Source organism: Quercus suber, unplaced genomic scaffold, assembly GCF_002906115.3.
Source record: "Quercus suber isolate HL8 unplaced genomic scaffold, Cork oak 2.0 scaffold_760, whole genome shotgun sequence".
Lineage (NCBI taxonomy): Eukaryota > Viridiplantae > Streptophyta > Magnoliopsida > Fagales > Fagaceae > Quercus > Quercus suber.
The window spans coordinates 105,850-250,028 of record NW_027070196.1 but is presented as its reverse complement, the minus strand read 5'-3'; the positions used below and the strand labels follow the sequence as shown (position 1 = coordinate 250,028).

Sequence of the window (144,179 nt, the reverse complement as noted above, 5' to 3'; positions counted from 1 at the left end):
GGATCCGAATCTGGTGATACCCACTTTTGAGATCCAGCTTGGTGTAACACTTGGACCCACTCAGCATATCAAACATGTCATCTAGTCGGGGAATAGGAAATCGATACCTGACTGTGATCTTGTTGATGGCTCGACTATCCACACACATACGCTAGCTCCCATCCTTCTTTGGTGTTAGCAGTGCCGGTACTGCACATGGACTCATACTCTCCCTGATCTGCCCCTTGCTCAAAAGCTCATCCACCTGCCCTTGTAGAATCTGACCCTCTTGAGGATTCATCCTGTAATGTGGCAGATTAGGTAGACTACCTCCAGGAACTAAATCAATGCAATGCTGGATGTCACGCATTGGTGGTAAACCTGCAGGCAGCTCTTCTGGAAAAAGCTCTTCAAACTCCTTGATCAATGGTTGAATTGCCTCAGGTATCTCAGTAACCTTCTTTGGCTCACCATCTGTCACCACTACAACATATACCTGTTTCAATTCCTTACATTCCTTGTCAAACTCATCTTCATTGTTCACTATAAGGAGTGCTGGCTTCCCCTCAACTTTAGAAGCTTTGGGTATACTGCCTTCCTTAATAGGACCAAGGACAATTTTTCTGCCATTCTTAAAAAACACATACACATTATCCTTACACCTATGAGTAGCATCTACATCATACTGCCAAGGTCTACCCAGTATTAAATGACATGCATCCATTTCAACAACATCACAAACTACTTCATCTACATAACATTTACCCATAGAAAAAGTAACACGACATTTTTGAGTAACAAGGGTTTCCGTACCTTTCTTGATCCAACCTATCTTGTACGGAGAGGGATGCTTTTCTGTTTTCAGTCCTAGCTTGGTAACCAAACTGTTCGACGCAATGTTCTCTACACTGCCACTGTCAATGATCAAATCACAGACCCTCTTGCTGATGGTGCATCGTGCTCGGAAGATCTCATTCCGTTGATCACCGTATTTCACCCTTGGTGTGAGCAACAATCTCTGAATCACCAAAGACCGCCCTAGTGGCACGCCTTCCTCGTCCTCTTGGACCTCATTGGGATCATAGGCATACGGATCTGCATCATTATACACCTCTTCACCCTCCTGTTCACCTTCTATCTCGCCCTCTTCTGCCACCACCAGATTCACTGCTGCTCGCTTAGGGCAAGTACTAGATCGATGTCCTGGTTCTCCGCATCTGTAACACTTATTCCTAGTTGGCCTAGCATAAGGGTTGGCATTCGCTATCGGCTGGGCTGCGGAACCTGCTACTGCCACTGTGGATTGGTTGACACCACTGTTCTCCCTAACCACGGCTTGTGATCGTGGTGTAAACATGGGCTGTTTACCTTTGTTGGCAGTGGAACTAGAGGACTCTGAATTGCGATTGGAAAACTTCGAACCTGCCCTGAGATGCTGATATTCTATTTTCTTGGATAAGGTTACAGCCTCATTCAAAGTATATAGGGTTTGTAAGGATACCTGATCTCGGATGGAAACTCGTAACTCGTGTACAAATCTGGATATCCGTTGATCTTCAGTTTCCTCCAAATCATTGCGATTCGCCAGCCTGTCAAACTCCTCCATGTACTCATTAACTGTCCGCGTACCTTGCCTGCAATCCTGGTACTGTCTGAACAACTCCTGCTGGTAATCCGGTGGTAAGAACCGATCTGCCATTAATCTTTTCATTCTCCTCCATGATCTTATTGGAAGCTTTCGTTCACGGGTACGATTTAATTGAACACGATCCCACCAGGCAGATGCTCCTCCCTTCAATTTGTAGGCCACCAAACACACCTGTTTGTCATCTGCTGTACCCATATAATCGAAAAACTTTTCCACTTCACTGACCCAATCCAGATACTCTTCAATGGAGACATTACCATTAAAGGATAGTAATTCTACTTTCATTCGATAGTCCCTCTGCTCTTGATAATCTCGACCATTATCCCTTGCGGGACCACGATGATTTCCAAGGACTCTCTCTGCATACTCCTCGTCTTCACTATTTTCTTCGTAGTAGTCCTGCTGCCTGTTCCGATTTGGACCACGATAGGGAGGACCACACGCTCGGTTATCACGTCGCTCTCCGTTATCGCGATTAGGGTTTCGGTTAAGCAAGGTGGCAAGTGCTTCTTGAATCTGGTCCAAAGTTTGCTGGGTGGAATCACGAAATTGTTGATGTTCATCACGAAATTGTTGATTTTCATCACGAAAATCAAGGAACTCAGCCCTAGTAAGGACTGGGTTGTTGACGCCGTCACCGCCATCGTTGTTGTGGTGGTTACCGTCTCGCCAGTTAGCCATCAGACCAGGGTAAGTTAAGGCTCTGATACCAACTGATGTCGCGGAAGCCTGAAGGGAAACACACACGATGTTCTCTTGATGGAACAGAAACTAAACTGTTAGTTTCTGGTAGTAAACCTCGAATCCACGAGGGGTTTCCCTGAATCCACGAGGGGATAAAACTGGAATCCACCAGAAGAAAATTTGACAAAAGTCTGTGTTTATTGATAATAGTCTATTTTGCCTCTGACGGCTATAAAACATATAAATACTAAGAAAAAAACGTTTAAAACCCTAATTCGCGCTAATTAAGCGATTAGGGGACAAAATTACCGAATTTTACCAAAAATGGCAAAATTGAGTTAATTGCAGAATCATAAACTACTGACCTTAAGGGTCGTCCCAAAACAGACGGGACCTTATTCTGACTTTTAAACTAAAAGTTATTAAGGAAAAACAAATATTACTATAAATAGCAAAAACACTGTTATCGGGGCCTTAATGAAGGAATTCGCCTAAATTTTGGCGACGTTCATGGTACATGAATTTGGATCAGAACGTCGTTTCCCTTCAACCTGCCAAATTTCATACAATTCCAACACTGTTACCCCGATGCCCCCTACTGGCACCCCCCTTTGATCTTGCGTTGTGACTTCCTGCGCCCCTGCTGTTCAAGGAAAGCATGTGCTGTCTGTTCTACATCAGGTATCCCTTTTTTATAAAGAAAAAATAATGCTAATATCCTAAAAGCTTAAGAGATGCCATTTTAGAATTAGCCAACAGAATAAGAAAGAACCCTAAATTCCAGAAACCAGGAGCACTTATTTCTTGGAAGATGGTCTTCTGGACTGGATGTATAGATCTTGCACCGTCCTCACTTTATACATCGAATGAAAGAGAAAGGAAGAACAAAACTAGGTTGGGAAAAATGAAAAAGAAAAAAAAAATTATATAAATCAACTAAATAGCGCGTCGATTAAGAGAGATATATCATCTAAAAAAATGAGTTGAATGAGAGATAAGGGTGTTGGAGGCAAAAACACTAGGCTCTTTGTTCATCTCTTGCACTACAGATCATGGAAACAGGTGTGAATCTTATCAAGTAGTAGAAACCAAGAGAGAACCCAATCCAGAACTCTCTATCGGAAGATATAAAATCCAGGAAAAATGAGTTATAAAGAAGAAAAGCAAACCTCTACACTATATTCTTAGGGCAGTGTTATTGCACACGGTGTTTGCAAATACACACTACCCAAATACACTAAAAACATGACTTAAAGTCATGTTGCAGTGTAAAAAACATAATGTGTGCACTAGTTTTTTCCCATATTAGAAAACTTTAATTTTCAGAACAGAGGAATCAAGAGAGAATGAAAATCATCATTCCGAAATTTGTAACCCTCATAAGAAATTTGAAGATCTGTTGCTGTTTCCTCTAGAAATTCAGCATTCCCAAAGTCAGCAGCATCAGAAAGTAAACTGTCATCAAGATATGAGACCTTTCTGTCTTTAAATTGTTTAGGGAGTTCAACTAATTTATGGGCTAATGCCTGCATCAAAGCTTTGTTACAAAAATTCCTTTGAAAGTCTAGAATTTGGAGGGAAAATCAATTCAAAGATAATTCAGTCAAAGAGAGATAGGGAAAGATGACATTCTTCAAGCCAACTTAATGAAAATTTACAAATTTCCTTCCAAATCTTGATTTTCTTTGTTTTTCTTATATTTTTAAGAGTGAAAATTATGAAGTGGGTAACTACTATGTAACGGCGCTAATCTCGAGTGTGTAATATGAAACTTTTTAAAACACATGTAGACAATATTAAAAAAACTCAACTACAGGAATTTAAACTAATTAACCTTAAACTATATTATATCTAATATTTTAGTAACATACCTGTAATAAGCATCATCCTTTGTTCAGCCTTTGAGATCTTCTTGATGCCACTAGGATCAGAGTTCTTTTGAGAGGGTGAGGCATGAATCATTTACCTTGCTCGATTGTTTATATATATTAAAATAGGACAAAAGTAAAAGTATTATTCAAAAAAAAAAAAAAAAAAAAACAAAAAAAAAAAAAAAACAAAAGATAAAAACATATTCCTACCTTGCATGTTGAAAAAAGAAGAAAAAATTTATTAAAGTATGATCCTTTGCCTTGCTTACGGGTTTATTCCAGAACTGTTTGTTTGATGTGAAAATTATATTGAGATGACTTTGAGACTTAATGTGTGTTCCTGTAGGTTATCTTGAGCCCTTCACTTGAATTTGTGTTTGAAGGGTTAGGGATTTCATAATGTCTCAATATTGACGGTCTAAGACATGATGAAATTCCCATTTGATGACTAATAAGTTAATTGTGGTGAAGTGTAAAACGTAAGATTTGGCAAGTCGAGACTGCACTATCTCATTGGAAGCTATTTGACGGAAAACAACCTCTTTTTTGAAATCGATTTAAAATTACTTAAATATATAAGTGTTGAAAAGTAGTCAAAACTCTTGTAATTTAATTAATTAATACCTACTAATACTTCTTAAGCAAACATAAAGAGTTCAAATCCTTATTTTTCCATTGTAACTTTCAAATTATAATAAAATAAAATAAAAGTATAGAAAAGTAAATCGGTTCACTACAAAAAAAGGCACTTCAAAGCTGTGTTTTTCAAAAATGCAACTTCAGGGTACTATTTGAGTTGCGTTTTACAAAAACACATCTCTACCACTAGACGTATAGCTGTATTTACTAAACGTAGTTATAGACCAGCTCTAAAGCTGCGTTTTATGATGTTAAGGCTGTGTTTAGTTTGGTAAGACTGAAGTTGCGTTTTTAAAAACACAGCTCTAGACCCATTTGAAGATTTTTTTTTTAATACATCCTAGAGCTGCGTTTAACAAATGCAGCTTCAACACTTATAAAGCTGCTTTTGATTAAACGCAGCTTAAAATAGGTCTGGAGCTGTGTTTAATAAACGCAGCTCTAGGTTTGCTATAAATTGAAAAAAGAAAAAGAAAAAAAACCCTAAATTGAAAAGCACAATTGAACCATTTCACTCTCAGCTCACTCTAAACCTAGCTCCCAATCCCTAAACAAAACCCAATACCCACAATTGAAAAAATTCCTATTACAGTGAAGAGAGTTTCTAGTAATGGGATTTGCAATATTTAGGAAAAGAAATCCTCTCACAAACCCAAGAATTTGAAATCCCTCACCTCACGCTTGCCTTCTATGCTCAGAACTTCATCGGCTCCAGCAACTGTCACGCTTTCTCTTCCTCTGTTCGCAGTACTTCTTTCTCTCTTTCTCATAGCAAGGTTTGTCTGTCAACTCTTTTCTTCTTCTTTATCCTCTCTATCTCTCTTTCTACTAAATCTGAATCATAAAGGCTCTGGGGTTTTCTGTGGGTTTCATTTTTTTTTTTGTGGGTTTGTTTGGGTTTCCTTTGATTTGTGTGTGGGTTTTGTTTGGGTTTTGTTTGATTGTTTGTGTGTTTTGTTTCATAGTATTTTCAATGATTTGTTTTGGGTTTGTCTTTATTTTCTATTTCTACTTTAGTTTGTGGGTTTGTAGGGCAAATTATGTGTTTGATGAAATGCTTCTATGGAAATTCATGTGAAATTGCTTCTTGGGCATGCTATTCATGACACAAAATCTTAGAACGTTTGGAAATTACAACCCATTCTTGTTTGGACTACAGACCACATAGTGCTCATCGGGGCAGTAATTCTCAAGTTCGTTGGCACAGCTATCGCAAGAGTTACATGCTCCAACCATGCAGCCAACACCAACTTTGTCTCCAACTTTGAACTTTTGTACCTTGCTTCCCACTTCTGTCACTACACCCACAATCTCATGCCTGCATTGTCCAATTCAGTTCACATGATTTTCATATTGGATAATAAAAAAAAAAAAAAAAAATTAAGTCAAATCCATTCACTGATTTCATCCAACACACACATAGGAAGTATCATCGAACTTGTGTTGAATTGAAACGGTTCTTAGATTTGAGAGAAGTGCAATATAAGTGCTAATTCATCCGCAATTGATTTTATGAGTTTCAAGTCTTCTCCTTCTGTAAATTCAATACTAACAATTTTCTATTATTCACTGCAATTCTAGCACTGCAGCGTACAGCTTCTATATAAATTAAAAATCTGGTTGATGGTGCTTAAAATAAAAGTATGCAAATTTTTGTATATGTGTATGGTAAAATAGATTGCCTTTTGTACTTCCATTAATATTTAAGAATATGCCAATATATCAAAGTTGATAATTTTTTATTTATAAATTTATGAATTTTGATTTTTCTATCAATATTGCAATTTGACAATTTTTGTATCAGTATTTGCTTTGTGCCCAGTTTCATATGCTATGGTTGTGAAATTTTAAGTTGATTTTTTATTTCTTTCATTTACTATGTCTACTTGTGCATTTATAGTTAATGTTCATGTCACTTTCAATGTCATAATGATAAATAAGAATTTACTTTTCTTTTATGATCTATCTATAATTAGTGAGTTTTGCAGCAGACATTCGAGTCAATTTTATGATCTGAATGGTCAAAGGAAAATGAAAAAAATTTATTCATTTATAGAAATTAACCTAATACATGAATGTGTCTCTTTAGATTCTATGAAACTTGGGTAATTACAATAATAAATATTATTAATTTGTTACTCCCTTAAACTAAATGAGACTAATTATTAATTTGTTACCATATTGGGTAATTAAAATAATAAATATTTTGAATTTACGTATTGAATGTATCCTTAGATTTTAGTCCTGTTTATACTTGGGACTCAACAATTATAAGCAGTTATAGTAGACTATTTCCTTCATGAACTATCATGATAATCAATGTTTAGTTAAATATTTTAAGAAATTTTAAATTCAATAAATAATCTACCTTTTTGTCTTTTTTTTTTGAGTTGATAGTTATAGTGGGGAAGAGAAGATTTAAATCCTAACATTTCTTTTGGAAACACAATGAGGTGCTAGGCTGCTAGTTGAGCTACAAGACTCTTAGTATATATATGAATTAATTTCTCATATATTAAAAAAAAAAGGGTCCTTACATGTGTGTGTTTATAGTTACATTATATGAGAAATTAGTGGGTTTCAGTTAGCTCAACTGGTAAAGTCTCTGATAGTTGTATAAGAGATTTGAGATTCAATCTCTGTTTATACCAAAAATTGATTAGTGTCATTAGAAGTGGACGCCATAGGTTGAATCTCTCTAAAAAAAAAAAAAAGAGAAATTACATGTGTGTGTTTGTTTTTCAAAAAAAAAAAAAAAGTCATTCTTTACATAACTCAAAACAACTGCTTTTTCCCCCCATCAAGCCAATTTATAAATTATGAACTATCTTTTAAATAAGATTGATCACAATTAATATTTTCAAAAATATTTTAGATTAAATTGTTCAATAAATTAGAAATTATACCATTAGGGAATAATTTTAAAAATTATGAACCATATAAAAGTTTAATGAATTTAAATAGTTTAAATAATAAGTCATTTTACATGCTTAAACATTTACAAGTCAATATAACTAAGAGAAAACTTTTTTTTTTTTTTAATGAAAAACACAATAAAGACCTCTAACTCCTAACCAGAAAAACCACTATTATCTTTTATTTTTTTTTAAAAATAAAAGTGTGAGGGTGAGCAGGCTAAGGACACCTAGGAATGCAAGNTTGAGGCTCGCACTTGCTTTATAGAATTTGTTTCCTGTGAAATCCACTCTTTAACAAATATATTGTTTTGGGCTTATTGGACCATCATCCATTGTTGGTGGTTGAAATCGAGTCTTATGAGAGATCGTATCCCCGGCTCATTTTATAGGATGTTGGGCCAAACTCATGTGAATGGATGGAGTCGTGTTATTGCCTCTCAAAATGGAGGTTCGACTAGTTATATTTTTTCCTTTAGATTAAAGGTTTTACAATGGAGTCACCACTTATTTAATTATTGGGATAAATAAGAAAACCAAAATTGAAAAATTCATCATTTTATTAATTTTCAATTGAATTTACATTGATCGTAGAAAAATTACATGACTTTAGTCCTATATACAATCTAAGATAAAGTACATAGTATTGTTTCCTAGTTACAATCTAGAAATTGAAAATTACAAGGATAAGCATTGGTCTATCAACCCTTGATCTAAGTTCGAAAGCTATGTTATAAGGTGGGAAGGTGTTAGGCACTCACCTTGTCCGATAAAACCGGTTTTCTAGACTATGGTGGCTAATATTCATATCACATTATCTAATATGTTATCAATCAATTTGCATGTTGAATTTAAAGTGAGTGCATGTGATAAACCATAATTCAATTTATTAAACATTTTATTTAGATTGAAAAATAAATTCTAGTGAATGTGTGTAGATGGTGATATCCTAGATTTAAGAATTTGAAAGAATTATTAAACAAACATCTTTTTCATATTTTTTGATGTGGATTTAAGATCGAAACTAGTGTTATATATGAACATGTGATAAACAACCAAAAACATATGAAGAACATATAAGAACATTCAAACATATTCAAGAGAATTTAAAAAGTTACTATCATGCTTTAATTCTAAATTCTCATCATGGCAACACAAAAAACAAGTTAGGGAAAGAGATTATACATTCATGTAAGATCCATATAGTGGAAGAGAAAACTCTTAGTAGAGGTCCTAAGGATGGAGGAAAAGAAGAGTTAGGAGAGGAAGAGTGAGTCTTACTTAATACCTTGAGTTTCAGGAAGATCAAGATATGACAAGACTACTCAACTTTACTAGAACTCAAGAGAGAGGAAAGAGGGGTTTTTTTGTGTGTTTTGGAATGAAGGAAATGGAATGTTTATATAGTAGTGGTGGAGGAAATATGAATGGAAGGCTATTTAATGAAGGTTGACAAAGAATCATGAACTTAGACCTCATTTTAGTCTTGGAAAAAATCTGGTGCATTAAATAGAGAGATTGGTGGGAGTAAGGAGCAAGCCAAATTTGGTTTTCCTGTAGCTGTTGTAACAGCTTGTAGAGCCAATTTCAAAAAATCATATTTGATTCAATTATGATCGGAATTGTCTCGCTCTTATGCTCAAATTGAAGCCCTAGATTTCTAGTTTCTGAGAAAATTAACCACATTTAGAGCACTCTCATCAGGTGTGCCAAATGCCAAATATTTGGCATTTGGCACACCAAAAGTTACTGTTTAAGCTTCATCAGGTATTTCAAATGTTCTATAATTATGCAACATGCTACAGTACCGTCTCATATTTGAGACGGTACGGACCAAAATGCCATTTCTAAATATTAATTTTTTATTAAACATTTTCTCTCTCCTCTCAATATTTAATTCAACATTTTCTCTCTCTTCTCATAATTTTCTCTCTCTCTCCAGCCGGTGTTCTCTCCCTCTTTCTTCTTCAGCTCACCCTCCCTCACCCTCAAATCAACAGCGATCTCCGATCACCGATCAAGCCGCCGATCGCGATCACCGATCAAGCCTCACCGATCAAGCTCTCTTCTCGTTATTTTCTCTCTCTCCAGCCGATGTTCTCTCTCTCTTTCTTCTTCAGATCACCCTCCCTCACCCTCAAATCAACAGCGATCAAGCCGCCGATCACCGATCAAGCCTCACCGATCAAGCCGCCGTTAGCAATCATGGGTTCGTTGAAGAGAAAATCGACGCAGCGGAACCTCTACCTCCGCCGAAACAAAAGCACAGAGAAAGCGACTCGCCGCTTCCCTCCGCCAACAACGATGAAGAACCCGTTGCTTGCTTACACGACGTGTCGTATCCGGAAGGCTATGTTCCTCCTCCTCCTCCTTCTTCCTCTGCTTCGGCGCCGGCGAAAGAGTTCCCTTTCACTTTAGACTCCTTCCAGTCCAAATCCATCAACTGCCTTGAAAACGGCGAGTCCGTCATGGTAAACTATATGCTGAAAATTTTGAATCTTTTACTTGTCGTTTTGTCCTGATTTGTGTGCGTTAGTCTTACCTTTAGTGGTTTATGGTTGATTTTGGGGGTTGAATCTGGTTTGAGAAATTGGATTGGAGGATAACAATGATTTGGGATTGGATTGTTTGATTTGGGATGGGTTTTGAGGTTTATGTATCTGGTGGGTTGTTATGGATTTTTTTTTTTTTTTTTCTAAGGTGGCATTGGTGGATATGGATTTGTGCCGGTGGTGGCTGTCGGTGATGTTGCTGCTGTGGTTGTTGGTGGCAGTGGTGGCGGTGGTTGTGCCGTTGTTGCTGGTGTTGTTGCTGTTGATGATGGGAAGAATTAATATATTATTTTATTGTGTTGTAAATATTATTTTAATGTATAGAATTGAAGAATAGAACATCTGATAAATGAGAAATTGTAAAATGATGTGGTAAAATGATAAAGTAGGTTTTTGATGTGTTAAAATGGCATATTTTATGAGAGACCTGATGGGAATGCTCTTACAGATTCAAAATATTCTGAGAGATATCGATGAAATAATGAGCAGAGGCCATTTGTTAGAAAATGGTTTCAGCACAATTAACATTAATAGGTTCCAAATTAGCTCCCAATTAACATTAAATGGCTCCAATCACTCTCATTTCAGACTTAATTGGTTCCAAATTTACTCTAATTAAAAAATAATTACACAAATTATTCATTAAATAATTAATGTTTAACTATCTAATTAATTAGATATATGCAACATCACCATAAAATGTAGTCCTAACCAATCAAATTATGACATATTATTAATCTTAAATAGATTATAATTATAACCAATTGAAATCAATTGTTCATAATCACATATAGTCGGACTCAATTTATGATAGTGCATTTTGGCCATTAAAACTTGATTTGATGATAGCTTTTAATCTGATGGTCTGATTAGGACTTATGACCAATCGATTTGATCGTTACAATATCAAGATTATTTTGGTGAAATAAAATTAAGGATTTAATGACCAAAATAAAGACGCATATTTTCAAGGCAAAATTACCCTTTTACCTTCTAAGTGAGGTTAAATACGGGTTTAAAAATGAGGTGTCAACAAGTCCTTACAACTAGCATCGTCTATGGAAAATAGGAAGAATTTATAATCTTGATCAACCATGCTGAGCTCAAGACCGCATAGAGAAGAATCTGTAGGATCACAACGTGCAGATCAATTTGTCAATCTAGAAAGAAGGAGGGATCATGAAGTCAATCACCCTCCTCGTGTGCATACAACTCATACCAGCAGGAGCCATTCTAGAACTGGAAGTCATGTCTCTCATGAGGAAGAAACTTGTAATCTTAAACTGGAGATTGACGACCTATGCTGGAAGTTACGTCTTAAACAACGAGACGAGTCTCCTTTTAGCTCTGAAACAGACTCAGGTGATGATGGTAGTTATAGGCCAAGATCAAGAACTCCTCCTAGTGAATCTTTTTCTACATCTTTACAGTTGTATGAAGAGAAGCGGCATCACAGGCTAAGAGGTAAAAGTCCGACCTATAGGAGCTTGGGGAATGATGCGATGAGTAGAGCTTTGTGCCAGATTTTAAAATCACAGTTTATGCGAAGGATTGACAAGGCTAAACTTCCTCGTCAGTTTGTGCAACCCACTTTTACCATTTACAATGGGGAGGACAGAACCAGTGGAGCACTTCAGTCATTTCAATTAGAGAATGGCTGTTCATTTGAGGAATAAGGCCTTGATGTGGAAAGTATTTCCTTCTAGCTTGGGGCCTATTGCAATGAGATGATTTGATGGGTTGGAAGAAGGCTCAATTAGCTCATTTCAAAAGCTCACTATGGTTTTCGGGACTTGATTCATTATGTGTAGCAGGGTTCCTCGTCCTCTAAATTACTTGCTATCAATGGCGATGAAAGAGGGTGAGACTCTGAAGACTTATTCAGATAGATACTGGAAAATGTATAATGAGATAGATGGAGATTTTGAAGATGTAGCTATAAGGAATTTATGGTTGGCCTTACTACTGCGCATGATTTGAGAAAGTCCTTGACCATGAAGCCCTCGCGAAGCATGCATCAGTTAATGGATCAGATTGACGAGTACAAACAGGTCGAGGAGGATCAGCAGCAAGGAAGGGGGAAAGGGAAGGTGACCCTCCCTAATCAAAAAGACTTTAGGTCCGAGAGGTATAATAACAACCGACCCAAGAGAGATTTTACTGGACATATTGGGCACTCTACTGCCCAAGTAGTTAATACAGTATTTAAGGAGCCTGTACATCAAATTCTTGAAAAGATAAAGACTGAACCATATCAAAGGTCATGTCCATATCAAGATCATACACCGAGGATTCGGTCCCTGAATCTAAATGAGGGAGAATGCAAGTCTGACTAGTTTTGAGTTTTTCTGACGAAGACAAGGTTGGAACTTATCAACCACATGATGATGCCTTAGTGGTACCCTTTGGATGTAAGAAGGGTTTTGGTAGATTAAGGCAGTGGTTTAGAGATTATGTATCCCAACCTGTACAATGGACTTAAACTGAAATCTGAGGATTTACTTAGCTATAATTCTCCTTTAGTGGGGTTTGATAGGAAGACTATCATCCCAAAAGGCCTAATTAGGTTACCTGTTCAGGTAGGGCCAAAAATGGTAGAAATAAACTTCATTGTGGTGGATACTTATTTACCTTATACTGTTATTTTAGCAAGACCATGACTTCATGCCACGAGGGCTGTTTCTTTGACTTTACATTTTAAGGTGAAGTATCCCTTTAGGGAAGAGGTCGAGGAGTTAATTGGAAGTTAGGTTACGGCGAGGCAATGCCTAGTCACTACTATCAAACATCAATCTAAGGGTGAATCCTCAGTCATCCCAAAAAGGGCCTTGTGGCAATTAACTAAGATAATAGAATCCTCAGAAGTCGTGGATGGAGGATTGACATGTGAAGAGTTAGAGAAAGTTATTATTGACGCTGATGTAGAAAAGTATTTCCAAGTCGGAGTTCAATTACCTCCTCGGGAGAAGGAGGAGTTGTTGGCTTTCTTTAGAAAGAATATTGATGTTTTTGCTTGGAGTGTCTATGAAGCTCCCGAGGTGAATCCAAATTTCATTTGTCATCAATTGAATGTCAATACAACAGTTATCCCTAAGAAACACCCACCTCGGCGCTCTTCTAAAGAGCATGCTGAAGCTGTCAAGGAAGAGGTACTAAAACTTAGACGTACAAGGGTAGTTAAGGAGGTCTTCTATCTAGAGTGGCTAGCCAATACAGTTATGGTGAAGAAGAAGTCAGGAAAGTAGAGAGTGTGTGTGGGTTTTATTGATTTGAATAAAGCTTGCCCCAGGGATCCTTTTTCGATCTCTCGGATAGACTAGTTGGTGGATGCTACGGTTGGTCATCCTTGGATGAGTTTTTTGGATGCCTTTCAAGGATACCATTAGATACCATTAGTTTTGGCTGACCAGGAGAAGATTTCCTTCATGTCTCCTATTGGGAATTATCATTACCAAGTGATGCCTTTTGAATTGAAGAATGCCGGGTCAACCTACCAAAGGATGATGACCAGAATGTTTGAGTCTCAACTTGGAAAGAATATTGAAGTTTACATCTACGATATAGTTATGAAGAGTAAAATTATAGCCGAGCATTTGAATGATCTCGAAAGTGTATTCGAAATACTAAGGAGACATAAGTTGCGTCTCAATGCTTCGAAGTGTTCTTTTGGCGTTAGTTCTGGTATATTTTTGGGCTATATGATCATGCATCGTGAAATTGAAGTTAATCCTAATCAGATTAAGGCAATAAGCGGCTTACAACCTCTTCGGAATCCCAAAGAGGTACAGAAGTTGACTAGGATGACTACAACCCTGAACAAGTTTATCTTTCAGTTAGCATACAGATGTAGACCATTCTTTCAGCTACTTCACAAATGGAAGGGATTCGAGTGGACTGAAGAGTGTAACCTCGCCTTTGAGGACTTGAAGGATTACTTGTCTCGGTCACCCATTCTTTCTAGGCCAGAGAAGGAAGAAGTCCTTTTTGCGTATATTACAATAACATGTCATGTTGTAAGTTTAGTTTTAGTAAAAATGGAGGCTGAGTTCCAAAAACCGGTCTATTATGTAAGCAAATCTTTGCAAGAAGCAGAGGTCCGTTACTTGCCATTGGAGAATGCCATTTTGGCCATAGTGCATGCAACGAGGAAGTTCCCTTACTACTTTCAAGTGCATACTATTGTGGTTCTCACTCAACTTCCTTTGTAATCATTACTTTGAAGATCTAATTACACGGGAAGGCTTGTCAAGTGGGGGATGATTTTAGGGGCATTTGACATAAAGTATATGCCTCGTATTGCTATCAAGGGATAGGCCCTTGTAGACTTAGTGGCAGAATTTATTGAATACCCAGGAGCAGTTGATGCCGAGGAGGTATAATCCATAGGGGTGTAGGTCATAGTCGTTGCAGTCCATGGATGTCCAACATGGAAGTTTTATGTTGATGGGGCTGCTAACCAAAGGAAGTTTGGAGTTGGGATAGTGATAATATCCCCAGATAAGATTACTATTGAGAAATTCTTGAGGTTGGGCTTTTCAGCCACTAATAACGAGCTTGAATATTAGGCCTTGTTGACTGGGGTAGCTATAGTGAGGAAGCTGGGTAGAAAAATTATTGAGGTCTTTTTCGACTCGAGGTTAATCATCGAGCAAGTTAAAGGCGAGCTGGAAGCTAGGGATCATAGGATGCAAGGATATCTGGGTAAAGCTTGGCAATTACAGTTTGATTTTGAATCTTTCTCTATACAGCAGGTCCCGAGAAGTAAGAATACTCATGCAAACTCTTTGGCAACCTTGGCAACCTTTTCTAGGCAAGGCCTTCCTCGAGTTATCCTTATTGAGGATTTATTGATGCCTGCCGAGGAGGAATTGATGAGGGTCGGAGTACACCAGATAAGGATTGGTCCAAGTTGGATGGACTCTATAATTGCATTTTTAAAGGACGAAATGTTGCCCACAGACAAGGGAGAGGCAGAGAAAATACGAAGAAAAGCTCCCCCGCTTCTAGTTGTTCGAGGAGTAGAAGTTGTATAAGCGCTTTTTCAGGGCCATATTTACTTTGCGTTCACCCTGAAGCAGTAGAATCATTGTTGGATGAATTGCATGAAGGAATCTGTGGTAGTCATACAGAAGGAAGGTCATTATCGCATATGGCTCTTACTTAGGGGTACTAGTGGCCAAATATGTAGAAAGAAGCTTAAGATTACGTTAAAAAGTGTGATCAGTGCCAAAATTTTACCCTGAGCATCCATCAACCTGAAGGCTTACTAAACCCTTTTTCTAGTCTGTGGCCATTTGCAAAATGAGGCTTGGATATTGTAGGTCTATTCCTAAAAGCAATGGGAAACCGAAGGTGGCTTCTCATCGGACCAAATTACTTCATAAAATAGGTGGAGGCTGAGCCGTTGTCTAACATCAGGAATGTTAATGCAAAGAAATTTGTCTGGAAGAATATTGTTACCTGATTTGAGATTCCCCATACTCTTATGTCAGACAATGGGCTCTAATTCGATAGAAAATCCTTTAGAAGGTATTGTGGTGAGCTTGACATTAAGAATAGGTACTCGACCCCAGCCTATCCACAAGGAAATGGGCAAGTTGAAGCAGTTAATAATGTCATAATTAGTGGACTGAAGAAGAGGTTAGATGAAGCTAAGGGCAGGTAGGTTGATGAACTCCCGCACATTCTTTGGACATATAGGACTACTCCTTGTTGCTCAATGGGAGAAACCCCATTTTCCATGACCTATAGTTCTGAGGCTGTGATCCCTTTAGAGATAGGATTTCTGACTTTAAGGACAAGCCAATTCGATCTCAACAACAATGATCATATACTACGAGAGAGTCTGGATTTAATCGACGGATAAAGAGAAGTGGCCATGGTCTAGCTGGTACATTATTAGCAGAAGCTTAAGCAAGGGTATGACATAAGGGCGAAGGTCAAACCATTAGCACCAGGGGATTTGGTGTTGAGAAGGGTGGTAGGAATTTCAAAGAACTCATCCTGGGGAAAACAGGGACCTAATTGAGAAGGGCCATATCGCATCACTTTGGTGGCCATAATAGGAGCTTATTTTTTGGAAGATTTAGATGAAAATGTTATACCGCATTTGTGGAATGTAAATAACCTTCGAAGGTACTATTATTAATAAAAAACAACCTTGCATCTTTTATTTTGATTAATATTGTCCAACTTACTCTTTATTTATTTAAGTGTTAAACAGAATCTTAGTCATGTCTGGTTTCTTGGACCACATACTTTGGGTAAATTAATACTCTTTATTTATTCAAGTGTTAAATAGAACTTCGGTCATGTCTGGTTCCTCAGACCACATACCTTGGGTAAATTAATACTCTTTATTTGTTTAAGTGTTAAACAGAACCTTGGTCGTGCCTGGTTCCTTGGACCACATACTTTGGGTAAATTAATACTTTGTATTTGTTTAAGTGTTAAATAGAACCTCGTTCATGCCCGATTCCTCAGACCACATACCTTCAGTAAATTAATACTTTGTATTTGTTTAAGTTTTAAACAGAACATCAGCCATGCCTAGTGCTTTGGACCACATACCTTGGGTAAATTAATACTCTTTATTTGTCTAAGAATAAAACAGAACCTTGGCCATGTCTGGTTCCTCAGACCATATGCCTTGGATAAACTAGTCTTACTTATTTCTCCAAATATCAAATACAACCTTGGCCACAACTGGCCCTTCAGAGTATGTACTTTGGAAAGATTAGCACTGGTTATTTGCTTAAGTGTTTCTTTGTTAATTACTTTCAGTGAATGTGTACGTATTCAGTTGAAGGTAGATTGTTAAAGGTATAAGTTATGTTGTGCTAGGATAAATAAATTACATGTATATAGTAGAAGTACATGCTTAAAACAAGCTGAAATTTCTCAATAAAGCCTTTCATTGATGAGAAAGAAGAGAGTACATTTACATCAAAAAGAAAAAAAAACAAAAAAGAAAACCAAAACCAAAAAAAAACAAAAAATGAAGAGAAAAACAATGGTAAAGGAAAACAATAGCATCCCAACTGCTAGTAGGTGGTGGGGGGTTGGCCTTGGCCGCTAATGGAGGCTTGGAATGCTGTTTTGTCCTTGGAAGCCTCCTTTTCCTTAGCAACTTTGCTTTCCTTGGAAGGCGCTTGTATAGGCTCTGAGGTAGCCTTGGTGACGCCAACATTAGTAGGCCAAGTAGCTTTAGGGGCTTTAGGAGCATTGGTTGCTTGGGAGCCAGATGAGACTGCTATTCACAGTGCTGGAGGGTAAATGATATTCTCTGTCTTCCTCAAGTCCGAAGAAGTGTCCACTCTGGCTAATTTCAATGCCTTGGTCCATACCTAAAGGCAGTAATCTCTGCAAACTCCTGTGACTTGGGCTTTTAGAGCGTCTTCTATCTCTTTTACCCAATATCATAGCCGGATTACTCGGCTTAAGCAATGGCCTCCTCCTTCTCCAGCTCTTTTTTCTAAGCTCTTATCTATCCTTAACAATTGCCAATTACTCCTTGACCTTGCGCAGTTGCTGACGCTGGTCCTCAGCTTGCTTCTCCTCACCAGCCAAAGCAGCCTCTGCACTCTTTCTTTCCCTGTTTGTTTCAGTCAGCTTTGTGCTAAGCTCTTTAATCTTCTTCTCAGCCACAGCTAAGGTCTTGACAGCAGATATGCAACGGGCCTCCTCAACCCTTAGCTGGGAATGGGCTTGGTCCACCCACTCCTCAGCGATATTTGTTTTTTGGATCACCTAAAAAAACAAACAAACAAACAAAGCAACAATGTGAAGAAGGAAAAATGAGTTAAACTCTCCAAGTAAAAAAATAATAATTATAAAAAATAAATAATTTTTACAAGATGATGAACTGAGTTATGTACCATGGTTAGATCTCTCTTTAGGGTTAAGAAGACCTCATACTTCTTCAAGGTCCTCAAGTCGGCCATGTCCTGAGGCAAGAGCAAAGGTTGTTTCGAAACGTCAACCACATAGCCCGCTTTCCCTTTTTGAAAGTCCCTGATGGAGGAGTCCAAAAGGAGTGGGGCTCCATCTAGCTCAAGTATGGGATTCCAAATTGGAATCCTAGGGCGGCGGTTAACAACCATCTCCGCACCTGAACCTTCTGGTGTAATTTTTCTTTGTGCCCCTTTAGCAACCTTTGCTCTTTTCTGGGGCTCGAGGTTCTTAGGGGCAATTTCACCCTCCTCGGACATCTCTTTCCCTTTCTTCTCCCTCTTCCCTTTCTTTTCTGGTTGTTTGGAAGGAGAAGTATGGGTAGGGAGGGGAGTGGGGGGTCGAGGTTGGATTGTTAGCTTGGGTGTGGACCTTTCTGCATGTGATTCCAGCAACACGAGGAGGCTAGGGTTCTTTTTGTGTTGAAGTACCATAGCTTCTGGTACGTTAGATGGTTCATGGCTACTGCTCACTTGAACGGAGGGTAGATGTTTAAAAGTGGCACCTGGGGACTCTATAGGGTGTAGTTGGTCAAAGACTTCGAAGTCTTCTTTAGAGTCCAGTACTTCAATCACCCTAACCGTTTCTACCTTTGGTGCTGAATGCAAAGGAGTCGCTTCTTTGTTGGTAAGGCGTTAGGTGGGCAACTCAACTTGGTGGGTACCTTTAGGTGGTGGACTGGCGAGGAACCCAGGTACTGTGACGTTAATTTGTTTCAGTCGAGGATCCTTTGCCTTGATGACATACTTGGGGGATTGAAAGCTGGACGAAATTGGCTTGTACTCGAGAATGACGTGGGCGGCGTGCATCTTTCCATTTATGTGGAGAAAGATCTTGGATTGAAGTATGCTGGTGAGATCTGGCTCATTAACCAAGCTAAGGTCGGGGGTTGTGAAATTCTTGTTTGCAGAAATCTAAAAAACAAAAGTATGATTAGAAAAGGGGTTTAAAAAAAAAAAATACCCGAATTATAAAAAGAAAAGACTACGAAATTAAAGTTTTCACTATTGGAAGGGGAAAGAACAAGGTACTTAAACCTAGAACACCCCACCTGGTTGCCCCTCTTGTGTCGAATAATGCAAACCATTGTGCCATTCACCCAAGACAATCAAAAAATCTTGGTCCATGCCCTTGTTAGATTCGGGGAGACACTAAATAAGTCTAACTATAAGAACCCTAGTTTTGAGGTAATACCTGGTATCCTTAAGGTATTGGCAATTATGCACCTAATTGACATCATGATGGGTGAGGTTTACCCCCATCTTTTCGTTAAAGGCGTCGACACTACCTAATATCCTAAATAGGTTTGGGGAGCATTGGGTTGGGCAAAGTCTATGGGCAAGGAGCACCTCGGACTACTTCTTGAGAGATTGAAGATTCAAGAAATGGAGGATTTGGACTATCCGCACACTTTATATAGGGAGAGAAGATGGGCGGGAAAGTTCTCGCTCGAAATCCCATGGTAAATCCCAGCCGTAGGATCTTTATCACGTCGTAGAATGTGGGGGGACAAAGTGTTGTGTGAAATAATTAATGGGGCGTCGCAGATGCCAAAGCATCAGGAACGTGCTTAGAGCAGGTGAAAAGATGTTGTAATGTGGGAATGTTCACTAAATGTGTAAAAGTATAAGGCAAAATCAAAACCCCACTTTCCTCAACAGAGAAAAAAGGTCGCGTTTTGAAGGGCTATTGTGAGGGTGAGCAGGCCGATGACACCTAGGAACCTGAGGATGGTAGTATGGTTTATTAAATTTAGGGATCAACGAGCCGAGGAGGAGAAACTATAACAACAAGCTGGTAGTAGTTCCTGAGGAGCTGAGCTTCCTCGGGAAAGCATTGTGGAAGGTTGGAACCCAGCCTTCCTGAGAATGCTACACAAAAGGTAATCATTCCTTTCATTGATAAGCTTCAAGAAAGATAACCAACAACAGAAGAAGAAATATCTGGGGAGAAAGCTGCTACCACACATTAAATGTTCTGCACATAACCAACTGGCCGCATTTATGTGGAAATGACCTCTAAACAAAGATATCTTAGTTCATAGCTACTCACAAAGCTTCTAGGAGGTTTCTAATAGGACAAGCATCCAAGAGATCACTTACATGATCAACAAGTGGAAGACTGAGATTAAAAAAAATGAAAAAAAGACTATATAAGGGAAAGACCCCTATGAAAAATGGGGCATGTAATCTGGGAAGAAGAAAAGAGCAAGAACATTTTGTACTTAGATAAGTTTGAGTGAATATAAGAACACATTATCCTCAGATCTGACCGAGGAGTGTTATTCCTATTAAAATGAATTTTCTTATCTTCTTGGCATGAGTCCAATCTATTGAGGCCCATGCTTGATTTATAGAATCTGTTTCCTGTGAAATCTACTCTCTAACAAATATACTGTTTTAGGCTTGTTGGGCCATCATCCATTATTGGAGGTCAAAGTCAAGTCCTTACAAGAAGATAAAAGAGTAGTGTCCTATTTCTAATTCTCCTAATGTTAAAGTTTTCGAAAGAAAAAAAAAAAAAAGAATTCTATTAATTAAAGAGATATTTAGTTATCCTCTTTTTATTAAAAGATATATATACCTTGAATATATTTTGATTTAATGAGATACATATTGCATTAGAGTACGTAATAGAGAAAAGAAAAGGTGGCTGGAATTCCAGTATGGTTTCTTATTTATATATATATATATAAAAGGATGTATTAGTCATTTATATTAATATATTACCATTTTTAAAAATTATGAAACATTGGTTAAATTTAATTTATAAAAAAAATTTATTTCTTACTAAAAAAAAATATAGGAGGGTGGGGTGATTTTCCTGCTCCCCCTCCCTCCAAGTGCAACCCAAAATTGTCATTTTCATATCTTGTATTTCCTTAGGCCAATTACCCAATTGGGATCTGACTCCCATTTTTTAAATTCTAAATTAATTTCCGTTATATATTTATTTGTAAAAAGGAGATGCATTCAAAACTAGAGAACCAACGGACGGAGTTTCAGAACAAAACCGCTACAAAACTCACCATTCAAATCCGAATGATAAAAACCTAGAGAACCAACTGAGTTTCAGAACAAAACCTGCTACAGAACACGCTATTCAAATCTGAATGATAAAAACCCAGCAAGTGTACAAGTGGACTATCATACAATAAAAAATTATAGGTTTGATTGACTACTAACCTTGCCAAACCATCAGCAAATCAGCTACTATCTAGTCAACGAATGTCTAGCTACCACATAATATACTCATAAATGTGTCAAATTGGATTTAAATTGGTTGGAAACATGTTATACTCTAGTTCTTATGCTACATGTCGTTCATCAATTTGTCAATATTGAAAATTTTATAAGCCAAAAGCAATGATGTACATTTAAAAAAATCAAATTATGAATCCTTTACCTTGCCTAATGGTTTGTTCTAAAGCAATGACATTAAAAAGTGAAAGTATTATTCTTCAGAAAAAGAAAGAAGAAGAATTAAGTCCATTCCATGCTTGCTTGTTGTTACTACTATAAGTTCATGTGACCCAGCGATTTTAGAATGCGGGTGACAATCAAAATGGGTATTTCTTATTTTTTAAGATTGGAATTTTCTCTCATTATTTTGAAATGAGAGTTTTCATTTTGCTTATTACACCATAAATATAATTAGGGTAAGATTAAAAAAAAAAAAAAAAAGCTACAATAAAAAGAAAACACAATTTATATTTAACTGGTGATCAATACAACTAGGTAATTGAATTCAATCGAGAACCTCATATAGTAAAGATACTGAGCTTAAGTTTTACTTTTTTATTTTATTTTATTTATATTTGGTGATGTATAGCACAAGTAAGAGAAGTTCTACACTTATCGCTAGTTTGGATGGAAAATAATAAAGTAAAAAATCGGGGGTGGGCGTTTGGTGTGAATTTGGCCAGATTTTAGGTTACAAACTCCTACTGCTACTACATTCAAAGTATTCTCCCCTTGCCGAGGTTGAATAATAATGATGTGGTATGTAAGTTTATTGATCAAACTTCATACACGTAGAATGAGTCTGTCATACATGAGTGTGTTCTTATTTGGGTGGGGACAAGCAGGACTGAGAAATTATCTTATTCTATTCCTGGGTTAATCAAATATAAATACCGATGTAAACATGCACTGTGGCACAGTTGAAAACTCCAAACCAAACAAGCATGAAAATCGTGTACCAAACAAGCACCTAATTTTTTTTTAATTAAAATTTTTTTTTGGATAAATGGACACGTGAACTTAAATATATATATATATATATATCGCTTAATAAAAGACTTATCGTTATATAGTGACATGTGAACTTAGGTCTATTTGAGATCTGTTTATTTTATTGAAATTAAAAACTTTTTACTGAAAGTAGATAAAGTTAAAAGTTAATTAAAATAGTACAGTGAGACTCATGAATAGTATCAAAAATGTAGTGAAACCCATAAATAGTAGCAAAAATAAACTGAATAGTAAAATAAGTTGACTTTTTAAATTGGAGCCAAACACACGCTTAAAATATGTGGTTTTCAACAAGTTCATCATAATTTACAATAAATATATATATATATATATATACGAGTTGGGTTCAAGTTACGCCTAGTGTAATTCTAAGCAATGTTACACCACCCACTAACTTGTTATTAAATTAATATTTTGAAAATCCAACCGTTGAATTACATGTTCTATATGTTCTTAACATGTATGCCAATTTTTATATCAACCGGATACTATTTACCATTTGATCCATAAACTCATATTTTATGCATTATTTTAAACTATAAAAATTTGAATTTTAACAATTGGTTGATGACATAGATATTAATTTTTGATTACTTTAAAATTTTGCAAGCATAAAGAATATACAAAAATAATATAATCTAACGATGGATTTGTCAATATTCGTATCTAATTAAAAAATATATAATGTAACATTACTTAAAATTACACCAAGAATAACTTGAACCCAACTTTATATGTAAATAAATAAATATATATATATATATATATATATATGTATGTATCCCGAGTCCTCTATAGTATTGAGAATGATATTGGTATATCTTTTTCCACTTCTTTTAGCATTTGAAAACTCTTTTTGAGGTCGAGATGCTCTATCAAAAACCAGACATGCGTGAGAAACTCCCCACCTTTTAGGAGCTGTTTAGCATGGTTTTTTCCTTCACAAAGAATTGCAACATAAGCTAGGTTCTCAACCCAAAATCTAGTCAAGATCTCCCTCTTTTGTCCTGATTCTCTCAAGTTTTCCACAACCTGAAATGCATTATATACCAGAAGGGAATCTGATGGATCTTCATCATCGCACGCTAGGAAATAATCTTTATTTTTGGTAGATAGATAAGACGTTATTTTCTCACAAGCAAGGGACAATGAGCTGGATTCTGGGTGATTTTTGAGTGCTTTCCTAACTCGTTCACAAGCCTTCTCAAAACTGATTTCTGCATTTCCGGTTGATAACATGGAAGGACACATGGTAAGTATATACATCAAATAATCTGATATGTGCTTGATCATTCGCAGTAGCTTATCAACTTCTGGGTTCTCATTATCAAGGTACAAGCAGAGATCTGTGGCAAGGTGCCAGGTGATAATTCTTTCGTAAATTTCCACTTGTACATTTTTATCCGAAGATATGTAGCTGTTATAGTCTTCGGAAAACCCTGGTCTTTGGGACTCTGATTTTTCCTTATATGTTTCCCAGATCAAGCTTTTCAGTTCTTCACTGATCTTCTCGTCAGACTTATAGTGAAGCATATCCAGCTTTCTAAGCATATCCAGCTTTCCATTTAGTCTCGGTAATATTTGATTGAAGAACCACACTTCCAAGACACCAAAGAATCTTGGGGTTCTCTGGGAAGTTTCAAGCTTATTTCTCGTGCAAAAACGAAGCATATTGAACTGTCCCATTGAGTTTGACCACCTTCGTTTGCACAATTGACATCTATTGGTTTTTGGACGGGGAATGTCTATGTACTTCTTTAAAACACGAACTCCCAAATCAGAGGTGATCAATAAAATCACAGCATATATCTCTATGGCAACAGCTCCACCAAATAATAGGTAAGTAATAATCAAATCTATTTGTAGATGATTTTGCCACTCCTTTATGAGGAAGAATACAAACCCAAAACTGATGGTAGAAAAACTGATGAAGCGGAAGAAATAACCCAGTTTCGTAGAAAACAAAGGTATCTTGGTGTAGAAAGTATCATAAGCATGTCCGAGTTCAATTTCAATTACTGCAAATGCCTTTTTAGAGTTATAATTTATGAATTGTTCCCTGCTTTTTCGTTGAAATTTATAGCCGATCTTCTGATTTAAAAAGAGAGGCCTAAATATTGGAAAACTGTCAAGTTCACCATATTTTTGTTGTTGGCCCAATTTTGGACGGCGATTTGCTGATCGCATGACCCATATCCTTTCTGCATACTTGATGAATCCAGCAAAAAGCATGAGAATAGGAAGAGATGAAAGCCAATTACCCTTCCAAGATGTGCGAACAACATAGATTGCCACAACTGATCGAGCAAATAGTGAAAGCAAATGCCTCAACCACAAAACATTGTCTTGTACTGCGTACGCTGTGATTGTGTCCTGGCCACCAAGGTGCAACAACATAAATGGTGCCCAGAATGCCATAAGCTCATTTTGTTCTTGAGAAGCAGTGCTAACACTGAATGATGAATTTCCTTGTTTACTAGAAATGACTCCGAGTGCAAACGTTGCCACTGAATCAGCTGCAAGGTAGCAAATCCAAAGAAAGATATGTATCCAAGTTTGAACACCATATCTTCTACGTCTCCCAAAGTAAGAAAGAGAAAGTTGCAAGATGAGACTGAGAAGGACCAGAACTCGTAGCTCCCAGTTATTCCATAGTTTCTGCACAATATCTGAAACATCTTGACCAGGCCTTTTTGTCTCCGGAAAAACAACAGGCACTGTACAAGAAAAAAGGAGTGTTATTATTGCTAAAGTCAAAGCAAGCTTAAGGGTATGTCTGGTTAGGTCGATTTTAGAAAGGATGAAAAAAAAAAGAGTGAAAAATAAGAGAGAAAATGAGTTGGAGAGGCGTTTGGTTGGGAGGGAAAGGGGGAGACAAAAGTGATAGAACTCAGCTGTTTTTATTCTGGGTTTATCAAATCACAATCTCTCTAAAATGGTGAGAAAATAAAAATGAAAACTTGACAAGATTGTGAAAGATTATTTGGCCCTTGAGTTTTTCTTTGCCTCTTCTTTGTTCGTTCATCTTTTTTTTTTTTTGCTTGTGCATACTTCCTTTTTAATCCTTTCTTCACTTGATCCCCCCCCCCCCTCTTTTTAAGTGGTTCTACTTCCTTTCTTCCAAACCAAACACAAATAAGAGAAATTAAAATATTTTCTATCTTCTCACTTTTTCACTCTCTCCTCATTTTCTATCCTCCCACTTTTCCACCCTCCCAACCAAATGAACCTTAAGACTCAAATGGCACTGCTTTGCAATACAACACAACGAGATAGAAAACATAATTATGCTTTTTCATCTTCTCATTCAATCACTAAGATTCCATTCTATTTAGAGCTAAGTCTTAGAGTGAGAGAGGGAATAGAATTTAGCAACAATAACAAAAATCATGGCAATAACATTAGAATCATTGCATTATATATACTAAATTTTTGTTAACACAGAAATCACATGATGACTCTATGGCTCTTAACGTACTGTTATTATGTTGTCATTATTCTACTATCGTTGTTCTCTGGCCTCTCCCTATAATCTATGTATAGCACTCCTCTATACCATATTGCCATCATTCAAGATAGAATCACTTACATTCTCAATCCTAACATGGTACCAGAGCCAAAACTCTGACTTCTTCGCATTCTCTATGTTGTCGTCAGATTTCTCTAGCATCTCTTTACCATCGTCAAAAGCCTATCACCACTGCCATCCACATATCAGCCATCTCCAATACTCCAATCAAGTCATTGGGTGTTTCCTACCAAATTCGTAGTGTTGAGTCCATATTTTCAGTTTGATTTAGCAGTTGGAGGGTTATTTGGATTAAGTTCTTTTTGATCTTCATGAAGAAAAAGGTTGAAAGTTAAAGTGCTGATTCTGAAGAGTTGGGTCAACTGAGCGTCAAGAAAAGAGTCACAGAGCAGTTCGCTCGAACCTCACTCGACAATTTGGTCAACCAAACGTGCTTAGAAAAGTTTCCAGATTTGATTTTTAGATTTGAGTGCAGTCATCCAACCATTGGTTTATAACCTGTGTATGCACGATAATAAAACCCTAATTCAGTAGAATGAAGGTAGGCCACTATTGTACCCTTAGAGAAAACTTCTTGTATTCTCCCATACCTTCACCCTCTCCTATTGACCATATTTGAGAGGAAAACTTCATCGAAACACTAAGCATAGCCTTGAGTGATTTGAAATGCTAGAAAACCACAAAGACTTGCTAAAATCTTCAATAGGCTTTAGAGTGTTCGAAAGATCAGACTTGCGAGCGGTGCACTCAACTTGTGATTGGAGACTATGAAGAGAAATGACTAGTACAATATGTTGCTAGCAAGAGCTAGAGGCTTAATATGTTGCTAGCAAGACCTTGAGAAGGCTTATGACATATTGGAGTGGAGTTTCATACGTGACACTCTTATACTATTTAATATCCCTAAGTATCTTGTGGATGTGATAATGAGTTATGTCTCGTCTTCAAGTATAGTAGTGCTACTAAATGGTGGAGCTTTGGAGGAATTTCAGCCATCAAGGGGGATTAGACAAGGAGACCCTTTGTCCCCATACATATTCATCATGTGCATGGAGGTGCTTGGATATATGATTAAAGAAAAATGCGATTCAAATCTTTGGGATCCAGTAAGAGCTTCAAAGGGGGGTCTGGCTTTCTCCCACCTCTTTTTTGCTGATGACTTAGTTCTATTTGGGAAAGCAGATATGAAAACTGTCAGAATATAAAGGATGCTCTAGATTCTTTCTGTGAACTTTTGGGGTAGAGGGTGAGTAATAGTAAGTCTCGTGTGTATTTCTCTCCAAATGTGAATAGTAGTGATAAAGAAGACCTGTGCACTTGCTTGGGGTTGCATTCTACCCCAAACCTTGGGAAATACTTGGGGTTTCCTATGAAGCACTCGGTTTATTCTAATGGAGACTTTAACTTTGTGTTGGAAAGAGTCCAAGGCAGATTGGTAGGTTGGAAGGCCCACTCCTTATCCTTTGCAGGGAGGGTGATTCTTACTCAGTCCGTGCTAGCCTCAATACTTGCTTCTGTGATGCAAGGTGTCATGCTCCCTAGAAAAATTATAGATGCATTAGACAAAACCAGCAAAAATTTCATTTGGGGCTCATCGGTGGAGAAAAGGAAGTTGCATACTGTGGGTTGGGAAAAAATCACTAAGCCTAAAAAAGAAGGAGGCCTAAGAGTGACTGCAGCAAGGCCACAAAATGTAGCTCTGCTTGCTAAGCTCAACTGGCATATGCATGTGGAAAAAGACCAAAATTGGGCTAAGGTGTTGAGGAGTAAATACTCTAACCTTAAGCGGCCTTGCTCTCGTACCTGGTCTGCCATTAAGAAAGGGCAGGATGTCTTCAACAAAGGATCCAAATGGATAGTGGGAGGAAACAGTAACTTAAATGTTTGGCATGACAAATGGCTATCGAATGGGCCTCTTAGGAATATTATCATTGGACCTCTCAACAGAGGTGAAGATCAGCTGCAGGTGAAAGATATGATCCTAGATGGAAGGTGGGATTTGCAACAAATTTCCTTCGATTTACCAAGTGTTGTGGGGAGGACAATTGGAGCTATACCAATACCAATATCCCCATCCACTCTTGATTGTATCAGCTGGGCTTATTCACCCTCAGGAAACTTTGATGGCAAGAGTGCTTACAGAATTGCTAAAGGGGAAAGGGGAGAAGCTGGCTTCTTTGAAGGGAAATGGATGGAAGGTGAATACCTTACCAAAAATCCAGTGCTTTATATGGAAATGTTATCTCCATAGCCTCCCAGTCAAAGAGCTACTGGTTGCAAGGGGCATTGCTGAAAATGGGGTATGTGAATACTGTGGATTGGGTAGTGAATCAATAATCCATGTCTTGAGAGATTGTAGTTTTGCAAAAAACTTTTGGACCAACTTGAACAACACCCTTTGTGATGAGGACTTCTTCAGATCCGAGCTATGTGACTGGTTGAAGTGTAATCTAAAGGACTCTAAGGACCTGGCAATTGGGCAAACTCCATGGGATGTTCAGTTTGCTTTTGGTATATGGAGCTTATGGACCCATAGGAATAAAAGAGTTTTTAAGCATGATGAACCAAACTTCAGATTGGCCAGAGAGACTCATAATCTAGCCACAAACTTTTTCTATTGTGCTGGGCAGAATGGGCAGCGTGCAGCAAAGGTACCAATTAGTGTGAGATGGAATAAACCTGAATTGAATTGGTTTAAGTTGAATACAAATGGCTCTTCTGTTGGGAACCCAGGGAAGGCTGGGGGAGGAGGACTAATTTGAAACCATGAGGGTGGTTGGATTAAAGGCTTCTCTCGAGCTATAGGTATATCTTTGAGTGTGGATGCAGAGTTATAGGCCTTATGTGATGGACTGCAGATCTGTTGTGCAATGGGGATGCAGGCAGTAGAGATTGAGATTGATGCAAAACTTGTGGCTGATTGGGTGGTGGGCAGTACTAATATTAACACTGCTAACTCTGTGCTCATTTCAAACTGCAGGTACCTCATGGAGCAATTGCCTAGAGTTAAGCTCAGACACTGTTTTAGGGAGGCTAACCAGTGTGCAAACCTTTTGGCGAAGAAGGGAGCTGCTCAAGACCAAGACCTTAGGATTTATGATGATCCCCCAGTGGACATGTCTATGCTTTTGTATTATGACTCTATTGGCATGTATTTTGAGAGGCTCTGCCTCAACTCTAATATTTAATCTAAGCTGAAGCTCTTGTTTACCCAAAAAAAAAAAAAAACTATATTCATAGTAGATTATGGTGAAGAGTTTTTGTCCCTTAAGGGTTTTTCTCCGGTAAAGATCTTATCCTTATATGTGTGTACTGTAGTTTATTATTCCACTGCATTATTTTTTATTCTTTGAGCTTGCAATCTAATTTGGTTTGTTTAATCACTTGGTTAAGGATAATTCATTAAAATTGGTACATAACAAGTCGTTCTAGGGGCCTAAATGTGAACTTTCAAGTGTGAACAAGTTATTGGGTGTATTTTGGGGCTGTGGGATTGTGGGTTTTTTTTTTTTTTTTTGGTTCTTGAGATAATGCTTGTAATCCATATCATTCATAATGGATTTTGGTTGGTGTTATCCATGGACATAGCCTTTGAGTTGTGTTAGGGGCATATTATCAATGTAATTGGCTAAGCCTTTGGCAAAATGCATTTTACTTGTAATTTGGTATATCTAAGTTGGGTTTAATATATCAAGAAGTATGTTGTTCAAACATATTAAGTGGCATCATTAAAGACATGAAGGTTGATCCAAGAAACAAGTGAAGAAAAGTGTTTCATTAAGTCTCGACATAAGCTCGATAGATGTTGCTATAAAAGATTAATGGAGAAGCTCAACATAAGCTTGAGCTATTGACATGTACGATTTCAGAATTTCTAGATCTAAAATTCGGCCCATGATAACTTGAATGATTAGGGTTTCTCTTCTTACAACCCTAGTCATATATAAGTCTTATTTTAAAAGTCATCATAAACAGAAACAAAGACCTAAAACTCATACAATCTGCAAGAAGCTATTGCATTTTGTACGCCTTAGGGTTTTGTAACCAATTACTTCCTAATCTTCATCATTTATGAAGTGAAGAACTTTGTAACCAACAACAATCATTCAAGTTGCTAAAGTTAGTCACGTACTATGATTTGTGCAAAGGAGTTAGTCACAGATTGGAGATTTGTGTAACAAAGGAAAAAAGTCTACTACAAGATCAAGTCTAATTAGGTAGTCACAAATTGGAGATTTGTGCAATAAAGGAAAAAAGGCTACTACAAGATCAAGTCTAATTAGGTGTTGGAGCAAAGGTTCAACTGTAGGTTGGTTCAGGATAGGCCAGGGTAGCGGTAAGATTCCTCATACTTGTAACCGCTTGATTATTGATTGGTGGATTCTTGGGAGTGGTAATCTTAAATTCACCTAGTAGGGATTTTGCCTTGTGAAAGGTTTTCCCCGTTTGTCAACAAATCACCGTGTCAATTTAATTTCTGCTGCATTTAGTTAATTTGGTAATTTGTTGATACCTTCATGATTTGCATGTAATTTGACCTAATTAATCAACTTGGGTAAATGAATTAATTAACTAGGGTTAATTTATTTTAACCCAGCAAGTTCGCCAAACCATATTAAATATTGTTCTCATATGTAGACATTTTTATTTTCTTGAACTTGTGAATGTAATTTTGCTAGCCCTAGCTCACCCAAAAAAAAAAAAGGTATTACAGTGTTGCTATCACACATCAACTGGTACCAAATCTTAAGGTTTGGTCTTGGTGAAGTTCAAGATAAGATTATGTATAGCACACCTCTAACAATGGTTTGAGGTAGACGAGCACACAAGTTTGCTTTAAACTAATTGCAGAACCAAGCAATACATGGGAATATATATATATATATATAATTATTTTGTAATATGGTATAATGTATTCCCTACTACTCCGTGCCTTAAGTGCAATTTCTCCACCCTTAATCTTCCTTTCATTTTGGCTATTTTTCCCCATTTTATTTAATATAAAAAATTCTCTCTCTCTCTCTCTCTCTCTCTCTCTCTCTCTCTCTCTCTCTCTATATATATATATATATATATATTCTTTTCTTCTCTCTCTTGGTGTATTTTTAATTCTTTACTACATCTTTAATTTAGGTTAATGAATTTTTGAAATCCACTTTGAGCTGATGCAATTGATTGTGTTTTAATTTGTTTTCTTTTCTTTTCTTTTCTTTAATTGCTAGATATTATTCTAGGACATTATATAGTATATAATGATATAATATAATTCTATTATGTAGCTTGGCTTGAATAATTTGATATTAACAACTATACCTTTTCTTCTTAGTATTCTTCTGCTTATCTTCTTTTATATAAATTTGATGTTTCTCTCACATTCTCCCAAAAAAATGTGATTACTCTCTCTCTCTCTCTCTCATTTATTCTTTCTTACAACTCTACTTTAGATTGATAATTCTTTGTGTTTTTTGTATCTCTATTTTAGGTTGATACATTTTGGTGGTATGTTTTTTGAGTTTGCCATCACATATACTCTCTCAACCTCTTATAATTTTGGTTTAACTTAATTCTCAAATATTTTAGAAGTGATAATTTGAGTTTATATTAAAATACAATCTACATGGCTATGTATTTGAATATGTCTATCAATAATTTGAGTAATATCAATTGTAAATTTGTGAAGAGGTTTAATTATCATGATAGTCTATTTAAGAGAATGAGAAGTTTGAATAATTAATTAAAATATTTTACTTGTACCCAAAAAAAAAAGAAAAAAAAAAGGAAAACATAACACACTATAGAAAAAAGTTTGAAAAATATAAACCATTTCAAAAAAGAATAATATCAATCAAATATGCCTAAATTTCTCCAAAAAAAAAAAGTATGATATATTTGTAGGGATAGAGAAATGGAAAATACCTATAAAAATAGTTAAATTTTAAGGAAAAGAAATTATCTTCAATAAATTTTAGATAAAGCCCCGAAGGTGTAACCTTGTTCTTTGGTTGGATTTTCTTTCTCTTTGTGTACCCCCACCTGGGGTTAGTGGGCTAGCACAAACACTGGATCGAAATTGCGCTGGTATGTATTCTTGTCATTAGCCAATTGCTGACCATTCATTTACTGAGCTATTTTTAGAAATTGAATAGTTTCTCACATATGAGTGTGAAAGTTCAACGATCAAAAGATGCCTTCTCGAGCTAAAAGCTTGTTTATTCTATTCATTCACTATATTCGAATGAAATTCAAAGCCTACTCTTGCATCCTCAAGCTAAGTGCCTACAGGATGAGCAGCTAAGCTAGAAGGGTCTTCTTCCTAAGCGATAAGTCCGGAATCCTAAGCCCCCCAAAGATAGGCAAAAAGGTAGTTTTCCTACTTATAAATTANCAAAAAAAAAAAAAAAAACAAACCACCACCTTGAGTTTCTCTTGACACACATGCTTATGTCCAGAATTAAATTTCTTCAACACACTAGATAGCCTCACTTCATCTATGATCTCATGATCTCAATAACCATTGTTAATTAAATTTTATTAATTAATAACAGGGAATATTTTATCATTAAAAACTAAGGAGAACCCTTTGCTGCCACACCAATGAAAAAATCATTTCCTTATGCACCAAGGATTCTCAATAACGCAACCATATTGGAATAGGAATTTGATACATGTGGTTTTTTTTTTTTTTTTTTTTTGTGGAATGGTGAAACATCACAAAATGGTGAAACAGAAGTGTCAGTCCAAACATCAACTCTCAACCATATTGATGTCATCATTAACAAGGGGAAAGACGATGCTTAGCGGTTTATAGGTTTTTATGGTGCTCCTAAAACACAATCACCCTGAATCATGGAATTTATTGAGAAGTCTTAGCAGATGCTTTGATATTCCTTGTTTTTGTGCCGAAGACTTTAACGAAATCCTCAAATCTCATGAAAAATTAGGAGGTAGGATAAGACCTTTTAAACAAATGCAAGACTTCCGGGATGTTATTGATGAAGCTGGATTCGCTGATTCGGGTTAAACAAGGAATAAATTCACTTGGTGCAAACCATCATTGTTTGTGCACAAAATTAATAAAATTTAATTAACAATGGTTATTGAGATCATGTGCACAAAAAATGATTATATTATCTGACGTCTATACAAATAGATTTATCATTACTTCAGGGCAACTAATAGAAAAATTATTATTTAACTAAAAATGAATAAAGAAAAGAAATCAATATATAATTATGAAAATTGTAATTTTCCTTAAAAATTAAAAAAGTATTCAATCCCACTATTTTTTTTTCTTATAAATATTCTGTGTTTTTTTAATTCATCTCTCTTTCTCTGTACTCATAAAATATAACACTTATATTATAAGTGGATTCTATTGAAAAAAATCAAAATAGAGAACTAAATAATGTTACTGAGTTACATTAAAGGCTGTTGGTGATATCAAAATAGGCTTTTGGTGATATCAACAATGCATTCAAGTGTTTCTTTGCAGCAAAGTGTGATGTAAAACGGCAGCCTAACGCGTAAACGTAATGGGCTTAAATAAGATTTGTTGTGGCAGACAAAATCAATCCAACATGGTCTTATATATATTTCTATTCTGTTTATTTAGTTTATTCCATTAATTTATAATTAACATCTAGGAATTATTCTATTTATTTTTGTTCTTTATTTATAGTTATATAAATGAATTAATACAAGCATATGCATACAGTTAAATATATCATATCTAATATTTTAACAACGTACCTGCAGTTAGAACCCTCCGTTCAGCCTTTAAGATCTTGTGGACGCCTATCATGCTTGGATAGTTGGAAGTTTCTTTTGCGAGGGTGAAGGATAAATCTTTTGTCTTGATCAATTGTTTATAAAAAGAACGATAAAAGTAAAAGTATTGTTCGTTAAGAAAAATAATGATAAAAGCATGTTCTTTCCTTGCATGTTAAGAAAAAAAAAAACTAATTAATTAATTAATTGTAGAAGTATGATCCTCTGCCTTGCTCAATCTAAAAATGCTCATTTGATGTGAAAATTCTCTCTCAAGATGACTTTGAGACTTTTATTTTTGTTCCTTTCTTGAGGTTATCTCGAGGACCTTACTTGACTTTATATTTGAAGGTTTAAGGGATTGGTAATTGAATGTTCAAATAGCGTATAAAACACTATGAACGTTTAGACCTCCAATTTACAAAATACTAATTCAAGCTTAATATCAAACTATGTATGTGCAAAAAATGAACATAAGCTAATACCAGAATTGATAAACAATCTAAACAAAATAAAATCACATTCACGGCAGAAATTAAATGGTAAAGATTAAGGGAAGAAATATGCAAACACAAGAACAACACAGTGATGTGTTATCGAAGAGGAAACTAAAGTCCTCAGCGTAAAACCTCTCTACCGCCCTCCAAGCGGTCAATAATCTACTAGAAAATGAAGTTAGGATACATGAACAGTAAAAGACCCTCCAAGCCTAATCTACTCAATGTACCTAAGCCCTCCAAACTTTTTGCTCCAACAAAGTTGCGCCAAACTTTTGTCTTTTCTAGCTTACCGGATTCCATTATAGCTCATAGTGTCAACCAATAACCATTGGTCCATTCCTAACTGTTTCCCAAGCATGAAATAGCCTTCTTACAGATATGGATATGGTGAGAAAAGAATTTGGGTAAAAACCTCTCAAGGATGTAACAATGGAGAGGGTGAGAGTAGAAGAATTTGAAGAGTCTCTATGTAAAAACTGTGGATGAGTCAATCTTGTTTTTCTCTAAAGTTTCTCTCTCAAAATTCTCTCTGAAAGCTCTCTACATTTCATGGGTATAAGAGTCTATATATAGTGGAGCGTGTTTGGAATGTGAAGAGTCATTTTTCAAAACAAAGTTGACTGGCGACTTGGCTGAGCCGCGAGTTTAAGCCGCAAGATAACTAAATGACCAGTCTGGACTTTTTGTCCTGTAGTGCAACAACTGGCATGACGCTTCAGCTTTTTTGCATGCTTAGCATGTGAGCATCTTCTGGTGGCTTGCAAGTTGCATGCTACTTGCAAGATTCAGCTACAAGTCCCTACATCACTGCACAATGTTGAGCATTTCTTCACACTCTCTCACACACTACCCTTACATGAATCCCACCTAAATACAGGGTTTCTAGATGCTGAATTACAAGAAAATTTAGCATAGAATAAAGCCAACAAACTGGTTGATTAAATTCAACCTTACAGTAATTGTTAAAATCAACTGCTTACCCACTGTACCAAAAGCTATAACTCATAAAAAATGTACAACTTTATTTCTTTAAAGGGTGTAAGCCCAACTCTAATGTGTCGATTGAGACTCAGCCTAACTTGGCCTCTGCCTCTAGCAAGATGCTAGATTCATCCCACTAGGCCTTTGCCCAACAATCTCACTCCTAGCACTTGCACATGCACAGTAGGGGAGTCGAACCCGTGACTCAACTCCCAGCACTCCCAGAGCTCCCAGCACTTGCACATGCACAATCTCACTCCCATCTAGTTATTCTTATATTACTCAAACATCTCTTCTTCTCTTTCTTTCTTTGTTTTTTTTTTTTTTTTTTTAACTCCTAATCACAAAAATCATAGTTGTCCTTTCTTCTAAAAATAAAAATAAAACAATGTTCTCATCTTTAATTCTCCAAATGTATCTTTTTTTTTTTTTCAAAGAATAAGAAGAAGAAGAGGGATTTGTCTTTGGAAAAAATCAAAAACTTCTATTAAAGAGATTTATTCATCTCTTTTAAAAACATAGACCTTGAATAAATTTTGGCTCAATGAGCTACATATGGAATTTTAAGAGGGGTCATTATATAAATTATATATATAATCTAGGAGTAGAGGGGGATGTTGAAAATTCAGGGGCCTCCTCCCTCCACCCCTACTTGTCATTCATTTCTTGATTTTTGGGGCAATTACCTAAATAACCTTTTAACTTCCATTATTTAAATTCTAGATTCCCACAATTATTATTATTTTTTAAAATATTGTAGAATTTAAACTTATGGCTTCCACTCTAAAATAATTACTCTTTATTATTAAGTCAAGAAACCAATTGGTTTTTGATTTAGATGGAGTTTAAACTCCAAATCTCTTATTCGACGATAAGGGAATATATCAATTAAACTAAGTAGAACTCATGTTTCCCACAACTATTTGGTTAGCCAATATTAAAATTGATTATAAACCCAAAAAAAAAAAAAAAAAGGAGGAAGAAGAAGAAGAAGAAGATATGTATATAATCACAGTTCGCACTATATATATAAAAGTAAGAATCCTTTGCCTTGATCAATGGTTTATTCTAAAAGCAAAGACATTTAAAAGTGAAAGCATTATTCTTTAGAAAAAGGATGGGAAAAAAGAATAAAGTTCATTCCATGCTTTGTTGATACTAAAAGTTCATGAAAGCCGACAATTTTGGAATGTGATTCACAATCAAAATAGGTTTTTCTAATTTTTTTAGAATTAGAATCCCCTCCATTCTTTTTTTTTTTTTTTTAATGATGAGTGTTCATTTGCTAGCTAGATGCACCAATAATATATATATATATATATATTGATAAGCCAAGAATGTATTTTTTTTTTTTTTTCAAAGAATAAGAAGAAGAAGAGGGATTTGTCTTTGGAAAAAATCAAAAACTTCTATTAAAGAGATTTATTCATCTCTTTTAAAAACATAGACCTTGAATAAATTTTGGCTCAATGAGCTACATATGGAATTTTAAGAGGGGTCATTATATAAATTATATATATAATCTAGGAGTAGAGGGGGATGTTGAAAATTCAGGGGCCTCCTCCCTCCACCCCTACTTGTCATTCATTTCTTGATTTTTGGGGCAATTACCTAAATAACCTTTTAACTTCCATTATTTAAATTCTAGATTCCCACAATTATTATTATTTTTTAAAATATTGTAGAATTTAAACTTATGGCTTCCACTCTAAAATAATTACTCTTTATTATTAAGTCAAGAAACCAATTGGTTTTTGATTTAGATGGAGTTTAAACTCCAAATCTCTTATTCGACGATAAGGGAATATATCAATTAAACTAAGTAGAACTCATGTTTCCCACAACTATTTGGTTAGCCAATATTAAAATTGATTATAAACCCAAAAAAAAAAAAAAAAAGGAGGAAGAAGAAGAAGAAGAAGATATGTATATAATCACAGTTCGCACTATATATATAAAAGTAAGAATCCTTTGCCTTGATCAATGGTTTATTCTAAAAGCAAAGACATTTAAAAGTGAAAGCATTATTCTTTAGAAAAAGGATGGGAAAAAAGAATAAAGTTCATTCCATGCTTTGTTGATACTAAAAGTTCATGAAAGCCGACAATTTTGGAATGTGATTCACAATCAAAATAGGTTTTTCTAATTTTTTTAGAATTAGAATCCCCTCCATTCTTTTTTTTTTTTTTTTAATGATGAGTGTTCATTTGCTAGCTAGATGCACCAATAATATATATATATATATATATTGATAAGCCAAGAATGTATTGACTCCTTGTGATAAATTAACCAATTAATTAGCCAAGTGAATTAATTAAATTAATTAACATGCAATATGCATGGTAGCACAAACAAATCACCAACTAAGTTAACATACAATGGAAAATAAATTTGACATGGTAATTTATTTATGAAAGGGGAAAACCTCCAAGGCAAAAACCCCACTAGGTGATTTTAAGATCACCACTCTTGAGAATCTATTATTATCACAATAAGTGGTTACAAGTAAAGGAATCTCAGTACCTTATACCAATCTACAGTTGAACCATTACCCCAATATCCAATTGGACTTGTTCTGTAGTGATAATCTCTCATTTTCAATGCACGGCACCCAGTACATGACTAACCAATCGATGCACAGATCCAAGTACGTGACTAACCATGAACTTGAGAAGAATATTGGCTACAAAGTTCTTCAATTCATAAGCACGATGAAGATCACGAAGCTCCTTGGTTACAAAACCCTACGGCATACAAACACAGTAGCTTCTTGAAAAGAAAGATGAACTAGGGCAAATTGTCTCCGGTCTTAATATGCTTGTGAAAAACCTTTGCATCAAGTTGCACTCACTTGCATCAGCTGTGATGGCCCTTAAAATAATCTTTATATATGTTTAGGGCTGTGAGAAAAGAAAGCCTAAACATGTATACACGGATTGGAGTGAAATATAACTAAAAATTTGATTTTCTTAAATCTCAATAGATAGGGTATCTATCGGGCAGCTATCGAGAATCGGGCAAAAACTGCCTTTTAAACCTCAATAGATACTATCTGTCGAGCTAACTGTCGAGCTTTAAAATCCAGCACCTCTTCACTTGATTATTGGACAAATTTGCATAGTTTTAACACTTGGTTTTCCATAATGCAAGGCAAGTTCTCCATCCTGTAATTCACATGGTCCCCTTGGCATAATCTATGTAACATTTATGTCCATTGTGGTGTTCAATCTATGCATCAACATTTAACATGATTTTCTGTTAGTTTGCTAAATATTTAATTTTCTTATATTAAAAAAAAAAATAGCATGGTAGTAGTTACTTGTTTTGAATTTTTGCAACTTCGGGAATGTCAAGGTTAACGTAGAGCTTTGTTGCAAAAGTGGATGATAGTTGATGGTCATCTACAAAAAATTGTAAAAAGTTTATTAGGATTTCTGATACTAAATGCTATATTTTTGCTAAATTGTTTAGAAGAATGTTACCTACAACCCATATTCCATCCTAATTTAACTCCAAAATTCCATCAAGATTTTTCCAAAATGCATATTATTCACACGTTGCAAGGACAAAAGCAAAACAAAAGAGAGACCACCACACATTGATGGGTGGCTATTGGACTGATTTCCTAAAACAATCTTAAGTAACAGGCTGGCAATTAAGGATCATTTGTCAATAGATCAAGGAAATCTTAATCTTGGCATAGAGGCAACAATGTACTTATTCTAATGAGTGTAGACCAGTAAAACTGACACCTCAACTTGCCAGAACTGATCTAATCTATCACATATGAGATCATGTTTTCTTTATAAAATAAGCTTGTCTACACAAATCCCAAAAGCTTACAGACACAATAAAATCAAAATGACCTATTTACTATTAGAGGAATGGTAAGAGAGAGTTAAGAGCCTTTGCACTTATATATACAATATTCTCTAAACAACTTCCTTAATATACTAATGGATGAAATCATGAAACCCATTGACTCATTTTATAACGCACTGCTAGATATCTTTTAAGTAGAAAATCAATCAAACATATAGATCATGACAGAATATTTCAATATCATAGTTACAAAATCAAACGGTCCCAAAATATTTTCACCGACCAACTCAAAGAAAAAAGAAAAAAGAAAAAAAAAACAATACAAATTCTATTAGGTTCAAACAGTAATATAACAAATAGTAATTTACTAACATCTTACATAAAAGATGGTAGAAGACATCGTAATTGAATTCAATTGAGTTTAGGTTGATAGGTGAGAAATCAGTGAAGGAAAAAAAAAAATAAATTAAAAAATATATTGGACAATCCTGACTATGAACAAATAAGTAAATCACAACCACAACAGCTGAGCCAAATACCTCATCATTTTTTTCTTTTATGCTAAAATTTTCTCAAAATTAGTACTCTTCTTCTTACTATATCTGAGATCTCTTACTAAATCTGAGATCTTTTAGGTAATCCACTCAAGCATTGTATTACATCCATGCTCTTCACTTTTTACTCAAACTTGTTTTCATAGCTTATATTTAAACAATCGCAGCAGAAGATTTTCTATTATTAGTAAAATTTGTGTATACACAAATTACAGTTTCATGTAAAGTGTACATACCCATACTCTATATCTCTAAGGAAGGAAACATCACAAACCCTTTACATATGTGGGTAGATTTAAAACAAACTACTTATATTCCAAGTCTGATAAGCCAACTCAATGGTAGAAAAATGTTCTTTATAAAATTAGACAGTAACATATTTTACAAAAGGGGGCAATTTTTTGTAAGTCTCTCTTGTTGCTCATATTCTACAGTATAAAACAAAGTGATTTATCTATCTAGGCACAATGGGCAATAGCATTGGCTATTCTTAAGCACAATTCAATATAGACAAATGAGATAGAAAAGAAAAATAGTAACATAACAAATACAAAAAGTACCACTATTCCAGCCCTCCAAAACTCCATAAATAGAACCCTTACCTAGCCCAAAAATATAGAAAGTTCCCTCCTTTCCCACAAACCCAAGAGGGTTAAGACCACCAACAACTCTCCACAATGGTCAGACCAACCTCTTAAAGAAACCTAAAGAAAGCATGACCAAAAACATATAAAGCTTTCTCCTTTTTCTTATTGAAACAATAAACTAGCAAAGGTAGATCCTTTTCCCATTCACCCTTAACAAACAACAGAACAACAAAAAGCAAAAGCATATATAGTAAGGCATGGGAACAAAAGTAAAAAAGGGGATATGAATCTTAATTTTTTTTTTTTTAAAAGAAATATATATATATATATATATAGTGGTGTTCCAATGAATCTTATGTAAGGTATGGACTTTTGAGCAAAAGGAAACATTCAAATTGAACATGATCTAAGATCTACCAACTAAAAGTGGAATTAATGATACACACTTTGTGGTTTTGAGTCCATCAAAGCAACAAACATACATGTATCAACATCATAACACAGATAGCAAAATAACAATCCAATGCACACAGTAAATTTGAATGATCAAAACCCACTTTATGCACATGCTTCTTATTATTTGTATGCAATCTTTTATTTTTGTTTCACATTAAGATGCCTGATGAGTTTTGTTTAAAATGTTTCAGAAATACAGGTTATCAAAGTCTTTCTTGCTATGAACTCTCTTCTTGCAAAGTTTTTCAAGAGTTTGTATTAGGATAGATTTTATTGTATTCAACAAGTGAATATGAGTTGAGTGATTTATAACTTCTCTCATATGTTCATTTGTTTGTTGTGATTTTATCACGGATTGCCAAAGGGGGAGATTTTTAGGACAAATGTGAATCATGTTAGGAACATATGTCAATGTAGAAATGACTAATCTTTTAACAAAATACACTTTACTTGTAATTGGGTAGATCTAGGATGTGTTTAATGCTTCAAGGAACAAGAGTTCAAGTCTAAGTGTTAAAGCCATGTAAGTCTGTCCAAGAAATAAATGAAGAAGTGCTAGATTTTAAAGCTCGATAGCTAGCTCGACAGATAGCATCTATCGAGTTTAAGAGGCAGCTTAGGCCGATGCTCGACAGTTGCTCGATAAATACCCTAGATATCGAGATTTATGAAAATCTAATTTTCAATTATGTTTTTCATCCAATTCATGTATAGATGTTTGGGCTTTTTTTTCTCACAACCCTAAACATATATAAGAATTATTTTAAAGGTCTTCACAGCTGATGCAAGTGAGTGCAACTTGATGCAAAGGTTTTTCACAAGCATATTGTGACAGAAGACAATTTTCCCTAGTTCTTCTTTCTCTTCAAAAAGCTGTTGCGTCTGTATGCCATAAGGTTTTGTAATGAAGGAGTTTCGTGGTCTTCATCGTGTTGATGAATTGAAGATTTTGCAACCAATATCCTTCTCAAGTTAGTGGTTAGTCACGTACTTGAATTCGTGCATCAAATTGGTTAGTCACGTACTGGGAGTTGTGTGTTAAAAGGAGAGATTATCACTATAAAACAAGTCCAATTGGGTATTGGGGTAAGGGTTCAACTATAGGTTGGTATAAAGTACTGAGATTCCTTTACTTGTAACCACTTGTTGTGATAATAGTAGATTCTCGGGAGTGGTGACCTTAAAATCACTTTGTGGGGTTTTTGCCGTGTAGGTTTTCCCTATTCGTAAACAAATCACCGTGTCAATTTATTTTCCACTACATATAAACTTAGTTGGAGATTTGTTTGTGCTACCACGCTTGTTGCATGTTAATTGGATTAATTAATTAACTTGGCTAATTAATTGATTAATTCATCACAAGGGGTCAATACATTCTTAGCCTATCACAAACTTAGAACCAATAAAAAAAATTAGCAGGCATTAAATGTTTATATGATGATCAACCTAACAACATTTTCAACACATAAAAAAGGAAAGAAAAAGAAAACAGATTATGAGAATATTAGAAACTTTAACAAATCATATGCAAACCTAAGCCTAAATTAAAATAACTTCAATCACTATATATATATATACACATCGCAATCATTGTAGAAGTATAATTTATTGGAACCTGATAGTAGTCTTTAATAAGATTTTAGTGAAAATCTATATATTACTAAAAGTTGAAGCGTAGCATTTAATATTGCTACGCTCAGGTTAAGCCACATCAGCTGCCATGTCATTATAATTCTTTTTTCTGAATTTGTCTTACAATTTAAAATAAGTTTTCTTAAATTTAAAAATACTAATAAAAATAAAATAATTCCCAACCCTTTGTCTTCCACGGTTACAATTTTAGATGACAACCCTTTATGTTCCACAGTTACAATTTTAGATGGCAACCCTTTGTGTTCCACGGTTACAATTTTAAATAGCAACCCTTTGTATTCAATGGTTACAATCTCAAACGGCAACCCTTCAGCTTCCTAACACTAGACTTTGGCTTTCTAACTCCTTCATCTCTTCCTCTCCTCACACTATATTAATACTGAAAGCTAGATGATTCAATTTAGGTATCTCTAAATCTCAGTTGCTCTTGACCTCTATTCTTGTAGTTGCCTGCATAATAGTTCAATGTAAGGATTAGATTTATAGTGTTTTTTCTTTTTTATTGATTTTTTTTTCTTTTTTATTTTGTTACTACCTCTTTTGTGTTGTGATCATATATGAGTTTATATGTATTTAGGTTGGGTATTTGTATTGATAGATGATTGTTTATTTCTATGTTTAAAATTGATTTTTTTTTTTTTTTTTTAATGTTTGAGACAATAACATTATTGGTTTATATTGTGTAATCCGTGTGATAGAGTTTTTGTAGTATCCATGTGATAGAGTTTTAGTAGTTAGAAAATTGAATGATAGAGTTTTAGTACTATCGTGCTTGCAGAAATTCAATTAAATGATGTAATCCATGCCTAAAGAAATTTAATTTGCTAACTACTAAAATACCTTAGCAAATTGAATTGTAGAGTTTAAAATTCAATACTATACTCAGAAAACGATACTTCTCCTTTTTTCACGGTCTCCTCATTTAAGTGAATCCCTCCTTCATCATTGAAATCAATTTAAATTCCTTCTATTAGCTTTTATTGTACTCTTAGCTATATCATAAAAGACTGTTTTTTTATTTAATCTTTTTGTGGTAATTATCGTCATTTTTGTTGTAGTTGAATCAAAATAAGATTAAGCTAGATCTGCATAATTAGTAGTTGTTGCATCTTTATCATTATCACAAGTTTAAGATAGAGATTACCTCATCAGTAGCTGTTGCGTCTTCTTCCTTGCCAAACTTGATCATCTTGACAAACCTTTTATTTATCTGATTGTACCATATGTATTTATTTACTTTTGAATTCTATTTGATTGTAAGATTTTTATGCCTTTTGATATAAATTAACTAGCTGGTATGCTAGCCAAACCGCTTGCTTCTTCAGTTTTTTTTTTTTTTTAATCTTTTACTTTGCCTCCAACACTATCGTAATTGGTTGTCTCTTTAAAGGCATTTTCTGTCTCCATCGCTATATATATATATATATATATATATTGTTTTGTAGGATCCAAGCAAGAAAGAGTTTAAGATGCTTGCTATGTTATTCTCTCAAATTTTTTACAGCATGAACAACTTGCGGTATTGAAGTAATTATAGAATATTTTATATCAATAGTTGTTTGACAACTTTAGAATATGAAAAGTTTTAGGTTAAGTGGGTAACAACTTTAATTTTGTTAATTTTTTCTTTCTAAATTACTGATAGTAATTTATCATGTTAAATTGGTAGTTTATTTGTATATTAATTAGCTACAATGTTGTAATGTTTTTTTTTTTCTTCTGATTTGTGAGGTTTAATTCAAATAATTTTGAATAAGTCCTCTGAAATCAAATTCAATACAAAAGAAATTTTGTTAGGGACTCTGTAAGGCTAAGGGGAGCTTGAAGATAATATAAGTTTTTGGCCTTATATAATATTCTTATGTTGTGAGCTTCAGTGGCTTCAAGTAGTATTGTAGTAACTTAGATATGAAACTCTAGATACAACACAAATAGCTAAGGATAATGACATTTACTAATATTTGTCTTTTAATTTAAATGGTGTTTTTCATAACTACTTTGCTTGCATTCATTAGTTTTCATTTTTAGTAATTTTCCTGTGCATCGCACGGGTTAGCGATTAGTTGTAATAAAAGTTTAAACTATAAGGAAATGGTAAATTTAATCATTTAACCATAGTTCAAACAAATATAAATTGAGGTAAAATTACAACAAAGCAAGCTAAATTACCTACGTATCAATCTTTTATGAGGGTTTTTCAAGATCAGTAAGTGCTGAACCGTTCCTTCTGCAAGGAATAAAGTGCTAAATGTGTGTTGAACTGTTCCTTCTGTAAGGAAGTTTACTCAAAAGCAGTACAGCTCCTGTAACTAGACATTCCATAATAAAATTTCTCTATAGAAATCACAAAATTAAAGGAAAATAGGAAATATTAATTGGGAAAAGAGACACTGTTTGATAGGTTGGCTTCTGTTCAAGTGTAGTACTATGCTTTTCAAGCATACTGGTAGTGTGATAATGCATTCCACTTGCTATTATTGAAATGTCATTCTTCCCATATGCGGCTTAAAAAAATGATTCTTTGAAGAGGTGGCTGAGGTTGACTGTCCACTACTACTTAAACCAGATGAACATTAAGAGGAAATGCATTATGAATACCCATGAAGTCCTATGCTTCTTATGGGGAAACGGCAATAGTCCAATTAATTAGTATATGGTGGAGCAAATATCCTAATGAAAATTTCCCTTGAAAAGGGATTTAATCAACTTGTATTTGTGGTTTACAGGCATATAATTGCCATGTTTTTGTTATGTCCCTTTATTTATGTACTCGAAAGGTTAGTTATCCTTCTTATGGTCAGTCTTCAGTCATGTGTGTGTGTGCTCGCACCATTTTTTCCCCTATTGATATGTAAGCTAATCACTAGAAACATTGGCGGCTCCACATTAGAGCCATGGTGGTCCTATAGGGTGGTCACAGGACCACCTTGACCTAGAAAAAAAATCATTATTATATAAAAAATTTAAAATTTTTATGATTTTTTTACCCTTAAAAAAATGTGTGACCACCCTAAATTTTTTTAAGCTCAATATAATTAAACTTTGGACAAAATTTAGTAACAAATTAACTTGGTTGTAAACTAATGTTACAACACTCGATATTTTTTTTAATGGATATGAATTTTGACAAATTCACAATTACATTATATATATTTTTTTCTTATATCATTTCCATACTTGCAAAACTTCAAGAAGATCAAGGATCAATAGCTTTTGTCATCAATCAAATGTTTAAATTTTGAGTTTTTGTAGTATAAAATTATACGTAAAAAATAAGTTTATGGATCAAATAGCAAATAACATCCGATTCACATGAAATTTGACATGTGTTTTAAGAACATAAAAAACATACGATTCAATTATTAGATTTTCAAAATATGTAGTCATGTTAATTTGTTCAGTGAAAGTTGTAGTCTTAAGCTACAACTACGGCTGCGTTTGGTTCAATGTAAATCGAATTCCGAGTGTAAAATGAATACAGGGGAAAGTGAATTCTCGTAAGGAAAATGAAATCCGGGTGTTTGGTTCTGCAATGGAAAATTATCCTGAAAATGATTTTCGGTGTTTGATAACATTCTAAAAATGCTATTTTCCTACAAAATTTTCACATTTTCTCAGCATCCAAACAAATTTTATTATAAAAAATTTCAAAATATACCCTTAACACAACCAAAATATACACTTCACACGACCAAAAATCAAAATAAAAACATTGAGGGAGAGGAAGAAAGAGTGAGATCAGAGGGAGAAAGAGTGTGACAGAGTGAGGGACAGAGAGATAGATTGGGAAAGAAAGAGATCAGAGTGGATGGAGGATGGTAGTGGCCAGATCAGGTGGGTTTGGGGGTAAAGTGGAGTGGGCTTTTGATGGAGTGGGTTTGGGGGTGGACGGCGGCGGCTAGATTGGTGTGTCGAGAACGAGAGAGATCAGTCATGGGTCATGGGCGATGAGATCGAGACAGTGAGATCGATCATGGGCGATGAGATTGAGACGACGAGATCGGTCAAACGACGGCAAGCTTCAGGCAGCGACAAGATTGAGACGACGAGAGTTCGATCTAAAGGGCGGCGGCAACATGCATTTTCCATTTGACTAAATTTTCCGGCCGTTCCCAAACACGCCCCGTGGTGTAAAATATTTTCCGGATTCCTTTTACTGCCGAAACAAACACAGCCTAAGTTTGTAGTCAAATTTTGTCAAACTTTGTTCCTTTTAACAATATATTGAGTCCTTACAAATAAAAAGAAAAATCCAAGAAAATTTTTATTTAACTAAAATTCTGAAAAAGATGTAGCTTGTAGTATTGATAATGAGATTATCATGCAACGATTTCAAAAAAAAAAAATGGTAGAAGAAAATTGTAAGACTTCATGTATTTGGTTTTTTTTTTTTAATCAATATATGAATTTATCTTTTTGTTAGATTTAATTTAATTTAAGTTTCTTCATGACCACCCTCAAAAAAATTCTTGGAGCTACCACTTATTAGATCATATGCCTTTTAGGCTCATGATGAGTTGCCGGAGCATTTAAGAAGAAAAATATTTATTTATTTTCTTCTTGCAAAGCAGGAAAAATTGGCCTCCACTCTCATTCTCTGTGATTGCAAATATTTTTTTGCTTTTGTCACTTGGGACAACCATCCATCTTAATGTTAACTATGCTGGTTTAGCATACACTTCTCCAACAGTTACAAGTGCCTTAAGTAATGTTATCCCTAGTTTGACCTTCCTCATAGCAGTAATACTCAGGTATTATCTCAGCTTCCCTCATCCATTACCTTCTTTACAAGTTCACCAGATGCCCTTCATTGGATTTTATATCTCTAATTTAGGATGGAGACATTGAACATAGTAAGTGTTAGAGGTCAAGCTAAGGTGCTAGGTACACTGATTTGCATTGGTGGAGCACTTACTTTTACCTTCTGGAAAGGAAGATATCTTTTCAAAGGCTTTGTGCACAGGCCTCTGATAATCATCTGTAGCACCAACAGTTGTGAGTTGAGCCATGGCAAGGATAACTGGATTAAGGGTACTGCACTTATTCTGACGAGTCACATAGCATGGAGGCATGGCTGATTCTCCAGGTGATGTACTATATATTTTCAAATGATAGTAATATATATGAAAAACTTCCTTTCTTGTTTCATATTTTTTTCCCCAAATTTGGTCTATTTATTCTCAGGCTGTGGTCTACAAAGTCTACCCAGCTAGATTATCGCTGAACACTTTGATTTGCTTCTTTGTATCATTGCAATCTTTTTTTCTTGCACTATTTTTTGCAAGAAATCTAGACTTGTGGAAGCTGGAGTGGAACATGCAGCTATTAACCATCCTCTGCAGTGGGAGTGTTTACTCTTACAAATGCATGTCTTTCATGGAATTTGATACCTTTGAAAGTAAAACACTATAGTCTTCATCTCTTCCTGCTTACTTTTGTAATAGGGAGTGGTGATCTCAGCTTTAGTCTACTACTTGCAAACATGGTGTATCAGTAATAAGGGACCAGTTTTTGCAGCAATGTTTAGTCCACTACTCTTAATTGTTGTGGGAATATTCTCGGCAATTGCTTTTGCAGAGGGACTACACTTGGGCAGGTGGGCTATAGATAGAACACAAATTCTTTCTGCTACTTACAAGTCATCGGTTTCTGATTCTCCAATCATAAAAATTTGCTTATAACAATCCAGTTTTAGCTTTCTATCACAATTTTCTGTTTTCTGCTACATGTCACAATTGTTAGTAAATAATAAAACCTCATAAACAATCTGGCATTGTGTGTATTGTCCATATTGCTAAGGAGGAAATGAAGAACTAAACTACTTTCTTTTGTATATTTGGTGTAGCCCAGCTTGGTAGGAGCGTCTCTCATCATTGCAGGCCTTTACTGGGTACTTTGGGCGAAAAGGACAGACAATCTTGTCATTGGGCAGCCAGACGATGAAAAAGGATTTGATGATGACAAAATGCAAGAGATTTCCATCAATGAGACTGAGATGAATTCTGTCACAAATGAAACAAAATGAAATACACCTTTATTGGAAAATAAATACAAAAATATAGGTGTTTTTCATTTCCCTTGTAAAACAGATTATATGTTTTACTTTTCATTTGATTGTCAAAACAACCATTCTTATCATTTCGTTTGCAAGTAAAGGTTGTGAACCTGCAACAACACTTTATGAAGTACTCCAGGAATTTGTAACTGGATTGGAACTTTCATCATTAGTAATCCTGGATGCCTCTAGTTCTATGAACTGAACAGAATGATATGTACAAAAGAGAAAGAGCACATTGTTTGGGTGTTTTTGATATGAGTAAAGATTGGGTCAGACTGTGGCGTAAAACACTGCCACGTCATCAATTAAAATATTAGTATCTCTCTCGTCTTCTCCGTTTCGCAGGTCTCTCTCTTCTCTCTCTTTTTTTCTTTCTTTCTCACTTTTTCTCTTCCTCACTCCAGCCCTCTCACCTATACCTTTCTTCTCCATCTAAAATCAAATCCAATTAAAAGCTTCAAGGCCATCAACCCCTTCCCTTCTCCCTCTCAGCAAAGCCAGAGATCTCACTACACAAACCCAAACTCAGATTTACTAAACCCATATTCAGTGTTCACCACATCCCAACCGCCTAACACCACAAATCCACCACAGAGCTCGGACCATGGCCATAGATCGACCGCAACTCCTCTAATCCAGATTTCCTCGTCTCAAGCCTGACCCGTAAGGATCTAGCCTCGCATTGTCGCCGCATTGCGTATGAACTCGTTCTAGATGTTGCAATCGGCAAGAGTATATTCCAATTGCTGAGAGGGAGAAGGGAAGAGGTTGATGGCCTTAAAGCTCTTAATCCCAGTAGCAGTAATAGTATGAAGCACAGCCAGTGGTGGACATCTTTCACTTGCTTGTGAAAACTGACTTTTTCTGATTTCCTTCACTTCAATCTTCTCTTTCTCTTCTGGGTAGATCTCTACCTCTCCAAGTAACTCTTCCCCTTGATACAACACTGTTTTATACATTTCTTTTTTCTTTTTCTTTTTCTTTTTCTTTTTTTTTCCTTTTCTTTTTGGGGGCCCAAATCTGAAAATATAAAAAAGAAATTATATATATATATATGTATGTATATAATCAAAATCTCACTCTTTCAAATGAGTTGCTGAGATTGTTGTTGTTGTTGTTGTTGTTCATCAATTTCTTTGTACAACCTATGATGGTGATTTCATCTCTGAGTCAAAGGGAATGCTTTAGATTTGATCCGATTCGTTGGGAATTTTATATAAAACAAAAACCAATACACTACAATACAGTAATCTCTGGCTTTGCTAAGAGGGAGAAGGGAAGGGACTGATGGCCTTGAAGCTTTTAATTGGATTTGATTTTAGATGGAGAAGAAAGGTATGGGTGAGAGGGCTGGAGTGAGGAAGAGAACAAGTGAGAAAGAAAGAAATAAAGAGAGAGAAGAGAGAGACCTGTGAAACGGAGAAGACAAGAGAGACATTGATATTTTAATTGATGACGTGGCAGCTTCTTATTGGCTGGCGTAAAACACTAGTTTTACGTCATAGCCTGACTCAATGTTTACTTTTTTGATATACGTGTGGGTGAAAAAGTGTGTAATATTTTTTAAAATGTGAGTTATTGTGTTAGAACTAACATGCCAAATAGGGCCTTATAATCTCTGAAGGACAAAATGATGCAAAGTGATTATAATCACAGAACATATCAAAGTGATGCAAAGTAATTTTTCCTTAAAAGATGATCAATTAAGCAAACTAAAAGGTTAACAAGAAAGCTCAAATTAGCTAAAAATTTAATGGTGGATGAAGAGTATAAAATTAAGGATGATGGATCCATTTAAACAGACCTAGCAGTACTAGATTAGTGGACGATTAGTATCTCTACATGGACGAATCCAAGATACATGGACATGAGGTGGACAGATCTCAAGGCCACATGGCATCCACATGACTTAAGTTACCTCCAAGGAATCCTAAATGGAAACAACTTGCGTCCCACGATTAACCCTAGTCAATGGAATCCTAACATGAGAAGGATCCCATAATATGCATGCATTTATGATAATCTTTTCCCGTAAAGAAACACCTTTTCACACAAGAAACAGAGGTCGATTCTACACTACTATAAAACCCAAGGCCCTCAAAAAATAAGGTACACATAATTCACCCCAGCTTTGGCACTCTAGAGTTGTGAAAAGTTCTCTAACTTAACCATTGGAGGGTTTTTGGCTAGTACCACACCAGTACTCTCTTAAGGTCTTCTTGTTTTGTGTTGTGCAGGTTTTGTTTTAAGCAAGTGAGGATTGTGTGACTAACTGACGATTTTCGGCATCATCAGTTAGCATTGTCTGTGGGAAAACTCGGAGATAAGCCATACTACACTTCCCAGACAAAAAGTTGCATGGTACTTACTCGTTCGATGGCAAAAACCACTAACAATCAAGGTGACGAACCGCGCACCACTGCCCTAGAGAAACAAATTCAAACCCTTACAACAGCAGTGGAACGCCTCACCAAGCAGAATCATGACCTGAAGGAACAGCTGCGCCAGAAGAACGTAGCACTTAACCCCTAAGAGGAGGACCAGGAAGGAACCAGCACTGAAAGAAGGAATCAATAGGGGTCGGAAGGTAGCAACACCCCAAGCAAACAAGAGCGACAAGATACCAACCGTCCATCCGCCACAGATACGACTCCCCTTCACATAATCACGGAGATGTAGATGATGAAGGACCAGATGGACTTCATGATGAACACCCTCAGAGGACGAGTGTCTAGCGACCTCGATGACTTGGTCTATCGAATTGATTCATCATTTACCACATCCATCATGACGTTCCCCTTACCACCAAAGTTCCGTATGCCTTAGGTGGAAAGCTACGATGAATCTAAAGACCTCTTGGATCACCTAAAGTCCTTCAAGACTTTGATGCACCTGCAAGGAGTGGTGGACAAGATTATGTGCAGGGCCTTCTCCACTACGCTGAACGGCCCCGCAAGGATTTGGTTCAGTAGGTTGACGCCTAATCCTATTAGTACCTTTAAGGAGTTAAGCGCTCAGTTTACCTCACAATTTATCGGGGGACACAGATATAAGAAATCCACTGCGTGTCTAATGAGTATTAAGCAACGGGAGGATGAGACGCTGAGATCTTACATAGCCCGCTTTAACAAGGAGACACTCTCAATCAATGAAGCTGACGATAAGATACTCGTTGTCGCTTTCACAAATAGGCTGTTGAAGGGTAAGTTTCTATTTTCCTTGTATAAGAATGACTCGAAGACCATGTCAGATGTGCTCTGCAGAGCTACTAAATACATGAACACGGAAGACGCGTTACTGGCTCCCGAAGAGAAGCCCAAAAAAAGAGAAAGGCAAGAGGAATCAAGATAGGACAAAGGGCGAAAGATGGCCAGGACAAGAGATAGAAGGGAAGATAGACACTCTAAGCCTCCAACTGAAAGATTCATAAGTTTCACCCCTCTGAACACCCCGATAGATTAAGTCCTAATGCAGATCAAAGATGAAAGGGCCCTAACATTCCCTGGCAAGTTGAAGGGAGAGCCCAACAAAAGGTCTAGAGACAAGTACTGCCATTTCCACCGTGATCATGACTACGACACTTTCGAGTGCTACGACTTAAAGCAACAGATAAAAGCTCTCATAAAGCAAGAGAAGTTGCAGAGATTTATCAGGAAGGAAGGGACAAACCAGCCCTAAGGACAGCCTACTCGAAGAGAAAATGAATGCCCTAAGCCACCGTTGGGAGACATAAGGATGATTATAGAGGGCAGTGCAACATCCAGTTCCTCTAAGAAGGCGCACAAGGCCTACCTACGAATGGTTCAGAAAGTCTAGTTGATGGGGTACGTTTCAAAGATGGCACGAATCAACAATCCCATAATCGGGTTCACGGAGGAAGATGTCTGTTGGGCCTTTTTTTGCTATGTTGGGCCGGGCTGGCCCTTCGTGAATGTAGGCCCAAGTGTTCTGGGTTGCAGGAGTCGAGACCGGGCCAACTGGAACTCAACTTGGCCGGTTTGTGCGCGAACTATGCCTCGTCTGCCAGGAGGGTACTTACCGCAGACTAGGTTGTTCTAGCGAAGAGCTTGCGGCAGGCAGATATAATTGATAAAGCAAACTCATGTGTTCTGGAATGACCAGATAGTTCTTCTAATAAGAAATGACCAAACTACAATAACATTTAGCAATTTTTGACAAATAAATAGTAAGGGCAAATGGTAACGAAGATTTAATCCACAGTTTATGTAAATAAATTCAGTTTGGCCCGCAGGAGTAAGGCCGAAGAGAAAGAACGCCCCTTCTCAACGCAATTAACCTCCGAGGAAAGGAAAACGGGATTTCTGCCGCGAAAGTTAATAGGTTTGAGGGAGGCGGACCTGAATGGACGCTTCTCAAAACAACTGTAGAAGTGAGCAAGGATTCGAGAGGGAGAGAAGGGGAGGGGCCTATCGGTGCATGCCACTCTCACTTGCTCCGTTTTTTCTCTCTTCTCTCTTTCTTTTCTAGTCCTTTCTTAGTAATTTCCACTTTGGTCGTTTTTTAGTGTTATCCTCCTCTATTTTTCTAAGCAAGTTACAGAGTATTCTCCTTTTTTTAAGTTACGTTGTATTGCTCTCGTGCCTCCTGTTGCTTTTGCACATGGCAGAGGCGCCCCTTTATAGAGCCTGCCGAAATCGATTCTTTACTATTCTACCCTTTAACCTTTTTTCGTCTAGTCTAGACGCACTCGCAGACCCTTACTGCTGTCTGCGAGCCCCTCTGTCACAGACACAGACAACGTTTTGTCTGTTAGTCCGCCACGACACCTTGTCCTGCCGCGGTGATGTTTCTCTCCCTATCCCTCATGGCATGCACCTATTGGTCCCCACTCAACCTTGCCTCTTTTGGGTGATATGCCATCCCAGCAGGACGTATTCCCCAAAAGAGTCTGAGCAAGGACCTCAAAACAGGTCTTCCCCTCTCCCCACCTCCAAACCATGCCCTCTTACCTCTGACCCATGACCCTACCATGTCCTGTATTGGCTGGGTATAGGCTGGTGGTGTCTGGGCCTTGCGTGTGGTTTATGTCTAAAGGCTGCCTGCTGTTCATGCATCTGCTGTGGGCTAGAGACGTTACTTGCATCGCCTGCTGTCCGTTTCTGGCTTCCCGCGAGTTGCTGCTCTGATTTCCTGTCCCCATAGGGCCTGGGCTTTGCCGAGTACTGGGCCTTGTGTTCTTTTCAACCCAATTCTTTTCCCATCGTGTTATTTGGCCTTTCCTGTCGTGGCAATTTGTTCCTGCTAGGCCTCTTTTCAGGCCTACCGTTCCTTTCTTTCCCCTAGTGGCTTAATATGGCCACTGGTGTTCTTGCTCGTGGGCTCCAATGTCCCTCTCTTTTCACTTGGGCTTATCCGGCCCATTTACTTCTTTTGGACTTCCTTGGTCTATTTACTAACTTTGTATCCCATGGGCATTTACTAACTCAATTGGGCTTCCTTGGCCCAATTTCCTCATTCTCATTCTTGGGGTTCATGGGCTTGCCATTATCCCCTACTTTCTTTGTTTACATTGCCTTGGGCCTGCCGCGGCCCATTCTTGCTTTTTCATAACATACATTGCCCATGGGTGTCATTTCTTTCTTTCCGGGCCCTTTGGGCCCATTTACTTCCTCAAGACTCCTTTATTCATGTTATGGGCCTGTGTCCTAACTTTTCTGCCGCTTGGGCCTAACAGTCTTATTCCATGCCTGCCACTCTTATTGCCTGCTTCGCTGGGTTGGGCTGGCTTTACAGAAATGACCCTCAACAATGTCCAACATCTCCATCACCCACACGACGATGCACTTGTAATCAGCATACAAATAAGGGATTACAATACACATTGAGTCCTTGTGGACAACGGGAGCTTTGCCGATATCTTATACTACCCAGCATTCCAACAGATAAGGATAGGGAAAGAATGGTTAATTCCAACCAATGCACCACTCATGAGATTCGAAGGAACAAGGGTGCATCCCCTAAGAGCGGTCACCCTACCAGTAATAGTCGATGATTACCCTTAGCAAATCACAAAGGATGTCACAAGTGGATAGGCTCATCCTAAAAGGGTGATTTGAAATATTAAGTCCAAATGGACGGGCTCATCCTAAAGGGGTGATTTAATATGTTAAGTCTAAAGAAGACGGACTCAATCCAGAAGGGGTAACTTAAATCGTTAGTCGAAAAAAGGACGGACTCATCCCAAAGGAATGATTCAAGATATAAAGTCCATATAGTGGACGGGCTCACCCCAATGGGTGACTCAAATTGTTAAATCCATACAGTGGATGGGGTCATCCCAAAGGGTGGTTTGAATTCTTAAGTCCACATAGTAGGAATAATTTGAAATATAAAGTTCACCAAATGGACGGGTTGCCACTGAAAAGTCCATAAAATGGACGGATAACTCATATTTATTCCACAAAGTGGACGGGTTACCATTGAAAAGTCCATAAAATGGACGGGTAACTTATATTCATCAAAAAGGTCAGATTCATTACAAGAATTCATTTGCAAACATTAAAATCCCAAATAGACGAATGTGTTGCAAAAGGAATGTAACCAAAATAATATAAAGATCCATAAAAGGAAATGTCTACATGCAGAGTCTAGGAGAGGCAACGGATAACTAAAGTTAATAAATAAAAAGCCACAAGGGCAAATGTTTCGAATTTAGAGTAGACGGAAAAAATATAGCTTAATAAAAAAAAATACAATTTACAAGAGAAAAGAAAAACTACTGTTGGACAGGGGGGGTTTTCTTTATCCCTCTCTTCCAAAATCTATACATCTTTAGGTTAACGGGCGCTACCCTCGACGGATTGGATTTGGCCTTCAATAGGAGCAGACTCTCCGTCACCACGAGGATCGTTAACAAGGGCGCCATCAGTACATAGCTCATCAGTGCTCTCGGAATGGATGGTCTGAGCTGGGGTCTGGGCCAGGGGATCAATAGAAACATGGGAGAGGTCTAGGTCTGGAAAAGAAGCTTTGACTTGACGGAGGCAGTCATCAAAGCCATCAGCGTAAGAGCCTCCGAGCTCTGCCAAAAGAGCGTTAGAATCGCGGTACTCCCGTATCGCATCCTCCTTCACCTGACGGAGTCGATCCTTGGCATCACTGATCTCTTTCTCCGAATCCTCAAGGACTTGCCTCAGCATCTTTGTCTGCTTCTCCAGCTCACACCTTTCTTGTTTTGAGCAAGCTAGCTTCTTCTCCTAGACCGTCTTCCAGGCCTTTAGCTGAGCCAACTCATCCTCCATCGACCTTGTCTTTGCCCTAACATGGTCCAGTGTCGTCTTATGGTTTAAGCAGCAGCCCATCAACCCTTTCATCATTAACATTGCCTAAAAACAAAAGAAGGGCTAGTGGCTGGACAAGTTAAAGGAAAGAAAGAGAAAGGGGACAGACACAGTTACCTGCGCAATGCTAAAAAGCCCCGTCTCCCCTAGGGCTTCAATTGCGTGGTTGCTCAAGTCCTTATAGTTTTCAGCTGTGATGCTAAACGAAAGTTGCTCCAAAGCATACTTAGAATCCTCATAGAGGAGGATAGGTGGTTTTTCAATGACGGGGATAGGGCCCATCATGAGTCTCTTGCCTTTTCTTTGACCAATCGGAGTGACCGTCTTCTTGGTCTTAACCTTTAGCCCCACAACGGACTCGGGGACAACTTTGGGCTTTTTGGAAGAAGGTTAGTCTTCTCCGATGACTTCTTCTTGGTAAACAGGTTGACTGGACCCGTCCTCTTAGGGGGTTGACTCCCCTCTTGTTTTTTCTTCGCAACAGCTTGCTGCTTGATGTAGGCCCTTCTCTTGTTGTCTTCCATTTCTGCACAAAGGTGGACGGATATCAGGAGTTAAATAATGTAAAAACAAAGAAAAGAAACCAAAGTGTTGGGTGACAGACTTAAGTTAACGAACTTGATGGTCGTATCGACGAGCAGCTATTGTGGGTTTTGGTTCGTCACAGTACCAGTAGAGAGTGTCTAAGTTGACTAACTTAGCCCACGTCCTTTCTGACAACTGGGTTTTGTATATTTTTCCAAAAAGCTCCACTATTCAAATGAGACTTGTGGATGGTCCCGAGCTGCAAAAGGAGACGATTAAAGAAACAAGTAAAAGTTGAAACAATTAAGAACCTAAATATGGACGGATGCATACCAGATAGGGGCATTATACCCCATGCTTTGTCGACGGACATAAACTCTTGGTCACCAGGGTGACACATCCACTCGTCACCTTCTATAAAAAAAATAGCAACTTTTCCAGTTCCTGTTAGAGTCGGGGGTATCACACACGAGCCTCAGCAACGGGCTCTTAGGCACAAAACTATACATGCCCTTGGACTGAACAATCTTAGTCGGATGGTAACAATGAAAAAATTCTTCCACCGTCAACCTATGCAACCCGTCGGACATGGCCCCATACAAGACCTCCATGCCAAGAAAAACCCTCTAGGCATTTAGGGCGATTTAGGTGATAGCCAACACCAAGCATTGAAAGAGGCGATGGTGGAGAGCACTCAAGGGGAATCTGAGCCCTGCTTTCAATATTTGCTCATAGACTCCAACACCTTTGACACCCTCGTAGTAACACTTCTCTGATTTGTAGGGTAGAAGGAGGGGTATATGGTCGGGTATTTGGTACTTCTCCTTAAGCGTTTTGAAGTGTGACTCTTTGATGGTAGAAATGAAGTCATTGACCATCCACAAGGGAAGTATTATAAACTCCCTAAGTCTATCAGGACCTATGACGAATTGGGTTAGGGGTTCAACACCAATTAGGCCATCAGTGGAATCACCCTCTGACCTATCCGTGTCGAAATCCTCACCCCTTGTGGAAGGTGAGGTGGCCAACAGATTCTTTTCTTCACTTGAGGTGCCAGGGTCGTTCTGACCTGGTGGGAACACCTCATCGTATCCCACCCCCTCGCAGACACACGATTGGTTACTTGACGCATTAGACATCTGTCACCTATACATGACCGGTAAACCCTAAGACACTGACGGATCTACATAGACGACGGGTGTGCAAAGTCTAAAGAATGACAATAGAATTCAACAGAATGTAAAGAGTACTTACTAGTTGAAGATGAGCAACAGGAAAGGTGTAGATGACGGATGCACCAAGTAGATGATATGCTGGTTTAACAAGGTAGACGATAGCTCTTTGATTATGAATTCACTAAGGAAAGTAAAAAATGAGAAGTAAGAGAGCAAGTTTATATAGAGGGAACAGCGCGGAAGACAAAGGGACGCTTCGTTCCAAGAGATTGGCCACTAAGGGAATGACACATACCCCTACGACATTAATGACCCTAGGCTTGGCTGTCAATTTGTGCACATTTCTTAGGAGACAAGTTGAACCGTCACTCCACGGGTCCGTCTAGGGGAGGTGACAAACCAATGGAGTGAGGGGGCAACTAGAAAGTATAAAATTAAGGATGACAAATCCATTTAAACAGATCTGGCGGTACTAGATTAGTGGATGGTTAGTATCTCTACATGGACGGATCCAAGATACACGAATACGAGGTGGACGGATCTCAAGGCCACGTGGCATCCATATGACTTAAGTGGCCTCCAAGGAATTCTAAATGGAAACAACTTGCATCCCACGATTAACCCTAGTCAATAGAATCCTAACATGAAAGGAATCTCAACATGAGAAGGATCCCGTAATATACATGCATTTATGATGATCTTTTCCTGTAAGGAAACACATTCTTACACAAGAAACGGAGGTCGATTTTACACTACTATAAAAACCCAAGGCCCTCAAGAAATAAGGTACACATAATTCACCCCAGCTCTAGCACTCTAGAGTTGTGAAAAGTTCTCTAACTTAACTATCGGAAGGTTTTTGGCTAGTACCACACTGGTACTCTCCTAAGGTCTTCTTGTTTTGTGTTGTGCATATTTTGTTTTGAGAGCGTGAGGACTATATGACTAATTGACGATTTTCAGCATCACCAGTGGAGATGCCTATTATTTGTAATAGAATGACCAAAATAAAAATAATAAACAGATTTAAGAAAGACACATAAGATTTCTAAAAGAAATTTTACCAAACACATGGGATGCAACTATAACAAAATTACTACAGTGAATACTTTTTGACACTCTACAAATAAGCACAAAAAATGTTCATTATCAATATGTTTCATATCAAGCGCAAGGGCAACATGGTTGTAGACAAACTCGCTAAATTAGCAAAGTTCTTGTATGAACCCCAAATATGGCTAGGGGACATCCATAGTGATGCAGCCAACTTTGTAATTTCTAACAGATATTTTCTATCCTAGTAATGAAAGTTCCCTATTGGTTTCTCAAAAAATAAAAATAAAAAAGGTGTGCGTGGGTTGGATTGAGCCAATGGAGTGCAATATTTTCAACTAAAACACCAATGGCGGGTTAGAAAAATTCCAATTTGCTGCTGACTCACCAATCTATAAATCCGGTGGATCAGTTGAAAATCTTAATGATTCAACTTGGCAGAATGAGTAGGTTGGGCGAGTTGACAAGTGCAATTATTTAAATGAAATTATTTCAATCAAATTAGATAATAGTTTCCTTCCTCAAATAAAAAAAGGAAAGAAAAAAATTACAAATTTTATTAAAAATAATCACAAACAGTGCATTGTTTTATTAGAATGATTGAAATTTTATCACACTAAACAACTTTTATTAAAAATAATCACAAATACTACATTATTTTTTCTTTAGAATGATTGAAATTTTATCACACTAAAAATAAAAACATATCATAATCTTAAATTAGACATGTATATAGAGTAAGAATAATAATAAAATCTTAGAGAGCGCAATTGGAGTTTATTAAGGAAGAGAAATGTGAAAATGAAAAAATAAAAAGAAAGAGAAAGACATGAGAGAAATAAGGTGGGTATATCTGTGAAGTGGAATAAGCGGGCGCGTCAGGTTATGACAGGTTAGAAATATCACAACCCGTTATTCAACCCAACCCACTAAATAATCTATCTAATTCACCCAATCCGACCCGTCTCACTTAATTGACTCGCATGGATTGAGTTTGGTCAGTTTGGGTTAGGCAAATTGGCGAGTCAGGCAATTTTTTTTGCACAGCCCCAGTCAACAATACCAGCACGAAGGAACCAGCTATAGTGAGATTGGCTCTAGAATATTTCAATGATATCATGTTCAATTGATATCATGTTCAACTGTTGATTTATGGAGTAATTATTTGGTATTCACAGAATATTGTGATATGGTGCTCCTTCATTTCACATTTCTTGTGAATTCCACTAATTAAATTCATAGTAGGGTTTACCATCAATATGAAAAGAAAGAGTAGTCTTTTTGGGACAAATGAGGGTATCTAGACCTTTTTGAGGAGTCTTTTGGCTAAATATTGCTAAATTTAAAACATATTTGCGTTATAGGTACTGTTCCAAGTTATTTAGGAAAATGAGGAGAGAGATTGAATTTCGGCAACACTGTTGCCGAAATTCAACAAAAAGTAGGAGAGAGAATAAGAAAAAGGAGGAAAGAGAAAAGTGAAACAGTAACCTTGAATTTCGGCAACAGTGTTGCCGAAATTCATCTGCCCAATTTTCCTGTGCTGCCCGGACATGTGAGTGTGAGAAGTGGAATAATGAGTGGGTGCCCCCAAAAAAAAAGTAATTGTGGCAATAGTATTGCCGAAAATGGTAGGAAAAAAAAAGTGAATGCCAAAATCTGGGGAAGAATTAAAGAAAAATATAATGTGCTACGCACAATATTTTTACAATATTTTCACAACAAATCACAGGTAACTGGTTATTATTAATTCAAATTTAAATTTAACATTGAGATTACTATTTTAATCCAACAATAACAATAAGTAACAACCTGACACTTAAAATTTGTTGTAAAAATATTGTAAAAATTGTGTGCACTTCATTTCTTAAAAAAAAAAAAAAAATTCCCCATTGTGGCAATGGTATTGCCGAAATACCATTGCCACAATTGAAAAAAAAAAAATTCCCAATGGATTATTTTTTTTTTTCAATTATGGCAATGGTATTTCAGCAATACCATTGCCACAATTGGGAAAATTAAATTTTTTTTTTTCAATTGTGGCAATGGTATTTCGGCAATACCATTGCCACAATGGGGAATTTTTTTTTTTTTTTTAAGAAATGAAGTGCACACAATTTTTACAATATTTTTACAACAAATTTTAAGTGTCAGGTTGTTACTTATTGTTATTGTTGGATTAAAATAGTAATCTCAATGTTAAATTTAAATTTGAATTAATAATAACTAGTTACCTGTGATTTGTTGTAAAAATATTGTAAAAATATTATGTATGTAGCACATTATATATTTTTTTAATTCTTCTCCAGATTTTGGCATTCACTTTTTTTTTTCCTACCATTTTCGGCAATACTATTGCTGCAATTACTTTTTTTTTTTTTTTTGGGCACCCACTCATTATTGCACTTCTCACACTCACACATCAAGGTTATTGTTTCACTTTTCTCTTTCCTCCTTTTTCTTATTCTCTCTCCTACTTTTTGTTGAATTTCGGCAATAGTGTTGCCGAAATTCAATCTCTCTCCTCATTTTCCTAAATAACTTGGAGCAGTACCTATAACGCAAATATGTTTTAAATTTAGCAATATTTAGCCAAAAGACTCCCTTTTTGAGTATCTGACTATTCTTTCGAATGTATGCAGTCCACTCATCCCACACGCACCAAGTTATTACAAAAAGGGAACCTATGGGGGTGGCCCCAAGATGTTGGTAAGAAGTTTTGAATTTAAGATTTCATAAATATCATGAGGCCTTAGGAATTACTAAGCTAACCCCTTAGGATTACCTAATAATTTTAAAATCAAAGCAATTACCGCATTTTCACACCAACCAGAACAAACTCTAAAGAAAGAAAAATACACAAAATTTATGGAATCATGGTGAAAATAATTATTAATTAAAAGGTTAGGAGAGAGAACAAGCTGAAAAGGCATAAAATTAATTATATGATCCTTTTCACTCTAAATGCAGTAAATAGTCTTACATATAGAAGTTGTACAATTTTCAGTTGTGTTTCTCTAGCTAATTTGCATGACAACAGATAGGCTATTTTGGATTGTAGGTTTCCTTTCTCAAGAAAGGGTGATTGAGTAGTTAAAAGCCCTTGAATGATATCACTCTCCCCTTATATTTATACCCAAAAAAAAAAGTCATAAAAGTTAAACACAGAGGTTATTTGTAAGACTTAGCAAAGAGTTTAAAGAAAATATCAATGTGCCTAAAAAACAGTGAATCAGTGTGATTCATCGCTTCACTGCATCCTCAAAACTATGGTAGATGCCTGTCCAAGAGATCACTGGTGCTACCATTATTACAGCCAGCTAAATTATCATAAAATATGCATAACTTCCAGAAGTCTGAACCAGAAACACCAGACATCAAAAGCTCATCCATGTAGTTAAAGCTCGATGAAAAGTTTGGTGAGCAATCCTCTTTGGATTTTGATTCATTTATAACATTATCATTCACAAAGCATCCTTCCTTAGAGAGTTCTTCAAGAGCATTACTAGCACTACCAGAAGTTTCAAGTTCGTACGACTCTGAGGTTTCAAAGATCTTTTTACACTTCACTGCGTTGGTCTTAGCCCCATTGGACACACTAGTGGTTGAGGATGTGATCTCATTAGAAGGTCTAAGAATTGTGTTTTGCTTATGTTGTTTCCCATTGATCAGTTTCCTTCTTAGGACAGTGTTCCAATAGTTCTTGATTTCATTGTCTGTTCTAAAAACAGTGAATCAGTGTGATTCATCGCTTCACTGCATCCTCAAAACTATGGTAGATGCCTGTCCAAGAGATCACTGGTGCTACCATTATTACAGCCAGCTAAATTATCATAAAATATGCATAACTTCCAGAAGTCTGAACCAGAAACACCAGACATCAAAAGCTCATCCATGTAGTTAAAGCTCGATGAAAAGTTTGGTGAGCAATCCTCTTTGGATTTTGATTCATTTATAACATTATCATTCACAAAGCATCCTTCCTTAGAGAGTTCTTCAAGAGCATTACTAGCACTACCAGAAGTTTCAAGTTCGTACGACTCTGAGGTTTCAAAGATCTTTTTACACTTCACTGCGTTGGTCTTAGCCCCATTGGACACACTAGTGGTTGAGGATGTGATCTCATTAGAAGGTCTAAGAATTGTGTTTTGCTTATGTTGTTTCCCATTGATCAGTTTCCTTCTTAGGACAGTGTTCCAATAGTTCTTGATTTCATTGTCTGTTCGGCCTGGCAACCTCCCAGCTATAAGCGACCATCTGTATATAGAAATGTGAAAGCAATACAATCAATACCAAAGCATTAATAGTAATACTATCAAACTTTTGCTCTCTTCAATAGGAAAAAAAATTACAAAAATAAAAGCTGAACGAGAAAGAATAAGTGGAAAGACCTATTGCCCAAGAGCCTGTGAAGCCTAATAATGAGGTCCTCTTCAGCAGGTGATATGTTTCCCCTCTTGATATCAGGCCTCAGATAATTCAGCCACCGAAGCCTGCAGCTATTTCCACACCTCTTAAGACCTGTATCCAACAAAATAGTATAAACTTTACCACATTTCATATATAAATACCTCCACACACACACCCAAAACTTTCATTGAGTAATTAATCCAAAATCCCAAGAGGGTATTTCAGTTTTATGATGATTTTTCTCTCACCTGCTTTCCTTGCAACATTGCACCATTTTCTTTCTCCATGGATTTTGATGTAATCTGTGAGCAATTTGTCCTCTTCAGCGGTCCAAGGTCCATTATTCATTTCCTCCTTAGTGCAGCGAGGACGCCTACCCATTTTGACTTTGAAACCTCTCTCTAGTCTCAAACACTCACAGCCACAGGCACACTAGAAGGGAAAGTTAGATGGATCCTATATATGGTGTTGGTTAAGGGATTGAAAATTTATAAAGCTTTCTTTAAGAATAAAATAGTAAAACAGAACGTGCATCAAGCTGTTACATATAAGTAAAATAGCAAGTGGCAGGCACTGGCACATAGTATCATGTGATGTGAATGGTTGGGGGCTGTGGAATTCTGGGGACCGGCTTCTATTTTCAAAAACCTTGTACATGTGCGCTTATAGTTTTTATATATTAATCACTAAATTATTGGACAAAATTGTCTCAACTTTTCTCATTGGTTAGAGAGGGAGGGACTTGACTTTCTGTTCGACTCAGAGATCTATATGTTAAATCGTACTTTCACCCTTGCACATTAAAAAAAAACACACACACACACACACACACACAATCCACGATAAAAGATCGATGTTCCTGATAGAAGAGCTTTCTCCTTAACCAGGTGGTTTTGTCTGCCAAAAATTGAATGATAATGTAGGATTGTCACTCTAGCTAGACCATGATGAAATGAAAGTAACAAAAACTTAGTGATAACTCTATGGGTCCGTTTGGATAGCACTTATTGTTGCTGAAAGTTGATAAAAACTGATTGTTGCTGAAAACACTGTAGCAAAATAATTTTTAAATGTGTGAATAGTATTGTGGGACCCACTTTTAATATTAAATATTGCATGAACAGTGCATGAACAGTGCACGCATAGTACATGCACAGTAAATTTTGTCTCCAAAGTCAGCAAGTGCGGCCAAAAAAAAAAAAAAAAATGGTTTTACAATAGATTAAAAGAGTATTAGAAAATTATGAGAAAATTAATAAATTTATCATTAATTTATAGCCAAAAGGTAAAACATTTGATGCCAAAAAAAAAAAAAAAAAAGTCACATCAGCAGTTGAATTTGTATCATATAATTTGATATGTAGTCAAATATTAATTATTGTTAAAATCTAAAGAATAAAAATAGTGGTGATTATTGTATGTTAGGAAAGAGCGAAAGCAAGAGAAAGAAGAGATATCATGGTTCGGTCTATAATAGCTTGGATCTAAAGCAAAAGGCCTAGACAACTACTTTTTTACTATAATAAATTTTGTTTACAATGAATCCTAAATAAGGTATATATCTAAATTAATTAGGGCTGTAAACGAGCCGAACTTTGTCGAGTAGTGAATGTTCAAGCTCGGTTCAACAGCAAAAGTAGAATGTTCAGCTTCACTTGGTTCATTTACAACACTAAGATTAATCCTAATTGGTCCACTTGGTGACAATACATCGATAGTACAATAATAAAATAATGATAGTACGCTAAGAGACCCCTTCAAGTTCAAGATGGGGGTGAGAGACCAACTTGAGTTTGGAATGTAATTAAACTTGTGAAGATGCATTGAAGATGACCATGGATGATCGGATAAGATGTCAAATGGATTAGGGTAGTTGACAACAACAACGCATTAATGTCTGAAGATAGCCACAAAGGCCTAAGAGTGGCTATACCAATGACCAATGAGTAATTTCTATGACCAGAGGAGGGCTAAACTAGTGGCTTGAGGAATATTGGGAGAGGATGACATTGTGATGAACACGTGAGTGAGTTAGCAAATTTGCATAGATTAAATCCAAAAATAACGAGTGATGTGCTAGGTTGAATGACTTGGGAGCCTTAAATAAGAAAACACACCTTTAAATGTGTTAAAAATTAGAAGCAAAGATCACAGCAATATAAGTTACAACAAGGTGTTGCAATTGGAAAGAGTAATGAAGAGACTAGTGTAGCTGCTAGAACAAGGAAGTGTAGTGAACGAGTGGACACTACAGAATTAGTCTTGGCAAGTGCAGAGTTGTTAGAAACAATTGAGACAGTGCCATTTCATGAGGATTTTATGCATTAACTTGCAGTAGTGTAGCCAGATTATATGAGAGTTATAAATCAGTTATGCTTTAAGTCGACGTGTAATATTACAGTAGGATTAGCTTCATAACTGCTTTTCCCTCCAAAACAGGGAGTTAGTTATACACGGTTTTGGCTTGCTTACATCATGTCTATATAGGAGTAGTGGTGATGTATAATTCATTCTTTTGTACTCTCTTTTTACATTGATTTTCAATAAGAATCACAGTTTTATTTAGAGAGAGAGAGTCTTCTAGAATTTTATATGGTATCAGAGCTTTGAAGCTTCTTCAATGGCGTCCATTGAGTCAACCAATCCATCTGATCCACTTCAAGCTCAGCCTTTACAATCAGGTTTGAACCTTAGCAATGATTCCACTACTCCCAATCCTCCCAATCCCTATTTTCTCAGTTCAAGTGAAAATCCAGGAAATATTTTGGTTACTCAACCATTTCTTGGAATGAAGAATTATCACGCATGGTCCAGAGCAATGGTTCTTGCTCTTACTGTGAAAAAGAAGATTGGCTTTGTGAATGGAAAGATTCCAATGCCAAATTTGGATTCGCCTTTGTATGAAGATTGGCAGAGCTGTAACACCATGGTGCTTTCGTGGATGATCAATTCTATGCATGTAGATGTGTCCAGCAGCATCATGTATTGTGAAACAGCAAGGGAGATGTGGATTGAATTACAGAATCTCTTTTCACAAGGGAATGGCCCTAAGATTTACAATCTACAGAGGGAAATTTCTCATATTTCTCAAAACCAGATGTCAATGACAGAATATTACACCAAATTCAACAGGTTTTGGGATCAATTGCTTAATTATGAGCCATTTCCAGAGTGTTCTTGTGGAGCTATGGAGGTGTTGAGTGCTTCACATGACAAAGCTTATGTCATAAGGTTTCTGACGGGGTTGAATGAGAATTTTAAGACTCATAGAAGTCAAATTCTCATGTCTAATCCATTTCCTTCTATGAGCAAGGTTATGCATTGGTTCTTTAATAGTAATCACACAAAAGCATTGGACATAGAGGTTCTGGCACACCTCAATCCTAATGCAGCAGCAATGTATGCTAATTAAAGAGGCAATTCTGGAAATACCAATTGGAACAAGGGGAATAACAAGAAGGATAAGCCTTTTTGTACTCACTGCAACATGACTGGTCACACAATTGAAAAGTGCTACAAGTTACATGGCTATCCACCTGGATACAAGCCAAAAGGGAAATCAAATGCCAATGCAAATCAGGTCTCCTCTAAACCAGTTGCTAATGCAGAGAATTTCCCTGTTGCAGTGAATCAATGTCCTATATCTAAGGCACAATGTGAGCAGTTATTGGCATCTCTCAATACTGGGGGTAATCTTGGTGATGGAAATCATGTAGCCACTGTAAGCACAGTTACTGCAAGTACTGGTGTTGAAGGAACTTCTGATGTAGTTTCTTATGTGGCCTCTACTTCTTCTTAACCTTAGTTCAACCTCATGTAAGGTATTCAATCTAATTTCACTCCCAATTTAGAACATTCAATCTTTTCTGCAAAAACTGTCAATAGGGAAGCATTTAGAGAGTCTGATTGGGTAATAGACACCAGAGGAACAGATCATATGATACATTCGATTTCCTATTACACATCTATTACTGCTACCCTAAATACTTATGTTAATCTTCCAAACGTGGAATCTGCTTTAGTTACACACACAGGGACTGTCCAAATTTCAGAAAAGCTTGTTTTGCATAATGTTCTTTGTGTTCATTCAGCTTTAACCTCATTTTAGTTAGCCAAATAGCAAAATCCACTCTCTAATGCCTTATTTTCTTTGGAAATCTTTTCTTTATCTAGGCTCTTGCTCCCTGGAGCACAATTGGTCTAGGTAGGGAATGCAATGGTCATTACTTGCTGGAAGAGAGCTATTCAACTTCAACTTGTGTTTCTGTTGTAGTTCTATTAATAAAATCCACCACACGTATGGCATTCTAGACTAGGACACTTGTCAAATGACAAGTTGGCTTTGTTGAATGATAATCATGTACCTCTTTTTAATCCTACTGAGAAGTTTCATTGTCGTGTATGTCCTTTAGCCAAACAAATGAGGTTACCTTTTAATAAAAGTACTCATGTTTCTAGTAATTGTTTTGATTTGATTCATTGTGACTTGTGGGGTCCTTTTTCTGTTTTTACTATGAACAGTTGTAAGTTTTTCTTAACTATTGTGGATTATTGTTCAAGGTGTACTTGAGTATACTTACTACAACATAAGTCTCAAACTCAAGCCACTTTGGAGCAATTTTGTACAATGGTTGAAATTCAATTTTCAAGAAAAGTAAAAACCATTAGAATTGATAATGGTACAGAATTCATAATGAAAGAAGTTTTTGCCCAAAGAGGTATTATACATCAACTTAGTTGTGTTGAAACTCCTTAACAAAATGCTGTTGTGGAAAGGAAGCATCAACACATCTTGAATGTAGCAAGAGCCCTCAAATTTCAATCTAATTTACCTTTGCATCTTTGGGGCTATTGTATCCTTACTGCTGTATACTTAATCAATAGAGTGTCAACCTCCATTTTATCTCACAAAACACCTTTTGAAGTACTTTTTGGTCATGTTCCAACTTACTCACATTTGAAGGTTTTTGGATGCCTGTGTTATGCTTCAACTCTCTCTCACAACAGGTCCAAGTTTGCACCCAGAGCAAGGAAATGTGTGTTTTTGGGTTATCCTTTTGGAATTAAAGGCTATAAACTTCTTGATTTATCCACTAACGCATTCCTTGTTTCTAGGGATATGGTTTTTCATGAACACATATTCCCTTTTACATCTGATATGTATGATTTTTCTAATCCTTTTTCTCTTATTTCTGAAGTTGAGATTGAAGCACTTGAGAAGATTCACACTTGGGTTCTTACCTCACTGCCTCTTGGTAAAAGTCCTATTGGCTGTAAGTGGATGTATAGGATTAAGCTTAATTTTGATGGACCGTGGAAAGGTACAAGGCACGTTTGGTGGCCAAAGGCTATACAAAGGGAAGGCCTTGATTTTCTGGAAACATTCTCTCCTTAGCAAAAACTGTTTCAGTTAGAGTTTTACTTGCTCTTGCCTCTGCCAAGGGATGGGTTTTGCATCAACTAGACATTAATAATGCCTTTCTTCATGGGGATTTTGAAGAAGAGGTATATATGAGCTTACCACTTGGTTATCACAGTAAGGGGGAGTCCTTATCTTCCAATCCATCCACTCCATTGGTCTACAAGCTAGTCAAGTCCCTTTATGGCTTGAAGTAGGCTTCTAGGCAATGGAATGTCAAGCTTTTAGCCACCATTTTGCAATTTGGTTTTCAATAATCACAAGCTGATCACTCACTTTTCATTCATGCAAAAGGTCTTTTGTTTACCGCCTTGCTTGTCTATGTAGATGACATGATCATCATAGGCAATGATCCAAGTTGTGTTGCAGCCTTAAAGTCACTATTAGACCTGAAATTTGGAATTAAAGACCTTGGCTCACTTAAGTTTTTCTTAGGATTGGAAATTGCAAGAAGTGAGAAAGGAATTAGTTTGAATCAAAGGAAGTATGCCCTTGAGATCCTTAAAGAGGTAGAAATGATTGGATGCAAACCTGCAAAATCGCCTATGGAATAACAATTGAAGTTATCTAAAGGTGATGGAGAATTGATTAAAGATGCTGGACAGTAAAGGAGACTAATTGGGAAGATGATGTGCTTAACTCTAAGTAGGTCAGATATCACCTATGCAATACATTGGCTTAGTTAGTTTCTGTCCCAACCTAGGGTACCACATATGAGGGCAGCAACAAGGATTCTGCAATATATTAAAGGCACACCAGGGCAGGGTGTATTCTATCCTGCAGAGTTAGATTTACAACTTAAGGCCTACTGTGATGTAGATTGGGCAAGGTGCCATGATACTCGGAAGTCTCTTACTGGTTTCTGTGTGTTCTTAGGCAATGCTTTAGTATCTTGGAGGTCTAAGAAACAGAATGCAATGTCCAGATCATCTGCAGAAGCAGAATACAGGTTTATGGCCACTACTACATGTGAATTAACTTGGATATTATACTTGTTGAGGGACTTGCACATCACACATGAAAAGCCAGCATTGATGTACTGTTATAACCAGGTAACATTGCATATCTATGCCAATCCTGTATTCCATGAAAGGTCTAAACACATTGAGGCAGATTGCCATATAGTTAGAAATAAAATTCTGGACGGGACAATTAAAACATTTTATGTGTCATCTAAGAATCAACTAGCTGACATTTTTTCTAAGGTATTTGCGGTAGATAATTACCTAAGATTGCTGAGAAGATTAGGCTCAATCAATATCTTTGCTCATTGTATTCAGTATCCTGAACAAACTGGAGAATCAGGAAGCAAGAGTTTTAATCTTGAGGGGAAGTGTTAAAAATGAGAAACAGAGATCACAACAATTTAAGGTACAACAGGGTGTTGCAATTGGAAAGAGTACTGAAGAGACTAGTGTAGCTGCTAGAACAAGAAAGTGTAGTGAACAAGTGGACATTGCAGAATTAGTCTTGGCAAGTGCAGAGTTATTAGAAACAATTGACGTAGTGCCATTTCATGAGGATTTTATGCATTAACTTGCAGCAGTGTAGCTAGATTATATGAGAGTTATAAATTAGTTATGCTTTAAGTCCACTTGTAATATTAGAGTAGGATTAGCTTCATAACTGCTTTTCCCTCCAAAACAGGGAGTTAGTTACACTGTTTTAGCTTGCTTACATCATGTATATATAGGAGTAGTGGTGATGTATAATTCATTCTTTTGTACTCTTTTTTTACATTGATTTTCAATAAGAATCACGGTTTTATTTAGAGGGAGAGTCTTCTAGAATTTTAAAAAATGAGAATTTATACCCAAAAAAAAAAAAAAAATTTGGTGAAAAGTTTCATTTATATTTTATGGAGAAAAACAATGTCCAAAAGTAGTTGGACAATGGTGGTCAACGGCAATCAACAATTGGTTGGTTTTGAGTTGTTTGAAACCTAGTAAAAAAGTAGCATTATATTGATACCATGTTAAAATATAAAGAATAAAATAGAGTAAGAAGAAAAAAATAAAAATAAAATAAAATGAATTAATATGGTGCGGTCTAATGGCTCAAGATTTTTAGACCCGGACCGTTCATTGAACTATAAAATGAAGCGTTTCAAGATTTTTGAGGTCGAACCAGGGTCAAACCATGATGACATCATAATTAATTTAATAATTATTTTAATATAAATAAATATATTAAATTAGTATAAATAGAAAATTTAACTAAAATAATCCAATTAAATATAACTATCTATATTTCAAATATATATTTTCATATCATAACTTTTACAAGACAAATAAGAAATATCAAATCCTAAGCAAATTTAAATATAATATCTATTTATTTATATATTGATTAGTTAAACTTGTAATAATAATAATAATAATTATTATTATTATTATTATTATTATTATCAAGAATTAGAAAGACACTCAAATAAAATAAAATAAATTATTTAATTATTTAATAATTAAATTGAAATAATTATTAATAATTATTATATACTTAACGGTAATAATAATTAAAATTAGAGCAATAATAGTACCATAACATTTTATACAAAATTTGTCACAATTTGCCACGTGACGAGATGTGAGTGGTAGAGATTTAGACCCATAATTTTTTTTTCATTACTCACACTTTGCCATGTGTCAAATTATAGCAAAAAAAATTGTGTAAAATATTGTAATACTACATTACTCTTAAAAGAATAATGCTAGAGATACAAATTATTTTACAAAATTTTACAAACTACTGATGTGTGAATGATTATTGGTAAATAAAAATGTGATATTAATGGTGAGTCTATGATAAAAACCAATAAAGAATTGCCACATCAACATTTTGTAAAAATGTTGTAAAATAATTTGTGCAAGAGCATACTCCTCTTAAAAATACTTAAAATATTTAATGCACCTAGCAATGCATGTCACATCATGCTGGGCAGCTGTAAATAAAAAAAAAAAAAAATCTGAATCTAATGGCTGAAATTTTTTTGCTTTTATTAAAAAAATTAAAACCTTTCATCATTCCAATATTAGCCACGTGAGGGACTTAGGAATTCAAAAGGAGTAACAAAGTAACAAAAGAAAGAAAGAGAAAGCATAGCAATAGTATTTAGTGAAAAAGAGGAAATTACAAAGCGATCTCCATCAATGGAAAAAAGAAAGAGAAGAGAGAAAAAAAAAAGTAGAAAGAAGAAGAAGCAGCAGCAGACGACGAAGGCGTGATCGGCGATTGTGTTGGCAACATGCTGGCTGCTGCTTCAATTGGGCGCAAGCCTTGCTGCGTTGTGTTCCTTTTTTTTTTTTTTTTTTTGAGGAACTTGTCTTCTTCTTCTTCTCTGGTTTTTTTTTTTTCCTTACAAATCCCTTTGTTCAAGATCTGAAATTATCAGATCTCCTTCCGATCTTTATTCTTCTTCGTCTTCTTTCATCTCTTCTAGATCTGATCATAACTTCATACCGATGTATTGGCCAAAATTCACCAGAAAAGCTTAAACAAAAAGAAACCGTCCGAACCTCAAAAACTGGTCACGGTTCACAGAACCGGGTGGTCGGACCGCGGTCCATGCAGGTCTCTGCTTTTTTTGCATGGAACGATTCTTCACCCTAAATAGACCGTAAAGCTGAACAGTTCGAGGTTTTCCCAGTCGAACCATACAGTCCGGTCCGGGTTTCAAAACCTTGTAATGGCCTACATCCAAAACAAAAAGTTACAACATCACAAACACATTATTATAATGCCACCTTAGCACGATAAAATTAAAGCTACAACTAAACATCGACCTTCTTTTCCAAAATATGTTATGTTTCTTTGGATCACACATCCAAGACAAAGCCAAAACTTAGAGTTAGGGGGGGCGGCTTTGTTGCTGGTTGTGTGCAGTGACTTCAGCCTCCGACTTTGCTGCTACTTAGCCACTTAGTTGCTAGTTGTTTAAAATTTTTTAAAGGGTCAAATTGTTTGTTTGGGTAAAATTGGTTAACTAGGCTTAATTTTTTTTAGTTTTATTATTGGTAATTTTTTTGAGCTTGTATATTTTGTTTTAGATTTGGTGTTCAAAATGAGGAAAATGTTAGAGATACAAACTTTTTTACAAATTACTAATGTGATGAATGATTATTGACAAGTAAAAAAATAATGTAAATAACATGTCCAAATGCGAACCAATAAGAATTTGCTACCTTAACAGTTTATAAAAATGTTGTAGAAAAAATTGTGACTGTAACAATACTCTTAAAAGAATTAATGATACTATTAAGAAGGCAAAAGTGTAATTTTGTAAACAAAATTGCTAAAATTAGAATCCATATATATAATATTATTTTTTAAAAAAAAAAAAATTTGGAGGGGGCCATTGCCCCCCAGGTCCAACCATAGCTCCGTCCATGCACACATCTCCATTGCTCCTTATCTCTATTTTTCCTCTAGCTATCTTGCACCGTTGGGCAATGTTTTTCTCTTCTTCATGCCACCATGGGCGAATGGGAAGGCTTGAGTCAGACAACTACCTTGATAACGACCCCGATAAGTAGTTTCTTGATCAGGTGGTTCCCAACGAGTATCTTTAATGCATTTTGTACCTCTTTTTACTATTTGGTGGCTGTTTCTTGTGATTTTCAGTTGTATTTGCTTTTGTGTATGTTTACCTCCTTGTCGTAAGTTTTCTTGGCTACCAAACAGAGTGGTGAATCTTAATTTGAGTTTTTTTTTTTTTTTTTTTTTTTTTTTTTTTTTTTAACTAGTGTTGGTCAGAATGAACAATTTTTTAACTGTTGTCGTGGACAATTATATGTTTATATTCACTGTTCATGTGAAGTGTACACATTTGTTTAGTTGGTAATGTAAAATATACATTAACAGCAAATGTAAAAACATTATTTTACATGTGTCATAATATTGGAAAATTTAAATTCAATTACATTACACGTCATTAATTATATTTGGTAATTATATATTACATATCACTAAAATGAATTTTAAAAAATGTAAATTTTTGGTCAGATATTATCATGCGGCCTTGCCCCTTTATACATACTTGCAAAATATTAAGAACATAAGAGATCAATAACTTTAGTTTGTAAAAACATTTGATCAAATAATGAATAACATTTAATTAACACGAAATTTGACATATGAATTAAGAATAATGAAAATGTGTAATGTGATTTTGAATATATTAAAGTAATATAAAAAAATATTGAACAATGTAACATTAACAAACAGTTACACATGTACTTGGTCATGTATATATATATATATATAAAAAAGCAAGAAAACCTTAGTGGTCTAAGGTTCTAGTAATTATACTTGTTAATATTGTATGATACACGATACATATCCTATCATGTGTAAAAAGTTATGTATCGTAAGAACGTCATGAGAACCACATGTCAACCCCACATGCTCATCCATGAGAACTGGCCTGTACATTCCTATCCATTGGAACTGTGTGCTTCACCATGATCTAGCACCATTGGCAACACTCCTTTGTTGGGCTTTTATCTAGGATCTTTCATGTGGGCCCTTTAGGATTGCTCTATCCCTGTTGGAGGGTAGGATGACCCAAAACACCTTGCCACCTTTACTGCACACCACCTATGCTCTGACACAATTTGTTGTGTAAATAAACACCTTAAGGAGACTCGTTGAGTAGTTAATTAATATAACATATAGAGACATACTTAACCTAAAAAACCTAAGCTTAATGGGTATGAGCTTAATTATATTATATTAATTACTCATTCTTCTCATCATTATTCAATGTTAGACTTTACTCTCACATATATAACCAACATGAAGAAATCATGAATCATACGATATAATTTTATGTATTATATAAATCGTATCGTAAAATCATACATATCGTATGATGTATAGACTATGCTTTAAAATGAGTTTTTTTTGGGTTAAAATTTATGCTTTTATTTGAACCCAACAAGGTTTTTTTATTTTTTTTATTTTTTTTTATATTGAAAGAATCCAACAAATTGTTATACTTGGTTTTAACACAAAATTNTAAGAATCTAGAATGCCAAGAAGAAATATATATATATATATTAAAAAATTAAAATAAAAGAACAAGGAGAGATAGTACAAATGTTGATGATAATGAAGAAATTTCAATGAACAAATATTTGCAAAATGATGAATATGATGATAACATTGACTTAGATAGAATTAATTAGGCAAGATGGTGAATAAGATTAAAAGAAATTTTTATTTTGGGTCATTTGTCATATATTATCACTTTTGAATTTAATCAATTTGAATAAGTATGTTATAAACACATGTTATTTTGATTTATTTAGTTAACTTGTTAAATATTATTACATAAGTGATAATTAAATTAGTCATTAGTAGAATATATTCCAAAATTATAATGAATATACCTTTTATTTATGTATATCTATAATTTATTATCATTTTTATTAAATGTTTGTGTCTTACAATATTCTATATGATAAAGTACAGGATATAGAAAAATAAAAAATCGATTTACGATACGATTCACGTTTTGACAACAATGGGTTCTACCAAGTGGCATATTCCCCAGTAATTCATTTCATAAAAAATGCTAAAACTTCTATAAATTTTACTATATAAAGTATATAAAATGATATGACAATCATGAATATAATTGGTATGCTCTTAAACTACCTAAAAAATGAAATTTGAATTGTTTTTTATGATTGATGACACATCATTTTATAAGTTCTACGTAGATTTGACAAATAAATTGATGTAACATTGTTTCTTTAATATATATATGTGTGTGTGTGTGTGTGTGTGAGAGAGAGAGAGAGAGAGAGAGAGAGAGAGACAATTTGATTGACTATGGTGCCATACCCTTAAAAAAAACAAAAACAAAAAAACAAAAACAAAAAAACAAAAACAAAAAAAAAAAAAATTCTACAGATGCATTTAGATTATCATTTATCACAAACCATTTCCAATTTCACTTTCACAAAGCTTACAACAAGATTTCATGCAAAGAAAGAGGGGTGCTAAGTAGATTTCATATTGCAAAGTTCAGATTAAGAAAGAGACAGAGATGATTACAAATAGAGATACAAGTCCACTAGGACCATTGTACCAAAAATGAAAGTGACATAGATTGGACCACAAAAATATCTAAATTAATTTATTTTATTCTTAGGCATGCATTAAACAAACTAAAACAACAAACAGTCTTGGATAGACTAGTAAATTATGTATTTTCTCATGTATCAGTTACATATATGCAGCATCTTTCTCAAATTGTGTGAATTTCAGAGAAAAACTGTATATATCTAATACATAAGAAACTATTTTGTAGCAAACACTCCAGCTTCTGGCATAAGTTGGAAAGGAATGCCTCTACCGCGGCTTCTGCCATACTAATCAAGCACCACTTCTAGGCTTCCACTGTTGTCTCAATTGCAATCTTTCTTGGAGAGCTGACCTTTTCTAACTTATTATTGGCTTCCCATAGCATAGGCAATGCTTCTCTGATATTGTGGATACTCTCTAAAGCGTAATCAGCACCATTTGTACGATGATTTTTCCCCACCTACACCCACGATATCCACAATAGTGTCAGCTAAAATTGACAACCAGTAACTCTTTCTGCTAATATCTCATTTTGTCACTCAAGTGTCCCGACTTACCAGCACAGTGTCAAGTCCCATACGCTTCGCAGTCTGTATATTTCGGGCACTGTCATCGAAGAACAGCTGGAAAAGGCAAGAAATACAATTACTCAAGTGTCCCGACTTACCAGCACAGTGTCAAGTCCCATACGCTTCGCAGTCTGTATATTTCGGGCACTGTCATCGAAGAACAGCTGGAAAAGGCAAGAAATACAATCTTACAATGGAGCCTAGATGTGTAATTTACCGTAGAGAGTTTGATTATCTTACTGTTTTTTCAGGATTGATGTTGGCTATCTTGAATGCTTGTTCAAATGCATTTTCTAATGGTTTGCAAATGATTGGAATCTTTGGAAGCCCCGAGTTGCCATTGGGCTGACAAGTAAGCTCAAAATTAATGTTGTCATCATCTACATTATTCTTGTTGGTCGGGTTCAGAGTCTCAAAGCATATAATCATTTCGAAGCAATCCTCCAATCCAAGCTTGCTAAGAACTTTTGTAACATGGGCCTCATCCGAATTTGAGAAAATCTAATTTTTAAGGGGGAAAATATGTCACAAGAAAGCTTGATTCTAATTAATTTCTATGTCGTTATTGTAGTGTGAAAAAAGATAGCAACTTACAACTTTCCGAATAGGCAAGCTAAGCAAGAGATTCATCAGAACATGATCACGTTTCAGTATGTCATAAGGTAGTCTCCCATGAACAAAGCTGTAATATATATGGACAGCGTGAGATCAATTTTTTTTTTAAGGCCAAAATACATTAATTGTCAGTTCTTGGAGTTTTATAAGGTAAATGCTTTTAGTCTTTGAAATTTTAAATGAGTATTATTAGTCTTGGAAGTTTTAAAAATGAGCGTTATTGATCATCCTGTGATGAGTATTACTCATTAGTCTCTTTATTTATATGGTTATCAGAATAAAGGCATGACATTTTTTAGATGATGAGCTGCCATTTTTAATCTTAAAAATTTATACATCTTCCTTTAGACATTAGATTACACAACACCAGTTTTTTGTTTAGGGACTACTAGGACTCGTTTGAAATTTTGGTGATCAAAAGTGCCAACTTGGTAAATTTTGGCGGACAGTGTATTTTAGCATTTTCTTTAATAAATAAAAAAATCCCCTCCCACGAAAAATGTTTCACTTTATGCATGTGTCCAAATTTTTTTCTTTAAATTTTAGTCAATTAGAAAGAAATGTACTTCTGAAAAAAGATAAAACAGGTGATGCGGTAGACTTTGATTAGTGAGCACAAACAATGGATGAGTTTTCTTTTTCTTTTTTTTAGGAACAGGCGTAAGGGTTTTTATATGCTCGAAGTAAATGGAAAATTGGTACCTATGATAATCATCATTGTCAAAGTCGTGACCAATTGCCTGGATAAGAAAAGAAATCATATTAAAAAAAGCAATCATATTTGTGCATTATGTAACTTTATGATACCTTCATTTAACAAGATAAAATTATACCTTGAGACCAGCCATTGTTGTTCCATAAGTCTTGTATAATACAGGACTGATCTCTTGGACTTCCTTTTCATCTATTCCAAGTTTTTGAACCATATATTCTGCAGAGCGCAACCCAAAGATCGAAGACGATATAATATAACTAATAAAATAGAGTAAGCAGATTATATAGTTAGAAAATATATCAGGAAGTAGAGAATCATGAATACAAAACCTTCAATATTCTTGGTGCATATGGTAAAGAAACCAGTACTTAAGGAATAAAGGGTATCGTCAAGATCTGTATAAGACACATTTTTATACGTTAAATTACATCAAAGATTGCACACTGAGGATTTAAAATGGGTCTAATCAGGAAGGCTTACCAAAGAGAAGACACTCGTAGTTTGGCATTAGAGCCTGCTGGTACTGGTCCTTGTAATCCATGTTAATCTATAAAGAACATTATGGTGTTAGTGGTGAGTGTAAGGGACCGAACATAATGAGAATACATGAACTACAATCAATTTGTTTTGAAGAAAAGAGATTGTATGGTACCAGAGAGAGAGAGAGAGAGAACTAGCTGCAAAGATTGAATGAGGAAGGAGATGGGGCAAAGAAAATGGTTGAGATGTTGGGTTTAAATAAGGAAGCCATTAAGCATTTTAAAATCTTAAAAAAAGAAAAAGTAAACCAAAAATGCCCAAAAACAAAACAGATATAGGTGGACTACAAGAAGTACATTTATTGAAATAAGAACAAGATGTGCATGGAATACAAGTGTAAAATAGGTTACGTTTCATGTTAACAAATTATTTTAAGAAAATTTTGACACAACTTTTATGAAAAATAGAAAAAATTATCAAAACATTCATTTTTTTTTCCCATAATATTTTTTTTTAAAATGGTACATTAACAAATGTTTTTAAGGTATCTGTTATAATTTCTCTTATAAAAAATATAAAATATGGTCTCTCAATCTCAAATTGACTACCTCTAAAATGTAAAAACTATAAAATATGGTCACCCAATCTCAAGTTGACTATCTCTGAAAACAATAAATTATGGCCCCTCAATCTCAATCTTGATGTTTATATATATATAGGAAAAAAAAAAGGGCTTGCGTGCAGGGGCGGCTTGATGTATTTGGGGGCCTAAGGCGAAAATTGATTATCTTGTTTTAGATGCAAAATTACTACTAATTAACATAAACTACGTAGAATTTTTTCTTTTTTTAGAAATTTTATAAACAGAAAAAATTTGACAAAAATTTTCATACTTGTTGATATGGTAGATTAATAATAGTAAGTAAAAGAGTGGTATTAGTGGTAGACTTAGACGAGAACTAGTAAAAGTTTGCTAACTAAACTCTGATTATTATTATTCTTATTTTTTTTAGAAGTATAACATTCACAATATTTTTTACAATAAATCCTATGTTTTAAGTTGCCTTTTTTTTTTTTTTTTTCTTTGAAAATATCACTATTATTATTTTTTTGCCATCAATAACAGATTGTAACAACCTGCTACTTAGCATAATTGTAAAAGTGTTGTAAAAAATATTATGGACATTGCATTTCTCTCTATTTTTTATTTGTTTTTCATCTAGTAAAAAAAATATTATTTTATTTATTGATTATAAATAACCTTATTGGTTAAAATTTGGGGGCCTTTTTTTTTACTTGGGGCCTTAGGCGACCGCCTCTCTTGCTCCACTATTCAGCCGGCACTACTTGCGTGTGTAATCATCATCCTAAGCTCGCTGGTATATTGCCACTTAGATTGACGGATCTATGTATTGACTAGGGGGGGCAATGCCCGGCCCCCACCCCCCCTAAATTTTTTTAATAAAAATATTAGTATATTAATAAGTACTCATTTTAGTAATTTTGTTCAAAAAAATTACATTTTGACCCCCCTTAACAATGCCATCAATTCTTTTAAGAGTAATATTATAGTCACACACTTTTTTACAATATTTTTACAAACTATTGAGTTAGCAAATTTTTATTGATTCACACACTTGCATCACTTTTTACTTATCGCTAACCACTCACCATATTAGCAATTTGTAAAATATTTGCAGTTTTAGCATTTTTCACCTTTTTAAGGCCATAAAAATTAATAGATTAAATCTAAAACAAAATATACAAGTCCAAAAAAATTAGCCTCACAACAAAAATTACCAATAATAAAGTTTAAAAAAAAATTAAGCCCAATCAATTTATTTTACCAAAAACAAACAACTTGGCCATTTAAAAAGTTTTAAATAAAAATCCTTAGTAATAAAGTAGTAGAGTCAAAGGCCGAAACTATCACACACAGCTAGCAACAGAGTCACCCCCCTAACTCTAAGTCTTGGCTTCGTCTCTGCTTTTTGGTAAGCTCATGATTACTACGAGTGCACAGCTAGACGTGTCACTACTCGACCCTATTACCTTGATTTTTGCATATTAGGAAATATGTGTCACAACTCGACCCTATTACCTGAAGTATGGATCAGTACGTACTAGCACTCGAACCCACGACTCCTTAGCACTTGGTTCAAAGTGATGGGTCGTTTCGAGTGAGATCTTGAGTTGAGCGGTAGTTTCCTTTTTCTTTTCTTTTTTTCTTGTCAGTAGTCATAATTTATATGTGCCATTCTAAATAAATGAACCATTATTTTAGCCAAATGGCATTTTTGCAAGATGGACGCACGCATGGCTTACATATGGATGTAAGTCATTTCTTTTTAAGCCATATGTATGGGCAAGATCAACGCAAGAGAGCAAGCTAGCTACAAAAAGATTGCATGAGAAAGGAGATGAGGTTGTGTCACAACTCGACTCTATTACCTGAAGTATGGATCAGAACGTACTAGCACTCGAACCCACGACTCCTTAGCACTTGGTTCAAAGTGATGGGTCGTTTCGAGTGAGATCTTGAGTTGAGCGGTAGTTTCCTGTTTCTTTTCTTTTTTTCTTTTTTTCTTGTCAGTAGTCATAATTTACATGTGCCATTCTAAATAAATGAACCATTATTTTAGCCAAATGGCATTTTTGCAAGATGGACGCACGCATGGCTTACATATGGATGTAAGTCATTTCTTTTTAAGCCATATGTATGGGCAAGATCAACGCAAGAGAGCAAGCTAGCTACAAAAAGATTGCATGAGAAAGGAGATGAGGTAAAGAAAATGGTTAAAATGTTGGCTATAAATCTGGAAGCCGTTACTCATTACAACAAGGGGAAAAAAAACCAAAAAACATAAGTAGGAAAACGTTAATAAGGTGGAAATTGAGAGGCACAGAATGTGCATGGAATACAAGTGTGTACCTCGGTGAGCGGAGAGCACCAGCTTTTATTGTAAACTGATCTGTACAAACGGATAAGGTTTATATAGAAGTGAGGAACTCTTCAATTACGCGGAACTGGACAAGTGCCTTCATCAGCTTAGAGGAAGCACTAAAATATATTTAAGTTTCTTTACTCAGACTTATAGTGATGAAATTTAACGAAACTGAGGACAATTACTAACTTCTACAGCCACAATTTAGATATCATGTATCCTATTCCTATCTATGCAACATTCTGCAATATCTCTATGTCATGATGGAAATGCCTTGTAGTAAATGATATAAATAGTTGGTAGAAGAAATATTAAAAATTAAAGGAGAAAATGTGGCGTCTCCTACAGCGTTGTGTGGGCATCCCTACACATGGGCCAGAAACAAGGGTGTCTCAAACCCCAAGCTTAGGCCAGCCCACACCCTCTATTGGTGAGACTTAAACCCAAGCGTTTATGGTGAGGAGTCCGAGATTATAGCTCCCCACTGATGAGCTTTAATGGTAATGATATATATAATTGGAACTATAGAGAATCACTTTTGTGTGTAAATATATAATTATATGCTGAGAATTAGCAGCATCAGTGCTAATAATGTGACAAAAATAATCATTTAAGCATTGGGATGTTTCATATGAATCAATAAAATCATTCCTTTTTTTTTTAAATGAGAGATGAGGGGGAAAAAAAAAAGCAAAAAGGGCTAATAATAAAAATCTCATTCATCAACATATGCATTGTGTGCATTAATTCTTACACACTCCTTATTATACATTATATGTACACATTACTCATTTCACGTTTTAAATATAGACATCATGCGTGAAATGATGGATATTATGTGTATAGAGTGTACATCAAGGAGTATGAGAGAACAATTGTTGATTCATTATTTCTCTTCCATTATATGAACCCCATACATGCAGCTGTGGGGCTCATATGTAGAGATGGGCCAAAAATTTTGGTTTGGGAGGACCGATTATGATATTATCACAAGTCTAGAGAAATTCAAAAAGCATGTATGCACATCTTTATACACACATATATGTGTAAATATTTCTCAAGAGAACTTATCATATTTATAAACTTTAATGAGTACACATAAAATGCCTAATTTACTATAGATATGACCCCAAAAAATCAGCATTATATTACTATATTTGTTTTTCAAGTCTCTCTTAAGGCTCCGCTTGGGAGTTTATAAGGGAATGGAATAGAATGGAATGAGATAATTATAAGGGAATAGAAAGGAATGGAATGGAATGGAATGTATTTAAGTAAGGGAAAGGAATGGAAAAGAATGGAATGGAATGGAATTAAGTAACCTTGTTTGGATGTTTTAAAATAAAGGAATAGAAAGGAATGAAAATGAATGGAATGTAAGTAATCCTATTTGGGAGCAACATGGAGGGAATGGAATGGAATCATTTTATGAAAATATTACTATTAAACCCCTGTTTTAAAATAAAGGGTTGAATATATAGGGGTATTTTAGGAGTTTTAGTAAAAAAATCATTAAATCTAATTTCATTCCCTCCCATTCCTCCCAATTTCGGGGGAATGAAAATTTGAGATTTTAAGGAAATAGAAAGGAATGGGTGTTCCCTCCTACCCATTCCATTCCCTCCCACTTAAACTCCCAAACAAGGAAATGGACTTTCCATTCCCTCCATTAAAACTCTCAAACAAGAGAAGGGAAGAATATTCTAAAATTATTCTTTTTATTCCTTTCCATTCCATTCCATTCCCTCCTCCCAAGCGGAACCTTATTCTTTCAAGTATTATCTACGGCAAGTTTAAATCTCCTCAAACCTTTTCATTGAACATTTTGAGTCTTAACAAACATTGACAAACAATTGGAAAGTTCACAACAACACTACCATCAATAACAACAAAAGACTTAAGGTACGTTTGGTATACTGAATGGAGATTACAACAGAAATTGTAATCTTTATTACTATGAATAAAATGTGTTGTAATGTAATAACTAAACATATTCATAAGTTTGGTTTTGAGTTATAATATTAGAATAAAATTTAAGATTTATTTTAGGAAATATCTTACTCATATAATTACATCTCTTTAAAAATTGTTATTTTTTAAATTTAAAAGAGATATGTGTTATTTTTTATGATTTTTTATTTTATAATTGTTAGTATATATGGAAAGTTTTTTTATTTGGAAATATATTAAATTTTGAAATTATTACACTTACTAAGGAATAATAATACAACCAATTTAAAGGAGAAATTATTATTTATACCAAGAGGACTGCTGATGTGGTCCTCCCTGACCAATGAGATTGTGTCATTTATGTAAATGTATGTGTGAGCTTCCTAATCAGTAAAAAGAATTAAAAATAAAAATTATCAAATGATGTCACATTTGTATAAATAACAATATTTTATTGGTTGTGATCAGGAAGGACCACATCAACAGTCCTCCTAGTGGAATAGTTATTCATCAAAAATGATTATTCCTTGTAATAAAAACATAACCAAGCTAAAGAATAGCTAAACCATAGAAATAACTATTACATTATAATGCTTATTACAGCCTACCAAACATGTCTTTAGTTCTAGATAAAATGGGGAAAGTGTTAAGGAATTAGACATTATTCTAAATAGATATAGATTTTAAATCTACAAGGGGTTTCTAGAATCCACAATAAAGAACTCTAGAATGCACCAAAAAGAAAAGGGGGAGAATCTCTCTTTTTTTCCCATTTTACATATTGCAAGTGTATTTAAAAGCTCTAAAAGATTTATTTTACATATACAAATTATCCTAAACATATAATTTTGATACAATACTAGGGGTGGAGAGTCATACTTGCGTGTCAGGTTAATGTCATGGCAACTCATGAATATTCGACTATATGAGTAAATATTAACCCAACATGTTTATTAACGGGTCAAGATTCCTCAACCTTAACATGACCTGTTTAAAAGGCTTTTTGCCTCAACTTTATAACAGTAAATACACTTATAATAGCTAACAGTCTTGTATCTCAACTAATTGACAACTCTTGATGTTTTCAAGACATTCAGTGTTCAAATTCTCCATCATGCATTGTAACTATCAGATTATTAACAAACAAAAAAAAAATACACTTAACAACCGTATGTCTTTCAATACATTGTTTGTCACATGGAATTTGTCAATTCTAAAATCTAACAAAATTGATTATTCTCTTTTAAAATGATCCGTAGTTGTTTCTGCCTACCATAGGAATTAAAAATAGCAACTTCAACCATTATAAAAATTATAATGAAATTTACAGATTTTTTTTCCCTGATTCTGAAGAGCTACAGAACACTGGGGTTAGGTGGTCATTTTTCAAGTTATGAGCTGATTAGCCGTAGCCAAGGAGCATAACAATAGAAGAGAAAGTAATCAAGTGGTAGAACCATCTCATTACTCAAGAGAACAGGGAAAATGTACAAGCACCCATGAATGATTAGCCGACCGAGAATAATCAAAGAGAGGACCAAGTGAGATCAGTCCTAATTGTTGGATATTTATTAACAAGCATGTTTTCCAGGTGTTATGCAAGTTTAGGGTGCCTTCTAATGACCACCGCGCACCCTTGATGCAATGGTCACCCCAAAGTATAAATGCTTGTGAAGGGTAGGGGGCAAGGGCCGAAGTTTAAGTCTCTAGGATGAAGTTTCACACACATATACACTTAAATTAAGCTAGAATAGAATTTCTATTTTGTATAAAAAATAAAAATAATAAAATAAAAAAGAGGATGCCTTCTAATGAGTATAGATGTACATTTGCAGTTTGGATTTTGCCAAAATCGGTAGACTAACTGGCTTTTAATTTATGCTTACAAAAATGTAATTAAGAAATTTATTATTATGTGGTTGATGTATCACCAATCAAATTTATTGTTATGTTGTTTTGTGAAGGCGAACAAGACTAATTCAATGAGATATGCCTTGTTGCATTAATATTTAAAATTTGTCATCTAATTTCAGAAGATCTAGAAATATTCAAAACAAGGAATTTACAATAATAAAAACCCGCATTTTTCTTAAGATGAGGAACTAGAAGAGAATTTTTTGTAATTTGCTGTAAAATTTGTAATAGCGTTAGCATTTTTCTTTAGCTAAAGTATGGTATCGCATCACTAACATTTATGCTTGTAATGAAAATAAATAAATAAATAAGTGTTGTAAAAACACCATATCACATCATTTATTATTTTTCTTCGAGTCTAAGCTGAAAGCACCATGTTAAAATGAGTTTTCCTTTTGATGGAACTGCATTATTTTTTCTTATTTAATTTGCTTCTATGTCTGCTTTGTTTTGAAAGTAACAGAAACTTCCAAAAGTCTTTAGCATTCTACTAACTCTCTATATCTCCAAATCAGTACAACTTACAAAACAGAAACTACAAACTCCTGCTCGGGAATCTGGCAATGCATAGACAGCAAAGCGCAGAGCAGATACAACAAACCTAAATAGAGAGGCAATCTCAACAGAACAAATAAACAAGAAAGATACAACAAATTTAAGATAGATTTTTAGACATTACATTGAGAGATAAGCCCCAGTTCACTTGCAGAGTGCTCTGTTCTGGTATGAGTAAGTAATTATTGTCCAGCATATAATATACCATATGATGACTACTGAGAATTAGTAGAATCTTTTGAGTGCCTAAATTCACTTGCAGAGTGCTCTGTTCTGGTATGAGTAAGTAATTATTGTCCAGCATATAATATACCATATGATGACTACTGAGAATTAGTAGAATCTTTTGAGTGCCTAAATTAATGACCAAATAGTTTTCTACATATGTCGTATAATATGTACACGAAACATATTTAGATTGGTCATGGTTCTATCAATATTTTTATAATTTTATCAATATTTAAATAAACATTAATTATCAGTATTTTGTCATTCATTCAAGATATTAGTGTCAAAGTCAAAACAATCCAATATAATCAAAGCCTTCACAAGGCAAAATCAAGCTGCCATGCAATTCTACCCATAAAATAGATTATCTAATGTAGCATGCACAGCTTTAACAAATCAAAATTAACATAAATTTATATCTATTTTGTGAGAAAACTATAATTAACCAAAGATTTCGCTTTTTATTTTCTTATTCTTTTACTCTCTTTATTACCAAAACCGGCTTTAAAGTTCTTAGATACAACACAGAACACCAGCTGCTCAACATGGTTAGCTGTTGAAGTGACAAACAAAACTATTCATGAAAATCATAATTGTAAGTGGTCCAAGAATGTATATATTTGTGATTAATGCAAAGCTTCAAAATTCAAACGACCAGAAGGGAACATAAAAAAGAGAATTTTGGTATAGCATTAGCAGCTGACAAATTACAAGAAATATCTATTCCGAAGTCACCTTTTGAAGCAAAGATGACACTATAATCAATTATACATATTTTGTCCACATTAAGAAAATGAAAAACAATTCATTTACAATTATAAACGAACGTCCCTAGTAATCAAGTGGGAACGACTTGAGGCTCTAGGGGTGAAGACCCATCCTCCTCCTCAGACGCACTAGCAGGGGTCTCTACAGTCTTCTGATCTTCCTCTTGAAAACCTAGCTTAAATCTATCATAGTTTGTAATCTCACTTGACTTGAAAGGTCGTTCACCCAAAACTCGAAGCAAGTCCTCTGGGTGAAGAACTTCCTTTTCAAGCAACAGCTCAGCGATTTCAGCCACCTGTTCTTTGTGTTCCTCTATAAGTTGGATTGTGCGTTCATATGCCTTGCCCACCCAATCTCGCACTTCATTGTCAATAATTGCCGCAGTCTTGCTGCTGTAGGGCTTGGTCATCTCAAATGCATCATCCCTTGGAGGAAAAGAGAGGAGGCCCACCTTGTCACTAAAACCATACACTGCTACTTGAGCATAGGTCATCTTTGTCACCTTTTCCAAGTCATTTTGGGCTCCTGTTGAGATCTTCCCCAACAGCACCTGCATTCAAAAGAATAAATCCACTTCACTACCATCATAGTTGAATTTAAAATAAAAAATAAAAAAAGGGGGAGGGAATATTTGACCCCTGGATCTAAATACTAGGCCCATATCATCACTGGTTTCTATTTCATCTTTTCCAAATTTCTTTTTGGTTGGGGAAGGTGGGCCAGTATGTGCAACATGAGATATGAAGTGAACTATGAACATCATTGCATTATGGTTGAAAATGACACAACCACAAGAGTAAGGAAACTACATCGTTACCTGTTCAGCAGCCCGACCACCAAGGGTCATGCATGTCATATCGAAAAGCTGCTCCTTAGTCATGAGAAGATTTTCATTAGGAACATATTGGGCAAATCCAAGAGCTGCTGTACCACGAGGAACAATTGTAACTTTCAACAAGGGTTCTGCATGTTCTAAGAACCAGCCAGAAACAGCATGACCTGATTCATGGTAGGCAACAGTGCGTCGCTCCAGCTTGCTTATCACCTGCTTGACAAACAGGGATGTCAGAAATACTGATGCTGATCAATAGGAAGAAATGGTCAGATTGAAACTCTAAAAAATATCAAATTTTCCTATGGATCAAGAATCCTTTCCAGTGCTCTGGAAGTTTTAAAATATGTGGAACTACCCAAAGGAAGCTGCTCCCAGAAAGAGCATGCACACAAAAGTTAAATTTTGAGAAGTCACAACATCATATAACATAAAAAGTGGCTGGAAATCAGTTACCTTGTTCTTCTTCTCCAGACCACCAATGATCCTATCTATAGCTGCCTCAAAATGTTTCATTGTGACCTGTGTTCCCTCACCCCTAGCAGCAATTAGAGCAGCTTCGTTACAGACATTTGCAATGTCTGCTCCAGCAAATCCAGGAGTCAGAGCTGCAAGCCTTTGAGAGAAATATGATGGCTCATGATCAAGTTTAATCCTTTTCAAGTAGATCTTAAATATCTGGTCACGACCTTTAATGTCAGGTTTATCAATGGAAATTTGACGATCAAATCGGCCAGGCCTCAACAGAGCTTTGTCTAAAATATCAGGTCTATTAGTGCCAGCAAGCACAACAACACCAGAAGTGGTTCCAAAGCCATCCATTTCTACCAGCAGCTGATTTAGAGTACTTTCACGCTCATCATTAGAACCTGAGAAGCCCCCACGCCCCCTTGCTCGACCAATTGCATCAATCTCATCAATAAAAACTATACTGGGAGCACACTGCCTTGCTTCTTGAAACAAGTTTCTCACCCTGGACGGTCCAACACCGACAAACATCTCCATGAAATCTGAACCAGAAATGGAGAGAAAAGGCACACCAGATTCCCCTGCAGTCGCTTTTGCTAGAAGAGTCTTTCCTGTACCTGGGGGACCTACCAAGAGAGCACCTTTTGGAATTTTTGCTCCCAAATCCTCATATTTCTTTGGGTTCTTTAGGAAGTGCACAAATTCCATGATCTCTTGCTTTGCCTCATCACAGCCAGCAACATCTTTAAAATAGACCTGGACCAACACAGCCAAAAAAAAAAAGGGACTCTTGAGTACCTTTCTTGCAACATAGTGAATAAAAACAGTGTTATAGTTATTGCTAAGGGTGGGTAAAATAATATGAAAAATTGGATGCAACAAAAAAAATCCACTTATGGAAAGAGAAAGCTAACCTTATTCTTGGCATTTTTATCTACTTTTGTAACATGGGCTTTTCCTATGTTGAAAATTCCACGGGCACCCTTTCCACCACCACCACCAACACCAAGCCCACCTTGCATTCTCCGCCCCATATACAGTAGGGATCCCAAAATCAAGAGAGTTGGTGCAAATCTCATTAATTCTTGGTACCAAACCATTTCGGAGACATATGTTACAGGAACAAAATCATGAGAATCTATCCCTAATGCTTCCTGGGCTTCCTCTAGCTTCTCCTCAAAAGATTCAACACTTCCAATGTTAAAATAGTATTTATACTGGCCCCCATTTCCTTTTGCTGGGGAGCCACTAACAGGTCCCTGCACAACATCATCACTTGTTTGATTTTGTGGCGAGCTCCTCACATAAACCTTGGCAACTGATTTATTAGTAATAACTATATGGTCCACCAAACCGGTTCCAGAAGCTTGTTTTTGAACTCTTGAAAACTAATCTGCAAAAATATGGAATTGAAGAATGTGCATAAAAAAACTTACAAAACAAAACATTTTCCAATTGAAAACAAATGGGTTGGGAAAAATGTAGCAGTTTAAAAGTAATAACATTCACCAATTACAACCATTATGTGATCATCCAAACACGACATTACAGGTTGAAATGCCTCAAAATAGGCAATCACCCAGAGAGATGCAAACTAGATGGCAAAAATTGTAACCCATATACTTCAAGACATGTCCGCAAAAAAATGTTATTCAAGCAAATATAACCACTAACAATGGAAGTCGCCCAACAAAAGCAAGAACAGTTTTGTTAAAAGCAAATTTCAAAGCTTTGAGGTTTCAACACTGCTTGGTCAAGCAAAGCTCATTTAATGAAACACGACTATGCATACTTTTTTAGCATTTTTTTTTTTTTTAAGGAGCACACCTAGGGGCCTTCTTTTTTTTTTTTTTTTTTTGCAAAATAATAAATATCATTAAAATTAATTGCTCGATGTTGAAGGAACTGACATGGAACATTAATTTATTATAAAAACACTATTTTGAAAGAGTTGCATTACACCGAAAAAAATGTCTACATACCAGAGGACAAGAACAAGCTATTTGCTATTAAAAAAAAAAAAAAAAAAAAAAAAAAAAAACACTATTCTTAAGTTGTTGCGCATTTTGTGCTTTTTGGTTTTTACTTTTTGCCTTTCGGATATATTTTGAACCATATACTTCATTGATCATAACTATCACCATCATATATTTTTATAAGCACAAGGGATTTTATAAAATGTTTAAATTTTCTGACTAGATTATTATCATATTTTCCATTGATAATTCTTTTAAATTTTACTATATAATATTTCAAAGGAGTTGAAATAAGTAACTTATGTAAAATTTGAACTTACAAATTGAGTGCAATTGCACTATTTATTTAGTTAATAGGCTAAATGGACTACAACATGGGGGAAAATCAAATCTCATCAAGTATGGTTATACCCTAGTAGGATGGTGTTGTATGTGTAGATGTAGCGTGGAGATGATGGATCATCTATTATTACATTGCACTGCTGCGTTCGATTTGTGGAGTTTTACCTTTAGATCTTTTGGGATTCAGTGGGTGTTACCTGAAGGTTATTGACCACTTCTTTGGATGAAGGAATTGGATCAGTAAACATTCTTCAAACATTAGTTCCGTTATGTTTGACACAGACAATTTGGCAGGAATGAACTCACCATACATATGAGGATGCAGAAAGTACATGGACTCAATTGTTAGCTATGTTTAGCGGTTTATTTGATTGGCCTCAAGCATAGGGCATCACTAATAGAATCTCCACTCTAGAATTCACAAAGTTGTTGTGTCTCTCTATACATAATTTTGTTCTTTTGTAATTCTTTATACTTCTCTGTGTCCCTTGTACATGGAGTAGTCTCTTTGCCATAAAATATATATATATATATATATTTACTAAAAAGTAATATTATTTTTAATTACTAACTTTTTGATTATATGCTATGAAGCTTTTTTTAGAGGTCATTATATATTATATTTGAAAAATGTGCACTTTACATCAAACAGGTGTGCACTTGTGCTTTGCACCTAGGCTTTCAGAGGTCTGTGCACTTAAGTGTGCTTGACACTTTTACCAACACTAGGCAAGAAAGCACTTAATATGATGGAGCATCAGCCGATGGTAAGAAGGAATCTAGGTCAAGAGAACATTTTCTCTAGAATAAGCTCTGGTCAGAGTCACTTGGGTTAAAATTTGTTTTATTTAAAAACCTTAATTTGTCTAAACATTTTTTTATACATTAATAATTGAGGGTGGGGTTCTGGATGTCTTCATGGGAAACACTAGGTGGTGCAAATTGAGGTACAAGGCTCCTGACAAATAATTTGTCAAAATATAATAGATAAGCAAACAAGTTTACAATATGTTCTTCATTGCAAATATACAGATTCACCAAATCAGAAAATCCAAGGCTACATTTCAATTGATTATATTTCCAGGGGCAAGTTCCAGGAAATTAATTTATTTTTTTGATAAATACAAATTGCAGAAAATTATAAATTTCTACTTTGCACTTTGCAGGGACTAATCATCTGAGCTGACTGAAAACTAACCATTATTTATTTAAGCTTTATGATAAACTTGGGCTTAATGAGGAACAGTGTCTCAGGGAATCAATGTAGACTGTGAGCCTTATTCTCATAAATAATTTATATGACCAGTTCTCAGCTAAAAGGCAAAACAAAATTTTTTTTTTTTTGGGGATAATGGACCAAATTAAAGAGAGAGACACGCAGAGACAGATTGCGTACCAAGTAAAGGTAAAGAGATTAATATAAAAAAAGAAGAGGTTATGATGCAAAATTTCATTTCTACAATTGTTACTTTTGTTCCTCTATGTGACAAAATAAAGAAAACAGGCTATAGTTGGACCTTATGCATTGTTTATGATGATTAAAAATGTAATAAAAAATTATATAAAGAAAATTAATACTGAAAAAACAAGAAGCTTATGGCATTCTACTGAAGTTATTAAAGCATTTACCTGTTGCTGTTCACGAGGACCAAATGAAAAGGAAGAAAGAACTAGCCCAATCACTAGTAAAGGAGTGATAAAATTCTGAAATTGCCTCATGAAAGTTTCTTGAAAATTCCCATGATCATCGGTGTTTGAGTCATCTGAAGTTAGAAGAATAATCAAGTTATTAGAATTGTGAAAGATCTATATCTCATACTCAACATGGAATGCAACAGAAAGCAGAAACATGAACAATGGAGACCTAGAGAGAATAAAGTTTAATATTTTCAAGAAGAGTATAGGCCAGTAGGAAAGTTCGTGCTGGAAATACCATGTTGATTGTTTCGCAACAAATTTTTTAATGAATTTATGGGAGAGGGAGGGAGTGTAAATTTGGGAATGGAAGATATGTATCACTTAGCTACCCCACCTCCTCCATGTTTGCAGTAAGATAGCTTCATTTCTCCACTTCAAGTATTTACTTGCGCTATGCATAAAACTTGAGGAGTGATGAGTTTTTTCCACAGATTCCTCATGTTTTTCTCTCTTCTTTTTTTTTTTTGTGTGTGGGAGAGAGAGATGGGGGGGGGGGGGGGGGGGGGGGGGGGGTAACAAAAAATACAAGCCCAGTGCACCCCAACCAAACCTTTTTCCCCATAGCAGCTTAAAGTACAGAACAAGCTAACCATTTCCTATAGATTCAAAAACAGGACCTGCCCTACAAGTGGTACTACCTGCCATCTAAACTAGAGGCATCTATTTTCCAAAGGTAAGATGAGAGATTATTGAAACTACCTAGAGAATCGCAGCATCCACCATAAAATGTAAATGCTCCCTAAAAGCAAACCAATGAAACCACTAATGACATCTAAAGCTCCACTTATTGCTGCAAATCACAATTGACATATTACCTTCAGCATTCACTTTCTCCCTTTTTTTGATAAGTAGCATTCACATTCTCCCTTACAGCACCTCAATGCTAAACAAGACACACGCGCACGCGCGCATATAACAATGATTACAGCCTTGGAAAATTTCTTACCTGTCAGCACCCCAAAACACAGAGAAACACTAAAAAAAAGCATCTTAACAATTAAAAAATTGACATCCTACTTGGTCTCCCATTTCTAAAACCATCATTTCTTTCCAAACAATCAGCAATGACAATCTCAAAATTCCCAAAACCAATGATCACATTCAAAATTTGCATAAATAACAACCGTTATTGCAACTGAAAAGAGTAAAAAGTGTTCACCTTTGGACTCTGATTTCCGCCCGTTTCCTTTTGGAATTTCCTTCTTTTCCTTGGGATAAAAGTTCTCATAATCTGCAAAATGAAAGACCCAACACAAAACTCAATCTTCTTAACACCCACAACCCAATCCAATCACCATTTTTCCATTTCCAAAATTACTTCTAGAAACAACTATTGCTCATTAAATTTAGGCTCTTTTTTACTAATAATAAAACCCCATTAAATCCAAAGAGAAACCCAGCAAAAAAAATATATATTAAAAAAGTAGTTACTCTTTTTCTTTGGGGCTTCACTGGAGAAAAACCGACGTAATCTAGGGTTAGCAAGAACATGGTTCAAATCAGACAAATAAGCCTTGGAAACGAAGCGTTTGTGAGCTCCAAGTGTAGCTAAGTACCGCCTCAAAAACCCTAACCCCAAATCCACCGGGTCATTGACACGTGGCACTCCCAAAAGCGCTTCGTTCACGATCGCCGATCTCCCTCCATTACCACCACACAACAAATTCTACCGCCACCAAAAAAATAAATAAATAATCAAAATAAACAAACCAAACAAAAAGCAAGAGAGAGAGAGAGAGAGAGAGAAAGCATACTCTGGAGCGAGAAGATCGTGCCAAGGAACGACCAAGTCTAGAGAAGCTCATAGTTTTGGAAGAAGTGAACTCAAAATTGGAACAGATCTAAGCAACAACAAACAATCTCAGTATTATAACGTTGTAAAACAACTAGAGTAGGAAGGAGGGTTTAATTGTGGGAGAGACAGAAGGAAGTCATCGTAATAATAAAGGAGAATGGGTTTTTAAGGAAGAGCAGTGTTTATGGGTTTGGAGCTGATTATAGTATACGTGGTGGTGTGTTTGTGTTTGTGTTTGTGTTTGGATGCGAGACATTGGGGTCGCGTTGAGGTTGGGGCATAACGTTGTACTTTCGTTTTGTGCGTTGGGGTCAGCGGCCACGATTTTTTTCTTTTTTCTTTTTTGGGGTAGGTTGATAACTTGGCAAACAAGACACAATATACGCCCACAGATTGATTCATTCATTCTCAACCTTTCTGCCTTCCAGGTGGATATTTACATTTTGTATTTATAACCCAAACAACTAATTAAAAGAATTCAATGCTTTGAAAATGAGGATTTTTGCAATTTAATCTACCTTTTTTTTTTTACTTGGAAGGCACATGCTTCATTCATTTTAAAATTAGTAGTATATTAAAATGTAGTGGATTAGCATCAATTTTGTCATCATCATAAACGTGGCCTCCAAATGGGTCTCGTGACAATTGTTTTTCTATTTTGAGAAAAATGATTTTTTTTTCCCAATTGAATTGTTACAACTATTGAAAATGAAGGGTTTGAACTACAAATCTAAAAGGCACTTGGCCCAGAGATAATTTTTTTTTTGTTTTTTGGAATGCAACACTTTGAACTAGGTTTAGTTTTATTAGAGAAACGGAATATTTTAAACATAAGAGTAGCAACCCAACAATCATAAGACAAATAACCTAAGGCTTTGTCTGGAATGAGAGAATGGAATGGAATAAAAAGAATATTTTTCTCTCCTCCTATTTGGGAGTTTTAACGAAAGAAATGGAATGTCCATTCTCTTATTTGGGAGTTTAAGTGAGAGAGAATAGAATGATTACGAGGGAACGCTCATTCTTCCCTTTTTCCCTCAAAACCTCAAATTTTTGTTCCCCTCAAAATTGGAAGCAATGGGAGGGAATAGATTTAGGTTTAATGAAATTTTTGTTAAAACCCCTAAAATATCCCTTTAATATCAGCCATTCTTTTCTCAATCAGCTGTAAAAATTTAAATAAATAAACACACACACACACACACACACATATAGCTACACATTATTGCCTGTTTGCTACAAAGTGAAGCTACTACTGTTCGTGGGATTTTCATGAGACACCATTGAAGCTACTACTGTTCATCAACATAGCTACACATTATTCTTTGACTACTGCAAGTTTTGGTTACTGCTCACAAGTAAGTCTTTCTTTTTCTTTGTCCCTTAAGTCTTATAAATAATAGTTATGGGGTCCATAGATGAAAGAGTGACATATAAATGATAGTCGTTGCTATACAACTAGATTCTTTGGTTTGCTTAAATCTTTCTTTGAATAATGTTTTGTCATAAAATGATAGTTGTTTTGCTAATTAATCACTTCCTGAACTTCTGTGTGAAATGTGTAGCAAAATATAGTATATCACTTTCTGTGGTATAAAACGTGGTGTTGTAGGTTACAAAAATTACACCAAATTGAAGCAAAATTTTGTTCTTATGGATAATTTCATAATTATATTGGTTATTCATCATACAATGTCATCACCAATGTTTTTTTTTTTTTTAATGAAAAGTAGGATATTACTGTTTTTGATATGATATGAGGAATAGGATGTGGCAATCTATATGCTATTAAATTCTGAAAATAAGATTTTGAACCATGAAATTGACATAATGGACAGATTTTGAAATGGAAAAACAAATTTCAGTATTGTGAGTGCTACTTGAATGGTGTCCTTTGGCTTTGTTTCATTTAAAATGAATATATTTAAAATATATTCATTTCAATGTATTCAAGTCTTATACTGTTTCTTGTTCATATATTTAATTATATGTTAACATATAAAAAATATTTAATTTACAGTTTAAAAGCTATCAAAAGCAGATTGTGAAGTGTCCAAATTTTATAATGAATAGAACATGTGCCTATAATTTCTTTAACTAGGACTTCGACTAATAACGTAACTATTTTTTTTTTACTTAGATGAATTTGTATGATGAGGTACTGAAGACCATAATTTTTTTGGAATATATGAGGAAACTAGCCTTAGTTCATGTTTCATGCCGTTATTTATGCTACATTATTCATCGAAAGCAACGTTTGAAAAGACTTGTTCCCCACATTCCTACACAATCAACCATAGAAAGACAATTAGTTCGTGATGAAATAATGCGGCGACTTAGATCTAGTGAAAAATGCTATGATGTAATACGCATAGGTCCACATGCTTTTCAAGATTTGTGTGCCATTTTGCGAAGAGATGGTGATCTTTAAGACACACAACGTGCCACAGTTGAAGAGCAAGTTGCCAAGTTTCTTCACACTCTATCAAATAATGTGAAGATCCATACAATGTCCTTTTTTTGTCGTTCCGGTGAGACCATTAGTCGCCATTTTCATAATGTGTTAAGATCAATAATTATGTTAGAGGATCAGTTCCTTCGACAACCTGATGGAACCCAAGTGTGAGTTGAAATATTATAGAGTAGTAGGTTCAATCCATATTTTAAGGTAAATATATCATGTATATATTATATATTTGATAGTAGTTTAGTATAAGTATATTTTAAGGTAAATGTCTTTGAGAGATATTTTTAGTTTCAGGATTGTATTGGGGCACTTGATGGAACACATATTCGTGTCAAAGTATCTAATGAGGATGCACCAAGATATCGAGGTAGGAAGGGTTACCCAACACAAAATGTGTTTGTGGCATGCTTATTTGATTTGAAATTCACGTACATATTATCAGGTTGGGAAGTAACTACTTCAAATTCGAGAATAATAAAGAGTGCTTTTAACTAGAAATGATAATTTGAAAATCTCACAAGGTAAATTGAATTCAAATACGTATTAAGATGTATTCTTTATAATTAAAAAAAATGTCTAGTATATAATTAACAATTGTTATTATTTATTAGGTAAACATTATCTTGTTGATACAAGATATATGAATAGAAGTCGTCTAATTGCACCTTATAAGGGAGTGCGTTATCATTTAAAAGAGTACTCTATTCGTCCCCCTGAAAATGCTAAAGAATTGTTTAATTTGCAACATGCATCATTGCGCAATGCTATTGAAAAAGCATTTAGTGTACTTAAAAAGAGATTTCCTATCATAGCAAATACTACAAAGCCTAGTTATTGTATTGACACATAAAATGAAATCATTTTAGCATGTTGCATACTTCATAATTATTTAATGGGTGTCAATCCTGATGAAAGTCTTATTGCTGAAGTTAATGAAGAAGTTTTACATTCTCATCGTGAACGTGCGGCCCCTACTCCAAGAGAAGATGATAAGGATGCTAGGCAAGGAGATATTATAAGAGATTCTATAGCATTAGCCATGTGGCAAAACTATGTCCAAATGTGATAGCTTTTGTGTTTATTGTTGTCATGTCGTTTAAGACTATATTATGTTTCAATTACTTAGACCTAAATGTTATGCAAATTTCTCTTTTCATTTTGATATTGCTCTCTATCTTTTGATAATTAATATTAATATTTATACAATATTTTATATGTGTTTTTTGTCTTATTAATTATAGCATGGGTAAGATATCAAAGAAAAATGGTAGAGATCCAAGCAAAGAAGTACAATAGAGTAATGTTATGGATGATGCTTTAGTGGATGCTTTTTTACATCAAGTGATTATAGGTGGTAGAGTTAATGGAATTTTTACCTCTAAGGCATATGATGACATAGTGAAAGAGTTGGTTGAAAATTTTCACATGGAGATTAACAAGGATAAGGTGAAAAATCGACAAAAGATGCTGAAGAAGAATTTTCATGAATGCTATGACATATTGAAAGATGGATTGAGTGGTTTTGGATGGAATATTCTTTAAATATATGAACAACTAAACCAGAAGTTTGGGAGCCACTCATAGCGGTAAATTACCATTTTTTGTAAGTTTAATTTTGTATTACATAATTATATATGTTGTTTAACCATTTTTCTTGGTTTGTGACAGTCTAAACCTACGGCCAAGAAGTGGATGACAACACCTTTGTCCAACTACTCTAAGATGGCACAACTTTGGGCTAAATATAGAACAAAAGGTGATCATGCTGAAATTGCAAAGGAAAAACGTGCTAGGTATGCTGCATCGACCACTATTGATGAGATTGATAATTTGATATCTCAAAATGAAGTTTCTTTGGAGAACTTTGAAGTGGAAGATGATCAGAGATCACCAGAAATTAATGTTGCACGTTCTCGAGTGTCATCACAAGATGCAATGTCTTCTAAAAGCAAGAAAAGATGACTGGCAGAAGATGATGAACTCGGGAATATAATTTCTCAATCATTTGATAATGTATCAATGGCAATTGATAGGGTGACTAAGGTTATGGAAAAGTGCTCTTCAAAGTCATATAGAGCAAAAGTTCACGCAGCTTTAGGCGTATTTGACTTGAATCCAATATCAAAGACCGAGGCCTACATATTTTTGATGGAAAATCCAACATATAAGGAGATGTTCTTTTTTTTTTTTTTTTTGGAGAAACTTAAGGAGATGTTCTTTAGTTACCCAAATCATGAGCGCAAATATGTCCTATTAACACTGATGTCTAGGCCTAAAAATTAAAAAAGTGTGGGATTTTACCTTGGTTTTGAAATGGATTATGTTATTTTTTTTTTTTTTGGCAAGACTCATTATAGGAGTTTTTTTTTTTTTTTTTTTTTTTTTTATTTTTATGAAAGATATTTATTTGCATTTTTAGACAATATTTATTTTGTTGAGAATAAATATGTAATACGCGAATTGCTTTACAACATAGAAATATGCATAACTTATTTTTTAGCTACAATAAAATTTTCTTTTTCCTTAAACTAGAATTATTTTAGTTTTATATCAAAAAATTGATATGTTAGTAGTTGTACCACTACTGGTGTTAGAGGGATGTTGCTCAATATAAGAAATTGGGAGATGGAGATGCATTAAATTATCAAATCCATTGTAAAGCCCACTAGTTAAAAAAGATCCAATCTAAAACTAGCAGCCCCTAAAAAAATTTGTAAATTGAAATAAAGAAATTGTGCTATTGTCAAGTTTTCATGCCATTATTTTCATCTATTAAATTATTGATTAGTGTGACGCAATCTATTCACATTGACAAAACTATATTGTAATTCAATAATCTAACACAAACCCAATTATGGCTAACTAGTTTCACATCATCCACTAAATACTAAATATTTCAAAGAAATTATAAGTTCTCATTGATTATTTTTTATGTTCTTTAAAATGAGGGATATAATAGTAATGTTATTATAAAATAATTTCATTCCATTCCCTCCAATGTCACTTCCAAAAAATGTTACTTACATTCCATTCCATTTCATTCTTTTATAAAATCCCAAACGGACCCTAAGAATCTAACTTAAGCTAAAAACCTTAAGTCTAGGTTGGACTAGAACTAAAAGTTTATGATAAGCAAAACTTAAGCTGATTAAGCATGGTATATAGACTAATTAATATTACAATCCAACAAAACTCAAGAAAATTTGACAACCTATTCCCACCATTTTAGCCTTATGACACGTAAGACATTAATAATGTGATAAATGAGGCTCACCTATTGACTCTAATGGTCTAAGATCACTATATCTTAAGCTTCAGCCAATAGCACAAACGGCCAATTTCTATTATTTTTCTTCTAACAAAGAAGAATTAAGAGAGTTTGATAATATACCAAACCCTTTTTTTGGATGAGTTTTCTAGCGGCCCTTACAGGGTACTACAATGACAACAATAGTGTTGTTAACAACATTGTGACTGGAAGTGGTTGGCCATCATCGAAGTGCACTACTTGAGATCTTGAAGGGGGAAAAGGATTTGTTTATATGGATTTCTTTCTTACTACTTTGAAGCAATGAGAATCCCCTTTATGCACTGGTAGGACAAGGTAAAGGAGTTCAAAATAATATCAAATATACAAAGTTAACAAATTTAAGGTGGTGTGGTGGGTAAAAATTTGGGGCAACATAATGGAATCATAATAAGGACTTCTACTCCGACCAAACTGTGATAAACCTTCTAATTGACCCAACCACTTGCTAAAGAAGAAAACATTAGACCAACCAAGACCACCCATAGTGTCCAGGGAGAAAATGAAAGATGTAAGAGTTACAATGTATAGAGATTGTTAAGCATACCTTGTTTTGTTGAGTGAAGGGTATTGACTATTGATTGAGCAAATAGAGAGGTTTTTTGTGGGAAATTGAATTAGGATATAGCAGTGGACATGCCAGCTAATTGTCCACTCAAGCCAACTAAAAAGATGTGTGGTAGGATAATAGCCCTAATAAGACAGATGAGATAGGCCTAATGGCATTAAATATGATAGTCAAAGTTCCGCCATGACCCTTGAACATTTTGTATTCATTTTGGGTTGTAGGAGTAACCTCCATGGGTGGTTATGTAAGAAATATGAATAATTTGAGGATTATTATTATTATTATTATTATTAAGTTTTAACAAAGTTTATAGGTAAAGATTGAATCTGACATTTTTTTTTTTCCTTTTTTTATGGGGGTATTGGAGGGAGGGGAGCCTTGCACTTGGTTCCATGCTGGCTTTTAGAGTTGGTTTTTATGGGATAGAATATAAGAGCATTATTATTGGTAGTGCTAAAAAGCTATATTGCTATTTTTAACACCACTAACTACAAAATTGGGACTCCATTGGTAGAGCTAAAGCCAAAAATTATACTTTCTCAACTACAGTACACAACCAAAGATGGCTGTGCAATGTAGCTCAAAGGCTAAAAAAAAAAAATCATTATTATTATCTCTCTCTTACTTTTCCCTCTTTCTCCTTCTTCTTGCACTTTTCCTTTTTTCTTTCTCTCCAGTTTATCTTTCTCTTTTTCCTTTTTCTTTCTTTCTTTCTTTCTTGCTTTGGTTCATCCCCTTGCTCTTTTCTTTTTCTTTCTTCACCAGCTCTTTTTTTTTTTTCTTTTCTTTTTTTTCTCTCACTTCTTGGATTTCCGAGGTTTCTCTATCTCTCCATCTCTGTGGGTTTGGTGGATCTTGGCTATGGTAGTGATTCACCAGCTCATTTTGTGTGTGAGTTTCTTTTTTTTCTCTCACTTCTTGGATTTTGGAGGTGGGTTTCTTGGATTTTGGTGGTGAGTTTCTTAGATTTGGTGGTTGTGGATGGTGGCAGATCTGGGTTTTGTGGTTAGGTTGTGGTAGGTGGTGGCTGGCAAGAGATGTGTATGGCTGGTTGGTGTGGTGTTGGTAGAGGGTGTGGTGGTGGTAGAGGCTTTGTATCTGAGAAGAGAGAGAGACAAAGAGGAAGAGAGAAAAAGAGATGAGGAAGAATAAAAAAAAATATTTAAATAAAGTAGCTAAAAAAATAGAATCATTGATGTTGGGTGTGTTATGAAATGGTAAGTTAAAATAAATAAATTGGCTTTTGTGGTGCCAAAAAGCTAAAAATTTGGCTCCAGTACCAATCTAGATGCTCTAAGTTAGACGTAACTTGTAGGTTTGCGTTAGTTATGGGTTTTGAGTGTTCTAGTAGTGTATATGAATTTTGACTAGGTTGTATATGAACTTAGTTGTTTATGAACAACTCAAGTTTAGCTTGAGAAAGAACTTGATTATGTTTGTTTATTTAGCGAACTAGTTAAACTCAAGCAAATGTTTAGACTCAATTATTAAATAGGCCAAGAAAAAAAAAATTAATAATGTGTTTGCAAATAATATATATACTTTTGTTGATACTCATTTTCACAACACATTTTCTACAAGCCCGATTCAACTAAGCCTAACTTTCTTGTGAGCCTAATTCATATAGTAAATTATATTTTATTCTTTTAAGCATGACCTAAACTCATGTGACATATTATGGGAAATTAAGGAAGTGTGGTTTGGAGGGCATGGATTGGTTTCTGTCAGACCTTTTGCATGAGCCCAACCCATGCATGCTACCAAATTGGCAAGGGACACTGGTAGTACCTCAGGCTCATAGAGGAGGTTTTGTATCTAAAATTTTCATCCCAAAAGAACTTTTATGCATTGGCTGATTATGGCTTAAAGTTTTTGCCCAAACCCATTTTTTCCTTTAAAAATAGTTGACTCTCATTGGCCAACTTCAGCTATTAGCCCTCACTTAGGTGAGCCTCCCAAGAGCCTAAAACAACTAAATATGAGGAGCCAATGGGGGCTTAGTCAAATCTTTCCCAAATTATGCATAAAGTAAGCTAATTGTTTTACCCAACTAAAGCAAATATGAACCAAGCATCAACTTAGCACCTTGGAGGTCCATAGCCTCATCTTTTAGTCTAAAAAACCAGTCATTAAGGACACCTAAAGGATGCTATAAAACTCTCCCTCCAGCTTAAGACAAAGTGAACCACGTTTTCCCACAAAGCTGAAACTTTAGAATAAAAGATCATTCAGCCAACTAACATCCTCACAATTCCAAAGCTTGGGAGTGGAAATATGGGTACAGAGAAACCTTTTCTCTCTTCCTCGTTACTCTTCTTGTTGACTATGAGTCGAAGTTTCAGACCTGTGTTGTGTTTCTATGCATTTTTCGGCATTTTTGTATTGACATTTTGATTTTTCTCTTGTTAAAGCACCATTAGCCTCTATTCACTAAATTTGGAATTTTGGGCTTGACACTCCACAAAAAATAATTTCTAAAGAACCCAAGGGGAGATTTGGGTCGTTCTCGCATTTTTTGGCCCATGTCGCAAAACATCTCCAACAATTTTATATTGGATTGTGTAAGTTTATAAATAAATTTCTAAGATATCAAATTGATATTTGTAATTTCTTGATAATAAAATTAATATGTTTCAAAGAAAATTTAAATATAATTTGTCTAACAATACAAGATTGGTAAATCTAATTTTTTACTAGTTCACAAACAAAAATAATTCTAAGTAACTCAAATAATATTGTTTCAACTATGACATTTTTATTAATTATTAGCATATATTTTTTAATGATTAAAAAATTTTACTCGTTGTGTTTACACATAAAAGAAAATAAGGTCATCAATAACATTAAAATGAAGGCATAAATGCACTTTTAGTTTCTGCATTTTGCACTTTTTTCATTTTGGTCCCTACATTTTACTTTTACCACTTTTAGTCCCTAAACCAATTAACGCGTGACATTTAAGTCCTTACCATCGGCCAGCTAATGGGAAAAGTTGAGGTGGTAGACGGAACACCCTATTAGCTAACGTGGCGCTAATATGACACTGATGTGATGATTAAAATATTATTAAAAAATATTATTTGTCATTTTTATATGTCACATTAGCATTTTTTTTTTAAATAAAAAGTCATGTCAGACAATTTAAACCAAAAAAGAAAATAAATTAAAAAACAAAACTTATTTTTATTTTATTTTTTTACTTTCATTATTTTTTCGTAAGAACTGAAGTTGTTCTTCATGTTCTTCCTAAATCCATGAAATAAACCAATCTCCAGCAAACCCCAAATCCAAATCCACCAACCAAATCTACTCCATCAAATCCAGAAAAATAAGAAATAAATCCAAGAAACCAAACCAAACTATAAATAAATCGAAGAAATAAACCCATAAACCTAGTAACCAATTCAATCTCTAGCAAACCCATAAACCCATAATTTTTCTTTAGAAACAAACACACAAAAAAACCCATAAAAACAAACAACTCCACATTCTAAATCTAACCCAACTAGTTCATGCTTCAGAAGCCACATCCTGCTTACTCTATACACAACAATCGCCCAAAATTCTTAGAAAATCAATGTCCACGATCGACCTCCTCTCCCTCCCAAAATTTCAATCTCTTCGTATAAATCCCCTCCCTCCAATCCCATTTCTCTCACACATTCTCAAAATTTCAAATCGAAATCCAATTCATAGTTTCAATCTCTGAAACCCTAACCCTAATTCTCCAACTCCAATGGCTCGTACCAAGCAAACCGCTCGCAAATCCACTGGTGGCAAGGCACCAAGTAAGCAATTGGCCACCAAGGTTGCTCAGAAGTTCGCTCCGGCCACCAGAGGATTGAAGAAGCCCCATAAGTTCAAGCTAGGGACCGTTGCTCTCGATGAGATCCGAAAGTACTAGAAGAGTACTAAGCTCCTAATCCAAAAGCTCCCATTCCAGCGCTTGGTTCGTGAAATAACTCAGGATCTCAAGACCGATCTTCAATTCCAGAGCTCTGTCGTGGTTGCGCTACAAGAGGCCACTGAGGCTTACCTTGTAGGACTCTTTGAGGACACCAATCTCTTCGCTATTCATGCTAAGAGAGTCACCATCATGCCCATGGATATTTAGCTCGCTAGGAGGATCAAGGGAGGGGTTTTTTGTGTGTTTGTTTCTGGAGAAAAATTCTAGGTTTATGGGTTTGCTGGAGATTGAATTGGTTACTAAGTTTATGAGTTTATTTCTTCGATTTATTTATGGTTTGGTTTGGTTTCTTGGATTTATTTCTTATTTTTCTGGAATTGATGGAGTAGATTTGGTTGCTAGATTTGGATTTGGGGTCTGCTGGAGATTGGTTTATTTCATGGATTTAGGAAGAACATGAAGATCAACTTTAGTTCTCACAAAAAAATAATGAAAGTAAAAAAAAAAAAAATTGTTTTTTAATTTATTTTCTTTTTTGGTTTAAATTGTCTGACATGGCTTTTTTATAAAAATTTAATCGCCACATCAGTGCCACATTAGTGTCACGTTAACTAATAGGGTGTTCCATCTTCCACCTTAGCTTTTCCCGTTAGTTGGCTAACGGTAAGGAATTAAATGTCATGCATTAATTGATTTAGGGGAAAAAGGTAGTAAAAATAAAATGTAAGGACCAAAATGGAAAGTGTAAAATGTAAGGACCAAAAGTGTATTTACACCTAAAATAAACTAAACTTGAGCAATATATAGTCAAAAAGGATTTTAGTACTAACAACAGCTAAAATTTAGGGAGCCATTACTTGCCTCTCTAGATGGCCAAGACTTGCGCAACACTAGATTCCAAGAACCATTGTACCTAGGGCGTGTAACCAATTTGCCAAAACCGACCCGATCCAACCTAACCCGCTAGGTTAGGTTGGTTTTTAGGGGTTGATGGGTTGAGTTGGGTTGTGAAATTTTTTTATAATGGGTCGGGTTGGGTTTGGGTCATAAGATTCACAAATCCACCAACCTGATCCAACCCACCTATATTTTAAATATACTTAAATATTAAAATATATATTTAAAAATATAGTATAGAATTTTGTTATTTACATTTTTGCCCCATCTTCCTAAATAAAACTCAAACCCTAAAGCTCTCCTCATTTCAATACCCTTCTTATCTCATTTTACTCTTTCTTTGCCGCCACTCCCACTCCTATTCTAAGCTCTAAATAAAATCCAAACCCTAAGTTCTCCTCACATAGTTTGTGTTGATTTGATATTACGCTTATGATTATTTGATTATAAATTTTCTCTTATTTGTGGTGGTGTTATTCTATTGCTCAATTTATTAATAATAATAATAATAATAATAATAATAATAATAATAATAATAAGTAAAAAAAAAAATTGTTCAACCCATGGGTTCAACCCAATCCTTGTGGGCTGGGTTGGATTTTTTTAACCCACCATAATGGGTTGGGATGAAGAAACTCCTCAACTCGACTCATGCACACCCCTAATTGTACCTAATTTTGCAATGCAAACGTTATAAATAGGCATCCCACATTTGCAATAAACCATCACCTCCCACAGTTTATAAAAAGGAGGGTCGATCTTCATTAGAAATGAGAGAAGGAAAATAAGGTAATGGTTTTGATGGTGAATGGAGAGCTAAAGGGTGATATTAGGCCAACCCCTATTCGTGGTCCAAAACTAAAGCCAATCCCTATTCACTAGCCAAAGGGTTGATCTTGTTTTGTATGTGTTTTATTGTTTTGGGAGGAGAGAGACATAAACGAATAACAAAAATACATATTTACTCTTGTTAAAGGGTGATATTAGGCCAACCCCTATTCGTGGTCCAAAACTAAAGCCAATCCCTATTCACTAGCCAAAGGGTTGATCTTGTTTTGTATGTGTTTTATTGTTTTGGGAGGAGAGAGACATAAACGAATAACAAAAATACATATTTACTCTTGTTTTTAACAAATGTGGGTTACAAAAGACAAACGGAGCTTATCTTAGGTGGGTAAAGTGACATTTTTGAAATCATTGATAGACAAAGTGATTTTGAGCCAAACCACAAGGAGATTTACTGTAATTACCCCTTTTGATAATGTGGGGATTAAATTGAATTTTAATTTTATTCTTGTATGAGAAGCTTCTTGCTTAACACTATTTAAGGGAAGAAAAAAAAAAAGAGGAAAAGTGAGAGTTATTTCCCTTCTTGACCCATCTTCTTGTTTTATTCCTCTTAATTGGAAGGAAAAAGAAAAAATGGTGAATTTTTAGGGTGGGATCCACATAATGGCCATTTGCCACCAAATATATAAAAGAAAAAATGGTCATATTAACAGGTGTACTTAGAACAATTATTAATAAATCATACTATAAAAGTTTTTAACACCACTTTTATAAGAAATATAAAAAACTGTTAAAAAAATTAATTATTTTATCATTTTTTTATAAAATATTTTTACAAATAGTTCCTAAATCAATGCCTTAAGACATTCCTTAACATTTCTCAAGAAAAAAATATGCTTATTTCCCTACTCTTCTTTTACTTTCTTCTCCCGTATTTTCTCTCTTATTTTTCTCCCTTCTCTAACCAATCATAACCCAAACTTTTGCCATTACTAAGATGGGCTGGGCCCAATTAACCCACATATAATCAAAACCCAAACTCCCATCGAACCAAAATGTCATCAAAACTCAAAAGTCAAGACCCACAAAAAGAAAAAAAAAAAAAACAAAAACAAAAACAAAACAAAAGAAGCCTTAGCCACATTGTCGACGACACAGTGGCTGGTACGGAAGAACATGAATCTCTTCCGCATTTTCCTTTGCTTCATTTTCTACTCAAAGCAATGCTCAGTGCTCAACTTATTTGCTAAGTTGTCGTAGAAATTCATTGCTGTTTTGCCTCAATCAACCATGGAAGCCAGCTCAATTGTCCTCCACTCAAAAACCCTCCCTTTTGGTATAACGCTCACAAACAACAAACTCTCTTTCAGACCTTTCAACAAACACTTGTCAAGCACCAATTATCAGCGCCACCAAAGTCTTAAATCCATCAAACCCCATCACATTGGCAATTTAATGCAAGCCCATTAGCAATTTCACCGACAAGAACAAGACCCATTTGTTAACTCCTCTCAAATGCTCATATTCCAACACTACCAGCTCGGATTCTCAGAACCCATTGCTAAAACCCTCAAAAACCTCTCACTTGATTCGTTGAAGAAAACCCTTTCTCAGTTAACTCCTATTGATGTTGTGAAGTGGTCTGGGGTCTTATCCATTGCCATTGCAGCCACAAAATGGACTGTAAATATGCTCTTCAACCCCTTTTTCTGGATGTACTTCAGCTGGACATGGTTGTTCTGGCCATGGTTTGTGGCGATAGCGCTTGCAATTTACGGGTTATATAGCTTTCGTAAGCATTTAATTGGTGAAGCAAACGTATTTGAGCAACTTGCCATTGTTACTTCCACGTTTACTTGGCTCACTCTTGTCCCACCAGCTCATTTCAATGGCTATCTTGAAGGTTGGCCATTTGTGTTCTTCTTTGTATACCATTATTTCTTTTTCTTCAATGTTAGTGTAAGGAAAAGGTTATATGGGGATTACTATGCTCGTCCACATGATCCCAAGTGGGATGTGAACCCGCCCAAGTGGTATCGCCTTTTGTTTTGTGTTGGAGTTATGGTTGGGCACTGGTTGGCTGCATTTGAAGGGCCTGAGCTGCACCGCATTCCTGGAGGGTGGACAAATGTGGGGGTTTGGATTTTGATAATATTGACAATGTTAATGCAGTATAATTCAACGTTGTATCTTGCAAAGTATTCAGAAAAGGTGGTTGTGCCAACTGCTGTGGTGCAGTTTGGGCCGTATCGTTGGGTCCGTCATCCAATATATGCGTCTACAATGCTACTGTTTGCCACTTACTGTGTTGCACTTCGAGCACCTTTGAGCTTGCTGTTTGTTGCAGCAGTTTGTTTGTTTTACTATGAGCAGAAGGCAAAACTCGAGGAGGCTTTGATGGTTGAGACATTTGGAGAGAGGTATATGGAGTATGCAACTAAAGTTAGATACAAGTTCATTCCTTTTATTTATTAGTTAATACTCAGGAATGCTGTTGTTAATGTTGCGTTTTGTCTGATTGATATGTTGGATTCAAGTACTTGAGTTTTGAAATGGAAATGGAAAATGTCAGATTCTATATAACAGATGCACATTTCTGTTGGATGTTTATTACTGTTCATTCATTTTTGTTAAGCCTGTTTCTATATTATTTACAAGTTTTTCAATCTCTCTTGTTGCATTAATTTTTGTTCCTTGAAATGTACTAGCTTGGCTGGATTGTGATTATGAGGTAGGCTTATCATTTTTTAATGTTGCCCTTATTTGTTGATATACCTTACTTTACCTGCAAGATTGCAGAAAGCAAACGGCTATGGTTCTTCTCTGTTATGCCTTTTGAGTTCTTCAGTTTCACTTGGCCATGTGCTAGCAATTACGTTTATGTCTGAAGTCTCTATAAGTGCGTTGTGTAAGCTTTGGTGTGCCTGCTAAAGTAATATAAGAGAGACGCACTTAAGAAACAAGTTTTGATCAATTGGCGCCATTGAGGTACAGGTCAAACAGGTGTTAACTGCTCTCCAACAAGAATTTTGGACATAAATTGAGTGAGCTTAACCATGGTCTACCCAGCTTGGGTTGTGTTTATGGCTGTGGAATTGGGCTTGTACTCAATACTTGGTGGGGCCTCAGGAAATTAATTTCATAAAGGACTAGTTGATGCACGGAAGAGTGAAAATCATTGGATGCTAAAGACAGAATACTGACCTTTGACCATTTCTTTTTTCATATTTGATTGCTGATTCTTAAAGGGACATCAAAGATCAAAGATACGATAAGCTAATAAGCTGTAGCTCAATTGGCTCCTCCTCCCTCTATAAGTTCTAGGTGGAGGGTGAGTTTGTGGGTTCAAGACTCATTAGGTGCTTGTAACTTAGCAATAAAAAAGAAAAGGATAAGATAACCTATAGAATTAACCTTAATGAAGTTGAAGTGGAAAAATTATATGAGCATGTGGTCTGATTGTCACAGAGTTAACATAATTCACCTTTTATTTTATTTAAGTGGAGTTACCATAGTTCACTAGTACCCTAAGAACAACAATCCAGATTCCTCAATCCAAATCCACAATCTAGAAAAGTGTTGTTTTTTATAAAAGTTTCAAAGCAGTATAGATCTTCTAGAATTGTACCGTCTATATTTACCTGTCAGACTCTGTATCATATACAACGATCATAGAACTAGCTGCAAGTTTGGTTTATAGATGCTGGTTAGTCGAGTCATTTAATGTCCATGAAATTAGTGGACCTAAAATGATTATATATTGATGAATGAGTGGCATGAAAAATAAGGGCATCAGAAGTGAATCCATTTGTGAGAACTCATAATTAGCTCCACTGGCTGAGAAGATGACAGAAAATAAGTTGTCATTCACAGCAAACTTTCATCATATGACCCATGAATGTCAATATGGTTCACCTGGAAGACATTGCAGGGACCTAAGGGAAGATCAAGTATGCATTTGTTAGGCTTCCTCTTTTTCCGGTTCTTTTCATGACTTTGAAAGAGAAGACTGCTAGGTTCTAGATGTTGGCAAAGTCCATATGACAAAACTAGTGTCAGAGGGTTGGAATTGATGTATTTGAATTATGTTAGAAGTCTATCAATGAGCTGATTGAAAATCTAAAGACCAAAGAATTTCGCTCAAGCGAAAATTGGGACTTGCTCAAATGAAACATTGAAGTAGGCAGAAACTTCGCTTCACTCTCACTCAAGCAAGATTGTTGATGTGATAGTCTAAAATATGTGGATTGGATTGGATAAGTGAGTGTTGTGCGGGCACGTGCTGAGTCTCACATTAGTTATTTACTTGGATAAACTGGGTTATAAAGTGATTACTTGGGGTCTCAATTGTAACTTGAATTGTCCTTTTGTAGTATAGCATAGATATGACTAGCATTTTCTCAGGTTGTAACAAATAGTATCAGAGCCAACCTAATAACACCATGTGACTAGGGGGCATTGCAATACAATGTGGGCCCTGATAAGGACATTAGGAATTTAAGCGTTTTGGGGGGGGGGGGGGGGGGGGGGGGGGGGGGGGGGTTGATTTGGATACTTTGACTTATGTGGATTGTATGTGTGTTGTGTGTGCATATGCTGAGTGAGTTAATTCTCAATAGTGGGTTGTTATTGTTGAGTTCTAGGTTGCAGATGAGGTTCACTTGTAAAAGAGATTCACATAGAAAGATTCTAGAGTAGCTTGAGTCAATGTGGTGAGAAGACAAATGGGGCATTTGCAGAGAGTACAATATAGAGTTTAGTTTTGCAAAAGGTTTGGAAGTAGATTATTTGTAATTGCTTTTTCTATATGGGTTGGATCCCCTGAACCTGAATTGGTTTTTACATTGAAGAGGTTGTTCATTGTTTTTCCACTTCATTACAAAAATCTTTGTGTGCTTTTGCTACTTTCATTATCGTTGCTTTAGATTTCGTGATTGATTACTGTGGTTGAATTACATGTTGGATTATTTTTTTGGAATACGCTTATCTTGTTGAATTAATCCAATTAATCAGCTGCGCAAGTGTTTGGGATCTAAATACATAGTTTTTGTTTCTTCAAAGATATAGAGACTATTATTTATTTTGTTCTAGAGAAGGGTTTCAGAAATGCATGACTGCTTGAAAATAAAGACATCAACAACAGGCATGGCTCTATAAAATTCCCCTTTGTTAATTTTCTTGTTATACGCCCCTTAAATAATGAAGACAATGAGTAAATTTTTTGAGATACCAGCTAGACCAGGTCTATTATCTGTTGGGTATTGGCCATTGAACGGGGTTTAAGTCTCCATCTGCGCTTAAATAATGAAGACAATGAGAAATTTTTTTGAGATACCAGCTAGACCAGGTCTATTATCTGTTGGGTATTGGCCATTGAACGGGGTTTAAGTCTCCATCTGCGCTTTATACATTTCATCTTGTTGCTATTTAATTGATATGCTTTGATCCTTCCTTGATTATCTTTCAGTATGCTGTCTTGTGATTGCTACAGATTAAATAAGCATTTCATGATCTCCTTTCGCTACTGACTGAAACAACCTTTGTTGATTGTACCTGCATATCCTATCAGTCATAATATCTATAGGATACAGTGCCAATGAGGTGACTTCAAGTCTCTGGGGGGGGGGGGGGGGGGGGGGGGGGGGGGGGGGTTGATTTGGATACTTTGACTTATGTGGATTGTATGTGTGTTGTGTGTGCATATGCTGAGTGAGTTAATTCTCAATAGTGGGTTGTTATTGTTGAGTTCTAGGTTGCAGATGAGGTTCACTTGTAAAAGAGATTCACATAGAAAGATTCTACAGTAGCTTGAGTCAATGTGGTGAGAAGACAAATGGGGCATTTGCGGAGAGTACAATATTGAGTTTAGTTTTGCAAAAGGTTTGGAAGTAGATTATTTGTAATTGCTTTTTCTATATGGGTTGGATCCCCTGAACCTGAATTGGTTTTTACATTGAAGAGGTTGTTCATTGTTTTTCCACTTTGTTACAAAAATCTTTGTGTGTTTTTGCTACTTTCATTATCGTTGCTTTAGATTTCGTGATTGATTACTGTGGTTGAATTACATGTTGGATTTTTTGTTTGGAATACGCTTATCTTGTTGAATTAATCCAATTAATCAGCTGCGCAAGTGTTTGGGATCTAAATACATAGTTTTTGTTTCTTCAAAGATATAGAGACTGCTAGTTATTTTGTTCTAGAGAAGGGTTTCATAAATGCATGACTGCTTGAAAAATAAAGACATCAACAACAAGCATGGCTCTATAAAATTCCCCTTTGTTAATTTTCTTGTTATACGCCCCTTAAATAATGAAGACAATGAGTAAATTTTTTGAGATACCAGCTAGACCAGGTCTATTATCTGTTGGGTATTGGCCATTGAACGGGGTTTAAGTCTCCATCTGCGCTTTATACATTTCATCTTGTTGCTATTTAATTGATATGCTTTGATCCTTCCTTGATTATCTTTCAGTATGCTGTCTTGTGATTGCTACAGATTAAATAAGCATTTCATGATCTCCTTTCGCTACTGACTGAAACAACCTTTGTTGATTGTACCTGCATATCCTATCAGTCATAATATCTATAGGATACAGTGCCAATGAGGTGACTTCAAGTCTCTGTCCGAGTTTGATACATCCACATCTTGTTGCTTTTTTAATTGATTATGTATTGGACCCTTTGAAGGGAATTGAGTCTAATTCCCAAAACTTGTTAGAAGCAAAAATAGAGAAGAACACACACAAAGAACACTCACACGACAAAAAGATTTACTTGGTTCACCAATAGGGCTATGTCCATGGAGTCGCAACAATTTTCACTATGTTAGAGAGAATAATACAGAGACAGTTTACAATACTTCAAACCCTAATTCTGAAGCGACAATATATAAAACCCCAAAAAGGGGAAAAAAAAACTCCTATCAGCCTAAGCCTCACAAAAAAAACCTATTTAAAATCATAATGCTCCCAAGTTGGGTCGGGTCCAAACCGGATCGATTGAACACAAAACCATGCTCTACATAGCCTAATACCCTTTGTTGATTGTCCTTTTCATATGTTATCTGATAGATTGTCCTTTCCATTTCTTGTTTGGTAGATTACACAACTTTTGCAGATCTTATGATCAAGCCTGTTTAAAGTTTCCCTATGTTAGAAATTGAGTTACCTTTTAGTTTTTCCAATGACTAATGTGTTCAACGATAGGAAAACTTACACTACACCAATGAGCTTTAGCTTAAATAAAACCTCCTCCCCTTGTCACAGGGAGGTGGTGTGTCACGTTGTAAGTTCCACACCCCATTGGGTGCGTGAATGCTTACCAATAAAACAGATTACACTGGAAGGTTGCATTGTTTCTTTAGTTAAGGAAAACTTTCCAACATATGAGTATTATCTAGTTATAAAGCACAATGCACCTGGCAGAGACCTCATGTTTATTGCATGAACCGGCCTGCAAATCAACCCTCCGTATCAGCAAATGGCAACCCCACATACTAGCATTTGACAAGGTGTGTTGACTGGCAATGTGGGACTCAAAACGTCCATAAAGAGAAAGATCTAGTATTGTGGAAGCCACCTAGCGCACATGTAAGCCAACTCATCTGATGTGAAATAAGCTTTGTTTTGCACCAGACATTTCAGACACAGTAAATTACAAGAGCCTCATAATGAACACTTATAATCTTGCATGGGGGTTTTCTTCTTATGACAAGCTAAAAAAACCACTTTCTTTGATGTACTTTTAATGGTTTTCGATTTCATGCACTTAAAGACAAGGATTAGCTGGTCCTATTTTGGCTCCTTATTTCTACCAATGTTTCTGTCTTGGGATATCCAGATTCTCTTTTTTCTTTGGTATCCTGTCGTTTCTTCTCTTTTTAAGTTTATGTGTGTGATGGCAGGCTGGCTTGACCATGTTTTTTCTTAATTTCTTGGTATAGTAAAATAAAAATGCAGTGACCTCTGCAGGTTTTCCCATTCTGCAATACTTCTCAAAGTTGGATGTACGGTTGTGCTCTACTTTTGACATGATTTTTACTTGTGCCATTTGGTAATCCATTTTGGTTTCATGTGTTTCCAGGCTGCCTTAATTAGATTTGGTTTTCCTTTGATGTGTTTGTCCTCATGATAGTTCATAGACGAGTTCAGGTATAGCGAATAAGTCCGAGACACTTAATAATGGTTTCGTTATATATCTTTCAGCTCTAGTATATGGAATGATTATACTTAGCTTTTGTTGTATTCCTTGAAAGGTCCTGTCCTGTGCAGATAAACCCTTGTTTACATCTTGTATAAGTTGTATTCATAAAGTCTCTTCTCTTTTCTAAATTTTGTTATTATTAAAACTAAAACAAAATACTGATTCCATCATTCAACCAAAAAACAAGAAAAAGAAAGGTCTTGGTGTCATTTGCAGATCTGTTCAACATCATATTCTCAATATTTGTAGCAATGGGTTCCCTTGTCTTACTAATGAAAATTAATTTATTGTGGACATGCTTGCCCATATGGAATGCCGAATTTTGTGGTTATTATATTGAATGCTCTGCTGAATTTTGTAGTAACTGAGAATTTGATATGATGATCTAGGTACTTTTATATATACACTTCATTTCATAAAACATGCACACGAGTAGAACAATGGTGCCACAGTCTGTGTTCCTATGTAGTTCCCAAATCATTTATCTAGAAATAAGAAAATCTTTCTAGAATTTGGAGGTGATTTAATTTGGTAACGGTCATGAGACTTTTCTACCCTCAGTTAATTGATTATGATTGGCAGTGGTTTTATGTGTGAATCTACAGATCGAATGCATAATCCAAAACAATCTTAAGGATTATTAAATGATTTTGAAGAATTGTAGTAAACAAACATGTGGTACTCCGAATTTGTATGAAATTTGATTGGATAAGCATGTTGTGCAACCCTGCGTTGAGTTCTGCATCAGATGTTTATTAGGTGGAGTTTTTTTTTTTTTGGAGATAATATTAGGTAGAGTTTGGTTTTCTGCATCAGATGTTTATTAGGTGGAGTTTTTTTTTTTTTTTTTTTTTTTTGGAGATAATATTAGGTAGAGTTTGGTTATAACCCTTCCTCAGATAATAAACCTCTAAATGTGATGTGATGTGACCTATTCCTGAGTCCCACATTGCTAACGCTTTCTCTGAGTCATGAGTCATGACAAAACCTCTAAATGTGAGAAGTTGTGGTCCCAACTCCCAAGGATACAAAGACATCTACCAATAAATAGTACATAATTGGACTATGTTTAATCTCATTTTAATGTGTTTCCTTCCTTCCTCACGTTTCTTTTTATCTATTCGATGAAATCTTTTTTGGGTTTAAATGGAGTACTGGACATTGCTAGGTATCCACGTAGACCAATATATTGTGCTGAGACACAGACCAACGTGGAACCTTAGTATGCCACAGCAGCCACCAATCCATGGAGTTTAGCCACGTGCTCTGCAATGATTGCCTTATTTGGGTAACAACATTATGTGAGCTTGGACCTTATTTTAGCCAAGGTTGTCACTGAAACCTTGTGCACCATAAAAAGAGAGAGAGGAAAGCAAAATATCTAAGAACGTGACTGTTACTTGATCCAAATTCAAGACCACACACCTTTGATCCTCAAAACCATGATCTTCTCAGATTCACAAAATGCAAAAAACAATTACTCTTGTTGAAGGGGATTTTGATATATGTTACACAAAGATTAATAATGCATTTGACACTGACCCATTCATCCTACATACTAGACTAAATCCTAACAAGAAAGTTTGCAAATACAATTGAAAAATGGAGAAATGATAAATTAAAAAATAAAAAGAAGAAGAAACAGAGAAACTCTCAATAGGGAGATGTGTTTTTCTTTTTACCCACTGGATAACATTTCGATTTTTGTCAAGAACTCAAAACACACTCAATGCTCTTCAAGGTTCATTTCTTGTTCCTTGGGACAACTTTTATAGGCAAACCCTGTCTGGGTACAGGGAAAGGGCCATATTGTATACCATTCCCGTCTCCTACAACTTGCCACCTAAATAAAGCCAAACATATGAGATTACAATTAAAAGAAAGTAAGAAACAACATTTCAACTTTTGAAATTGTTGGGCTTAATTTTTAGTTCAAACAGAAATATCAACATTTTTCCCCCCAACCTTGATTGTGAAAAAGCATGAACTAGGGGACTTTTTTAAGTGTTCAAATTTTAACTGTCCCTTGCAAAATTGCACCCTTTTGTATCTAGCTAGCTATTCATATGGTATCTAGCCATAGGTACTAGTCTCATATTATAATAAATGAAACGCCCTCTGTATCCACACACACACACACAACTAAAGAAGCATTTGTATCTGTATCCACACACACACACACAACTAAAGAAGCATTTGTATTAAACGCCCTCTGTATCCACACACACACACACACACACACACAAAACTAAAGAAGCATTTGTATTAGCTGAGCTCAGACCGGATGCAACCACATAAAATAACATAAATTGCACAGATTTTTAAGCTTCAATATTCGTTGTTGTTGTTGCTTTTTTTTTTTTTTTTCATTAAAAAACTAGATTTTTAAGCTTCAATATTCGTTGTTGTTGTTGCTTTTTTTTTTTTTTTTTTCATTAAAAAACTGTTTTTTATAAATAATATTTATTAGGGAATTAATATCATAAGTCAGATATTTTTTTCAAAATAAATCTTGGGTCATGCTAGTTAATAGTTCATTTTAAAAAGTTTTGATACCACTTTAATGAAAAATGAAAAAAATTATCAAAATATTAATTACTTTTTTTTTTTCATTTCCTATAAAAACTTTCTTTAAATAAATTATTAATCAATGTCTTAAAGGCACTCGTTAACATTTTCTATAAAGTTCATACTCACCATTCTCAATTCTTCCCTAATAATATTACCGACGCAATCATTTTCTTAATAAATTTCACAATGATTAAGCTGACAAAATATTATCAACTCTTATTGAATTTATTACCACTACTTTATTATCTATTATTAGCTATTTGTATTACAATGGTAAAATTTGTTATGAATTATATTGTTTTTATGCACCAATTGATTTCCTCACCCCGGCCCCGGCCCCTCCCCTCCCCAAAAAGAAGAAAGAAAAAAAAAAAGAGCAAATTTGAAATTTGTGCATAGGCAGGTATTGTCGACTGGGTGTAAAAGTGCAAAGCAAAGTTGTGGTGTTAAGGAGACCCGTACATTTAGCTAGGACACAAAGACATTTGTACTCGTTTCTGCAACTGGCAAATTGTGTCCCTTTTACTGGGCTGTGATCCGTATCTCCAACATAGTAGATCCAACGGCTAATGTTAAATTTAGAGAATAGAGATATGAGTAATTGGATTTGATATTGGAATTGGAGAATATCTATTATCCACCCAGACCATTGGAATCTAAAACGTTTTTTTTTCCTAAATTTAAAGGGTGATTGGACTGTTTACCAAAAAAAAAAAATGATTGGACTGGAAAAAATTCAGCATGTTTCCAAAACATATAATTCCCTCTTGATTGGGCTGGGAGGAGCTTCGTAGGGTCTTCTCCCATATAAAAACTTATGTTCAATCTCTTCCCTTTCACTTATGGTAAAAAAAAGCAACATGGCGGTTGGGACTATTGGTCTGTTTAGATAGCATTTATTGTTGTTGAAAGTTACTAAAAATTGATTGTTGCTGAAAACACTGTAGCAAGATAATTTTTAAATGTGTGAATAGTATTGTGGGACTCACTTTTAATATTAAATATTGCGTGAACAGTGCATAAACAGTACATGCACAGTAAATTTTGTCCCCCAAAGTCAAAAAAGCCGGCAAAAAAAAAAAAAAAGGGAGAAAACGTGAAATTGAAAACGTGCCGCAACTTAATGTGCTATCCAAACCCATACTATTAGTTGTGACATGATCATACTAGTCTTACCTTTTATTTTTTGTTTTTTTATTTTTATTTTTTGAGAAACTAGTCTTACCTATTTGGAAATCAATGTCTGAGAGGTTTAGACGATATAATTTAAAACTAATTAAAACAAGGCAACTTAGATGGACAATAATATATAGTTCTTTCTCAGCACAAAAAAAAAAAAAAAAAAATGATACATAGTTCTTTCTACTAGGGTTAAATTAGGGGTTCGTTTGGATACAACTTATTTTTCCTAAACTGAAAACTAAAAACTGAAAACACTGTAGCAAAATAATTTTTAAATGTGTGAATAGTACTGTGAGACCTATTTTTAAATATTTTTTTTTTCTGAATAAAGTGACTGTAGGTCCTATGAACAGTGCGTGAACAATGACATTTGTTTCATGAACAATAAATTTTGTCTCCCTAAAACGTGTGAAAAAAAAAAAAGGAGAGAAAAACGTAACGCAGGATTCAGCGGAAACGCTGAATCCAAACCCACACTATGAGATTTATGAGAAATTATACGGCCTTCATAGTAGACCACGCAATTTATCTATTATTCTACTAAAAAACTCTCATTTATTTAAAATTGCTAAATCAATAGTTATTTTTTGTTAAAAAATTTTTTTTGACTCAACGATTTTAAACAAGTAGGAGTCTTTTAGTAAAATGATGGTTAAATGACGTAGTCCACCGTAAATATATTATAATTTCTTGAGATTTAGATGGACCATAATAGTTCTACACAATAAAAAACCAATGTTATTTGGTAGTACTATTATGGCATTGATTCTTTATTTAATAGGCAGCTTAGATGGACCATAATAGTTCTGCCCAGTAGAGAGACTCGGATGATAAAATGTAGAACTAAAAAAAATTGGGAAATGTAAATGATAGAATCTAAAACTAATTAATTACGGGAAAAGCTAACAAACATTTAAAGGACATTAATTTATGAAGTATATTTAGAAAAATTTTATGAGAAAAGAACAAATGAATTAATTGTTTTGACAAGTTTTTATATTTCAATAAAAGTAGAGATCAAAACTTTTATAAAATAGTTTATTAACAATTATCCTAAGAACAATCTATTAACAGAACTCATTAATTAAAACTTAAAGGCTTAGATGGACCATATAATGAAGTCTAAAACTAATTAAAATTAAGAGACTTAGATGGTAGAGTCAAAATCTAATTAACACTCCCATTTAGTTTCTTGAAAATGAGAGCACAAAGAATTTCTCTGCTATATATTGCAGTCAAAATGTGTCTATCATTAAGCTTAAGATGCCCATTATTCTATAAGTGGGCATCTTGCCTAAAATAAACTATATGTCTTCCCTGTAACCAGTGCAAAATCATTTAGATTAATTTCAATAAATTTATTAAAATACTTAGTAATTTTTTAAGATACAATATTTCACAAGAAGATAAGGAAATTTTAATGGTAGTAGTAAATTTATTAAAATACTTAGTATTTTTTTAAGATACAATATTTCACAAGAAGATAAGGAAATTTTAATGGTAGTAGTAATTAAATTGTAAAATGGACATGAAGACAAGGATTTCATAAACGATAATGAAGAATCTTGTGGATCAGTTATACAGTCATACTGTTTTTGAGCTGATGACAGATGACAATGAAGCTGAGAGAATTTAATTAATTTGTATGTCATGCAGAGGTCATATAAGAGTTACGTTTGACTAAAATGTCTTGCATGTGTGCCACGTGTATAGAAACATGTAGGTGAACAATTCTTTGGTTTTTTTTTTTTTTTTTGGTTGTAAGCTTGATTAGCAATTTGGCATCCACTCTTCCTGTTCACAAGAAAAAACTTATGTTCACTCGCCTTTAAAGCCACTGAGGACCACTTCCATAGCCTAAGGAACACCCAAAATGGACCACTGATCAAAGCATGAAACCACCCCCCTCTCTATAGTCAACCAAGACAAAAACAAACAACCTTTTTCCACGAACTCATACTAGCTGGTTGACAATATGTGATGCTATGTTATGAGTATCTTCCACTATTACAAAACGAAATTAGTACCATAAAATGGACCATTATTGCAGCCCTATTTGTGATAAAGTGTGAGTGATTAGGGTGTTTAGTACATGTTTTTAAACAACAATTTTCAATTTTTAAATAACATTAGATGTATTTTTATATATTTTTTCACTTTCGTATTTCGACACATGTTTTTAGACAACAATTTTCAGTTTTTAAGTACATGTATCAAACACTTTTTAAGGTTGTACTAATAAACTCGAAGAAATTTGAGAGAGAGAGAGAGAGAGAACCTGCAAGAAGTGGTGAGGTGGTGTAGAAGAATGAGAGTCTCTAGCTTAGCCAGCTCACTTCCTGGACAAGCATGCACTCCATTCCCAAACGGCATGTACGTGTTAGGTCTTGGTGGCACCTGTTCCATCACACAAACAAAAACCAAAGCCAGAATCTCTTTAAAGTCTTCTCTATAACCCAAAAAAACAATATATTCTATATTTTTTACTATACAATAGGATTTAATATATACTTCCAAACTAGTTTATGGTACAAAATTTTTACTACCATTAGTCAAAATTTTTTTTTTTTTTTTTACTAACATACAAAACTAGCTCACGTGATCTGAAACATGAAAAGATTTCAGGCGCAGATGGTCTGAGTAGAGGAAGATTTATATGGAAATGAAAAAGACACTTCAAGATAATCGAACAATTGACAACCTTATATTTCTGCCAAAACAAGATAGAATATAACATTGTGTATGACCCACTTCTTGAATCTTGGTACAGATATGCTAAGAAGTTGTTTTTATGGGAGGCTGGCATTTTGGTACGCTAGGAAAAGTCTTACTTACCTCGAATCTTGAAGGGTCAAACTTTTCCGGTTGAGGGAAGAAATCAGCACTGTGATGAATGGTTCTGAAGAGAGGCAGAACCTTCCAACCCTTCGGAATGAAGTAGCCCTCAAATTCAACATCTTCTACGGCTTCTCTGAATGTGAAAGAGAGTATACTTGCAGTTCTTAGTGTTTCTTGAATCACCTGAAATTAATTCACTTTATCATGACTCATGATGAACTTTAACTAAGAAAACAAATTGACAGCTAGAATTAATTTGCCACTAATGTTGATGGAGTGTGAAGGCAGTAAGACCATCTCCAATTTCAACTTGATCTATTTCATAAATTTTTGTTCAATATTAGAGATCTAAAAATGCATTATCATGTACATTTTTAGATAAATAAATAAATTTTGAATCATAGAATATACTCTCACCATTTCACTTAAAAATTAAAAAGAGAATATAATAAAATATATCTATTATTTTATTTTTTTTGAGATTAAATAATACTATTATTTAAAATTTTAAATAATATGACATTGTATACATATTTAAATATGTAATATTTAATTAGAGTTACCAAATAAATCTATTTAAAAGCAAAATGGCCTATTTTAATCTTATCCAAAATAAATAAATAGCATAAGTTTCAGTTAGTAGAATCAAGAACAGATGTCTTAAGTTAAAACTTTCTATAAAAAAAATTATTAAAAAAAAAAGGTTTTTTCCACTCTTCCAAGCATTTGGGTTTAATGTTACAACTAAAGTTAAATGATTAAATTTATAAATTTCTAAAATTTATCAATTATTAAAAAAATAAAAAAAAAATACCCGGCCAGTCAATGGCATGCGCCGAGTATCATCCCACGTAAGCCCGCGATTTTCTTCAAACAGTTTGCGTTGAATTCCTTCTTGTTCCTTCTGAAACATTTGATTGCCAATGCATAACATTAAAAAATAGAACAAATAGGCCCTGTTTGGTATATGTTGTTTAAAAATTAAAAATATGTATTTAAACAATATTACACATATTTTTACATACTTTTTCACTTATACATATTTCTAAAAAAATACAAATAATATTACTAGAACAACATTATCAAACTGATCATTTCTCTTGTTTTGTTTTGGATATTCGACCCCATTTGGTACGCGAGTTCAAACACATGTTTTTTAAAGAAGACCTGTTTGGTACATGTTGTTTAAAAACTAAAAATATGTATTTAAATAATATTACACATATTTTTATATATTTTTTTCACCCATACGTATTTTCAAAAAGTACAAATAACGTTACTAGAACAACGTTACCAAACTAGTCATTTCTCTTATTTTGTTTTGGATATTCGATTCTGTTTGGTAAACGAGTTCAAACACATGTTTTTAGTTTTTAAATAATATTACACGTATTTTTATATATTTTTTTGCCTACACGTATTTTTAAAAAAATTAAAAATGGTTATTTAAACTCACGTATCAAATGGTCCCAAATGCTACAATATCTCTCCCTATCATTGCATTATTTATTTATTTTATCAAGACAAATGACTGGGGAAAGCTTTGAAAAGAAGCAAAAATCCTCAACCAAGAATATTAAAATATACCCGTGTGGAAAAATACATTTCAAGAAATAAAAAGACACACACATATTTTAACAAAAATCTAATCTAAAAATCTATAGAGATTTGGACTAAAATTGAAGAACAAACAAATACCAATTTGGTCTAATGAAAATTTTACCGTCACGGCTTCTAGGAGATTGCCATTATCGTGCAAATACTTTAGAATCCATGTTAGGACACTCGCAGTTGTATCATGAGCAGCAAAGATGACTCCTATTATATTGTCAGCAATTTGAGAATCACTAAGCTGATTATGCTTCTCGTCTTCGGCTCCCAATAATATTCCTAATAAGCCTCCACCATGTTTCCCACTCTCCCTTCTCTTTTCTATTATTCTTCTCAAATCCTCATTCAGAAGCTAATTATTAAAAAAATAAAAAAAAAATACCCGGCCAGTCAATGGCATGCGCCGAGTATCATCCCACGTAAGCCCGCGATTTTCTTCAAACAGTTTGCGTTGAATTCCTTCTTGTTCCTTCTGAAACATTTGATTGCCAATGCATAACATTAAAAAATATAACAAATAGGCCCTGTTTGGTATATGTTGTTTAAAAATTAAAAATATGTATTTAAACAATATTACACATATTTTTACATACTTTTTCACTTATACATATTTTTAAAAAAATACAAATAATGTTACTAGAACAACATTATCAAACTGGTCATTTCTCTTGTTTTGTTTTGGATATTGGACCCCATTTGGTATGCGAGTTCAAACACATGTTTTTTAAAGAAGACCTATTTGGTACATGTTGTTTAAAAATTAAAAATATGTATTTAAATAATATTACACATATTTTTATATTTTTTTTTTCATCCATACGTATTTTCAAAAAATATAAATAACGTTACTAGAATAATGTTACCAAATTGGTCATTTCTCTTATTTTTTTTTGGATATTCGACTCTGTTTGGTAAGCGAGTTCAAACACATGTTTTTAGCTTTTAAATAATATTATACGTATTTTTATACACTTTTTCGTCCACACATATTTTTTAAAAAATTAAAAATAGTTATTTAAACACACGTATCAAATGGTCCCAACTGCTACAATATCTCTCCCTATCATTGCATTATTTATTTATTTTATCAAGACAAATGACTGGGGAAAGCTTTGAAAAGAAGCAAAAATCCTCAACCAAGAATATTAAAATATACCCGTGTGGAAAAATACATTTCAGGAAATAAAAAGACACACACATATTTTAACAAAAATCTAATCTAAAAATCTATAGAGATTTGGACTAAAATTGAAGAACAAACAAATACCAATTTGGTCTAATGAAAATTTTACCGTCACAGCTTCTAGGAGATTGCCATTATCGTGCAAATACTTTAGAATCCATGTTAGGACACTTGCAGTTGTATCATGAGCAGCAAAGATGACTCCTATTATATTGTCAGCAATTTGAGAATCACTAAGCTGATTATGCTTCTCGTCTTCGGCTCCCAATAATATTCCTAATAAGCCTCCACCATGTTTCCCACTCTCCCTTCTCTTTTCTATTATTCTTCTCAAATCCTCATTCAGAAGCTTCCTTGCCTTATATAACATTAGCAAATATAAAATTATTATAAAAAAACAAAACCCCATTTTAGAAATATATATAAACCTTATCTTACATTATCACAACATATGGTACAAATTATGTTCTTAAAGCAATGTAGGACTATTAGTTATTACCTTCATTGCTTTGCGAAAAGGAGTTCCCGGTAGATCTAGAGGCATGGAATTGTAGCCCTTCTCAAGGCAATGATACAAATTTTTTATTCCTTCCATTTCTAAGTCATGTTGGTCACCGAGGGCCGAAATCATTGCCACATCAAAGGCGTACTGAAGAGACCAAAAAATAGGAATAAACCTAATAGAATTCTAATGTGAAAAGTCATACCAAAAAAAAAAAGAAAAAAAGCTAATATATATTTATAAAACAGGAAGTGTAACAAACGGGTATACCCTCTTCATCTCTTGCAAGGTGTAAATGGTGCAATTGTTCCATGTTGGGATAAGCTTGAGAGCAATATGCTCAATCTTCGAGACTGACCCTCTTATTGCTGAGGGCATAAAGGAAGCTTGGACCAACTTCTTGAGCCTTGAATGGTAGGCCCCTTGATGAAAGAAGAGAGCCTCTGGCCCTATAATTTTCTCTTTGCTTGGTGGATAAGTTGGCTTGAATAGATGAGCTCGACTCACTAACACAACCCTTGCAGCTTCTGGGCTTGAAACCATCACACAGGGGCATCCCAATATGTGGGTCTTAAATATATCTCCATACCTGCACAAATGGACCATAAAAAACTATTCAGAACTTACTAGTAAAAAAGACAATTTTTACTCTTTCTGGGTGTGCTTATTTTACTTAATTAGTTTCTGTATAGGAACTAGCTATGAACAAAAGGGTCAACATAGAAATGAGAATCTGGGGGGGCCCTATGTGTGATTTTGTGTACCGTTTTTGCCTGTTGGAAAAGAAGGAATTTGGGTTTTCAGTGTAGAGCTTGAGAGTCTCTCCTATGTATGGCCAACCCATTGAACCAGGGGGTAAGCGTTTGTGTCTGGGGTGGCGCCATTGGACGAAGGGTAGGAGCAGCAACAAAGAACAGAATAGTAATGGTATAAGAATGACAAACTGAGAATGAAAAATTGCAAAGAGGGGTGATAATGAGAAAACTTGCATGGTGTTAATGAAAAAATAGAGAGGTGGCAAGAGGCCAACTTGAACAAGAAGTGATAGTTGAAGGAAGATGTCGTGGTGGTGTGGGTGTTTTTATAGAGTGGGGAGGTTGGGGTTTGAGACAGACGTCACCATAGTTATGGACTAATGGAAACACCTTGCAGCTCTAGCTCTCTTTTTATTTTTTATTTTTTGGACCATGACTAAATCAAAAATAAGTTATGACATCTGGTGATAGCTTAAAAGTGATAAATTATTAATGTGATTACGTTACAAATTTTTTTTTGCAATAACTTAAAAATCACGATGATTTTTTTTTTTTCTTTTTGCAAGAACTTATTATCTAAAATTTTATTACAATATTTCGCATTAACTATTACAAAAACTCTAATATTATTGTAACAATTTTTCATTACAATAATAATAATAAAAAAATTCTTGTAGTACCACTGCTATTGAAATTTAAATTGGATTTTTTTAATAAAAAAAACAATTCGATAATTATGGATCTAGAGTTGTAAACCAATTGAGTTAGATAGCTTTTTACAATTTAAACTAGAATTCGATTATAAGAAAATTAATATACTAAGGGTCTGTTTGGGAATAACTTATTTAGCTTTTTAATGAAAGTGTGTCAAAGTATTCTTATACGTTGAAAAAATTTAAAAATGTGAGAAAAAATGAGGTTTTAAAAAGATGTACATAGAAACTAAAAGTTTAAAGCTAATGCAAAACTCAACCTCAGGCTTGTTTCCTAAATTGAGCTACTAATATCAATCTTTCTATTGTGTTTGATATACCACACACTTATTACATGGATGAAATTCGACCACAATATCTAAATTCTGTGATAAATGTTACTTGTATGCACAATAGCTACAATACCTCTATGCCGCATTCATTCACCAAGTATTTGAGCTTCACGGTCCTACTTCCTAAATGAATCCAATACACAATATACATGTTCCTTATGTCCTTCTTTGTAAAATAGTTGTTTACTATGTGCAACTTAACTATTTACTACTCACAAAATCATGGCACATCAAGGTACAATAACTCTAACAAAAGATCTCAACACAACTGATACTTTTTAGTACTTCCCATGAAAACAATCAAGATTCAAATTCGTCCTCTTCCAACTATAATTTTTTCAACTATAAAATTGAAAAAAGAGAAAGGGTACAACAACTTCATAAGAAAGGAAATTTTTGAACAAGCCATATATGGACAACAACTAGATTATCTATGTACTAACAATCAATCCCTAGCTTTTTTGTGCTACTTTTGTGGGATGACTTACACATTGTATCTCTAAAATGTAAATAAGTGATGCTAAAAGTATTTTATTACAATTGAGATCCTAGTGTTGTTTACATTTGATGTTTCAAATTTTCCACCTCCATTGTTGTAACTATTGAATTAGTAAGGGAACAAAAAAGTGTTGTAATATTTTATATAAATAGGGAGTCTATTGGTCGGAGTTGTTGGGTTTGGAGGCGACACATCACTCGATTCAACCATGTTGGGCAGGAGACTTGAAGACTCGCCATCTACTACTACTTCATTTGATTGCAGTCTCCATAGTACAAATTTTCTTTAGTTAAATCAACTGATATTGTTCATTCACAATAAAGCGAGAATCTCTACTAGATCTAATAGAGATCTCACCAAATCAATTGAAATCTCATTGAATCTAACATAGATTTCACCAAATTGGTTGAAATCTCTATTAAACTTGGCAGAAATCTCGTCGGATCTACAAAATTGCAAACAAGACGGAAAGGCATCGTTCCAGTCAGAGTCGTCAGCTTCTCAAACAAGATACCCGCTACTCGAACCGAAATTTTCGGATCCCATCACCAATGACTTGTCATCGACCAAATTAGGTGAGCCAGCCCAACTAACCAAGGCCGCAACAGGCACAGCCTAATAATGGCAGTCCAGCCCACCCCATGACCAACCTATCCTATCCGTGCAACACGTGACCTTAATTTGTGGTTGTTTTTTTGGACAATATACGTTGGGAATCGAACCTCACACTTGTTAGAATCTCAGGTGTGCAATATGCAAGTGTACGCAGCTCCTGATTCCTGAGCACTAGGCAGACCTGGCCTGGCCTGGGCCCCCATCTATTTTTCTCATTAGTGATAGTCCGTATTGTTCATCACTCAAGTCGGGGCCACCGTCGATGAGTTATTAACCTGTCATTGCGGTAGAGCCTTGTATTTTTTTGATTTAGAGTTAGATAAGATCTGCCTTTTTTTAATAAGTCTGAGAGTTCTGGGTTTGTATCCCTTTGCCAAATTTTAGGTAAAACCCCATATCAAAAGTTTAAACTCACTCTCTCGTAGTTTTCTCGATATTGTTATTAGATGAAGCCATAATAGACCGAGCTGCATGTGTACAGCGTTGGTTTGCATCGCGCTGCGTTGCGTTAAGTTTCCATCACTCTCTGTTGCGTGCACTCACTTTATTGCTCACTTTTAGTTTGCTTTCCACGTATACCCACCTTAATTAATATAGCTTATCCAAGGAATGCCTTTACACATGCCCATACGCCATGCACTCATCATCGCCAATGATTTTTGTTACCATCTATATATTATGTTTAACTTATACTCTCCTACGCGAGCCTACGACATCCATGTTGTCACAAATCTTAGTTTATATATACCTTATATGAATTTATTATTAAAGAAATTCAAATATGGGTTTAAACCTAGTAATTGAATATAAAACTTCTGTGTATAGCATGTTATTTCAATTTTCAAGGTTATAACATCAACGTCTTTATCAAAGAAAAATTGTTTAAAACTCAAAAGTCCTATCTATCACACATTGCTGAAATTCATATATCAAATAATTTTGACAGTTGTACCTATTTTCTAATAAAAATCAGTCTAAGACGATGGGAGTTTTAGTTAACTTAAACTGTTAACAGAAATTACATGATTAAGTAGAGAAGAAGTAATAAGTATAAAAACTATAACATATCTCACAGCTCAGCGTTAACAATCTTTCTATTTTCCTACGGCACTTTACTATTATATAATGCAACATGATTCAGACAGTACATAGAGCAAAAATTAAACATGTGTTTGTATTATGTCGGGTCTAATACATTAAAACACTAAAGATAAATTTAGTTGTTATGTGTATGAGTCCAATACATTAAAACACTAAAAATAAGTTTAATTGTTATGTGTCTACATCATGTCGGCTTTAATGTATTTATCGTAAACCGGGTCCATATATGTGTGTGAACTTAAATACTTAATGATAATAAACAATAGTTATAGGATAAGAATGAATAGAAGACTGTACTTATCTCATCAATAACTGGGTGGGTAAGGTAACGGCTGGTTCAGGAGGGTATATTGCTTTTTGGTTAAATTAAATTCACAAAAACACAACCACACACGTGTGATTTAGATTGTCAAAACTCTCCAACCAATTCACGTGGGTATGCCAGCCTGTCCCTCGACCCACAGCTTGCTTTATAAAATAAGTGCCCCCTCCCCTCCCCTCCTAGCCTTTTGACACGCAAACCTCACCATTCTAGCTAGCTCAAACTCACGTTCATTTTGGGTCCTACTTGTCATTTAGACACTATTCGTACGTGTCCACCACTTCACAGCTGTATACACTCTTTGTACACTACTCGTGCGCACGTGTAATGCACTGATATCCCCTTTTGGAATAATACAACTTTTAAGAATACAATTGACTTCTCTTGTGGCATTCTCATTATCTTATTCTATTTTACCATTTTAAAAAATTACTTTATCAATTATACCATACTATTTTATAATACACTTAATATTTCATTTCTTATTTACATAATCTATTCATTAAAATATTAATTTCACAACCTCTTTCTATCTCTTCCTCTCCTCTCTCTGTCTTTTCCCTCAGTCTCTCTTCATCTTCATTTTTCTAGGTCTAAAAGATCACCACCACCGTAAAATATAAATTAAAAATCCAACCACCACCAAGTTTTTTTTTTTTTTTTTTTTTCTAACAACCACTGTCACTCACATCCCAATAAACCCACCACGCCACTAGCTAGCAACCACCACCACAACCACAATAGCCACCACCACATCACTGCCATGCCAACCACCAAAACCCAATAAAAAAAAACTACCAAACCTACCACCACAAGAAACAGCCACAACAAAAACCACCAAGAGAAAAAAAAATACAAATAAACCGTCAAAAATCCCAACCAACAACCACAAGAAACAACCACTATAATAACCACAAAGAAAAAAAAAGTTGAACGCAAAAACCCACCACCAGAGATCAGCCACCACCGCTGATCTCGTTGACAACAACCACAACGCCGAACCTAAAAACCCACCACCACCAATCTTGCCGATCTAGAAACCCAACACGCTGATCTCCAACTCAACCGCGCCACCACGCCGATCTCCACTGGTGGAATTGGAGAACAAATCTGGGTTCTATATGGCAAAGACGATGGCTATTCTCTGCAATTCTTGTGGGTGATGATCATGGTGGAGCTCCATTAATTGTGGACTGGAGTTTTGATATGGGTTTAAGACTAGGTTGATGATCACGGTGAAACTCCATTGCTTGTAGACTGAATCTAGAGTCTGGACTATGGCAGTAGCATGAGGGAATGGCAGTAGCATGAGGGAGAAACGGAGAGATGATAGAGAAGAGGGAGAAAGAGAGGAAAGTGAGTGAGAGATAGAGAAAGACAAAGAGAGAAGAGAGATGAGAGAGAAAAGCAGGAATAAAATATTAATATAATATTTTGGCATAGTGCTACAGTACTATCATACATTCCGGCTATTGAGATAGATTGGACCTTAATGCTAAAATATGCTTACATTTGGTATTTGCAAGTCCAACTGTGAATGCTCTTAGATGTGTTATACCATGCTTCAAATACATATTTTCTCCCATTCACATGGAGGTGGACCTCACATGTGTGGGATCCACCTCCATATGAGAGAGAGAAAAAATGCATCCAATGCATGAAGTATTTTCTCCTTGCCTTGGGGAATAGAGAGTTGTCACAATTTTGATACATCTAGTGATTATCTATTCTTTTCACGTTGATTCGCTATAGTAGAGCATTAACATTAGTTTATACAAATATTTTTGTCTATTTTGTTTTTATTTAACCACTTTTTAAAACACTTGCATCAAATTTATTCATTTTAAACTTTATTTAATTAAAATATTAATCTTTTTTTAACTATTTCTCTCTCTTATATACCGCAACCACCATTTACTTTATTCCTTCATTTATTTAAAAATGTAAAGGAAAAAAAAAATGAAATGCAAAACAATAATATTTTTGTATTTTTGTACAAATATTGTAGCAAAAATACATCTTTTACAATGCATATGTAAGTTGAAATGAACTACTTTTGGGATTGATTGGTCAAAAATTAACCCTTATGCTGTGCTGTACATCCTTTTAATGCGAATGCTCTTAAAACCGTGACAAAAATTGTGTTGACAAAACTTATGGTTAGAAATGGCATGGATGGAAATTTAATGGGGGCGGCCGCAAGAAAAATCCCAACACGTCATAACTCCGAGATGGACTTTCTAAAGGGATGGGTGACATATGGAAGGTGGTGATTGTTCCACGTACTAAATCACATAGGGAACATCGATAGGGTTTTGAATGTAATTAGGGTTACGTGGAGGAATTATGTTGGGCAGCATCCACAGGCGGCAAAAGATTGCACATGATCGCATCCCATGTTGTCAATAGTAATACACACATGGAAGAGGATGATTTTGATTGTGACACTGATTTGGGACTATCTCCTGGCCACATGAGAGATTTGATATTGTGGGAATTCTACATATCTGTATCTATATATGAATATGTGATCATCGTCCGGATTCTAAAAGTACATGAAGGACATTATGGCTAATTAATATATATGTGAATGTGACACACCACATTAGTTTATTAAATTGTGACGTGCTGCATCAGATCATATATTCAATATATGTGTTTATCCTTTCACATAAAAGTGAGTTTTATAACTAATAAAGTTTATTACTAAGATAAGTGTTTGAAGAGAAAATTTATTATTGAGTCCACCTCATGTAAAAATGTAGATACATTATTGGATACACGTATATACCAACTCATGTTTGAGACGTTAATTCGGTTTGCGATGAATATATAGATAGAATGCAAGTTTGCTTTCTAGAACAACGTTATGTTCCATAAATATTTGAATGCCACATGTTGATTCCGGGTGCTAGTGAGACCATTAATTAATTGATTGAATTGGTAAATTTTTACAGATATGATCTTTGAAAATATCAAAAATTAGTGCAACACAGTTGGCTTGAAAAGGTGAGGTCAAGCAAATCGTTGAATTAATTGATAAACGTGTGCTGAGATCTCTACTAGTAACTAGTTTTGAATCCTTCGTTTATGACTTGGATATTTTTCAGGAATCAAACTTCTATCACTTCCCCTAAGGAAACGTATGAACGATATATTAGTCTATAATATATTGGTCATCTTTGACTTTTTGTGGATAAACGATATATTAGTCTATTCAATTCTTTGTTCAAACTTCTTTGTTTTTTTGGAGAAAAATTCTTTGTTCAAACTTATGACATCTTCAATTGTGTTTACTTGCGGCATATCGCACATTTTTTCTAAATCGACAATCTCCTTTGCTAATTGCTCGACACGTTGAAAATTAAGAAAGCAAGAATTATAAAGCAATTCGGACAAGAAATCGACTGGTAGGGAATCTAGAGCTTTTCTACATAAAAAGAGTTTGAAATGTTTGTATTTCATTATCATAGCACCACAATGGGCAAAACCATTATCTTTTCCTTTTTGGAAGACAAAACTTCTTTTGTATTTGCATCTCTTTGGCCAGCTAGCTAGTTGGCGGTGCCCCAACTTAATAACATCTATTCCTGAGTAAAACAAAAACAATTCTTTTTTTTTTTTTTAAAGAATTTTATTTGAGGAGAAATTATTCACTTTCACAAAAAGAACCTCCCTCTTCTCATAAGGATGTGTTTTTATTTTTATTTTTTATTTTTTGAGAAACTCATAAGGATGTGTTTTGATAGTACTTAACCATTCCTAATGGATAGAATTTGAGTTCAATTCTATCCCTCATTTATTGTAATGGGACAAATAATACATTTCTAATAGTTTATAAGTGCTTGTGAGGTGTTTTTGGGTGGAGTGAGGGAGAAGGCTAGGATTCAAGTTTTAAAGAGGGAGTTTTACCGTTCCTACACAAATACACTTAGATTAAGTTAGAATAGAATTTCTATCTTGTATAAAAAAATAATAATAACAATGTTTATTTAAATTATTCACTTTCACGGAAATAATCTCCCTCCCCCGATAAGAATGTGATTTGATAGTACTAAATCATTCCTAATGGATAGAATCTGAGTTCAATTCCATCCCTCATTTATTGTAATGGGAACAAATAATACATTTTTTATACATCCTAATCTTTCATTTATATATTATTATTATTATTATTATTATTATTATTATTATTATCAATAAAGCCTCTCTATTACATCTGATATTATTCTTATCAGCCCAAAAAGATCTTTTGTCTATCCCCAAATAAAGATATTAGGTATTTCCATATGATACTAGTAATTAATAGAGGACATACTATGAGACTTCGACTATGTTTGCTTTGAATGAAAATATATTTCGACGGTCAAATATTTTTTGGTGAAACTATTTTTAAATGTTTGGTTATGTTCATGAAAATGTTATGAAAAACACATTTTCTACTACTTTTTCATTTTCTCATCTCTCAAGCACATATTTAATAAAAGATGGAGAATTTTAGATCAAATAAAAAAACATGATTGGCCATAGGCAATGGCGGCAGTGGAAATATTTGTTAATTTAATTTTTTTTTACAGTATAAAAAATTCAAAAAAAAAATCAAATTCATGTAATATTTATTTATTTAATTTTTTTTACCCCTTTAATTTGTTAGAAATATTGGACCAGGAATTCAAAAAATATATATAATAATAATAATAATAATAATAAAAGAGACCAGGTTAAATCCAAATGAGTATGTCCGTAGTGGGCTTGATCTAAATAAAATTGTCTAATATATGAGGAAGAGTTGTAACCATTCATGAAAAGGATGTGGCATTTCGTATGTTTTATGAAGTGGTGGATTTGTATCTATAAATAAGAGACTACATATTGTTGTTAAGTAAATAAAACTTGGCCTTTGGGTCTGGATTCTCAAAAAAAAAAAAAAAAATGTTATGTAACTAATTTAAGTCATGTAATAAAGAGATGTAACTATTCATGAAAAGGATGTGGCATTTCGTATGTGTTTATGAAGTGGTGGAGTTGTGTCTATAAATAGGAGACTATATATTGTTGTTAAGTAAATACAACTTGGCCTCTGGGTCTAGATTCAAAAAGAAAAAGAAAAAATGTTGTTAAGTAACTAATTTAAGTCAAGTAATAAAGAATAACCCACAATTCTCTCTCTTTCTCTCTCTCAAACTAAACCCATTCCCTTCACTTTGGGCAAACCAGTAATGAAATCTATTGGAATAGAAGTCTATGTACTTTCCAAAATAGGAAGAGATTGCAGCAAACCAGCTTCCTTTTGAGTTATCCCCTTATATTGTTGACGAACAAGACAAGTTTTAACATATAACTCAATGTCTAACTCCATCTTAGGCCAATAGTAAAAACACTACAACAAAAGTGGGCTACGGCGACGAGAGTTTTCGTCACAATATGTCCTTATTTTGTCGCGAAAAACATTTGGTGACGAAACTACATTCGTCACTTAAGCCCTATCACCGAATGTCCTGGTGATGAAATTTTTTTGTCACCAATAAAAAAAATGATAGGTGACGAAATTTTCGTCACCAATAAAAAATGATAGGTGACGAAAGTTTTTCATCATCTAATTATTTTCGTCACTAAACCTTGTTTTCAGTGACAAAATAAATTCGTCACCAATAATTTTTTAGTTGTAATTTTTTTTTTTTTTTACCATATAAGGTGACGAAATATTTCATCACCGATTGTATTTATTTGTTTCAATTTCAATAGATATTTCGTCACCAAATGTATATTTTTTTTTTCTTCAATTTCAATAGATTAGGTGACAAAGTTTTGTGTCACCGATTGTAACTTTTATTTTTTCAATATCAATAGATTAGATGAAGAATTATTTCGTCACAAATTTTTTATATTTTTTATTAATTTTTTTTACATTTACTTGTCATTACATTAATCTATTACATTAACCGGTTCATTTCCCACATCCATAAACAAATCATCCATTCATTTCCAACTACATCCATAAAAAAATCATCCATACAATCTGAAAAGGAAATAAAAAACCATTGAACGAAGTTGTTCACAAAGTAATTACAACCATTTATATATAAATGATGTCTTCCATACTTTACAAAAAATGAGTTGAGTTCAAGAAATGCCACAAAAATTGTCTTTTTGCCACCAATCCCATATCTACACAAGTATAAAGAAAAATACCACTACAACAAAATGTATTTTCAGTGATGAATTTTAGTGATGAAAATTTTTTCGTCACAAAAAAGTACCATATAGTAACGAAATTCATATTTCATCGCTATTTATTAAAAAAAAAAAAATTAGTAACATTTAGCGACGAAAACTAGATTTCGTCGCTATATATTTTGCTGAATTAAGGGCACCAAACAAAAGCATAAGCGGGAAACTAAATTCATCTATAACGACAAATTTTTTCGTTGCTAAAAGTGTAAGTTTTTTGTGACAAAAACTTTCGTCGCTAAAGGTGTTGCTGGTCACACTATTAGTGACGAAACTGATTTCGTTGCTGAATGTGAGAAATAGCGACAAAAAGAAGTTGTCACTGAAACTAAGGTTGTATTTTTTGTAACGTTATCAGTGACGAAACCCGATTTCGTTGCTACAGGTACGCAATAGTGATGAATTCGATTTCGTCAGTAAAAACTTGTACATATACCATCAGGTCTCTCATTTTTTTTTTCCCTCATTTCCACAAACCCATTACCCATCTCTTTCCCTCACTCTCTCCTCACCCAGCCACTGACCCACTAAGAAGCTCCCTCACCCAGCTCGCCGACAAGCTCGCCACTGTCAGTCCACAACCACCAGCTTGTTGACGAGCTTGCCGCCGCCAACCCTTCCTCTCCCCTTCGTCCCTCCCTCTCTCCTTCACCCCTCCATCTCTCCTTTACCACCACCCCTCCAATTTTCCCCTCCTCCCCCCCCCCCTTTCCTCCACTACATCCCCTCTTCCTTCCATCTATCTCCCCCCTTCCCTTACCTTTTCCTTTCACTGATTTGAACAATGTAAGTTTTTATTTTTATTTTTATTTTTGTAAAATTTGGTTTGGATTTGTTTAAATGATATGAGTTTTGAGTAATTTTAAGATTTGTAAGTGTAAGTATGAATTTATAGTATTTAGTTACTTGTAATGGGTTTTTGTTTTAGTTTCTTGTAATGGGTTTTTTGTAAGTCTCTTGTAATGGGTTTTTGTTTTAGTTTCTTGTAATGGGGTTTTTATTAGTTTCTTGTAATGGGTTGGATTTTTGGTTTGGTGATGTTTCTTTGTTGGGATTTTGTAGACATGCTAAATTGGTCAAGGCAAGAATGTTTTGTGTTTGGTTCTTGTCAATTTTTGGTTGGTTGAGTTGATATTAGTCACTGATGTTGTTATTGTTACTATTTTATTTAGAAAGTTTGTTGGCATTCCTTTAACTTAGCATTTGCAATTGGGCATAATATATGGGGGTTTTCTATAAGATGGCCTCTTTATGCTCTTCTGAAATATAGTTTGGCACTTTTAGAAATTTTAGCTTAGAGTTACATGATTGAAGAATGAGGATTGACATAATTCTTATTGTTTTGCATAATAATGCAGGGTGGTATTGTTCGTATACAAGGAGACGAAGGTGAATTAATTGTGAATGAATATTATGAGTGAATTGGGAGTGTTTTTTTTTTTTTTTTTTTTTTTTGAATTGTGAATGAATAATGTTGATTTATATGTGATGGATACTATTTAATTTTTTTTAATATTTGTAAGCATTATATATCGTGGTGTTGGTTATTGTTTTTGTTGTGTTGGAGCATGCAGGTGGCTTGCATAGAGTTATAAGGTGATTTAAATTCATATTATTGAGAGTGTTTTTATAGCTTTTTTTTTTTAAATGTGAATTTTATAATGCTTTTTTTTTAATAGAAGTGTTCACTGCTAATAAATATAATCTACATTTCATACACACTAAATTATTATAAGGATTATCTCAAAAACATAATTATAAGGATGAATTTCTTTTAAGTGATCCCAAGGTATTTTGATTAAGAGACTTAAACTAACCTTATTTATCATGAGTGTTGAAAACATGTCCACCAACCCTTTGGAGTTTTTCATAATGCTAAATTGACTTTATATAGAAGTTTTAGAAATAGAGTATGACTCATGACAATTTGCATATTTTATTTTATTTTACTTTTTTCTAATATGCTATATGATACATTGTACCTTGCCTACTGTTAGGTTTAAAGAGTGAATCTTTCAACTTTGTTAGGTAAAAAACAAACATATATGTCTTAAGATTTAAATAATTGGTATAGTCCATACATCACACCTATTAAGTGCAAGCTAAGAATTCTAAGTAGTGTGCATTAGGTAGGTGTAGTGGACACACAATTTGTGTAATAATGCCAAAAATTCTATATATATATATATATATATAATCAAGAATTTATGATTAATATTTGGTGACGAAATATTTTCGTTCCTGAATAGTATTTTTAGCGAGGAAAACATTTAGCGACAAAACGTTTTTGTCACTAAAAGTTTTTTTTTTCAACAAATCGGACTTGTAGTAACGAAATTTTTGGCCGCTAGGACTTTCAGCAACGAAATGAGTTTCATTGTTAATTAGTAGATTTCATCGCTAAAGGTCCTAAGCAATGAAAAACTGGACTTTTAGTGACGAATATTTTCGTCACTAAAAATACATTTTGTTGTAGTGTACATCAATACCATATCTAATGGAAGAAGCAACTACTTATACAACTAATCACAAGATTGCCCAAAGTTCAGCTAAATTTGAGACATTGATATTACTATCATGGATCTAGTTTAAAAATAAAGTTTGATACAAGTAACTGATTTAACTAATGTAACTTCACATGAGATAAAATCGTGAAAAAATTAAGCTAATATGTCACCAATCCCAAATTCATTGAATAAAATTTACATAAAATAGAAACAAATTATACTTATCAAGTCACTTACACAAGTGTCAATGCACTGTGAGAATATAATTAAGGAAGAGCTACATTATACATAAAGAACACATGACAAAGATAATGGATTGCATGCTGCCACATTGCAAAATGTCAGTGAATGTTTCCCCATCTTTTGCACCTGCCCAATGCATTTCGCAGGTCATCTTGCGGGTTGGCCAAGTCGCGAGATGCCTTTTGGCACTTAACTCTTTAGCTTCCAGCATGTGGTTCTCACGTGGCCTTTAGCGGGTTGTCCACTCGCGAGCCAGTCGCGAGCAAGTCGAAAGTTGCTTTGTTCTTCACAGTTCTTCACCTATTTCACACACTAACCCCTTACATTGAATCCCATAAACATACAAGGAAATGATTGACAAAATACAATCAAATTTGACATGAAATTAAAGCCAACAAAACATAAATGAAAATCACAACTTTACAATCTTCATTGGTCAAACATTACCCTAAAAAAATAAATAAAATCAAAACATTATTTTCCATTTGTATATATATATATATATATATAAAAGAAAGTTTGGGACTTGTTCTAACACATGACCATAACCTTTTTTTGTATTGCATGTTATACATATCTCGCTATGTAACCTATGAGCCACTTGATTTCCATTTCTACCGACATGTTTGAATTCCAACCATCTAATTCTAAAAGCACTCAATTCTATCATAGTATCTTCTATGGCGTTTCCACCTTAGTCATGATTGCACTGTAAGCCTGGAAAATACTTAGGTATTTCTGGAGTATAATGAATTGATACTCCCTCCTCTAATATTCATGGTGGACCCTACTAAGAATTTAATAAGTGGACTCCACCATGAATGAGAGAGGAGAGAGCACCATTTACTGCGCTTCGAAAGTACTTAAGAATTACTCTATAAGCCTTGCCATAAGAGGTCTAAGTATTGAGGTTTGAGTCATGCAACTACTATACTTAGGGCTCGTTTGGCAATGTTGTTCTAGTAACGTTGTTTGTATTTTTTGAAAATACGTGTGGGTGAAAAAGTGTATGAAAATATGTGTAATGTTGTTTAGGAGGTGTTTGATAGGGGTATTTAAACAACACAACATGTATTTCCAAAACACTTTTTCACCCACACATATTTCCAAACAACTTAAACAATGTTACTAGAACAACATTATCAAACAGACTCTAAACACTGAAAACTATTGTTTAGACAATAATAACAAATGGACCCTTAATTGCTGACTCTTTTGGGCCCATTGAAATCAAAATTACAAACCACTACAAATGCAATGCCTCGTTACGTTGGTAGAGACTGTGACTAGTAATGGTAAAAGTCCATACATAGGTAGGAGGAGCTGGGCTTCTTATTGGAGAGGATTCTATTATTTACAAGTCTGTACCCAATGTCAAATCTCAATAAACTAGTTCTAGTAAGTTTCTATATTTATTTATTTTCAATGGCTTTTCAACCATTTTAGTATTTCACACATATTACTATATCCTTGCGAAGGATCGACATCAAAATCAATTCCTCAAATAAAATGCACATCTGATTGAAGACATTTAGTTTCAGTAGTAATGAAAGCCATAGTTGTCAAAACATGAATCGTATCGTGAATTGATTCTTAATTTTTTCGTATTGTGTATCATATCGTATCATGTATCGTAAGATACACAAACACGTAATAAATTTATAAAAATTATAAATATACATATATAAAGGGTATATTCATTATAAATTTTGAATATATTCAACTAATGACTAATTTATTCGTCACTTATGTAATAATATTTAACAAGCTAACTAAATAAATTAAACTAGCATGTGTTCATAACATACACATTCAAATTACTTAAATTCAAAAGTGGCAATATATTACAAATGACCCAAAAAAAAAATTATCTCTTTTTGTTTTTTTTTGTTTTGTTTTTTTTTTTTTAATAATTTTTTATTTAAAAAAAAATTTGGCATTCTAGTTTCTTGGACTTAAAAAAATAACAGTAAAAACAAAAAATAAAATTTTAAATATTAAAGTGAAAGGTAAGTGTGTTATGTATAGTCCAATTATAGGAGAGAAAGGGAAAAAAACTTATGAATATATTATTTTAGTAGGCTACATTAAGTAAACTAATAATAATTTTGTGTTCAAAACAAGTCTAACAACTTGTTAGATTCAAATAAGAGTACAAACTTTAACAAAAAAAATCTTATTTTAAAGCATTTGTCTATGTATCGTACGATACATACGATATGATACAATTCATACGATACAAACACTGTATCATACGATTCATGAATACTTACAATATACCGATATGATATAAAACTTTTTACATATGATACAATACGTATCGTGTATCGTACGATACTGGCAACTATGATGAAAGTTTTCTTACCCCATTTTCCATTTGGCATATATACAATAAAGTTTGGGACATGTTCCAACACACATCCACACCTTTATTTTGTCTCACATTATAGTGCACATCTCACTATGTAACCCATGAGCCACCTAGTTTCCATTTCTACTCTTGCACTATTTTTGCGACTCAGTGCATCTTCCACTTGGTTTTGTTTACCAGGTTTGTGCTCCTACACAAAATCATACTCTTGCAACAACTCTTGCCATTTTGTTTAGGGGGACAACTTATTCTGTGTGTTGAAGAAGGTGTTAACAACATTATCGGTCTGCACCACAAACTTAGTCCCCAACAGATACATTCTCCATGGCAATAAACAATGCACAACTGCTATCATCTCTTTCTCATTTGCCGAACACTTCTGTTCCGTCTCATTCATTTTCCTACTATCATAGGCAACAAGATGCTTTTCTTGCACTAACACACATTTACAGCGAGCTATCTTGCTTCTTTTGGAATAAAACTAGAGCATAATAAGGAGCTTTGGATGGCTGAATATACCCTGCACCAAGCAACTCAGAAAATTGCTTCCTCATTTAAGCCAATTCCATAGGGGACATGCTAGTTTGAAGGATCCATACAAAATATCCCATATGGAATTGGCTGAAGAATAGAGAATTGTCAATAATGTGTTAGTTTATAAAAATAAAAAATAAAAAAGAAGAAGTAGAAGAGAGAATTGTCAATAATGTGTTATCTTTTCTTAACATGCGTAAGCCTTGCCATAAGAGGCGTGGGAGTCTTCAGATTATAATCATGCAGCTAAAAAACTTTGTTGCCAACTCAGGCCCAAAAATTAAAAAACTAATCTTAATTCATTTGGGCCCATTGATTTCAATATGATAAATCGCTATGGATGCAAGACCTTTTTAAGTTGGAAGGAGAAGTGACTGATAATGGTTAAAGTTCATTCTCCTTATATGGTACGTGTTAGAAGAGCTGGCCTTTCCTTTGTAGGCAATGTCAAAAGTTAATGAACTGGTTTCACTAGTTTCCTATATTTATTTATTTTTAAAGGTTTTTATCTATTTCAAATATATTATTATGTTATTTTGCTAAGGATTAACATCAAAATTAATTCACTACAAGAAAAAAAAAATTGTTTATTATAATGAAAAAAAATTTGCAATAACATCATAGTTGTTGCAATAGTTGAGATGAGGTGTTGCAATAAAATCTAAGGTAATAGCTTTGAACAACAAAAAATTTCATTGTAATAAACCCATTTATTTTAATGAAAAATTTGAAGCAATGATATATATGTTGTTGCAATAAAAAATTTATTGCTTCGAATATCTTGTAACAATGCACTATTAACAACTAATTATTATTAATGCAATAATTTACTACTTTTAAGTTACTATTACAACAACTTTTAACTTGTTGATGCAATGGAGGGAGGTAGGCACCAATACACTTACTAGTAAGAGCTCAAACTTAAGACCTAAGTCTTGTTGGATTAAGACCTTGCCGCCACACCACCTTGCCACATTGGTTTTAGCTTTGAAAGCTCAATAGTGTAAAACTACTAAAGTTTATTTAGGCCCCCAATTTTAAAGCATGACTTAATTGCAATTTGCTTAACTAAATGTGAAATAAGAGTAAACAAAGCGTAATTAACCGAGACTACAACCTAGTGCATGGACATACATAATTAACAATTAATTATAAAGCATAAGAAGTAAGTGAAGAGAGATGCAAACACAAAATAACACCGCAATGTGTTATTGAAGAAAAAAAAATTAAAGTTCTCGGCGTAAAAACCTCTCTGTGGCTTTCCAGGTCGAAATGATCCACTAGTGAATAAAGTTGGAGTACAAGGATATAAAAAAAAAAACCCTCCAAGCCTAATCAACCCAAAGTACTTGAACCCTCCAAGTTTTAGCTCCCAACAAACTTCTTCGAGTTATGTCTTCACTAGTTATCTAGATCCTGCAATTAGCTCTAATTACATCCACTCAAGAATGGCTTCATCCAATGCTTCCCATAGGCACCAAAATAACTCACAACACTTAGATTGGTTGTGGTTTGTGCTTGGGTCAAGAAACTCTCAAAGAGTATGGAATTAGAGAGGTAGAAGTCGAGGAAAACTAAGAGAAATGTGTAAAGGATTGTAAGTGTGCAATCTTTAACTCTTAAATGGATTTCTAGGGTTTTCTTTTTGAAATTCTTCTTACAATTTCATGGGTAATGTGGGCTTATATAGTGTGGGTAAAAAAAATGAGGAAAGCACAAAAACAAGGCTAGTCGTGCATTTCGCGGGTCATCTTGTGAGTTGGCCAAGTCGCGAGATGAGTCATGAGATGCTTTTGGGCATTTGACTCTTCAGCTTCCAACATGTGCTTACCATGTGGCCTTTCGCGGGTTGTCCACTTGCGAGCTAGTTGCGAGTAAGTCGCGAGTTGCTCTGAACTTCATAATTCTTCACCTATTTCACACATTAACCTCTTACATTTAATCCCACATACAAATAGAGAAATCATTGACGAAATACAATCAAATTTGATACAGAATTAAAACTAACAAAGCATAAATGAAAATCACAACTTTACAATCTTCATTGGTCAAACCTTACACTTAAAAAATATATCTTACATTGAAAAAATAAATAAAATCAAAGCTTTCTTACATCATTTTCCATTTGGATATATATACAAGAAAGTTTGGGACTTGTTCCAACACACAACCATAACTTTATTTTGTCTCGCATGTTCTACATATCTCACTATGTAACCTGACGAGTAGTGATCAAAGGTCGTGCATTACAAGGACGATTGTAAGCACATTTAAATCAGACATAAATCCTTCATTCAAACTAGTTATATGCAACAGTTACAAAATCATTACAGGCGTCTTTTATGAGCTATTTCACAGCTGTTACAAATATCTTTATAAGCTGTTTAATGGTCATTACTAAGCCATTAATCTCTCAGCCCAAGCATAACGCCAGGAGAAACCAACAAAATTTGCATTTACTCATGAGTTGGCTATATAAAGCAATAAATACACAAATGAAACTACAATACATATTAGAGATTTCCTCAAAGAGATTAACTAATTTTGGCATTGGAAGGTCCTTGGTCGACTCCAACCCAGTGCCCTTTATTATCACTTGTTTTCTCATAACAAGAAATCCACGTCATTCATTAAATTGACGAGGAACATACTGATGACACACTTTTCGTGTTTTATCATAACCCATGAGCCACTTGGATTCCATTTCTACCCACATGTTTGAATTCCAACCCTCTAATTCTAAAAGCACTCAATTCTATCTTACTATCTTTCATGACATTTCCACCTTAGTCATGACTGCATTGTAAGCTTGCCATATGAGGTCTAAGTATTGAGGTCTGACTCACGCTACTATGACACTTAATTGCTAACTTTGGCCCAAAAATTCATAAGTTAACTTAAATTCATTCATTTGGACTCATCGAAATTAAAATTACAAACCACTATGGATGCAAGGTCTCGTTATGTTGATAACAACTATGACTAGTAATGGTTAAATTCCATACACAAGTAGGAGGACCTGCGCTTCTCATTGGAGAGGATTCCAACATTACAAGAGTTTGCAGCCAATGTCAAATGTCAACAAACTAGTTCTAGTAATTTTCAATATTTATTTATTTTCAATGGCTTTTCAACCATTTTAGTATTTCACACATATTATTATATCCTTGCGAAGGATCAACATCAAAATCAATTCCTCAAATAAAATGTACATCTGATTAAAGACATTTAGTTTCATTTGTAATGAAAGCTTTCTTACATCATTTTCCATTTGGCATATATACAGTAAAGTCTGGGACATGTTCCAACACACGTCCACACCTTTATTTTGTCTTACATTGTAGTGCATATCTCACTATGTAACCCATAAGCCACCTAGTTTTCATTTTTACTATTGCACCTTCTTTGCGACTCAGTGCATCTTCCACTTGGTTGTGTTTACCAGATTTGTGCTCTCACACAAAATCATACTCCTGCAACAACTCTTCCCATCTTACTTGTTTAGGGGGACAACCTATTCTATGTGTTGAAGAAGGTGTTAGCAACATTATCAGACTGCACCACAAACTTAGGCCCCAACAGATACATTATACATGCCAGCAAACAATGCACAACTACTATCATCTCTTTCTCATGTGCCGAACACTTCCATTCTGTCTCATTCAGTTTCCTACTCTTATAGGCAACTAGATGCTTTTCTTGCACCAACACACATTCGCAGCAAGCCATCTTGCTTCTTTTGGAACAAAACTAGAGCACCATAAGGAGCTTTGGAGGGCTAAATATACCCTGCACTGAGCAACTCAGACAATTGCTTCCTCATTTAAGCCAATTTCATAGGGGACATCCTGGTTTGAAGGATCCATACAAAATGTCCCCTATGTAATTGGCTGAAGAAGAGAGAATTGTCAATAATGTTTCAGTCTATAAAAATAAAAAAGAAGAAGAAGAAGAAGAAGAAGAGAGAATTGTCAATAATGTGTTATATATTTTTAATAGGCGTAAGCCTTGCCATAAGAGGTGTTAGAGTCTTCAGATTATAATCATGCAGCTAAAAAACTTTGATGCCAACTCAGGCCCAAAAATTAAAAAACTAACCTTAATTCATTTGGGCCCATTGATTTCAATATGATAAATCGCTATGGATGCAAGACCTTGTTAAGTTGGAAGGAGAAGTGACTGATAATGGTTAAAGTTCATTCTCCATACATGGCACATGTTAGAAGAGTTGGCCTTCCCTTTGTTGGCAAAGTCAAATGTTAATGAACTGGTTCCACTTTTTTTCTATATTTATTTATTTTCAAAGGTTTTTAACAATTTCACATATATTATTATGTTATTTTGCTAAGCATTAACATCAAAATTAATTCACTACAAGAAAAAAAAATTGCAATAACATCATAGTTGTTGCAATAATTGAGATGAGATGTTGCAATAAAATCTGAGGTAATAGCTTTAAACAACAACAAATTCCATTGTAATAAAATCATATATTTTAATGACAAATTTGATGCAATGATATATACGTTGTTGCAATAAAAAACTAATTGCTTCGAATATCTTGTAGCAATATACTATTAACAACTAATTATTGTTAATGCAATAATTTACTACTTTTAAGTTACTATGACAACAACTTTTAACTTGTTGATGTAATGGAGCAAGATGGGCACTAACACACTTACTAGTAAGAACTCAAACTTAAGACTCAA

At 34.8% G+C, this 144,179-nt stretch overlaps 7 protein-coding genes, 1 long non-coding RNA gene and 2 pseudogenes across 9 annotated transcripts; 5 read left to right on the top strand and 5 right to left on the bottom strand.

Annotated features, from left to right (window-relative positions):
• The first annotated feature begins 9,627 nt into the window (after positions 1-9,627).
• Positions 9,628-10,695, top strand: LOC136064776 (uncharacterized). The gene is made up of 2 exons (XR_010626389.1): positions 9,628-10,207; positions 10,437-10,695. It is a non-coding gene; the product is annotated as an uncharacterized LOC136064776 (long non-coding RNA).
• Positions 10,696-23,283: 12,588 nt separating this feature from the next.
• Positions 23,284-26,161, bottom strand: LOC112002943 (uncharacterized). The gene is made up of 2 exons (XM_024035104.2): positions 26,056-26,161; positions 23,284-25,208 (listed from the first exon to the last, which is right to left on the bottom strand). Exons 1-2 carry the CDS (start codon positions 26,159-26,161, stop codon positions 23,284-23,286), a joined length of 2,031 nt encoding a protein of 676 aa, XP_023890872.1.
• An 18,779-nt stretch (positions 26,162-44,940) lies between these two features.
• On the top strand, positions 44,941-48,442 carry LOC112002000 (WAT1-related protein At5g64700-like; annotated as a pseudogene).
• Positions 48,443-62,180: 13,738 nt separating this feature from the next.
• Positions 62,181-63,320, bottom strand: LOC112001999 (transcription factor MYB8). Its single transcript, XM_024034174.2, has 3 exons — positions 63,111-63,320; positions 62,844-62,973; positions 62,181-62,709 (listed from the first exon to the last, which is right to left on the bottom strand). The coding sequence occupies exons 1-3, from the start codon at positions 63,241-63,243 to the stop codon at positions 62,223-62,225; spliced, it is 750 nt and encodes a 249-aa protein (XP_023889942.2). The 5' UTR covers positions 63,244-63,320; the 3' UTR covers positions 62,181-62,222.
• A 2,162-nt stretch (positions 63,321-65,482) lies between these two features.
• LOC111991759 (uncharacterized) lies at positions 65,483-66,274 on the top strand. The gene has a single exon (XM_024023563.1). It carries the CDS (start codon positions 65,483-65,485, stop codon positions 66,272-66,274), a length of 792 nt encoding a protein of 263 aa, XP_023879331.1.
• An 8,988-nt stretch (positions 66,275-75,262) lies between these two features.
• On the bottom strand, positions 75,263-77,982 carry LOC111992350 (uncharacterized). The gene is made up of 8 exons (XM_065766952.1): positions 77,750-77,982; positions 77,599-77,664; positions 77,388-77,485; positions 77,257-77,294; positions 76,534-76,621; positions 76,180-76,440; positions 76,038-76,103; positions 75,263-75,830 (listed from the first exon to the last, which is right to left on the bottom strand). The coding sequence occupies exons 1-8, from the start codon at positions 77,808-77,810 to the stop codon at positions 75,675-75,677; spliced, it is 834 nt and encodes a 277-aa protein (XP_065623024.1). The 5' UTR covers positions 77,811-77,982; the 3' UTR covers positions 75,263-75,674.
• An 8,026-nt stretch (positions 77,983-86,008) lies between these two features.
• LOC111991990 (ATP-dependent zinc metalloprotease FTSH 10, mitochondrial) lies at positions 86,009-93,578 on the bottom strand. Its single transcript, XM_024023800.2, is given in 9 exon segments — positions 86,009-86,659; positions 86,927-87,154; positions 87,398-88,165; positions 88,324-88,766; positions 88,769-88,802; positions 91,357-91,490; positions 92,585-92,656; positions 92,857-93,091; positions 93,180-93,578. Coding segments are annotated over 9 exon segments (2,445 nt in total). The 5' UTR covers positions 93,231-93,578; the 3' UTR covers positions 86,009-86,179.
• A 9,223-nt stretch (positions 93,579-102,801) lies between these two features.
• LOC111994788 (histone H3.2-like) lies at positions 102,802-103,889 on the top strand (annotated as a pseudogene).
• Positions 103,890-106,246: 2,357 nt separating this feature from the next.
• LOC111991707 (uncharacterized) lies at positions 106,247-107,789 on the top strand. The gene has a single exon (XM_024023500.2). The coding sequence runs from the start codon at positions 106,671-106,673 to the stop codon at positions 107,628-107,630; it is 960 nt and encodes a 319-aa protein (XP_023879268.2). The 5' UTR covers positions 106,247-106,670; the 3' UTR covers positions 107,631-107,789.
• Positions 107,790-114,822: 7,033 nt separating this feature from the next.
• LOC111985954 (abscisic acid 8'-hydroxylase 2) lies at positions 114,823-124,308 on the bottom strand. Of its 2 annotated transcripts, XM_065766948.1 has the most exons (8): positions 124,009-124,308; positions 123,515-123,833; positions 123,242-123,391; positions 122,852-123,100; positions 121,942-122,031; positions 119,946-120,131; positions 119,389-119,507; positions 114,823-115,200 (listed from the first exon to the last, which is right to left on the bottom strand). In XM_065766948.1, exons 1-8 carry the CDS (start codon positions 124,233-124,235, stop codon positions 115,101-115,103), a joined length of 1,440 nt encoding a protein of 479 aa, XP_065623020.1. In that variant the 5' UTR covers positions 124,236-124,308; the 3' UTR covers positions 114,823-115,100. The 2 variants fall into 2 exon arrangements, with proteins under 2 accessions (XP_065623020.1, XP_065623019.1); XM_065766947.1 differs by lacking the exon at positions 121,942-122,031.
• Between the last annotated feature and the right edge of the window lie 19,871 nt (positions 124,309-144,179).

What these genes read in the sequence shown, in the direction of transcription:
- LOC112001999 (XM_024034174.2), bottom strand. Translation starts at nt 63,243, where the DNA reads ATGGGTAGGCGTCCTCGCTGCACTAAGGAGGAAATGAATAATGGACCT. An exon ending in CAATGTTGCAAGGAAAGCAG is followed by an intron (nt 62,974 to 63,110) that starts GTGAGAGAAAAA and finishes TGTTGGATACAG; the next exon opens with GTCTTAAGAGGTGTGGAAAT. An exon ending in CACAGGCTCTTGGGCAATAG is followed by an intron (nt 62,710 to 62,843) that starts GTCTTTCCACTT and finishes TTCTATATACAG; the next exon opens with ATGGTCGCTTATAGCTGGGA.
- LOC111985954 (XM_065766948.1), bottom strand. Translation starts at nt 124,235, where the DNA reads ATGCAAGTTTTCTCATTATCACCCCTCTTTGCAATTTTTCATTCTCAG. An exon ending in GCATGCCATTGACTGGCCGG is followed by an intron (nt 120,132 to 121,941) that starts GTATTTTTTTTT and finishes AATTAATTTCAG; the next exon opens with GTGATTCAAGAAACACTAAG. An exon ending in CACCTCACCACTTCTTGCAG is followed by an intron (nt 115,201 to 119,388) that starts GTTCTCTCTCTC and finishes GGCTTTATTTAG; the next exon opens with GTGGCAAGTTGTAGGAGACG.
- LOC111991759 (XM_024023563.1), top strand. Translation starts at nt 65,483, where the DNA reads ATGGCGTCCATTGAGTCAACCAATCCATCTGATCCACTTCAAGCTCAG.
- LOC111992350 (XM_065766952.1), bottom strand. Translation starts at nt 77,810, where the DNA reads ATGGATTACAAGGACCAGTACCAGCAGGCTCTAATGCCAAACTACGAG. An exon ending in CAACAATGGCTGGTCTCAAG is followed by an intron (nt 77,295 to 77,387) that starts GTATAATTTTAT and finishes TTTCTTATCCAG; the next exon opens with GCAATTGGTCACGACTTTGA. An exon ending in GACAATGATGATTATCATAG is followed by an intron (nt 76,622 to 77,256) that starts GTACCAATTTTC and finishes TATATATTACAG; the next exon opens with CTTTGTTCATGGGAGACTAC.
- LOC112002943 (XM_024035104.2), bottom strand. Translation starts at nt 26,161, where the DNA reads ATGCTAGAGAAATCTGACGACAACATAGAGAATGCGAAGAAGTCAGAG. An exon ending in TGATTCTATCTTGAATGATG is followed by an intron (nt 25,209 to 26,055) that starts GCAATATGGTAT and finishes TTTCTTGTACAG; the next exon opens with TGCCTGTTGTTTTTCCGGAG.
- LOC111991707 (XM_024023500.2), top strand. Translation starts at nt 106,671, where the DNA reads ATGCTCATATTCCAACACTACCAGCTCGGATTCTCAGAACCCATTGCT.